This window comes from Salvelinus fontinalis, chromosome 22 (assembly GCF_029448725.1).
Source record: "Salvelinus fontinalis isolate EN_2023a chromosome 22, ASM2944872v1, whole genome shotgun sequence".
NCBI classification, from domain to species: Eukaryota; Metazoa; Chordata; class Actinopteri; order Salmoniformes; family Salmonidae; genus Salvelinus; species Salvelinus fontinalis.
In genome coordinates, this window is record NC_074686.1 from 439,918 (window position 1) to 559,120 (window position 119,203).

Below are 119,203 nucleotides of genomic sequence, written 5' to 3' on the forward strand. Positions count from 1 at the left end.
ACATATAATGCATGTTAGAACCAGGTATAAAAGGGGCTAAATAGAGGTAAGAAGGGCTCAAGGAAACGGTGTGATGTGTGAGTATGTGAGTGAGATAGCAGGTGAGTCAGCGAGCAGGTGTTGCGGATATGTGTGAGTGTGTGTACGAGTGTGTGAAACAGAAGAGGTGTGTGTGGGAATGGTGGAGGGGGAGGTAAGGGTAGGCCATGGTGAAGAGGTGGGTTTTTAGGCGGGACTGAAAGATGATGATGGACTCAGAGTCACAAATGCCTGGGGGAGAGGGAGTTCCAGAGCCTAGGAGCAACCCTGGAGAAGGCCCTGTCACTGAAACTCTGGAGCTTGGACCTGGGGATGACAGGGTGGCCAACTGTGGTTGAGCAGAGAGAGCATGAGGGCTGGTAGGAGAGAAGAAGGTCAGAGAGGTAAGGGGGTAGCAAGGTGGGGGAGAGCTTTTTTAGGTCTGGAGGATCTTGTAATTAATGTGGTGGGAGACTGAACTCCACTGGCTCCCTGAGGATGGGGGTGATGTGCTGCCAGGATGATTTAGTGGGTTAGAAGATGGGCTGCTGAGTTTTGAACCATTTGGAGCTTATCAAGGGAGTTTGTGTTCGTGCCGGGGAGTAGTGAGTTGCAATAGTCTGTTTGGGAGAAGAAGAAAGCATGGATGAGAGTTTCAGCCCGCAGGACAGGAGAGGGAGTGGCTGACTTGGTGGAATAATTTGTTTTTTTACAGTCTGACGTATGTAGTGGTTGAGGGATAGGCTCTTAAGGTAGACAAACATACATATGTATGTCCAAATACCTTTCACAATTGCCTCATACAACCTTTGGATTGCTGCCATTGAGGTCTGATTCATCATACCACTGTGAGGACAGAGTGCAGTTGACGACAAAATGTTACCCTTCTTCCTCTTGCTGAGGAGCAGCAGGGGGTATACTCCTACATTGTGGAACCTATGTACCGGGAATCATTCATGACAAAATAACTTCTAAAAACACAACAAATATCAGTCAAATAATGACATTTAGATTTACAGTCAAATGACACAATGAGACAACAACAAATAAGTGCATAGGGCCTATCCTATCCCTAAGCTAGAAATGCAGAACACTTTTTAGAGGAAAACATAATAAAGCTTACCAGCCTGTTTGCTGCATTAACCAAGGTTGCACATCTTCCATGTTTCATTGTCTTATTTGCTCATTCATCTGCAGGCTTCATTTTTTGGGCCTCTAACTTGACCTTTAGCTGTATTGTTGCACCACAGAACTTGCACTTATTTGATGCTACTCCTATTGATGTGTAGGACACAGCTTACGGCTGGAGCCAGGAGCCATTCTGCGTGAAAGGTGGATACGAAAGTGTCAGAAAGAATAGCCCTCTACACATAACTTTGACTGATGAAATGCACCAGGGAGGTCCACTCTGGCAATGGGCTTGAATTGACAAGGAGAACTAGAGATTGTGAGATAAAAACTATACTAACAATAGCAATTAATAAAGAGAGCTTGAACAACTAAGGAGCTGCCGTTGAGTTCGCATTAAACACCAAGCCCTGACCCCTCTCAAACCCACTAAAGAAGTGCTGTGTGTGTGTTTGAAGGTGACATGGGTTTCAATGACTCAATCATATGGGTCAGATCTGATAATGGACCTTTGCCTAGTAATAAAACTAAGCCTGAGGCTTTAACATGCAACACTGTAACGTAATGTGTCATACTAACTGTTGACTACTATTGTAACCTAGGTGTAGGCTACCTGCCATAGCCTCAGGTGCACAGTGCAATGAGTGTCGTTAGTTGACAGATGAAACACTACCCGGGACAGTGAGATTTGGTTACTTATTTTCAGATACAATTTGAATAATCTCCTCACAGTTGGTTTGCATTTTAAAACTACAAGCTGGTTTGTTTTTGAAAACACAAGAAATGGGAAGAAAGCTGAATTAAAAGAGAAAAAGTTTCCACTTACTTAAAATGCAGCCAGATGGATAGATCAAGAGATCTGTACCAAGAGGATGTATAGAAAGAAAGAGAGACTAAAGGTGTCAGCCGTAGGTCTGAGTGGTCTGAAGAGAAGGGCGGTAGGTGTGAAGGGTCTTTATTTGAAGCTGCAAAGTAAAGAGAATAGAACAAGTTTAGAATTGTATTTCACAGCTGTATATGTAGGATACTTATTTTAATAAAAAAATGTACCTGAGCATTAAAATGTACTTCATTTGTAAGTGGATTACATCACAAAAACTACAGGTGGTGTACAAAAATGTAAAGAATGTGAATGATGGATAACAAGATGACCATTGGATAGATACACATTCACTGTGGATGGGAGCATTGCTGTCTGGTGGTCCCAATTCATCCATTGTTTGGAATTGTTTTCTCCACAAGATCTAAAACTGTCTTTAGAAAGGCGTTGCAAAGACAAGTTGAACTAGCTCTATTAGGCAGGGGTGTCAAACTCATTCCACAGAGGGCCGAGTGTCTGCTGGTTTTCGGGTTTTTCATTTCAATGAACACCTGGACAACCTAACCAGGTGAGGGGAGTTCCTTTGTCATTTGTGACCTTCATTTATCAATCAAGGGTGGAGCAAAAACCTGCAGACACTCGGACCTCCCATGGTAGGAGTGTGACACATGTGGATTAAAGTAATTAACCACTCAAACTAGTTTAATCAGGTGTGTAGATGTTGCCCAGAACAAAACCCTGCGCCCACCATGAAACTCCATAGACTGTAGCCTAGCTAGCTAGCTAGCTGAAACTGTTGAGTAGGCCAATAGCTAAGATTTTGATTGAAAACCTTGACAGATCAGTGAAAATGCATAGTGGTTTGAGAAATGTCGTAAAAAGCAATAAATCAATCTCCATAACATTACATACTAGCGATTAGAACCACATGTTGTTGTTTCTATACTTCACTTACCGGTTAAGAGAATGATCGCATGGGAGGATTGGGTACGTTCCAAGTTGTCTTCTTTGTTGAAGTCATGATGAGCATTTGTGTTGTAGGTTAAATTACACAGATTCTGCACAGAATAAGAATATACATTCAAACTGCCTGGAAAAGCGTTTCTTAGATTAATTTAATTTGATATTCTTATATAAATTGAACAACACATAAAGTAACCTCCCCTGCAGCCGATTGTGTTGACGAGCTGGAACGCGCGCCACATTATATTGGGTTGAATTTGCATATGTACAGTACTGATCTTGGGTCCGTTTTCCGTTATTTTCTCGTACGACTTGGGGAGAGAAAGCAACATCACTCGCAAGGGTTTTGATCGGCCAACATATGTTTTTTGACTTCCATGAGCGCAAAACCCAAAAATATTAAGTGAAATCAAGCATAGAAAACAGTATTTGCCATTGATAATGTATTTAAATGTTCCCTGGCAAAGATCCCAAAGAGTGCCATTACTGGAGTAATCTCTGAACGGTTTCAAAATGCCTACCTGTTGAATATCATCTTGTCTGCAGCAAATAAATGTATCGGAAGAGTGGAGTGGAAGATTAAATACATTTCTTTCAATGGAAAAATCACCCATAAAATAAATCTGAACACAGATGTCGGCTATGTATGTAGGCTGCTATTACACATACTAATGCCTCGTTCAGGTACTATCAGTTCTCGGGAATTCCTAGTTCCGACTGGGAAGTTTCACTTGAATAACCCTCCAAATAGGAATTACAAGTGGGTAATGAGAAAATTATGTGGCCAATCTTATTGGTTTAAGAATTGTTCAGACTTCAAAAGCACTTGAACACAATCATGTCGGAGTTACAACTTCCCATTTTCCCATTTCCCACGAGAATGTGAAGCCAGCATAATACTGCATTCAAGTGCTAGTCGGTACTAGGAAACTGACCTTTCTGACTTGTTAACTGATTGAACGCGTTACAGTAGCCTAAGTATATAACATGAGTGACATGACCGTAATAATCATAATGGAAAGGCCTTGGAAGTGCCATAAGTGTAAGCCAGCATCATTCATTATTTTACATTAACCTGTTTAACATGTAATACATGCATTATGAAGAAAATTATGTGATTTAGGCTCCACGAAATATGAAATGGGTTATTTAGAAAATCGTGTACTGTTGCCTACATGACAAAAAGGCCTTCTGATAACAAGTGCACCAGTATCCAAAGTATTAAGCGATATCAAGCACAGAAAACAGCATTGGCATTAATAAAACCATTTTTCACACGAATTAAGTCGCACGTAAATGTGCGTCTTTTCTCAAAAATGCTGTTCAGCAAGTCTAAAACAGTACATATAGGCATACAACGACACATTTTAAAACATGGTTAAACAAAGATAACATTGCTGTATATTCATAACGTTGAATTAGCCATTAAGAAGAACAAAAATGAAATATAAACTATCGCGTCTATATGGTTGTTTCAAGGGCTTGTGTGTAGCCTACTGGTTAAATTAAGAAGCACATAAATTCGTGTCTTTTCTCACGAATTAAGCCACAAAAAAACAAACAAAAACGCACGAAATTTGCTGAAATGCATTATTTGCATATATGCACGAATTGATTGTGAGACTGTGTTGCAGCCATATACTCTGTGTTATTCTTTTTATTTATTTAACCTTTATTTTAAATTAGGAACACATTTTTCGCGGGGAGAAGTCAAAGGATCCTAGTCAGGCTGTTTGTCAAATCCAGATTAAATATAGACCTACATGTGTATCAAATCTGTAGGCAATAGTGGGCTAAATCAATGAAAAATGTAGTTGAAATGTTCAGGCATTATCATGATCTGTGATCAAAATATGCTGGGATGTTTTCGGTTCCGTTTAGGCTAAGGTTATGTGTAAGAACGCAAATGCACTGAAAAAAATACCCTGATTCAATGCGATTCTCTTGAATACATTTTTTTTTTTTTATGTATCTGTTAAGATGTTTGGTCTAGGAATAGACCCATACCGATTCTATCTTTTTGGTATTTTGCTATAGGCATAGTCTACCACTAATATTCTAAATTGCGGAGCATTTAATAAAACAACCATATTTTCTGTGTGATAATGACAGTTGCTTTTTATTTAAAAGTGCATGTTTTCATAAACCTATAGGCCTCCGTGTTGAGGCTGAGCAAGGCCTTCAATAGGATAGTAGACTATGCAGAAATCATCGCGGAGTTAATCATTGTTATAGGCAAGATGTCTATATATAATCTGGACCATTGTTTTTTTTTTTTTAAAGCTAAGCAACAAGGGGTAGCATACGCTACGTGCCCATCTCTATAACAAGGGTTAGGCCTATATCCTCTCATACCCCCTCAATTCAATCCCTGCTATTAACTCCACAGAAATTGATAGCCTACGGATTGCATGGTGACAGTGATTGTGTCTGTAAAACCGGGAGTAAACTTGTGGTAAACTGGGAACTCTGGGGGGGACAAGCTCAAATCATGACATCAGTTTTTCTTGAACGCACTGAAGTCGGAGATTGCTGAGTTCCCAGGTGTTCTGAACGCACCACTAGAGACCTAGGCTACCTCTTATTTATGAATCGGGCTCCAACAAAGAAACCTTTGTGTCCATATTGATTTGACAAATTGGCATGTCTACACAGTGGAGAGGTCTTTCATAAAAAACGTACACGCAAACTGACACGTGACGTCTCAGTGTCACGTGTACACAACGTGAACACGATGTCTACATGACGTGAACTGTCACGTGACATGAATGTGACGTGTTGGCAGTTTGAGGCCTTGTCTGCATTGACAGTCCATGTTAATTCATGGCGGTATCTTGTAGCGCTTGGAAGAAGTTAAGGAACATGGCGAGAGATATCACTAGCTTCAAAAGGCTGAATTCTGGCCTGAATCACTCCCCAAATGTGTGTGTTGAGTCAGCGCTGCAGCAGACATCTGAGTCACGTGAGTGAGAGGAGACGAAGCAGTACGAGCGCAAGTCATGATAACTTTTTACCAGTTGTAGGTAGGCTATTTAGATTGGCATTATGGAGACACCTTTTTCCAACCCCTTTCCATAGAACGTATTAACGCGGTGGAACTGATGCACATCAAGAAATAAGGCGACAATGCACAGAAAACTACATTAGGCGCTCTAGAGCGCATGAGATACATTTGCTCGGAGGTGGTTTAAACTGCATTATAATGTCGACTTTGCTTATGGAAAACCATATCGAGCGAGGGGTTTTACGCACACTCAGTTCTTAGGTCTCGAGCACTGCGCAAGTGGACATTTTAAATGGAAGTTATGGAACTCCCTTGCGTGCTTCTGATATGGGGAAAAGTCCACAATGAAGCTGACATTGAATATGGAGAGTGTATTGATTTATATGCATATGTAGGATACTGTAGCCCACCATTTCATACAATAAAAAAAATATTATGAAATTATGATACTACTGGAGTCATTGCAAATCAATTTGTGCCACTTGTGTAGACTACATTTTTGTTTGTTTATTCTATGTGTAACTCAGTGTTGTTGTTTGTGTCGCACTGCTTTGCTTTATCTTGGCCAGGTCGCAGTTGTAAATGAGAACTTGTTCTCAACTGGCCTACCTGGTTAAATAAAGGATAAATAAAAAAAACCTGGAGCTGGCAGGCAGATATAATAAATAGTTATTGTTGTAGACTTGTGTTATTATGCAATTATTAATGGCCATGTTTAGTTAATGAAATTGGTAGTTATCAATGGCCGATCAGCTGTTGTTAGAACGCTTTAGATTGAAGGTAACGGCCAATCAGATTAGGCTATGGGTTAAAATAAAAATGGCTGTTGTTGACAAGCATAGGCCAATTCAGTTCATATCCATATTATTAATATATGATTCAGTGATTGAAATTACGACCCCATCCTCAGTAGCCTATTCCAGCAGGGTATTGGGCAACAGAAGCACTTACCTCGAAATCGCCTCTCTGTTCATGTTAAATAAGCAAGCTGCTAAATCGTTCATTTTACTTCTTACCTAGGCTACTGTAGGCTATCAAGATCTATAGGCTACCTGCATATAGCTAACCAAACCATGGCAAAGTTTAATTACAATCCTAAATCCAGATTCTAGTCAGTAAGCCTAGCCCAGGTATTCCAAAACGGGGGTACACGCAATGCCGTCAGGGGTTCGCCAAATAAAAATGGGATTCACATTTTTGTAAATATATATGTTTTCTTCACATTTTCAAACAGTACATTTATATTTCCCAACGCTATACATTTGGGTGAGGTTTTTTCTCGCCTGAGTAGCCTCGTTTCACTGCCAAAAATAAAATTAAACCATTTAATGTTCAGCGAAATAACACTGTCAAATTGAAACGGTATTCGTCGTCTGAAGAAGAGGAATCATCGGACTAAAGCGCAGCGTGGTAAGTGTTCATGCTTGTTTTATTAAAACTGAACACTATAACAAAAATAAACAAGCGCATAACCGAAACAGTCCTGTAAGGTGAAAACACTAAACAGAAATGAATTACCCACAAAAACCATGTGGGGAAAAGCTACCTAAGTATGGTTCCCAATCAGAGACAACGATAGACAGCTGTCCCTGATTGAGAACCATACCCGGCCAAAACAAAGAAATACAAAACATGGAAAAAAGAACATAGAATGCCCACCCGAATCACACCCTGACCAAACCAAAATAGAGACAAAAAAAGCTCTCTATGGTCAGGGCGTGACACAAATACAGGTAGCCAAGCCAAATAATTAACATTAACCGTTACTCTTTCATGGGAAACCTTCACTCTTGAGCAGACATTTAGAAACGAAACATGACAATTTGAAAAATAAGCCAACAGAGTTTTTTGAGGGATAATAAAGACGACTTTCGAGTAGTATAAAAGCAAGAGATACCATTAATTAGAAGGGGCTAGAAGGGTCATATGGTGAGCTACCGAGTGGCTAGGACAGGCAAACCCCATACTATTGTGGAGGACTTCATTCTTCCTACTGCAGCAGATATGGCTGGGACAATGCTGGGGGAAAAGGCCCAAAAAACGATACAGATAATGCCTTCATTAACACTGTTTCACCACGCATCAGTGACATGGCAGGAGATGTTTTGAAACAATTACTGCTTCGCATACAAGACAGTTAATTATATGCGTTACAACTGGATGAGTCAACAGACGTGGTGGGCCTGGCACAGCTCCTGGTATATGTCCGTTACGTTTATGGGGGGTCAATTAAGGAAGACATCCTCTTCTGCAAACCACTGGAAACCAGGACAACATGAGAGGATATTTTTAAAATTGTTGTAACCCCTATTACTAGCCTGTTCAACCTCTCTTTCGTATCGTCTGAGATTCCCAAAGATTGGAAAGCTGCCGCGGTCATCCCCCTCCTCAAAGGGGGTGACACTCTAGACCCAAACTGCTGCAGACCTATATCTATCCTACCCTGTCTTTCTAAGGTCTTCGAAAGCCAAGTTAACAAACAGATTACCGACCATTTCGAATCCCACCGTATCTTCTCAGCCACGCTCAAGGTCCTAAACGACATCATAACCGCCATCGATAAGAGACATTACTGCGCAGCCGTATTCATCGACCTGGCCAAGGCTTTCGACTCTGTCAATCACCACATTATTATTGGCAGACTCGACAGCCTTGGTTTCTCAAATGATTGCCTTGCCTAGTTTACCAACTACTTCTCTGATAGAGGTTAGTGTGTCAAATTGGAGGGCCTGTTGTCCGGACCTCTGGCAGTCTCTATGGGGGTGCCACAGGGTTCAATCATCTGGCCGACTCTCTTCTCTGTATATTTCAATGATGTTGCTCTTGCTGCTGGTGATTCTCTGATACACCTCTTCGCAGACAACACCATTCTGTATACTTCTGGCCCCTTTTTGGACACTGTGTTAACTAACCTCCAGATGAGCTTCAATGCCATACAACTCTCCTTCTGTGGCCTCCAACTGCTCTTAAATCGCAAGTAAAACTAAATACATGCTATTCAACCGATCACTGCCCGCACCTGCTCGCCCGTCCAGCATCACTACTCTGGACGGCTCTGACTTAGAATACGTGGACAACTACAAATACCTAGGTGTCTGGTCAGACTGTAAACTCTCCTTCCAGACTCACATTAAGCATCTCCAATCCAAAATTAAATCTAGAATCGGCTTCTTATATCGCAACAAAGCATCCTTCAATCATGCTGCCAAACATACCCTCGTAAAACTGACCATCCTACCGATCCTCGACTTTGGTGATGTCGTCTATAAAATAGCCTCCAAGACTCTACTCAACAAACTGGATGCAGTCTATCACAGTGCCATCCGTTTTGTCACCAAAGCCACATACACTACCCACCATTGCGACCTGTACGCTCTCGTTGGTTGGCCCTCGCTTCATACTCGTTGCCAAACCCACTGGCTCCAGGTCATCTACAAGTCTCCGCTAGGTAAAGCCCCACCTTATCTCAGCTCGCTGGTCACCATAGCAGCACCCACTCGTAGCACGCGCTACAGCAGGTATATCTCACTGGTCACTCCCAAAGCCAATTCCTCCTTTGGCCGCCTTTCATTCCAGTTCTCTGCTGCCAATGACTGTAATGAACTGCAAAAATCAATGAAGCTGGAGACTCATATCTCCCTCACTACCTTTAAGCACTAGCTGTCAGAGCAGCTCACAGATCACTGCACCTGTACATAGCCCATCTGTAAACAGCCCATCCAACTACCTCATCCCCATACTGTATTTATTTATTTATCTTGCTCCTTTGCACCCCAGTATCTCTACTTGCATATTCATCTTCTGCACATCTACCATTCCAGTGTTTAATTGCTATATTGTAATTTACTTCGCCACCATGGCCTATTTATTGCCTTACCTCCCTTATCTTACCTCATTTGCACTCACTGTATATAGACTTTTTGTTTTCTTTTTTTCTACTGTACTATTGACGGTATGTTTTGTTTATTCCATGTGTAACTCTGTTTTGTTGTATGTGTCGAACTGCTATGCTTTATCTTGGCCAGGTCGCGGTTGTAAATGAGAAATTGTTCTCAACTAGCCTACCTAGTTAAATAAAGGTGAAATAAAAAAAGGGGTATGGACTATAAAAAGTTTGGGAACCACCGGCCTAGCCTATGCCTATTGAAATGAAAAGTAAATCTCGTAAATATGCCATTTATAACGGTTTGTAGTCTTAACATCTGCCACATAATAATGGCACAATTGCCAGAAAATAGCCTCACATTATTTTCAAGTTCGTCCAAGTGTTTCTTGCACAGAGATTTTGAGATCCTCTGTCCAACTTTCATCCCTCAAACTCTCCTGTTGAATTTATTCAATTATGCACATGCGCATAATGGATTTATTTACAATCGTAGCAGTCAAACGACTTAAACTGACATCCTGTAACGATGTTCCTCCTCCTCTCCATTTTCGGAGAAGGAGGAGTATTGAGGGAACCAAGGCGCAGCGGATTGTGAAGACATAATGATTTATTGAAGACACGACAAAATAACAAACACGACGTAGACAGAAAACGAACTATACTTGAAAATGATACAAAATAACAAAACGAAAGTAGACAGACCTGAACGACGAACTTACATACAACGTGAAGAACGAAATGAACAGGAACAGACTACATGAAATGAACAAACCGTATACAGTCCCGTATGGTGCAAACATTGACACGGACACAGGAGACAACCACCCACAAACAAACAGTGTGAATGCCCTACCTAAATATGACTCTTGATTAGAGGAAAATGCAAACCACCTGCCTCTAATCAAGAGCCATACCAGGCAAACCAAAACCAACATAGAAACGAATAACATAGACTGCCCACCCAAAACACATGCCCTGACCAAAAACACATAAAAACTAACATAAATAGGTCAGGACTGTTACAGTACCCCCCCCCCAAGGTGCGAACGCCGGGCGCACCAGCACAAAGTCCAGGGGAGGGTCCGGGTGGGCAGTTGACCACGGTGGTGGCTCCGGTTCAGGACGCTGTCCCCGCACCACCATAGTCACTCCCCTCTTCTTTCTACCCCTTCCACTGACCACCCAAACATTAGCTTCCCCTAAATAAACAGCTAGCACCGGGACAAAGGGCAGCACCGGGACAAGGGGTAGCACCGGGACAAGGGGCAGCACCGGGACAAGGGGCAGCACCAGGATAAGGACCATCATTGGAATAAGGGGCAGCACCGGGACAAGGGGCAGCACCGGGACAAGGGGCAGCACCGGGACAAGGGGCAGCACCGGGACAAGGGGCAGCACCGGGACAAGGGGCAGCACCGGGACAAGGGGCAGCACCGGGACAAGGGGCAACACCGGGACAAGGGGCAGATCCCGGCTGAAGGACTCTGGCAGGTCCTGTTTGGACGGCTCTGGCAGGTCCATGCTGGCTGACGGCTCTCGACGCTCATGGCAGACTGACGGCTCTCGACGCTCATGGCAGGCTGACGGCTCTCGACGCTCATGGCAGACTGACGGCTCTCGACGCTCATGGCAGGCTGACGGCTCTCGACGCTCATGGCAGGCTGACGGCTCTCGACGCTCATGGCGCTCTGACGGCTCTGGCTGCTCATGGCTCACTGACGGCTCTGGCTGCTCATGGCTCACTGACGGCTCTGGCAGATCCTGTCTGGTTGGCGGCTCTGGCAGATCCTGTCTGGTTGGCGGCTCTGGCAGATCCTGTCTGGTTGGCGGCTCTGGCAGATCCTGTCTGGTTGGCGGCTCTGGCAGATCCTGTCTGGTTGGCGGCTCTGGCAGATCCTGTCTGGTTGGCGGCTCTGGCAGATCCTGTCTGGTTGACGGCTCTAGCGGCTCCTGTCTGGCTGACGGCTCTAGCGGCTCCTGTCTGGCTGATGGCTCTAGCGGCTCCTGTCTGGCTGACGGCTCTGTAGGCACATGGCAGACGGGCGGCTTTGCAGGCTCATGGCAGACGGGCGGCTTTGCAGGCTCCTGGCAGACGGATGGCTCAGATGGCGCTGGGGAGACGGATGGCTCAGATGGCGCTGGAGAGACGGATGGCTCAGATGGCGCTGGGGAGACGGATGGCTCAGATGGCGCTGGGGAGACGGATGGCTCTGGCCGGATATGGCGCACTGTAGACCTGGTGCGTGGTGCCGGAACTGGAGGCACCGTGCTACTGACAAGCACCTTCCTACTAGTGCGGGGAGCAGGGACAGGGCACACTGTATTCTCAAAGCCTACTCTATCCCTGATGCGTGGTACCGGCACTGGTGACGCCGGGCTGAGGACAAGCACATCAGGATTAGTAGGGGGAGAATATACAGTGTGTACAGGGCTCTGGAGACGCACTGGTAGCTTAGTGCGTGGGCCCGGAACTGGAGGCACCGGGCTAAATACACGCACCACAGGGAGAGTGCGTGGAGGAGGAACAGGGCTCAGGATACGCACTGGTAGCCTAGTGCATAGTGTAGACACTGTAGGTACTAGGCTGGGGCGGGGAGGTGGTGCCGGAAATACCGGACCGTGGAGGCGTACTGGCACTCTTGAGCATTGAGCTTGCCCAACCTTACCTGGTTGAATACTCCCGGTTGCCCGACCAGTGCGGGGAGGTGGAATAACCCGCACCGGCCTATGTAGGCGAACCGGGGAAACCATGCGTAAGGCAGGTGCCATGTATGCCGGCCCGAGGAGACGCACTGGAGACCAGACACGTTGAGCCGGCCTCATGACACCTGGCTCAATACCCAATCTAGCCCTCCCAGTGCGGGGAGGTGGAATAACCCGCACCGGGCTATGCACTCGTACAGGAGACACCGTGCGCTCTACTGCGTAACACGGCGCCTGCCCGTACTCCCGCTCTCCACGGTAAGCCCGGGAAGTGGGCGCAGGTCTCCTACCTGCCCTTGGCCCACTACCCTTTAGCCCCCCCCCAAGAAATTTTTGGGAGTTACTCACGGGCTTTTTCGGCTTCCGTGCCAGACGCGTTCCCTCATAGCTCCGGTTCCTCTCTCCGGTAGCCTCTGCTCTCCGCAGTGCCTCCAACTGTTCCCATGGGAGGCGATCTCTACCAGCTAGGATCTCCTCCCATGTGTAGACACCCTTTCCATCCAACACATCGTCCCATGTCCATTGCTCCTTCTTTTCCTGTCCCTTTCTCCTTTGACTCCGCTGCTTGGCTCTGGGTTGGTGGGTGGTTCTGTAACGATGTTCCTCCTCCTCTCCATTTTCGGAGAAGGAGGAGTATTGAGGGAACCAAGGCGCAGCGGATTGTGAAGACATAATGATTTATTGAAGACACGACAAAATAACAAACACGACGTAGACAGAAAACGAACTATACTTGAAAATGATACAAAATAACAAAACGAAAGTAGACAGACCTGAACGACGAACTTACATACAACGTGAAGAACGAAATGAACAGGAACAGACTACATGAAATGAACAAACCGTATACAGTCCCGTATGGTGCAAACATTGACACGGACACAGGAGACAACCACCCACAAACAAACAGTGTGAATGCCCTACCTAAATATGACTCTTGATTAGAGGAAAATGCAAACCACCTGCCTCTAATCAAGAGCCATACCAGGCAAACCAAAACCAACATAGAAACGAATAACATAGACTGCCCACCCAAAACACATGCCCTGACCAAAAACACATAAAAACTAACATAAATAGGTCAGGACTGTTACACATCCATTGATGGAAAATCACCTGGCGAGTTTAATTTGGGCAAATTATCTTTTCGCTTGCAACATATTCAGATTTCTTTATTAGTCAATACTCTACCAGGGTTTTTCTACAACATAACTAAGTTAACCCTTTGTTACATTTTATCTATTATCCATTTTACCAATAAAAAATGTTTTAATGGAAAACCAAATGTTGCTTCTTACGTCGTTGCTTCTTACGGTGTTACAAGTTATGTTGATATTCCTTAAGTCGCTTAATAACGTTATGGGAAAAGGGGTTATTAGCTAAATGTGGCAACTACTCTCTTGCTGCAGGAAAAGGCTTTGTGTGCGGGTTTTGAGTAGTCATTGGGCTAGAAATTTAGCTTGACCTGGCAAGCCTGCTCCCTTGATTGAAAAAAGTATAAAATAATAGCCACTCAGCATTGAGCTAAACTTAGTGAGCTCAACTGTGAATGGTCCTGGCACACCAAAAAAAAGTGTCAAGGGAAGCCAGTTTGGATTTGGCTTCACTCCTGACCACATATAAGTAACTGGGAATTGAAATAGACAAACTGAAATTCAATGACGGTGCCTTTGCAAAGATAAAGAAATTGCAACAGACAGTTTTTTTTACGCAAACTGAACCGTTTAAATGTTGACCTCCACATCTTACAAATGTTCTATGAATCTGTCTTGCCGACTGTTCTATCCTTTGGTCTGATCTGCGTGTTTGGAAACATGCGAGTGCAAGACCAAGTCAAGTTCCAGCACTTGATTAAGACGGCGGGCAGGATAATTGGTATAGATCAAGAATCAGCTACCAACATGTACACAAAACTTATCCTCCTAAAACTTGAATGCATTTTACAGGACAGTACTCATCCCCTTCATTCAAAATTCAGACACAGCAGCAGCCAGACAAAGGGAAAGAGACATCTTTAAAAGAAAATGAAAACAGATAGATATGAGGACTCTTTTATTCCAACATCCATTAGGCAGTACAATAGGTAGTCTGTTGGTCGCTTGAGTATACAGCGTATTGCGCTTTCACTTTAAATATGTAGCTATAGCACTTTGGATGAATTCTATTGTGTAGTTTCTCTGTTTTCATGTTTTATGCACCGTCTTTTTAAGCACATGACCAAATGAATTTCCCCCTGGTGGGATAATAAAGTTGATCTGAATCGCATCAAGAGAAATACGTCATTGACAGAAATAACTTGAGTTGTTGCATCTCATTGTGTTGTTGTCCGCTAGCTAGCTCGCAAAAATTGTCCCTTTTCCTAAATTAGTCATGGATGGAGATAGGGATTTGGACATGCCACTTTACTTAATTCTCCATACTGGCCAATGATTACAACGGTAATTCTGATCCAACCATAAATTCATACTTTGTGCCTCTGGACTGAGATGTTGGAAGTTCAGTTTGTAGCTAGAAGGCTAATGTTAAGTAGCTATTGAAGCTAGCTAGTAGCTAGATCATGAAAGAAAGTTAGGCTAGCGAGCAAGCATTTTAGCCAGGTAGCCTAGGACAGCAAAAAATAAAAGTGTGTACTGTATGACAGTCATAGACCGATGACATTGGTGTTTCTCTAGAAGTACTGTAGGGTGAGTCAACATGTTTTTTCTATTTGCACAAACACATGCATGCATGCACACACACACACATACACAAATCAGAACCATGGACAGCTACATCATATTTAGCTTACATTGGACTAAATTGTTTTTGGTATATTTTAGTTGTCGTTGTATTAAACTAAGCACAGGTGATTTGATTATGTTGAAATGTTGAAGTTGAAAATGTGCTGGAATTGCAGCTCCTGTTTTCTTTGTGACTTGCGGTAACTCTCCGTGGTTCTAAATCAATAGCTGTTTAGTAGTCTGAAAATGTCAGAAACATTAACTTGCTTGACCATGCTGTAGGTCATGTAACCGTTACATGTAATATGCTTTATAGACGCCACTGAACAGAGGTTGCTCTCCGGTTTTGTGATGAAACAAAGGTGTGGTCGAATTTTTCCTGCCACTGTGTCTCCTTATTGTTTCGGCCTTAGGCCTATATAGCACGGTCGGAAGGCGTATGAACTAACAGGTTATAGATCAATAACGCAATTATCACAACACATACAGTGCCTTCGGAAGATATCCAGACCACTTCCCTTTTCCACATTTTGTTACATTACAGCCTTATTCTAAAATGTATTAAATCTTTTTTTCCCTTATCAATCCACACACAATTCCCCATAATGACAAAGCGAAAACAGGTTTCTAGACATTTTTGTAAATGTATAAAAAAATAAAAAATGAAATACCTTATTTAAGTATCCCTTTGCTATGAGACTCGAAATTGAGCTCAGGTGCATCCTGTTTCCATTGATCATCTTTGAGATGTTTCTACAACTTGAAATCGAGCCCACCTGTCGTAAATTCAATTGATTGGACATGATTTGGAAAGGCACACACCTGTTTATATAAGGTGCCACAGTTGACAGTGCATGTCAGAGCAAAATCCAAGCCATGATGTTGAAGGAATTGTCAGTAGAGCACAGAGACAGGTTTGTGTTGAGGCACAGATCTGGGGAAGGGAACGATAACATTTCTGCAGAATTGAAGGTCCCCATGAACACAGTGTCCTCCATCATTCTTAAATGGAAGAAGTTTGGAACCACCAAGACTCTTCCTAGAGCTGGCCGCCCGGACAAATTGAGCAGGGAAGTGTCTTGGTCAGGGAGGTGACCAAGAACCCGATGGTCACTCTGAAAGAGTTCCTCTGTGGAGATTGGAGAACCTTTCGGAAGGACAACCAGCTCTGCAGCACTCCACCAATCAGGCCTTTATTGTAGAGTGGCCAGACGGAAGCCACTCCTCAGTAAAAGGCACATGAAACCCCACTTGGAGTTTGCCAAAAGGCACCAAAAGGACACTCAGCCCATGAGAAACAAGATTCTCTGGTCTGATAAAACCAAGATTGAACACTTGGCCTGAATGCCGAGCGTCAAGTCTGGAGGAAACCTCTCACCATCACTACGGTGAAGCATGGTGGGTGGCAGCATCATGCTGTGGGGATGTTTTTCAGCGGCTGGGACTGGGCGACTCGTCAGGATTGAGGGATAGATGAATGGAGCAGAGTACAGAGAGATCCTTGATGACAACCTGCTCCAGAGCACTTAGGACATAAGACTGGGGCGAAAGTTCACCTTCTAACAGGACAACGACCCTAAGCACACAGCCAAGACAATGCAGGAGTCGCTTCAAGTCTCTGAATGTCCTTGAGTGACCCAGCCTGAGCCCGGACTTGAACCCATTGAACATCTCCGGCAGGAACTGAAAATAGCTGTGCAGCGACGCTCCCCATACAACCTGACACAGCTTGAGAGGATCTGCAGAGACAAATGAGAGAAACTCCCCAAATACAGGTGTGCCAATCTTGTAGCGTCATACCCAAGAAGACTCGAGGCTGTAATCACTGCCAAAGGTGCTTCAACAAAGTACTGAGTAAAGGGCCTGAATACTTATGTAAATGTGATATTTCTGTTTTTTTCTTTATAGATTTGTAGAAATGTCTAAACTGTTTTTGCTTTGTCATTATGGGGTAATTGTGTGTGGATTGATGCGAGAAAAAAGCTATTTAATCCATTTTAGAATGAGGCTGTAAAGTAACAAAATGTGGAAAAAGTAAAGGGGTCTGAATACTTTCCGAATGCACTTTAGATTGTAATATGGCTTTTTTTTCTGGCTTTCCCATTGATTTTACCCACACACAGTTACTGATTGTGTTAGCTGTGTAGTTGTTTATCTTTTCTGAGCAGTGGCCTGACAAGAGAGCAAATGTTCTATACATGGTGAAATCACACATTATTAGCTCATTGTTATGGATGTATCCCCCAAAAGAATCACTAGAAAACAGGTTAAACAAGCGCAGATGCAGCTAATTTGCTGTTATTCTGTCTGCACTGTTTCACGTGACTGTGTTAACCAAAATTGCCTGGCTAGCTAGCAAGCAAGGGATACGAACATTGCCAGCCATCATGGCTTAATGGCCAGCCATCAACACTTCAAATGAACGACTGGGTCCATAGATTTAGGGTGCGTTCATAAATTCACTCTGGCTATCTCTTCCGTCTGAGAGTGCCAGATTGCAGAATAAAAGCAAATTTATGCTTGAACCGAAAATGTGGTCGGAGGCTCCGTATGGAGGGTGTGACGCAATTGTGGAGCCTCTGGAGGCACGCAGAGGGCAAATTGAGCTCCGTACCGCATCACCGTGTCCTCCAAAAATGTTTTAATAATGCAGAGGGCTCCAGTATATCGCCCCATTGACATGATTGGTTGATGGTAGGTGGAGGCGGGAGGTCCTGTATAAACACAAACTCAGTTCCTTGACAACAGCTCTGCTGTTTAAAATCCCAAAATAATGTTTGCTCTGACTTCTGCATAGGCAACATGCACTAAATACGGTATGGCTACTGCAGTTTTCGGATTGACAATGTAGGGCCTTTAATTGATGAATTTACGAACATGCTACATATGACCGGTGTCAGTAAACGCTGGCAAAAAAAAAAACATAATTAAATTGTTGCCAGTAGCATAGTTACAGTCACCAATGCTCTAGATAGATTGAAAACAGCCTAACCAGCTCTGCTAGGAAGAGAAAAATGGTCAGAGTGAGGTGTTCTCTCATTTGTGTCTTGAAATAGCTAGCCAACGTTAGCCAGTTAGCTTGGGTGCTTGACTGTGGTTGAGGTCAGAACGCTGGGATCAACCCTACTCGGCCAGAGCGTCCACATCCAGTGTGCGCTCTGAATGTAAGAAGGGACAATCTGAAAACTCTCTGAATTTACGAATGCCTAGAGCGCACCCTGAGCACTCTCTGGCACTCCAGAGGGAATTTACGAACGCACCCTTAGAACAAAAATATTGAACGACTGGGTCGCATCTCTGGCATCGTTGGGACTATATCTCTCTACTTCTCTATAGGGTCATACATGGGAATTGTTTTACACAGCCGTAATTCAGTTAACCTGCAGTACCGAAGCAATACTGTAGGCGCAGTCAAAAGCGCGCTTTCAGACGCGAACCCTGGCCCTTTGGCAGCAATAGATCGACGGGAGGGAGACACCGGCTTACGACGTCAAATGCAACTAAGTAGACAGACAGAGAGACAGCCAATGCGCGAGCGAGCGGCAGCAATAGCCTCCCATTTCCTGTGTTGGATCATAGGGAGTCTATTCTTATAACCACCAACCGCTTGAATAATCCCAGAGGTTGTCGTTATTATATAAAATCCTAATTTGTGTGTATTTAATGTGGTAAACAGGATTTGTACACAAATAACACCCACAAAAAACTACTGGGTAAAGCATCACATGCTCATGTTTATAGATGAAGAAGGACGTCGCTCGATTTGTTACGTGCGCTCTTTTGGGGGTAACTTGTCAAGGCACGGATTCAGAGGGGTCCTACATTAGACAAATGAATTGAACTGGAGAATAGACACAAACCGAAAAGAAACCCGATTTGATAGGGAACAGAGGAAAAAAGGGGGGATTCAGCTAGCAACGAACCTTAAGAAGAAGGAGGATCATAGAGAAATAGTAGGTGATTATTTTGTTGTCCTATTGACGTGGTGTAAAATGACAGATTATGTTCAAGTCATTGTTATTGTCACCCCATCTTGACAAAGGGACCGAAGAGGCTATACGTTGACACACAACGTATAGCCTATGGGTTTAAACCAGCAGTTTTTACCCATAGACGGTTGAACAAAGGAGTAGGCTACTTCGATGTCTATGATTATTTGCATTCATGTAAATATTTAAACAAATATGTGTATATGTGTGTCTATATATATATATATAATATATATATATATATATATATCTGAGTCAGAACATAATTGGTTATCAATTTATCAAATGTGGGGACAGATTAAAAAACATTATAGGCAAAATAATTGCAATTAATTATAAATGAAAGTTATTATACATTTAAGAATGAATTAATAATTTCGTCTAGAGCTCTTCTTCTCATCTGTTCCTCTATCGTCCCTCTCCTCGTCTCCAGGACTGAGTTGAAGCATTTGCCCGTCATCTCTAACTCGTCCAAAGAGCTATAGGCTCTTCCTGCTCCCTGCTCTCACCACCTTTTCAGTGTCCATCCTCGGTGCGCAACGGGTTGCTCCAATCCCACACCGTCTCAATGAAGGAGGCCGATGCAATCAAGCTCTTCATCGGGCAGATACCCCGAAATCTTGAGGAGAAGGACTTGAAACCCATCTTTGAACAGTTCGGGAAGATCTATGAGTTGACGGTGATAAAGGACAAATACACAGGGATGCACAAAGGTAAGGGGAGAGGAAACAATTACTGTGTAGGCTATGCTGTAGAGCGCACGGAAATACTTTGTTATATAATGCACAGCTCTATAGAAATATGTTGTCTCTGACACTGTGCATTGAATCCCTATTTCTTTAGTATGGACATTTACTGTAAGTTACAATGCATAGTCCTGCTGTCAGGTATGAGACATTGTTTAGGCTATATGATTGAGGATATTTAGGCTATGCTACCTATGTAACAGGTGCATGGCCACTGGCAGATATGGCCAGTCTGGCCAGCCTACAAAATAAATCTATTTCATAAGTGCACCTGCCAGCTTGTCTTTGTTTTTGGACCAGCTGAACCAATGGGTACGTCTCAAATGGCACCCTATTCCGTATGTATTGCACTACTTTTGAACAGGACCTATAGGGCTCTGGTTAAAAGTAGTGCTCAATATAGGGAATAGGGTGTCAGTATAGAGAAGAAGTTTTCTTTTTTACAACCAAATCTCTATTTTTGATGTAAATGGCATGTTAGAGAATGGTCCAGATACCTTTTATCAGGTTTCAAGTATGACCCAGATGCAGACAGTGTCGAAGAAACCAACGTTTATTTTTTAGTATAGAGGCAGGCAAACGACAGGTCAAAGGCAGGCAGAGGTCAGTAATCCAGAGAGGGTGGAAAAGGTCCAGAATGGCAGCCAGTCTCAGGTTCAGGGCAGGCAGGGGTCAATAATCCAGTGAGGTAGGGCAAGGTATAGAACGGCAGGCAGGGTCAGGGCAGGCAGAATGTTCAAAACCAGAAAGGACTAGAAAACAGGAGCAAGAACAGACAGGAGCAGGGGAACAAACGCTGGTAGGCTTCACTAACCAAACGAACTGGCAACAGACAAACAGAGAACACAGGTATAAATACACAGGGGATAGTGGGGAAGATGGGAGACACCTGGAGGGGGTGGAGACAAGCACAAAGACAGGTGAAGCAGATCAGGGTGTGACACATTTTTTGTGATCTCAAGAGTTTTTGAGGGGTTGGGTTAAATGCATTCAGTTGTACTGGCTAGGTATCCCCCTTTCTCTAGTATGGGGGGGGCCCTGAAAAAACCTGAACAAAAGCTCCCAAAACACCCAAATATGTCCTTGGCAAAGTTCTCAGTATAGTGATGCAGGTCTTTAGATGTTGTACATATAAAATTGTGTCATGAAATTGTATTTTTCATTTTGTTGCATCCCGAGCGATACTTCTCTGTCCATTCTACAGGCCAAAATAAAGGAAACACTTGAGTAAATGAGGGACACAAAGTATAATGAAAGCATGGTGTGCTTCCACATAGGAAGTTCCAGACGCTTTTGGAATCTATGCCAAGGCGCATTTACATATATTGTGAAAAACAACAGTTCCTCTCTCAATGCGAAAAATCTTTCCAACATTGCCCCTCGATAACGTCCAAGCCTCGGTGTGGAATGGAACATTGTCATGCTCTGATCCCATATCTCCACGTGGTTTTGCGAACAGGCGTGCGCGCAGTGGATGTGGTTTGATGTAGTTTACAATTGAAGTTACTTGCTGCAGTACATCTCCCAGTTCTGTTCTCAGCTCTTTTGCCGCCAGTTGCTCTCGGTGTATCATAGAATGCGTCCATATGGCAGAGGGAGACACATTCATAACTAGAGTGCAGAGGCCGGCCTGCCCGCCATCGATGAAACCCCATCTGCGCAAAAGCCCACCATTCGATCCCATGTGTAATCTGTTTTTCGTCAATATAGCCACGCAGCATCAACATCCCCTATACCGTTTCATGCTCAGGAATCGTGAGACAGAACAATATGTCCTCGTAAATAGCATCCCCAGACAAATAGCATCCCCTGACAAAAGTCAATGCATGGGCATCTAATACATGAGCATCTCAGCCCTCACAGCTAACGTCCATTTGGCGAGCATAAGCTGGGGAGTTTGAGTCGTTCAGTCAGTTTCCTCAATAGCATAAATTCTTCATTTAACAGTGTTATCTGACAAAGGTATTGATGTGAGTTTCTGTGCCTCTGCCTCCCCACACATTGTTTTCAACATATCAATCGCGGCCTGTATTATCAAAGTCTCTGCAAAGTAATTAATTTGCATTTTATTGCATGACATAAGTATTTGATCACCTACCAACCAGTAAGAATTCCGGCTCTCACAGACCTGTTAGTTTTTCTTTAAGAAGCCCTCCTGTTCTCCACTCATTACCTGTATTAACTGCACCTGTTTGAACTCGTTACCTGTATAAAAGACACCTGTCCACACACTCAATCAAACAGACTCCAACCTCTCCACAATGGCCAAGACCAGAGATCTGTGTAAGGACATCAGGGATTAAATTGTAGACCTGCACAAGGCTGGGATGGGCTACAGGACAATAGACAAGCAGCTTGGTGAGAAGGCAACAACTGTTGGTGCAATTATTAGAAAATGGAAGAAGTTCAAGATGGCGGTCAATCCCCCTCGGTCTGGGGCTCCATGCAAGATCTCACCTCGTGGGGCATCAATGATCATGAGGAAGGTGAGGGATCAGCCCAGAACTACACGGCAGGACCTGGTCAATGACCTGAAGAGAGCTGGGACCACAGTCTCAAAGAAAACCATTAGTAACACACTACGCCGTCATGGATTAAAATCCTGCAGCTCACGCAAGGTCCCCCTGCTCAAGCCAGCGCATGTCCAGGCCCGTCTGAAGTTTGCCAATGACCATCTGGATGATCCAGAGGAGGAATGGGAGAAGGTCATGTGGTCTGATGAGACAAAAATAGAGCTTTTTGGTGTAAACTCCACTCGCCGTGTTTGGAGGAAGAAGGATGAGTACAACCCCAAGAACACCATCCCAACCGTGAAGCATGGAGGTGGAAACATCATTCTTTGGGGATGCTTTTCTGCAAAGGGGACAGGACGACTGCACCGTATTGAGGGGAGGATTGATGGGGCCATGTATCGCGAGATCTTGGCCAACAACCTCCTTCCCTCAGTAAGAGCATTGAAGATGGGTCGTGGCTGGGTCTTCCAGCATGACAACGACCCAAAACACACAGCCAGGGCAACTAAGGAGTGGCTCCGTAAGAAGCATCTCAGGGTCCTGGAGTGGCCTAGCCAGTCTCCAGACCTGAACCCAATAGAAAATCTTTGGAGGGAGCTGAAAGTCCGTATTGCCCAGCGACAGCCCCGAAACCTGAAGGATCTGGAGAAGGTCTGTATGGAGGAGTGGGCCAAAATCCCTGCTGCAGTGTGTGCAAACCTGGTCAAGAACTACAGGAAACGTATGATCTCTGTAATTGCAAACAAAGGTTTCTGTACCAAATATTAAGTTCTGCTTTTCTGATGTATCAAATACTTATGTCATGCAATAAAATGCAAATTAATTACTTAAAAATCATACAATGTGATTTTCTGGATATTTTTTTTTTTTACAGACCTGTACATGCTTTGAAAGTAGGAAAACCTGCAAAATCGTCAGTGTATCAAATACTTGTTCTTCCCACTGTATATTATTTATAATATATATATATTATTTTCAGGTTAAAAAAAAAGTGTAAACGAAAAGAAAAAAAAAGAAAAAAAAAGAAAAAAAAATGAAGAAAAAAAAGAAAAAATTTGAAAATGAAATACAGAAATATCAAATTAACATAAGTATTCACACCCCTGAGTCAATACATGTTAGAATCACCTTTGGCAGTGATTACACCTGTGGTTCTTTCTGGGTAAGTCTCTAAGAGCTTTGCACACCTGGATTGTACAATATTTGCACATTATTCTTTATAAAATTCTTCAAGCTCTGTCAAGTTGGTTGTTGATCATTGCTAGACAGCCATTTTCATGTCTTGTCATAGATTTTCAAGCTGATTTAAGTAAGAACTGTAACTAGGACACTCAGAAATGTAATCTTGGTAAGCAACCAGTGTATATTTGGCCTTGTGTTTTAGGTTATTGTCCTGCAAAATGGTGAATTTGTGCTTAGCTCTATTTTAAAAAAAGTATCCTAAAAAACTTTGTAGTCCTTGCCGATGACGATCATACCCATAACATGATGCAGCCCCCACCATGCTTGAAAATGTGAAGGGTGGCACTCCATGTTGTGTTGGATTTGCCCCAAACATACTGTAACGCTTTGTATTCAGGACACACATTTTATTTCTTTGCCACATTTTTTGCAGTGGAATGTTTTTTTATTCTATACAGGCTTCCTTCTTTTCACTCTATCATTTAGGTTACTTTTGGAGAAACTATATGAGTAACTCAGGGGCGGCAGGTTAGAGCATTGGGATCGAATCCCCGAGCTGACAATGTACAAATCTGTCATTCTGCCCCTGAACAAGGCAGTTAACCTACTGTTCCCCGGTAGGCCATCATTGTAAATAAGAATTTGTTCTTAACTGACTTGCCTAGTTAAAATAAAGATTAAATTAAAATATATATATATTTTTAACTATAATGTTGTTTATCCAACCTCAATATTTCTCCTATCACAGCAATTAAACTCTGTAACTGTTCTAAAGTCACCATTGGCCTCATGGTGAAATCCCTGGGCGGTTTCCTTCCTCTCCTGCAACTGAGTTAGGAAGGACGCCTTTATCTTTGTCGTGACTGGATGTATTGATACACCATCCAAAAGTGTAATTAATAACTTCACCATGCGCAAAGAGATATTCAATGTCTTCTTTTTTCATTTTTACCCATCTACCAGTAGGTACCCTTCTTTGCGAGGCATTGAAAAACCTCCCTGGTCTTTGTGGTTGAATCTGTGTTTGAAATTCACTGCTCGACTGAGGGACTTTACAGATAATTGTATGTGTGGTACAGAGATGACGTAGTCATTCAAAAATCGAATCAACACGACTATTGCACACAGAGTGAGTCCATGCAACTTATTGTGAATTGTTAAGCAAATCTTTACTCCTGAACTTATTTAGGATTATCATAACAAAGGGTTTGAATGCTTATTGAACTCAAGACATTTCAGCTTTTCATTTTGAATTAATTTGTAAAAACATAATTCCACTTTGACATTATGGGGTGTTGGCTGTAGCCAAGTGACAAAAAAATCAACATTTTATACATTTTAAATTCAGCCTGTAACACAACAAAATGTGGAAAAAGTCAAGGGGTGTGAATACTTTCTGAAGGCACTGTATTTGGGTGTTTTTGTAGCCTTTGTTCATGTTTTTTCTGGGGGCCCCAAACTACACAACCAGGATGAGGAAGTGATTTGCTGTTTGGGGTAAGTTTTTCAAAAACGTGAAATAACCAAAAAGGTGTCTGGACCCTTCTTTCACATACCATTTACATTAAAACAAATAGAGAATTGGTTGAAAAACAACAACTTCCCCTTTAAAATCACAGTGTAACCTGCTGCAATTTCTCTTTGTCCACTGTTGTATCACAGTATACAAATACATCCTTTGTTTAATGGTATAATGTACCCTCAATCCTACCCCAGGCTGTGCCTTCCTGACATACTGCGAACGAGAGTCTGCACTCAAAGCCCAGAATGCACTGCACGAGCAGAAGACGCTACCAGGGGTGAGTGCCCTCTGACGTTCAACAGCACACACTGGCGGAGTTCCAAATGGCACCCTATTCCCTATGTAGTGCACTATTGGCTAGAGCCTTATGGGCCCTGGTCAAAATGAGTGCTCTAGTACTACATAGAAAGATCGGGTCGCATTTGGGACTCGGACACTCCCATGAGCAAAATGCGGAACAAGTGGCATTCTACCTCACTGCACTACACACACAGACACAACAGTGTGCCACAGAACAACTAACTCACTCTGACATGTGAGCTCCATTTCCCTTTGAGTTGATATGCCCAAGAGGAAGGTCAGAGGTGGCTTTCCTATATTCCCTGGACATGATGCATCCAGTCAGCGCCTTAGTCATCCTGCTACAACGTCTTTGGTTGTAAGTGACAGCTTAGGGTCATGCCGAAGTCATCTCTCTCTCTCTCTCTCTCTCTCGTCGCACATTCAAATCAAAGTTAGAGCAGCTTGATGAGCATAACCACGCAGCAAGTGTGCTGCCAAGTGACATTTATGGAGCAGATTGTGAGGTGACAGGCATTCTCTCTCTGCAGTCTCTATAGAAACAGACTAGTATTGTGTTCCAAATGCTATTCCCTATATAGTGCACTAACTTTGACCAGAGCCTATAGGGTTCTGGTCCTCCTTCACTCAGTCTCTGAATATTTTCCTCTCATCTCCCTCTTCTTTTTATTAAGGTTTACTGAGTTGTATTCTTTGTTAGGTTTTATTACCAGTATTCCCGTTTTAAGATAGTAGTAGGTCAAATCAAAGTTTATTTGTCATACACACAGAACATGGTGTAGTGTACTTGGTACAATGAAATGCTTACTGGTACGCTGAGACAGTGAGGGAGTATGGGTTTTAGTAGGGGCGTCTGGGAGCCAGAGAGGTAGTTAGCACTAGCAGCAATATAAATCATATTATTAGGCTGACCCTCCTGACCTCTCAGAGGAGATCAGCAGGCAGGTTCCCCATCGCTTAACCTTCTCTTCCGTCTCCCCAGTGACTCCCCTCCCAGACCTCCTCACCCAAGTCTTGTACAACCGTCCGAGAACAGCCTCCCCCTCGTGTCCCCTATCTTAACCCCCGCAATGAGGAAAACCACCTCATTAGCTACACACTGACTACCACCCCCTAGACAAGTAGTATCTTCACCCCAACTACCAGCTGTGGTGTAATCGTCATCTAATACCACCTGCACTGCCAGAGGATTAACTTCACCATCCTCTTGTCACTGACGCTACAAAGAAATGACATGAAAGTAATTGAAAGACGCGAATACGCCAATGCGCTTCTGAATACATAAAGCTGAAGCATGTCATTACTTTTCTGTGCATTTATATTCAACATCCCTTTGTCTCTAGGGAGCTATACACTGCCTGCCATGGTGGAAAATGTTACTGCTTTTAATTGTCCTCACTACACACAAGCTGCGTCCAAAAAGCAGATATAGAAGTAAGAAGAAGAGGGGGGAAAAAGTGAAGGGAGGGAGGGCGGGCGGGATGAACAGATGGTCTGATCTGAGTGGCACCTGGCCTTGTGTTTAATTTCAGGTGAGAGACAATCTGTCTCAAAGGTCACCGACATGGAGGCAGAGGAATAGTGTCAAAACAAACTCACACACGGAGGAAGAGAGAGGTTGTAGACAGTGAGGGGAAAAAGACACACAAAGAAGAATCTGCAGCTGTACTCTCTCCTCCTTTGCCCATCTTGTACTCATGTCTTCCTATCTGCTCTATCTTTATCTCTCCATCTCCCCGCTGCTATCCCTTGCTGTCTGAATTCTGTTTTGTTGCCATCCCTGTATGTCTGGTCAGCTTCTCTACTACAGCTGCTTGAGACAGGTAAAGTCTGGGCAGACAAACATGACTACACAGACACAAAATGGGCCAACTCAAAAATTGCTCCCCATCCCCCAAAATGTAACCTATATATCTCCTCTATCTCTATCCCCTCTATCTCTATCGGAGTTAGAGATGAGCTTTCACAATGGTCATCCCTACTGATAAGGGTCAAATGCTTGTTTCAGTGCTTTATTATTATAATGTATCTCTGCTTCACTGAAATCAGAACCAGCCATTGCCCTTTATTAGCAATAAATAACCAGGTGATAATGGATTTAGTCAAATCTGCCTGTGAATGATATTCCAATATTTTAGGACTAGTTTTGAATAATGAAATGTATATAGACTTCATTTTTTGGTATGTATTGCTGGGGCATGTCTCCAGAGATTGATTTGTGTGTGTGTGTGTGTAAGGCACAGTGAGATTGTACATGTGTGAGGAGGATGTCAGCTGTATGTGTGTTTAGTGGGGGAGGGGGAGGGCAGGTGTTCAGACTGACTTGATTTGCTGAAGGGGGGTATGACAGGGAAGAAAACATCCAGAGATCTGGATTGAAGTTAAAGATTTTTACATCTTCATAAAGGGAATAAAAACTTGCACACTGCTCAGTATCACTTTAGTTAATTCAGCTTTGTCAGAGCTTTTTTTTTTTAAAGATCTTTATAAAGAAAATACCTTCTCCCTAAAACATATTGAGTTTCAATATCTGACTAAGCTTGACATTTACTCTGCCATGACAAGTCAGATGCATTATTTTGTGAATCGTCTGAAAAGGAATTAATTTGTATCACTAACAATTGAGCATACACACAGTATGCCTGTGAGGATAGCCTATTTGTTATGTGTGCTGTGTGTCCATGTGTATAAGCATAAAAAGCAGTGAGTAGTCTGAGCAGGGATGATTATAATAATTAATGCATATCTGAGCACACATGTCTGATTGAGCTATTAAAGAGTGTGTGTGTTACATTTGCACATGTATGCATATCATTATACACTGATATGAATTTGTGCAAGCCAAGGGATGGTACAGATATTGTGAAAGCTCACCTCACTGTAGAAAGGCTCAACAGCTGTCACTTGAGGAGACTGTTGTGATGAATGTAGAATAGATTCAATTTATGAGGAGGGTAAATGGGTGTGAATTGAAGAGAAATTGGATGAATGGGGGGGTATGGGTAGAAGGGTGGGGGAAGGGGAGGGGGCAGTGTTGTGTTTGAGACCACCTAAAGCGAGACCAATACAAGACCAAGACCGGCGCAAATCAACTCCCAGTCAAGACCGAGACCGGGAATGGGACAAGGGGTCTGAGACAGAGTCAAGACAAATGCGAGTCCAATTCAAGACCATGTTGTAATTTTGTCAAATCACCACCATAATAAGAGTCGAAAATGTCCAGTATTTCACTGTTCATATTTCAGAACAACATGTGGATTCTTTAGACATTCAGAAGAGTGAATAAAGGCATGTTGAGGGACAATAGAGCCACTCTACAAATGATTACTAACCCAAGCACATTCGGGGACAATTGGCCTTCAAAGAAGGGCTAAGGATTTATAAAATAATATATTATTGTTTTCAATGATGTTCTAATTTAATCTCTTCAGTTTTTGTAGTACAGGGTTTACACCGAGATATGCTAACTGGATAACAGTCATTCAAGTTCTTGCTAGCTAACCAAATGACACCTGGATCTCTAGCTGTGTATAGCCACTGAAAAACGATATGAGGACATGACATGACATCCTACTAGCAGCTAGCTAGCTATCTAGCTAGTATCACTGCACTTTAATAAGCTTTACATATCGGCCTTCGTCAGAGCTGTTGTGAGTTTTTTTTAAATTAACACCCTTATGTAGAAATAGCTCCACCCACATCCATGAGTCGAAATGGGGGTGGAGTCAAAAGAAAACAAGTCAATATTACCAAATATAACAATTTGCATTTCATAAATATTCGAATAAAGTGTGCACATAAAACGTGTCAAACACGTCTGTAAAACCATAATGAGGACATCGACCCACCAAGCGAGTTTTCATAAACCATTCGGTACAGCGCGAGAAAAACGTCAGAGTAATCTGAAATGCCTGCTGATCCCCTCCGAGAGGTCAGGAAGGTCTTTATTTCTTCTCATCTTAGTTTGATTGTATTGACATTAGCCTTAGATACATTCGTCTATTTTTATCCAGAATATTGAGTCATTGAAACTGAAACAGTGCTTCCCGAATGGAGGCAGCGAACAATGTACCAGGCCAGCTGGGATTTACAACCTGATAGCAAAACATTTTGGACTGCCAAGAAATGTATTGGTGAATTATATTAATAATGCATTGAACTGCGTCCATCTATTCTGCCAACAATGACTTAGCGTACGTCATGGAACCTATTTTTAAAACCTCTTAAGTTGGTTTTGTAGCATAAACTGGGAATTTGATATGTTTGACTATTATTGTCTGTTTGTTTCATATCTTCAAAGTAGTTAAAACGCTGCCAGAGTCCACTTTAAACTTTAGGTCACCGGTTACTTTGTGTGCTAAATGAGAAATCTTTTTTTGCAATGGGATGTAATAATTGTACATTTTGATTGGGAAATGCTTAATGGTTGTGTTTTTGTATTATGATTGCGACCTACGTCAGAGTTTATGGACTGCTTATCATTTAACATTATGCTGTGTATGACTGCGGTCTTTCCATCGGCCCTATGTAGTGGTGATTTAACATCATGCTGTGTGTGACTGCTGTCTTTCCATCGGCCCTATGTAGTGGTGATTTAACATCATGCTGTGTGTGACAGCTGTCTTTCCATCGGCCCTATGTAGTGGTGATTTAACATCATGCTGTGTATGACTGCTGTCTTTCCATTAGCCCTATGTAGTGGTGATTTAACATCATGCTGTGTATGACTGCTGTCTTTCCATTAGCCCTATGTAGTGGTGATTTAACATCATGCTGTGTGTGACAGCTGTCTTTCCATCGGCCCTATGTAGTGGTGATTTAACATCATGCTGTGTGTGACAGCTGTCTTTCCATCGGCCCTATGTAGTGGTGATTTAACATCATGCTGTGTGTGACTGCTGTCTTTCCATCAGCCCTATGTAGTGGTGATTTAACATCATGCTGTGTGTGACAGCTGTCTTTCCATCAGCCCTATGTAGTGGTGATTTAACATCATGCTGTGTGTGACTGCTGTCTTTCCATCGACCCTATGCAGTAGTGTAGCTAGCGGAACTCCTCCCACATTCCACTGAAAGGCAGAGCACAAAATTCAAAAAATATTTTTGAGAAATATTTAACTTTCACACATTAACAAGTCCAATACAGCAAATGAAAGATAAACATCTTGTGAATCCAGTCAACATGTCCGATTTTTAAAATATTTTACAGCGAAAACACCACGTATATTTATGTTAGCTCACCACCAAATACAAAAAAGCACAGGCATTTTTCACAGCACAGGTAGCATGCACAAAACCAACCAAACTAACCAAGAACCAACCAAACTAACCAAGAAACAACTTCATCAGATGACAGTCTTATAACATGTTACACAATAAATCTATGTTTTGTTCTAAAAATTTGCATATTTGAGGTATAAATCAGTTTTACATTGCGGCTACCATCACAGCTACCATCAGAAATAGCACCGAAGCAGCCAGAGTAATTATAGAGACCAACGTGAAATACCTAAATACTCATCATAAAACATTTCTGAAAAATGCATGGTGTACAGCAAATGAAAGACAAACATCTTGTGAATCCAGCCAATATTTCTGATTTTAAGTGTTTTACAGCGAAAACACAATATAGCATTATATTAGCTTACTACAATAGCCTACCACACAACCGCATTCATTCATTCAAGGCACGTTAGCGATAGCGATAGGCACGTTAGCGATAGCGAATAAACCAGCAAAAGATATTAATTTTTTCACTAACCTTCTCAAAATTCATCAGATGACAGTCCTATAACATCATATTACACAATACATATATGGTTTGTTCGAAAATGTGCATATTTAGAGCTGATATCCGTGGTTATACATTCTGAAAACGTAGCATCTTTTTCCCAGAATGTCTGGATATTTTTCTGACACACCTATTCTGACCAAATAACTATTCATAAACTTTACTAAAAAAATACATGTTGTATAGGAAATGATAGATACACTAGTTCTTAATGCAATCGCCGTGTTAGAATTCTAAAAATAACTTCATTACGACATGCAGCTTACGTTATTGCGAGAGAGCGCCCAAAATCTGAGCGCAAACTAAAAGTAAACATGTTCGACAGATATATGAAATAACATCATAAATGGGTCCTACTTTTGATGATCTTCCATCAGAATGTTGTACAAGGGGTCCTCTGTCCAGAACAATCGTTGTTTGGTTTTAGAATGGCATTTTTCCATCTCGAATGAGCAAGCAAAACTAGCCAAGTGGCGCTAAGCTCTCCTTTGTCAAGAAACGCAAAGAACGCAACATGCCTAAACTCCCGAAAAAAATTCAATAATCTAATAAAACTATATTGAAAAAACATACTTTACGATGATATTTTCACATTTATCAAATAAAATCAAAGCCGGAGATATAAGACATCTATAACGATTGCTTTTCAGAAACCAATACTGGTGACCTTTATGCGCTTCCTGAACAAAGGAATTCTGGGGTCATGTCATTCCAAGCTCTATCTTTTGACCATAGAAATACCTAGAAACCCCATTTCACCTCTCACAGCCTATTGACATCTAGTGGAAGGCGTATGAAGTGCATGTATACTAATACATATCAAGCACATTTATAGGCAGGCCCTGGAACAGAGCCTCGAATTCAGATGTTTCACTTTCTGACAGGAAGTTTGCTGCAAAATGAGTTCTGTTTTACTCACAGATATAATTCAAACGGTTTTAGAAACTTGAGAGTGTTTTCTATCCAATAGTAATAATAATATGCATATTGTACGAGCAAGAATAGAGTACGAGGCTGTTTAAATTGGGCACGATTTTTCCCCAAAGTGAAAATAGCGCCCTCTATCCTCAACCGGTTTTAACATCATGCTGTGTGTGACTGCTGTCTTTCCATCGGCCCTATGCAGTGGTGTAGTGGTGATTTAACATCATGCTGTGTGTGACTGCTGTCTTTCCATCGGCCCTATGCAAAGGTGTAGTGGTGCTTTAACATCATGCTGTGTGTGACTGCTGTCTTTCCATCGGCCCTATGCAAAGGTGTAGTGGAGCCTGGAGAAGAGGGTATATTCTAATTTTGCCCCCAAAATTATGAGTTTTCCTATACATTTTTCTGATTTTCACTTTCAAAATCACACTTTTTAATTTATAGAAAAAAGACAAAAATGTGATGGTCTAAGTTCACAACAATGCTTAAACCATGTCTACGCCACTGATGCAAACAGCACATGATGACAATTGCGCATCACAAATAGCCTACTAACGAACACTTGAAAACCCATTCTTGCCTTAGTTAGCATTTACTGGTAGATATCATCACTGGCGATTTTAGCATGTAAATCTTGGTTGGGCAAACAAAAAAATGAAAAAATGAATGCATGCCAGCAAAGCCACAACACAACACTAAACAATACATTAATTGCACTATAACGGTGACAAACGGTGCCCACAAACTGTTACGGCCTACATAAAGCTGTCTCAACAGCAGAGTCCCAACACCTTACCACTCCTACACCTGGCTATCAGCAGAGCCTTGTCTGGCAGCGAAACAGTTCATTCAGCCTCATTTACTGCCTTTAAAAAAAACATAGCAGATATGGCTGACTTGCTTAAACAAATGTGGTTTCTACTGACAATTGAGATGTACACACTATGGCATAAGGGGACGACGAGCGAATAAGAGGCAATTCGTAATTTCGATTATGACATTAATGAGCGAGCTAGGACAGACGTAGTCAATATAACTATTTATTCAGCACCTTTGTAGTGTACAGTGACAGAATTCAGAACATGGGCCGTTCTTACAGTATTCTCCCTGTACACCTAGTCAGAACCGTAGGATAAATAAAGTGGGCACATAAGCAGACAAAGAAAGCTCTTACAATATTCGATGATGACATTTCTCTAAAACAGGCTATAGGCTACATGTGCACCACCAACGCCTAACAGCTTACTACACAACATACCCTTTGTATTACTTTCTTAGCTACAGTATACATATTGCATCATTTATATAGCAGCATACAATACATTTTTGGACTCACCTTGTTGTGCTCACTTGAACAGGAAGGTGGCATGGCGGTCCTTCGTGGGCAAATTTTGTCATCAAACGTTGTCATTAAAGTCTGGCATTCTCTGGATTTATGTTTCTTTCAAGACAACTGGGATCTCGGAAGGTCAAATCATGATGACGTCAATGATCTTCAGGTCGGAGCTCTAGAAAGAGGCCCGAGTTCCCGATTTGCAATTTCCGAGTTGGATGACCGTTCAAAACGTATTTTCCCATTCGGAGTTCGTTTTTTCGGGGTTCCCAGTTGTCTTGAACGCACTGTAATCAGATTTCCCAGTTCCGAGTTTCCAGATTGACAGCATGGCCAATGTTGAATGTTTATCCTTTTAAGCTTGCGTTAGAAACCCTTAAACCCAGACTTGGGACCACACACCCACTCCACTGAATAGCAGGCTAGTGATTGCTTTGCAGTGCTTGCAGTTAGCCACTGATCCTTCCAAACCACTCATTGTTGAATTTGCAATTTCCAACTTGTTGTTTGATACATTTTATCAAAATATGTCCCTTAATTTTTTATCTTCATATGACAAGGATTGAAAAGGATTTGCCAGTAGATTGTCGACGTGATTCATGATGATGACTGCTAGCTTGCTAGCTAAGATTTAGAAAGAATGATGTTGACATGATTAGTCCAATCTAAGCTACTGTAGATATAATGTGATTTGATAATTTTATCTGTGGCCAATGACCTTGATACTTATTGGATGGGTACTTCTAATATAACTCTATAGCAGCACCCAAGGGTTTGAATTTTTAAGCTCTACACTTAGACTTGGCGGTGATATAGTGTCCCCATGAGTGACAGAACACTGAGCCAATCACAGAAAACTAGAAAGCATTACCAACCCCTACGCTCCATATTTTCCGCTGGCTGCCCCACCGCCACAGAAAGCACTGAGCTAGGCTGAAACAACTGCATTTTGGAGCTGCCTTAATCAAGAAAGAAAAAAAGAGACAAAGCTTTATTAACTCAATGATGATTATTTTATTTTACATTGTTTGCAAACTGATATGAGACATGTATTAATGCCAAAGTAACATGCTAAACAGGTGGGGCTCAAAACACCGAATGACCGGTCACCACTGGATATCATAAGTTTAAACGTCCTTCCTACCCTACCGATGTCCTTCTTCTGTGAGCTGCTCCTTGCAAAAACAGTTGAGAGCTGCCCACTCTTGCTGCCTGCAGATGATATTCCGCTGAAACGTGTGGCGCGCATGTGAATATATTTCACGTGCTTTACAATTGTGTTGGTTACTTTGTGCATTATTTCTCTGTTGTACTACATAATTGATCATTCGTATTCCTCCACTACACTACTTTGATACACATCACTATGGATTAAGAAGTGAATATAAGCAATAACCTCTGAAAAAAAGTGGGTATACGGTTTATACCTGCGTCTACCATTCACTACACCACTGGACCTTCGTGTTTTACAGAAAGTGCACTCTCCTACATGAGTGCGCTGGTATTACGATTGCTGTCCTTTCAGAATCATGAACCTGTCACACACTGAAGGCCTATAGGTTCGTCACTGTGCAACATGTCTATAATAGATATAAAGGATGTTAAGATACTAATGTTTTAAGGAAGGAATGTATATATTTGGCCTCGTGAAGCGGTTTTATGCTCTGATAATTGAGTTTTCTACTCCGCTATTCTCTGGAAGAAATTACAAAGTCCTCACTGTCCGAGAATGAGACAAGACCTGAGTCAAGACCGAGTACAAATGTATCCGACACCGAGATAAGACCGAGGTACTACATATGTGGTCTGGAGCCCGTACACGAGGGTCTCGAGTACTACAACACTGTGAGGGGGTAAGAAATGAATGAACGTTTGACATAATGAGCAACGGGTGGCAGTGGGGGTTGAGGAACGAGGCAGTACGTTAATCATCTTAAATACAGACATCTGTTACAGAGAGGGTGGGGGTACGAGTTTGTGTTTGTGTGTGTGGAAAACGGCTCTTATTATAAAACTCATCAGGCTCTGTTAACTCAGGCGCTCTAGGCCAGCGTTTAATCCAATGGAAAGTATTCAGACCCCTTGACTTTTTCCACAATTTGTTACATTACAGCCTTATTCTAAAATTGAATAAATTGTATTTTTCTCCTCATCAATCTACACACAATACCCCATATTGACGAAGCAAAAACATTTTTTTTTAAATGTCTGCTAATATATAAACATTTTATAAACTGAAATATCACATTTACATAAGTATTCAGACCATTTACTCAGTACTTTGTTGAAGCACCTTTGGCAGCGATTACAGCATTGAGTCTTCTTGGGTATAACGCTACAAGCTTGGCACACCTGTATTTAGGGAGTTTCTCCTATTCTTCTCTGTAGATCCTCTCAAGCTCTGTCAGGTTGGGTGGGGAGGGTTGCTGCACAGTTATTTTCAGGTCTCTCCAGAGATGTTTGACCGAGTTCAAGTCCGGGTTCTGGCTGGGCCACTCAAGGACATTCAGAGACTTGTCCCGAAGCCATTCCTGCATTGACTTGGCTGTGTGCTTAGGGTTGTTGTCCTGTTGGAAGGTGAACCTTCGCCCCAGTCTGAGCTCTCTGGAGCAGGTCGTCATCAAGGATCTCTCTGTACTTTGCTCCATTCATCTTTGCCTCGATCCTGACTAGTCTCCCAGTCCCTACTGCTGAAAAACATCCCCACAGCATGATGCTGCCACCACCATGCTTCACCGTAGGGATGGTTCCAGGTTTCCTCCAGACCTGACGCTTGGCATTCAGGCCAAAGAGTTCAATCTCAGTTACATCAGATCAGAGAATCTTGTTTCTCACGGTCTGAGAGTCTTTAGGTTTCTTTTGGCAAACTGCAAGCTGGCTATTACACTGAGGAGTGGCTTCCGTCTGGCCACTCTACCATAAAGGCCTGAATATTGGAGTGCTGCAGAGATTGTTGTCCTGGAAGGTTCTCCCATCTCCACAGAGGAACTCTAGAGCTCTTTCAGAGTGGCCATCGGGTTCTTGGTCACCTCCCTGACCAAGGTCCTTCTCTCCCGATTGCTCAGTTTGTCTGGGCGCCCAGCTCTAGGAAGAGTCTTGCTGGTTCCAAACTTCTTCCATTAAAGAATGATTGAGGCCACTGTGTTCTTTGGGACCTCCAGTGCTGCAGAATGTTTTGGTACCCTTCCCCAGATCTGTGCCTCGACACAATCCTGGCTCGGAGCTCTACGGACAATTCGTTTGACCTCATGGTTTGGTTTTTGCTCTGACATGCACTATCAACTGTGGGACCTTATATAGACAGGTATGTGCCTTACCAAATTATGTTTAATCAATTGAATTTACCACAGGTGGACTCGAATCAAGTTGTAGAAACATCTCAAGGATGATCAATGAAAACATGATGCACTTGAGCTCAATTTCAAGTCTCATAGCAAAAGGTCTGAATACTTATATAAATAAGGTATTTCTGTTTTATTAATACATTTGCAAACACAAAAAAAGCTGTTTTCACATTGTGATTATGGGGTATTGTGTGTAGATTGCTGAGGATTTTTTTTTTTAATCCATATTAGAAGAAGGCTGTAACGTAACAAAATGTGGAAAAAGTCGAGGGGTCTGAATAATTTCCGAAGGCACTGTACATATTGCACTTTGGTGGAATTAAACTGATTAAACCTACAAAAAATGAAGACGCAGAAATGACAACAGAAATCCAGCTACCACAAGTTGGTTCCACCCTATTGTGCAAATATATTCATTAAAAATCCTACAATGTGATTTTCTGGATTTTTGTTTCTCATTTTGTCTGTCACAGTGTAAGTGTACCTATGATGAAAATGACAGGCCTCTCTCATCTTTTTAAGTGTGAGAACTTGCACAATTGGTGGCTGACTAAATACTTTTTTGCCCCACTGTATTTCCCATATCACATGGATACAGAAACATAAACATTTGACCATATCATCAAGTAGACATAATTGCAAATTATTAAATCCTTCCAATAGAAATAAAAAAAATCGATTTAGTTACGAATTGAACTTTAATTAAATGAGTTGACTCTTCACACGGGATGATTTCACTGAACAACAATAGAAAGGGAATATTAAATGATCCCCAATGATCCATCGCATCTCCCAAAAAATCTGTAAAATGATAGTTTCTAGAAACTAAAGCTTTGGTTGTCTTCCTCTCAGGCTTCCTTGTCTTCTCCCTGGACCTCCTCAATGTCCACCTCTTGAACATCAGACTGAGGCCTCATCTTCACTGTCACTTTCCAACCTTGTTGAGGATGGCTCGTTGTCAGGCTCAATGAGCCTCAAATTTTACCGGATGGCCACCAATTTTTCAACTCTTGTATTGGTCAGCCTGTTGCGTGCTTTAGTGTGTGTGTGTTCCCAAACAAGGACCAATTGCTCTCTGTGGTGGCTGATGTTGGTGGGATTTGGAGGATGATGGAGGCAACAGGGCAAAGAGCCTCAGATCAACAAAGTCCCTTCCAGCAGGTGGCTGATGAGATATGTTGGCACGACTGCCATATTGCTTGGAAGTGTACTTCGCCAGACTGCCAAGAACCTTGCCCTCATCCAGGCCAAGGTGGCGAGACATGGTAGTGATGACGCCATAGGCTTTGTTGATCTCTGCACCAGACAATATGCTCTTGCCAGCACACTTGGGGTCCAACATGTATGCTGCGGCGTTTATGGGCTTCAGGCAGAAGTCTTTTTGATGTATATCAGAACTGCAGTTTTCTCTGCTTGGAGCAACAGTGAAGTGGGCAAGGCGGTACGGATTTCTTCTCTTATATCTGCAGGCAGAGTCTGAACATCAGACAGGATGGCATTGTCTCCCTCAATCTGTGCAATGGCTACTGCTATAGGTTTCAGGAGTTTCAGGCAGCTTACCACTCTCTCCCAAAATACATCATCCAGGAGAATCCCCTTGATGGGGCTGTCCATATCGGCAGACTGTCAAACATGATGACAACACCACCCCAACGGGTGTTGCTGGGCAGTTTCAATGTGGTGCTCTTATTCTTCTCACTTTGCTTGGTGAGGTAGATTGCTGCTATAACTACAACTTGATGACCCTTCACATACCTAACCATTTCACTGGCTCTCTTGTAGAGTGTATCCATTGCTTTCAGTGCCATGATGTCCTTGAGGAGCAGATTCATTGCATGAGCAGCACAGCCAATGGGTGTGATGTGAGGGTAGGACTACCGTCTGATTTCTCTATGATTTGCTTGACCTTCACTTGAACTCTGTTGAACTCTGCATCCAGCAAATTAGTAGATAAAGCATGTCTGGTTGGAGGGGTGTATGCTGGGCAAAGAACATTCTGAAATCTCTTCCAATACACATTGCCTGTGAGCATCAGAGGTGAACCAGTTGCATACACAGCTCAAGGCAGACATTCATCAGCATTTCTCTGATTACGTTCCTCCATTAAGTTAAAAAAACCCGTCTGATTCCAGGAGGACCATGAGCTGTTGCTATCGATAAGGTGTCTGATTCAAAATGTTTACCTCGAATAGAAGTAGAGGGACTTTTGTCAGAGGTTGCTTGTTGTGAGCGCTGCGGGAACGTTATGCACTTGGCCAGATGATTCTACATCTTTGTTGCATTCTTCACATATGATTTGGCACTGTATTTGCAAATGTACACAGCTTTTCCTTCTACATTAGCTGCAGTGAAACGTCTCCACACATCAGACAGTGCCTGTGGCATTTTCCTGTAAAGATTAGAAAAAAATGAGTAAGATAAATAGTTAAGCAGTTAGATTAAACAACTCCTTTTAAGATACATGTTTTAAAATGAAACATGTATGGAAACAGGTGAATTAACACTCCTCAGTTAGCAGGCTCAAGCAAGCTAAACCCACATGGTAGCAAAAACAAACTAGCAGAAATTGTTAACAAGTTAGAAATGATTTAAACACACTTTGCTGTAGGCTACTATTTACTAGTTAACACAAAATCATGTATGTCATATAAAATATATTCACCCCACCCAGTATTGTAATCAAAACATACCAGAAAGCATGTAGTCCTTGACTCAGATAATGTCAGATAGTGTAGTAGTGTTGGCTCAATACCATCTCATTAGTGTGCAAGATCTTGACAATCAGCTGTACATGTGATGGAAGATTGCACTGCACATGTGATGGAAGAATGCACTGTGCATGCAGAGGGTTGCATTTCCATTGAATTGGGAATAGTTTAACCAAAATATGCCACAAGACCTAGAATTGCCTTATGTGTATCCCACAAAAAAAGATTCACTGTTAATAGCTAACTTTTTTGATGAATTTAAGCAAAATTCCCCAAATTCCCGGGCTTAACTTCCCATGGAAAATTTCCGGACAAATTACGGAAATTTATCGTAAAGGTTCCGACCCTTTGCAACCCTAGTTGCAACACTCACTACTGAGTTCCAAGCTGCCTCTGGTCGCAACATCAGCACAAGAACTGTTCGTAGGGGGCTTCATGAAAGGGGTTTCCATGGCCGAGCAGCCTAGGATCCTAGGATCACCATGCGCAATGCCAAGTGTCGGCAGGAGTGGTGTAAAGATTGCCGCCATTGGACTCTGGACCAGAGGAAACGCATTCTCTAGAGTGATAAATCCTGCTTCACCATCTGGTAGTCCGGCGGACAAATCTGGGTTTGGCAGATGCCATGAGAATGCTACTTTCCCCAATGTATAGTGCCAACTCTAAAGTTTGGTGGAGGAGAAATAGTGGTCTGGGGCTGTTTTACATGGTTCGGGCTTGGCCCCTTAGTTCCATACAATGACATTCTAGATGATTCTGTGCTTCTAATTTTGTGGCAACAGTTTGGGGAAGGCCCTTTCCTGTTTTAGCATAACAATGCCCCCGTGCACAAAGTGAGGTCCATACAGAAATAGTTTGTCAAGATTGGTGTGCAAGAACTTGACTGGCCTGCACAGAGCCCTTACCTCAAACCCTATCTAACAGCTTTGGGATGAATTGGAACAAGCCCATCATCAGTACCCGACCTCACTAATGCTCGTGGCTGAATGGAAGTAAGTCCCGGCAGAAATGTTCCATCCTGTGTAAAGCCTTCCCAGAAGAGTGGAGGCTGTTATAGCAGAAAAGGGCGGACCAACTCCATATTAATGCCCTTGATTTATGAATGAGATGTTCGACAAGCAGGTTTCCACATACTTTTGGTCATGTAGTGTAACTCTACTTTTAGAGATACACTGTGCATCTTCTGATGAAGAAAAGCAGCTAGAGGACAGAGTAGCATAAATAATTGTGGTACTTCTCTCTCTTCCTCTTGTATGACCCCAAATAAATAGAATTGTTTAGTAATTCTACAATAGGGATTCTATTTCTATGTACGACCCAACCCCAGAGAGCCTTGAATATATAGACAGACCGAGCATGACTAGGGAGGAGTAACAGTGACATACTGATAGCAGACTTTGATTACAGGTTGTTGGCACGTGTGTGTGTGTGTGCGTGGGAGATTTCCTGTCTTTGTTTGTGTTTGTGATTGTACCTCTGTTTCTGTGCCTGCCTTTGTTACTTTGTTCATCTCTTTGTGCGCCTGAGTGTTTTTCTATGTCTGTGTGAGTTTCTTTTTGTTTGCATCTGCGAATAGAGATATAGCCTATATTTCCACCGATGTATTTTCTGTACTCTTAAATATCTCTGTTAGTGTGTGTTTGTGATGTGGAGGGAGAGATGAGGGAGCGGAGAGAAGAGGGGGGATGGGGTGGCAGGTTGATTATGGTCCCAGGTCTCGTTGCCAGGAGACGGTGGGGACGAGGGATGCCAGGTTGCTAGGTAACCGGTGTGATGCAATGACCAGTGCTGTGTGATGGAGAGGAGGGAGAAAAATTGTCATTGTGCCCCCCCCCCCCCTCCCTCCTTGTAAATGCTCTTGAAAAATACAGAGATGGTCTCCACTGATATATTTACCGTTCAAAGTCCCTGCTTTTCTGGAAGACAGGCAGAATGGATTTGAGATAAAAAGAGGGAGACATATATGTCACCCTCTTTACTTCAGCCTGTTTGGGACTTATTGATACAGTGAGTGAGTGGAGGGGACAAGAGATGATGAGCTTTTCTCTGGTTTGGAAGAGGGTAAGAGAGGAGAGAAATGTGATGAAGAATGTGATTAACAGGGATATACACACCCTGTCTCTCCTGTCATCTCACATCCCACATTCACACTGCTCAATAAATGCAAGTGTGTGTCTGAGTGTGTGTGTGTGTGTGTGCACAAGCCTCTGTAGGGTCATGTGTGTGTTTGCATTGAGGGGATGGGGTCAGGTGTGGGGGAGGGGTCTTGCTGTGATTTGATTGGATAATCTATGGATTTAATATCTCATACTGTAATCCCAGTGAAATCCTTTTTGGCATCACAGAGGGAAAGATTAACTGTGTGCTCATGTCAATGTGAGCGATAGAGTGTCTATACATATGAGACTGCCAGGAACAGTGTATGTGTGCAAAGACTGCCTATGTGGACGTTATGTTTGTGCCACTGTGTTTGTTGAGTTTGAATAATTAGCATAATGTCTCTGTATATTTGGATTTGAAAAAAGGACAACACGCACATTTAAAGCTAAATTGGGTCACAGATAGGGCGGGTTTGGCCATTGGCCGGGTTTAATCTGTGCTGTGTTTTTAAAATGAGCCTGTTGATTTGCAGAAAAAGAGAAAATATAGAAGAGAAAAATATTAAAGTGGCTCGGCTTGCACAGTGTAATAGAAGCAGACATTTTCTTGGTCCCTACAGTATCTGCCCTTGAGGCAGCAATTAAATGCAACAGGCATCATCCCTTGTCCTTTTGTCCCTACAATTCCAGTTCTCCCCCAAGCATCCTTTCTCCCTCACGACATACACATCTAATAATCCCAGCGTCTCTCAACCTAGTACCACCCTTTATTTCTCATAGGGTTTTTTCTGTCCTTCATCCATCTCTTTTTCTCCCCTACGCACGATGTTCTGGGTAACCTTGTTTACCTGCTGTGGATCTCATCACAGGGTTGTCATGGTGACCGCAATGCGAGGTGGAGACTTTGTCAGATTAGCAGGGCTGGTTGCCGTGTCAACCTCGAGTGCCACTGCCTTGTTGGCCTCCACTTCTCCACTATAATCTAATTCCATTATCTTGTGCCATTTGCTCAGCTTCTCATCTCCTTATCACAACCGTGGTAACCGTGGAAGCACTCAAGTCATAGATAGACTAACCTAGCTTTTATAGGAAACATACTCTGTAATATTTTATTCAGGGCATATTACATCCTAAAATTCGATTTGAGACATTTGTTGTGTCATGATTAGGCTGTGTCGTTAAAGTCGAAGTGTAGGCTAAGATGTGATCTTTTGGTTTTGTTCTGTGTTTTAATACAGTACTCTTTCACCCGTTGCAAATTAGGACTGCATTTATTCCGCAACTCATTTAGTGGACGACTTTATCCAAGGTGACTTTGCCGAACATTTGAGGCGTGTAGAAAAACATCACCTCTGAGCACAAAATTCTATTCTATTTACTGACTACCGGGAACATTCACAACGTAAAAATGCATTTTGATGACTGTTTTCAATCCTTCCCGGTAAACAGGTGCTTCTTAATCCACATGGTCATCTAATTAATTGTCGTAATCAATGGGACACTCCGTTAGAAACCCAAGGCCTGCTGGTGATGATGTTTGTGCATGCAGATGGCAAGGGCCCTGCCAGCACTGATCAATACTGTCTCCTGGTGACCAATCAAGGATGATCAATCAGAGACAGGGATCAGTGACTGACTCAAATGTCACCAGCTCCATAATTAAGACCTTAATTAAGCCACCGTTAACACACTGTGACTCTGCTATGCTCCTCTCTGCTCGCCAATCACTGTCCTTTCTGCATCCTCCACCTGCTCTCCTTCTCAGTGCACAACCACACATGTGAAAGAGAGTATAGAAGTGCCAAGCTTGACCTGCATCATTATAATGATTGTGTCAATGGTCCACAAAAGTCATTTTTGTGGATTGTGTTTTTATGATGTGTGAAAGGTTGTCTGTGTCCTTATTTGTTTTGGTTGCTCTTTCCTTACTCTGATTCTATCCATTCCTCTACAGCTCCTTCCCCCTCTCTCTCTGTTCAGAATCTCCCACCATTCTAATCCAGCGTGCTTCTGTAATCCGGATTAGCCAGCGAGTGTTCTTAATCTTATCACTTGCCTAATCCCGCGTGGTTGTTTGCCTGTGTGTGGGTGCTTTTCCTGTGTGTGTGTGTGTGTGTGTGTGTGTGTGTGTGTGTGTGTGTGTGTGTGAGAGTGTGTGTGAGAGTGTGTGTGAGAGTGTGTGTGAGAGTGTGTGTGAGAGTGTGTGTGAGAGTGTGTGTGAGAGTGAGTGTGTGAGTGTGTGAGTGTGTGAGTGAGTGAGTGAGTGAGTGAGTGAGTGAGTGAGAGACTCACTCTCTGGGAGGGAATATAATTGATAGGGAATGAGAAGAGAGGAAAAGAAGAACAGTAAGCCAGGAGGGTGATGGGCAGGGCTTCATTAGAAGCCGAGGGAGTGGCCTGCTCATATTCCAGCCCTTTCTTGTGTTCTACATACATACACCATATATGTACAGTAGCAGTCAAAAGTTTGTACACACCTACTCATTCAAGGGGTTTTTCTTTTTTTTTAAACTATTTTCTACAATGTAGAATAATAGTGAAGACATCAAAACTATGAAATAACACATATGGAATCATGTAGTAACCAGAAAAGTATACATTTAATATTTGAGATTCTTCAAAGTAGCCTCCCTTTGCCTAGATGACAGCTTTGCATACTCTTGGCATTCTCTCAACCAGCTTCATGAGGTAGTCACCTGGAATGCATTTCAATAAACAGGTGTGCCTTGTTAAAAGTACATTTGTGGAATTTCTTTCTTTCTTAATGCGTTTGAGCCAATCAGTTGTGTTGTGACAAAGGTAGGGGTGGTATACAGAAGATATCCTTATTTGGTAAAAGACCAAGTCCATATTATGGCATGAACAACTCAAATAAGCAAAGAGATACGACAGTCCATCATTACTAAGACATGAAGGTCAGTCAATCCGGAAAATTTCAAGAAATTCGAACATTTCTTCAAGTGCAGTCGCAAAAATCATGATGAACCTGGCTCTCATGAGGACCACCACAGAAAAGGAAGACCCAGAGTTACCTCAGCTGTAGAGGATACGTTCATTAGAGTTAACAGCACCTCAGATTACAGTCCAAATAAATGCTTCACAGAGTTCAAGTAACAGACACATCTCAAAATCAACTGTTCAGAGGAGACTGCGTGAATCAGGTCTTCATGGTAGAATTTCCACAAAGAAACCACTACTAAAGGACACCAATAAGAAGAAAAGACTTGCTTGGGCCAAGAAACACGAGCAACGGACATTAGACCAGTGGAAATCTGTCCTTTCGTCTGATGAGTCCAAATTTGAGATTTTTGGTTCCAACAGCCGTGTCTTTGTGAAATACAGAGTAGGTGAACAGATGATCTCCGCATGTGTGGTTCCCACCATGAAGCACGGAGGAGGCGTGTGATTGTGTGGGGGTGCTTTGCTAGCGACACTGTTGGTGATTTATTTAGAATTCAAGGCACACTTAACCAGCATGGCTTCCACAGCATTCTGCAGCGATACGGCATCCCATCTGGTTTGCACTTAGTGGGACTATCATTTGTTTTTCAACAGGACAATGACCCAAAACACACCTCTAGGCTGTGTAAGGGCTATTTGACCAAGAAGGAGAGTGATGGAGTGCTGCATCAGATGACCTGGCCTCCACAATCACCCAACCTCAACCAAATTGAGATGGTTTGGGATGAGTTGGACCGCAGAGTGAAGGAAAAGCAGCCAACAAGTGCTCAGCATATGTGGGAACTCCAAGACTGTTGGAAAAGAATTCCTCATGAAGCTGGTTGAGAGAATGCCTAGAGTGTGCAAAGCTGTCATCAAGGTAAAGGGTGACTACTTTGTAGAATCTCAAAATCTAAACTATATTTTGATTTGTTTAACACTTTTTGGGTTACTACATGATTCCATATGTGTTATTTCATAGTTTTGATGTCTTCACTTTTATTTTACAATGTAGAAAATAGTACAAATAAAGAAAGACCCTTGAATGGGTAAGTGTGTCCAAACTTTTGACTGGTACTGTATGTAAAGTACATATGCAAATAAACAAGAATCTTCATAATTATGGATGTGCCTTGGGATAAGAGGACCATGTAATGTGGGCTTTCTATTTCAGATGAACCGGCCCATTCAAGTGAAGCCAGCAGACAGCGAGGGCAGAGGGGGTAAGAGACACCCCTCCATAGCAACACCTGTTCAAACAACACCTGAAGAGAATTGCAACTGTTCAATCAACACCTTTCCCAAACACCTGTCTAACGTGTTACATTTTTTAAACAACAAACTACAACGTTTCAAGACAAAACCCCGAAATGGTCTTAGCCCAGCTTCAACAAAAATACCCACTCGTCACTGCTGCTAAGCACCACCTGCTTCTAAACAACACCTCTAGAAATTCCTCCTAACGCCCCCCCCCCCCCCCTATTCAAGTAGAAGCATTCTTAAATGCCAGACTAAAGAAAGTAAATATAATAACCATTTCAACTGCTGTTTTCATGACCTCAAAGACATTGTCACCTAGCGTACAGAACAGTGGATGACGAAGGAGCATTCCAGTCAGAGCCAGATCATCCTCTTTTGTGCAGCAGGTTTATTGATAATGCATTCTGGTGGCCTTTTCCATATATAGCAGGGTTATCGCACAATATTCACAGACATCAATATACTATATATTGCTACAACATCCAATTTAAAAATGTAGCTGATTGGTTAACACATTGGGTTAATCAAGTAAAACAAGGTGCAAATTCCTGAGCATGTTCTTGTGTTGTATGATAACTTTTTTCCTCTTTACCTACATTTGATCCTTTCTCTCTCAATCATTCAATTATTCCATTCTTATTCATGCCCTTTGCCTCTACCTATTATTGGCCTCAACCAACCACTCTCTCTGCTCTTCTCTCCATCCCTCTCTGTCCATATTCCTCTCTCTTCGTTCCGGTTTTGGCGCCTCACCTCACATTCCCCTTAGAAGACCGGAAGCTGTTTGCTGGCATGCTGGGGAAGCAGCAGTCGGATGCTGACGTGAGGAAGATGTTTGAGGCGTTTGGGAGCATTGAAGAGTGCACAGTGCTCCGCGGGCCTGACGGCACTAGCAAAGGTAGCAAACACCATTACTGCAACACTGACCGCTACAACGTCTAGCCTTACATCAACATCAACACCAACAGCACTAAAATATTACCATTAAGGTCAGGAATGAGTCACATCCAAACTCGTGACACTACAAAGATGGATGCTTCATTTTCTGTGTTTGTTGTATGAGGTATGACTATTTTATAATTTTATTTAACTATTAGTTGACCAGGTAAGTTGACTGAGAACACATTCTCATGTACAGCAACGACCTGGGGAATATAATGATGCAATACGTTTTATAGGTCATAGTTAATAATGCTCAACGTGGTTTATGAGCTATGATTGATGAAGCAATGAATGTTTTGTGGACCACAGTTAATGACGCAGCTATAACTAATGAAGCGCCGACTGTCTGATGCATTTTCTAGGGATATGTTGTGTCACGTGAGGCGAGGCCAGGGTTTGACGATGTGTCATGTTTTGTAGGCTGTGCCTTTGTGAAGTACCAGAACAACGTAGAGGCTGCGGCAGCCATCAGCACTCTGCATGGGAGCCGCACTCTACCGGTCAGTCTCTCTCTTTCACTCACTCACTCACTCACTCACTCACACACCCACACACACAGTAATTTAGACAACATAGGGACTCATCAACAGTTAAACACTGCTACCGTCAGACCTCCTCCTACACAAACACTCCATGGCCTACTGTAATTTTATAGGAGGTGAGAACATATTTGTTGAATGCCCTCATCAGTCCTCGTGTTAGTGATATAGGTCATTTGGTTACAGAGATGTGTGTCATTTTTGCTGTGTAATATCTGTAATCTCTCCCTGCAGGGTGCCTCCTCCAGCCTGGTGGTGAAGTTCGCCGACTCTGAGAAAGAGCGAGGGATAAGGCGCATGCAGCAGGTGGCGTCCCAGCTGGGGGTCATCAGTCCCATGACCTTACACCTCGGGGCTTACAATGCCTACACACAGGTAGTGAGTACTAGTAGTATTGAACCCCAAACACAGGCATTATGCAGAGATTGTAATACGCAGGCCAACACACTAGTTGTAGTAAAATGGTTATGTCCCAAATGGCACCCTATTTCTTATATGGGTCAAAAGTAGTGCACTACTGTGCATTCGGAAAGTATTCAGACCCCTTAACTTTTTACACAATTTGTTACGTTACAGCCTTATTAAAAAAAAATCCTTATGACTCTACACACAATACCCAATAATGACAAAGCGAAAACAGGTTTTTAGAAATGTTTGCAAATGTATTCAACATTTTAAAACAGAAATAGCTTATTTACATAAGTATTCAGACCCTTTGCTATGAGACTCCAATCAAGTTCTACAACTTGATTGGAGTCCACCTGTGATAAATTCAATTGATTTGACATGATTTGGAAAGGCATACACCTGTCTATATAAGGTCCCACAGTTGACAGTGCATGTCAGAGCAAAAACCAAGCCATGAAGTTGAAGTAATTGTCCGTTGAGCTCCGAGACATGATTGTGTCGAGGCACAGAGCTAGGGATGGATACCAAAACATTTCTACAGCATTGAAGGTGCCGAAGAACACAGTGGCCTCCATCATTCTTAACTGGAAGAAGTTTGGAACCACCAAGACTAATCGGGGGAGAAGGGCCTTTGTCAGGGAGGTGACCAAGAACCCGATGGTCACTTTGACAGAGCTTCAGAGTTCCTATGTGGAGATGGGAGAACCTTCCAGAAGGACAACCATCTCTGCAGCACTCCACCAACCAGGCCTTTTATGGTAGAGTGGCCAGACTTTGCTTGGAGTTTGCCAAAAGGCTCCTAAACAAGATTCTCTGGTCTGATGAAACCTGGCACGGTGAACTCTTAGGCCTGAATGCCAAGTGTCACATCTGGAGGAAACCTGGCACGGTGAAGCATGGTGGTGGCAGCATCATTCTGTGGGGATGTTTTTCAGCGGCATGGACTGGGAGACTAGTCAGGATCAAGGCAAAGATGAACAGAGCAAAGTACAGAGAGATCCTTGATGAAAACCTACTCCAGAGTTCTCAGGACCTCAGACTGGGGAGAAAGTTCATCTTCCAACAGGACAAGGACCCTAAGCACACAGCCAAGACAACGCAGGAGTGGCATCAGGATTAGTCTCTGAATGTCCTTGAGTGGCCCAGCTAGAGCCCGGACTTGAACTTGATCTAACATCTCTGGAGAGACCTGAAATAGCGGTAGAGTGACGCTTCCCATCCAACATGACAGAGCTTGAGAGGATCTGCAGAGAAGAATGAGAGAAACTCCCCAAATACAGGTGTGCCAAGCTTGTAGCGTCATACCCAAGAAGACTCAAGGCTGTAATCGCTACCAAAGGTGCTTGAACAAAGTACTGAGTAAAGGGTCTGAATACTTTTTATTTTTAATACATTTGCAAAAATGTGTAAAAACCTGTTTTTGCTTTGTCATTTTGGTGTATTGTGTGTAGATTGATGAGAGAAAAAAATAATTGAATACATTTTAGAATAAGGATGTAACGTAACATTTTTGGGGAAAAGTAAAGGGGTCTGAATACTTTCCGAATGTACTGTATATGGGGAATAGGGTGCCATTTGGGACGCATCCTGACAGTGAATGACATCGAAGGACTCCCTCTTTCTCTCTTTATTCTTTGTAGCTGGTGCAGCAGCAGGCTCTGGTGGCCCAGTCGGCGTATTTGTCTCCTGTATCCACCATCACCATGCAGCAGTTGGCTGCCCTCAACTCCAGCAGCCTCATTGCCACGCCCCTCGCATCACTTACTACCTCAGGTAATAAGAAGCTCCCATCCTCCATCACTTCATCCCCTCCTACAGGATTCTCTGCTCGTCTCACAGTTCCTCTTTATTCTTTATACAGTATATATTTTGTTTTTCGAGAGTCTTTGTCCCATATAATTCTGCCTTTGATACTATTTTATTGCATTTGTTATTGTGTTTGTTTGACCATGTCTGTCTGTCCCCGAATGGTCTTCCTGTGCAGGTACCAGCACTCCGCCCACCATGGCAGCCACACCGGTGCCTGCTCTGCCTCCACCACTCAGCTACCCTCCAGTGCCAGCTCCACCCAATGGACAGTCAGCATCTGAAACCCTGTACACCAATGGCGTTCATTCTTACCAAGGTATCTCACTCAATCTGATGAAAGCAAAGTCAGAGTATCATTATGAAAATGTAATTAAATTAACCTTATCTAGGAGTTTGGTTTGTTTACTAAGAATCCTGATGTACGGCACCCAATGCCATTTAGAGCATGTACGCATCCTCCAAAAAGCATGTTTGTACAGCAGTTGATAAATCACGCTGTTATTTTTCTCTTTGATTCTCTCTCTCAGCTCAGAGTCCAGTTTTGGATCCTATTCAGCAAGCATACGCAGGGATGCAGCACTACACAGGTGGGACAGTAGTGAGTCCGTTTGAGTCCTTAAAATTTCCCAGAGGAAATTTTAGGTTTGAAATGCCCTCTCAACAGTCCTTAATGTTTCCGTATGCGAACACACCCACAGCAACCTACCCTGCTGCCTATGGAATGGTGGGGCAGCCATTCCCACACCAACACACAATGCTTGCACAGCAACATCAGCAGCCTCAGCAACTGCAGCAACGAGAAGGTGATTCCTACCTACTTGTCCTCCCTCCTATGAATTCTCACTTTTGACTATTTTCAATGTTGGTTTCCCACAAAGTTTACACTGCCTCAATCACTACCTCCATCCTGATCATCTCAAGTCACGTTAGCACCCCTCAGGGAGCCTTGATGGTCTAACCTTCCCCTGTATTCTTCTTCTTCTCAGGGCCTGAGGGGTGTAACATCTTCATCTATCACCTGCCTCAGGAGTTCTCTGACTCAGAGATGCTGCAAATGTTCGTCCCCTTCGGCAACGTCATCTCAGCAAAGGTCTTTGTTGACCGCGCCACCAATCAGAGCAAGTGCTTTGGTGAGTGACGGTGATGGCAACGAGTGCGTCCCAAATGACACGATGCACCCAAATGACACGATGCACCCTATGTAGTGCACTACTTTTGACCAGGGCCCATAGGGAATAGTGTGCCACATTGGGAACACAGTCAATGATGATAACGAGGAGGCAGTGCTGGGAAGGATTGCTCCCTTCTTTTGTAGTATTAATACTTTCACAGAATTGTCTATAACTGTTTGCTTCTCTTCAGGTTTTGTGAGTTTTGACAACCCGTCCAGTGCTCAGACCGCAATTCAGGCCATGAATGGTTTCCAGATTGGCATGAAGAGACTCAAGGTGCAGCTTAAGAGGCCCAAGGATGCCAACCGACCCTACTAAATGAGGTGAGCAAGGTGGGATGAGAATGAAGGGTGAGATGGATGGTCAGGGGGATTGACAGGGAGTGGAAACTGTGTTTAAGGTAGGTTATGGCAGGGTTATTCATCTTATAACCTAAGAGGGCCGAAGCCTGCTGGTTTTCTGTTCTACCTGAGAATGAATTGCGCCCAACCGCTGTCCCTGGTCTAAATCAGTATCTGAGTAGAGGGCAACAATGAAAAAATGCAGTGGAACTGGCTTCGAGGTCTTAAGCGGGTTATGGGATAAAGTGAGAATTTTATGTTTTAATTTTGTGGAAGATCATTATTAAAAGGATCAACTGTGATAAAATACACCGCATGACCAAAAGTATGTGGACACCTGCTCGTCGAACATCTCATTCCACAATCATGGGCGTTAATATGGAGTTAGTCCCCTCTTTGCTGCTACAACAGCCTCCACTCTTCTGTGAAGACTTTCCACTAGATGTTTTAACATTTCTGTGGGGACTTACTTCCATTCAGCCACAAGGTCGGGCACTGATGATGGACAATTAGGCTTGGCACGCAGTCGGTGTTCCAATTCATCCAAAAAGGTGTTAGATGGATTTGAGGTCAGGGCTCTGTGCAGGCCAGTCAAGTTCTTCCATACCGATCATGACAAATATACATTTCTGTATGGACTTTGCTTTGTGCACGGGGGCATTGTCATGCGTACACAGGAAAGGGCCTTCCCCAAACTGTTGCCACAAAGTTGGAAGCACAGAATCATCTAGAATGTAATTGTATGCTGTAGTGTTAAAATTTCCCTTCACTGGAACTAAGGGGCCTAGCCTGAACCATGAAAAACAGCCACAAACCATTATTCCTCCTCCACCAAACTTTACCGTTGGCACTATGCATTGGGGCAGGTAGCGTTCTCCTGGAATCTGCCAAACCCAGATTCCTCCGTCGGACTGCCAGATGGTGAAGCGTGATTCATCACTCCAGAGAACGTGTTTCCACTGGTCCAGAGTACAATGACGGCGAGCATTACACCACTGCAGCCAACGCTTGGCATTGCGCATGGTGATCTTAGGCTTGTGTATGGTTCCTTGGCCATGGAAACCCATTTCATGAAGCTCCCAACAAAAACAGTTCTAGTGCTGACGTTGCTTCCAGAGGCAGTTTGGAACTCGGTAGTGAGTGTTGCAACCAAGGACAGACGCGCTACGCGGCCCTTTTCTGTGAGGTTGTGTGGCCTACCACTTTGCGGCCGAGCCGTTGTTGCTCCTAGACATTTCCACTTCACAATAACAGGACTTACAGTTGACCGGAGCAGCTCTAACAGGGCAGACATTTGCAAAATAACTTGTTGGAATGGTGGCATCCTATGACAGTGCCACGTTGAAAGTCACTGAGCTCTTGAGTACGTGCCATTCTACTGCCAATGTTTGTCTATGGAGATTGCATGGCGGTGTGCTCGATGTTAAACACCTGTCAGCAACGGCTGTGGCTGAAATAGTCGAATCCACTGATTTGAAGGGGTGCCCACATACTTTGTTTATATAGTGTAAGTGAACCAGATCCACATGTGAGTGAGGGGAGTCTTCTAAAAGCAGTAGTTGTTTAAAACATTTAGACAAAATCATAGGACTACTTGGTTTGTTGAGATATGGCCATAACACTGCCATGACAAAAGGGTTGACAAAATGTTTAATTATTCAAAAGTAGATTTTAAATAGTCCAGACAAATATAACAAGTGTTGTACGATTGGGTTGAAGACAATAACTATTATACGTCATTAATTTATTTTGTACTTTTTATTTATTGTTTTTGTGCTGTGTCATTTTCCTGAAAAAACATCATACCACAGTCAAGACTGTCCTGTCCATACATATATCGTGGAGACTACGTGGCTATGGTTGCCTAGCAACCGCTAAAACCCCCTTCCTCTCACAGCGTTGTAAGTTAATTGGCCTGTGTTGGTTGCTGTGGCAATACTGCCTGTGATGGTTGCCATTAGCAATTTTATTTTTGACCGTTGCCTTTATTCACCATGCTCAACTGCATGGCGAGTTGCTGTGGCGACCATGAATTGTGTTTGGTGCATTGTGAGTTTCCTCTATTATTTTGTCCTGTTTTGCAAACACTGATCAATTATACTGTCACTGTACTTGAGATTTTGTAAGCAATTGATTATCATGACATGCTATTATATTTGTTTGTAATATAAGTATTTTATTGCGCAGAGCAATATTAAGCATTAACCCTAAATCGAACATGGATATAAATATTTCCTTTGATGGATTTTGTTTTTGATTAGTTTCCTTTTGGTTGTTTGTCATGATTATCATTCTTACATATCCCCCGTGTTTAGTTGGTTGGTGTTTTAGTTTCCGGGAGAGCAGGGTTTTTGTGAGGTTGTAATTGAATCCAAGTGACTTTGTGCCTGAACTTTGTTTGTTTTTGGTATGACTCGTTGTGAGAATAAGTATGTGTAGCCTACCTACAAATTAGTGACATAATGATGCTGTGTGCATATGTGTACCTGTGCAGATCCACATAAAGTACTTGTGTGTATTAATACATAAAGTTGTGTGTACCAAGTGAGACACTAACATTTCATGTGAGAGTTTTGGGTGAAATTGTATGTTGTCATTGTGACACATCACACGTGCTGCTGACTGAGGTACAGCATTCCTCTGTAGGAATTCTGGGTTACTACGAAATTCCAATCAAACAAAAAGCCATAGGCTACGGTCTCATGTGCAACCTTTGATATAACTGCTTATTTAAGAGGAGGAGTTTGAAAATCGTCCTCTGTTATCTTTTAAAATGATTGAATAAGAATTGATCTTTTTTGACTCAATTGTTTGGTCAATGAGATTGAACATTAGACTTGAGTATTAAGAAGAGAACAACAAAAAAATACCGCCCAGAATTCCTATTGTGCATGTTTGGAATTTATTTGCCTGCCAAAACAAGACAAAAAAAATGTTTTAAATAAGAAATGCACATCAATGCAGCAGTATGGTTGTCACTGTATGAGTTGCATGTACCCTAGGCGTGCTTGTATAGTTAAAAATGAGGACATCCATGTGATATCTGTGTAACCAACGTGTTTGAAGATGTTTCTCCCACACTGAAGAGTGTGAACATATTAAATATACAGTGGAGTCAGAAATGATTGACACCCTTGATAAAGATGAGGAAAAATTACTGTAGAAAATATATAATTCAAATACTGATCTATATTCTATGCTCCCCAAAATTTGAAAATGTTATTATTTTATACTAATACTGCTCAGTGAAATAGATTTTGTTTAACAAGTAATACTTTTTTTTCCTTAAGAAAAGGTAGGGGTTTAAGTGATTGACAGACCTGTTTTCAAAACCTTTCAATACCTCACCTTGCGAGGATACCGTCACTGAGCCTTTAAAAAAAATGTTTTATGAGTTGGAGGACACATTGGGAGGGATCTTAGACCATTCATCCATACAAAATGGAGATGATCCTTGATATCATTAATATGCGCTTATGGACTGCCCTCTTCAATTCGAACCACAGGTTTTCAATGGGTTTCAAGTCCTGAGACTGAATCAAAATATTGATTTTTGGCAAATTTAACAATTTATTTTGTAGATTTAGATGTGTGCTTGTGATTGTCTTGCTGGAAGATCCACTTGCGGACAGGTTCCAGCCTCCTGGCAGAGGCAACCAGGTTTGCCTGGTTGGGTAATGTTTATGATGCCGTTAAACTTAACAAGGCTCCAGGACCAGTTGAAACAAAATAGCTTACGTGTAGGCCTTGTCAAAGAAGTCAACGGCATCATGAGCTTTACCCAGTACCAGGATATTTTAGCTAAAATCCTGGTTGACTCTGCCAAGAGGCTGAAACTTGGCCACAAGTGAATCTTCCAGCAAGACAATAACCCCAAGCACTGAAGTAAACATCAAAATGCACAAAGAAATGGTTAATTGACCCCAAAATCAAAATTTGACAATGGCCATCTCAGTCTCCAGACTTGAAACCCATTGAAAACCTGGGGTTTGGTTTGAATAGAGTAGTCCATAAGTGCAGACAAAGGATATCAAGGATCTGGAAGGATTTTGTATGGATGAATGGTCTAAGATCCCTCCCAATGTGTTCTCCAACTCATACCACATTTTAGAAAAAGGCTCAGCGACATTATCCTCGCAAAGTGAGGTATTGAAAACAGGGGTGTCAATCATTTTGACCCCTACCTTTCTGAGGAAAAGAAAAATGACTAAATCTTTCTCTGAACAATTGTATTAGTATAAAATAATAGAATTTCCCCATTATTTTGAGCATACAATACAGCTCAGTGTTTGAATTCTTTAATTTATACAATCATTTTTGCTCTTTATCAAGGCTGTCAATAATTTCGGACTCCACTGTATATGCTCATCTAAACTATTTGAATATTTGTATTCATCCTCTCTCTTTCTTTCTGTCTCTCTCTCCCAGGGAAGATATGAGTTCTATCAAGAAACTACTTCCAGCATTTTGGTTTCGACCAAACCGTATAACAAAGGAGCAACAACACTTCTCGAAAAATAAGATAAAATATACAGTGGGCTCCAAAATTACTGGCACCCCTGACTGGCAATGCACAAACAATGCTTAAACAAATATAAACAATATAATTATAGAGAAACTCAAAATACCAACATGAGAAATACTGTACTTTATTAATGTTTCAATGGAACCAACCAAAATAATTGATTGATTTAATTAAAAATCAATGTCCTCCAAATCAAGGTTTCACAATTAATGGCACCCTTAAAGGTTATTGTAAATAACATCTACCAAAATTAAACCACAAATTAAATTCCACTTATTTAAGTTTATCTAAGTCTTAAGGAAATATATTGAGCCATTACATCACTTCCTGTTTCACTAGGGTATAAAAATGAGGTAACACGCATGCAATATCCCGCTGTCATCCAACACCATGAAGAAAACAAAAGACCTGGCAGTTCAAAAGAGACAGATGGTCATAGACCTTCATAAATCTGGTAATGGCTACAAGAAGATCCACAAACGATTGAATATACCACTGAGCACTGTCAGGGCAATTATTAGAAAATTCGAAAGACATGGAACAGTTGAAAACCTCACGGATAGAGGACACAAATGCATTTCGCCCCCCAGGATAGGGAGGAGGATGGTGAGAGAAGCAACAAAATCCCCAAGAGTCACTGTGAAAGAATTGCAGGCCTTGGTGGCGTCTTTGGGTCATCAGGTTTCAAAAAGCACCATCAGATGCCACCTCCACATCCACAGGCTCTTTGGAAGGGTTCCCAGAAGAAAGCCCTTTCTGACCCCAAGACACAGATGCAAGCGCTTGGAGTTTACCAAACGTCATTTAAATTATGACTGGAAGAAGGTGCTCTGGTCAGATGAGACCAAAATTGAATGTTTTGGTCAGATACAGCATCGGCATGTTTGGCGTCGAAACAGAGATGCATACAAGGAGAGGCACCTCATACCCACTGTGAAATATGGAGGGGGGGGTCATTGATGTTTTGGGGCTGTTTTAATTCCAGAGGTCCAGGGGCACTGGTTAAGATTGATGGCATAATGAATTCCACCAAGTATCAGGCAATTTTGGCTGACAATCAGGTTGCCTCTGCCAGAAGGCTGGGACTTGGCCGTAGGTGGACTTTCCAACAAGACAATGACCCGAAACATACCTTAAGGTCCACACAGAAATGGTTCTGTGACAACAAAATCAATGTTCTGTCATGGCCATCTCAGCCACCGGACCTCAATCCAATCGAAAACCTGTGGGCTGAGTGGAAGAGGGCAGTTGATAAGCGCAAACCCAAGAATGTGAAGGATCTTGAAAGGATCTGCATAGAAGAATGGTCCAAAATCCTTCCAAATGTGTTCCTTAACCTTGTCAGGAAAAGACTCCATGCTGTTATCCTTGCCAGAGGTGGTTGCACTAAGTAGTAAATGAGGAGTGCCAATAATTATGAAACCTTGATTTTGGTTAAATTTATTTTGTATTAAATAATTGAATGATTTTGGTTGGTTCCATTGAAACATTAATTAAGTACAGTATTTCTCACATGTTGGTATTTTGAGTTTCTCTATAATTATATTGTTAATATTTTTTTAAGTATTGTTTGTGCATTGCCAGTCAGGGGTGCCAGTAATTTTGGAGCCCACTGTATGCATCTTCTAAAAATCAGCAACAACAGAATAAAACAAATGTGGTGGGTGGTTCGGAGTACATATACCATTCCACAGCTGGATTCAGTCATTATGTACAGTACCAGTCAAAAGTTTGGACACACCTACTCATTCAAGGTGTTTCTTTATTCTTGCCATTTTCTACATTGTAGAATATTAGTGAAGACATCAAAACTATGAAATAACACACATGAAATCATGTAGTAACCAAAAAAGTGTTTTATACTTGAGATTTTTCAAAGTAGCCACCCTTTACCTTGATGACAGCTTTGCACACTCTTGGCATTCTCTCAACCAGCTTCATGAGGTAGTCACCTGAAATGCATTTCAATTAACAGGTGTATCTTGTTAAAAGTTAATTTGTGGAATTTCTTTCCTTCTTAATGCGTTTGAGCCAATCAGTTGTGTTGTGACAAGGTAGGGGTGGTATTCAGAAGATAGCCCTATTTGGTAAAATACCAAGTCCATATTATGGCAAGAACAGTTCAAATAAGCGGAGAGAAATTACAGTCCATCATTACTTTAAGACATGAAGGTCAGTCAATCTGGAAAATGGCAAGAACTTTGAACGTTTCTTCAAGTGCAGTCGCAAAAACCATCAAACGCTATGATGAAACTGGTTCTCATGAGGACTACCACATGAAAGGAAGACCCGGAGTTACCTCAGCTGCATAGGATAAGTTCATTAGAGTTAACTGCACCTCAGATTGCAGCCCAAATAAATGCTTCACAGAGTTCAAGTAACGGACACATCTCAACATCAACTGTTCAGAGGGGACTGCATGAGTCAGGCCTTCATGATCTAATTGATGGTTTGGGATGAATTGGACTGCAAAGTGAAGGAAAAGCACCCAACAAGTGCTCAGCATATGTGGGAACTCCTTCAAGACTGTTGGAAAAGCATTCCAGGCGAAGCTGGTTGAGAGAATGCCAAGAATGTGCAAAGCTGTCATCAAGGAAAATGGTGGCTACTTTAAGGAATCGAAATTCTAAAATATAATTTTGATTTGATAAACACTTTCTGGTTACTACATGATTCCATGTGTTATTTCTTAGTTTTGATGTCTTCACTATTATTCTACAATGTAGAAAATAGAAAAATTAAGAAAAACCCTTGAATGTGTAGGTGTCCAAACTTTTGACTGGTACTGTACAAACTGTACTGTCAGCTACAAGGTCTACATGAAAAAGTATATCACTTATTCTTATGAACAGGGTTTCACTGTATAGTGTGGTTTGTGGTCCATAACTTAAGAGGGAAGGGCAATGTATGGGGATGGAGAAGTAGGATGGTAACATTATTGGGGGAAAAATGCTATTCTGTATGATTACCATTGGTCGAATTGGTATGTAGATTTAGTTTATTATTTGAAATTAAAGACGAGGAGTAATTAAGCAAGAAGAACAATCAACTTCTTCTCACTGTACATATCTTTGTTTTAAATGGAGTCAAATAATGAAAACATGTGTAAGTTATTACAACCACTACTATTGTTATTGGCATAGGGGTGTGAGGGATGGGAATTGGGTGGAATTTTTGTATCTTAATTTTTTACTTTTAATGTATTTGTTATGCAATTGAAGGGGGAGATATGGCTATTTTTTATTTTAGAAAATAGAATATTCCTGTGGTCTACAGTACAAGACTATGGATACACGTATTGTAGAATTTGTAATTACATAAATGTAATTATCAAAATCATAATTGTTTCATTATTTATTCTCTACAATTGCTGTTTTAAAACATATGTCTAAGAAAAATAAAGTACAATTTCGAAAATGATGTGTGCATGGTGTGTAACACAGAGCTGTGGGTTTTTATATATACAGTTGCGGCCAAATATATAGACACCCTTGCACTTTTCTTAAATAAGAAATTGAAAAAAACGTTTGGTTTCCACACGTTGTTGGATTTGGAACATTGCAGAACCAAATTTATTTTTGTAAGCTTAAGTTTACAATTTAAATTTAGAAAATAAAGAAAATAGATTGTACTAAATTATTGTTACCCTGGAACTAGTACTTGATTGCACATATTTTGGCCAAGATACAGTAAATGCCAACAAATGCACCCTCCCTACAATCAAAGATGGGGGAGGTTTGATAATGCTGTGGTGTTTCGTTGTTGCCTCTGGTACTGGGGGTCTTGAATGTGTACAAGGAATCATGAAATCAGCAGATTATCAGTCCAATATTCAACCCAGAGTCTAAAAACTGGGTCTCCATTGAAGGCTGTGAGTCTTCCAGCAGGACAATGACCCCCAACACATCACAAAGCACCCAGGAATCGTTAAGAAGAGATACTGGACTGTTTTGGAATGGCCAGCTAAGAGTCCAGATCTGAATCACATCCAAAACCTATGGTGAGATCAGAAAACAGCAGTTGGTGGAGGGCAACCCTCAAATATTGAATAATTAGATCAATTTGGTGTTGAAAAGTAGGCCAAATTGTCAGTAGAAAGGTGCAGCAAGCTCATTGATGGCTACAATAAGCATATGTCTGCAGTTGTCATGGTTAAGGATGTGCAACCAAGTACTAGCTCCGGGGTGCCAATAATTTTGTTCAAGCCATTTGCCTTTATTTTCTCAATTAAAAATTGTAAACTTAAATTTACAAAAAATAATATAGGTTTTGTGTGGTGACCAAAAGTTGTATTTTCAATTTCAAATTATTTTACAAGAAATAGGGAATTATTTGCCTAGTTAAAAAGGTTAAATGAAAAAAGAAAAAGAAAAAGACATTTAAGAAAAGTGCAAGGGTGCCAATATTTGTCTGTGACTATATACCTTGAAAGATGTATTTTCTGACTTTCACTTTACTCTAGTACCCCTTTCATACACAGACAAAAATCCCACTAATTTTTACCATGCCTGCTTTTGATATATCGGAAAGGGACAGGGGGTCATGATTCCTGCATTTTTACAGACCCTGTAACCAAAATACAGGTATTGGGTCTGTGTGAATGGTTCTCAGCTTTTTTTTTTTGCAAGTAAATTCATTAAGACTTCCATTGTTTAACACCTCCCTAATTTGAAAAGCAAACTGCTCCCATGGTTTAACAACTCCCCCCCCCCACCCCTATCAATTTTGCTACGCACTGATATGTATAAATAGGGAATACCTGCAAGAACGTGGTAAATAAGGGCCTGCTTGAAAGGAGGTCATGTAAACATTGCCTTACATTTTTTACAGGTAATATACCACATCTTCTGTCTGAAATGGGTATATCAAACCACATGTTGGTAAATGTTAAATATTTGCTGTAAAATATTTTCTTGGATGGATGCCTGCTTGTCATTTGAAAGAAAGTCCAATTTATATGGCTCCACAGGCACACAAAAAACACCTGAATAGTTACTGTCATTGGGTGGAGGACAGTATTTTGTTCTGAGATCACCTGGAGTTTGCTGCACTACAGGGCCCAAGAAGTAGAGCATTCTAGTCATCGCAATAGAACTGTGAAGTGCGGAGAAATATGCTGCAAAGGGTAACACCCAGGCTACTGCTAAAAGGTAGCTTACTTCACCATTGGGTCGTTCCATGTCAGTCATGACATCCACCATCTCAAATTGTTCTGAAACTGTTTCTGTAGTTAGAAACACTTAAGATTAGCATTCCCGCAACGTTATTCTGTTGAAATATAATTTGATCTGAAAAAAATCAACTAATTGATTGCGCCCAAATTGACCATTTTAATTTACAGGATTCAGATAATATTCAATAAATACTGTACCTAAAATTCTATTTGGAGCAAACTTTTTTCTAACAATGAGTAAGACATGAGGAATCCAAAGAAATGGTCAGACACCCCCCACGCCATTCCCACATGAATCGTATAAATTAAAGTGGCCAATTGGGTGCAATCAATTATCTTAATTTCTTAGAGATCAAATTATACTTCAACAAAATTGTTGCAGAAATGCTAATCTTATCTGTTTCTAACAGAAACTATTTCAGAATCATCTGAGATGGTGGGTGTCAAGCCTCTTTTTTGTGCTTTTTGAGGTTGCAATATATTGCAATATTGCAATATAGTAAGACACAATTTAAGGATTATTGTATTAGGGGTATACAACACAGATTCCCATTGGCCTAGACCTAACGTATCTAGATCGAACCTCCAGCGGCATAGCTAAACTAGTTTGTACTGGAGGTCGATCCGATGGTCCATTGAAAGCATGGCAAACTTATTTTCAACCAACGTTAACCTGGCAATACTTTCTTCATTCTTGATTTGCAAGTTATCAGTGTCTGATAAACGTCTGTTTCTAGTTCCAGGAGGAACTCCAAAAACCTGAGAATATTCTGAAAAATATAATTTTGATGGACCTAGTCATTTGTCAGCAACGTGGCCATGTGTAGGAGAAGATAACATGTCACACAGCACAAACTAAACAACACAAACAAAGACCTATACACATGCAGGAGGCATTTCTCACTCTGTACAAAAATATATTATTTTTAATTTTATTAAATGTTTTACTTTTACCCATTTTTCTCCCCAATTGGTAGGTACAGTCTTGTCCCATCGCTGCAACTCCCCTACGGACTTGGGAGAGGCAAAGGTCGAGAGCCATGCGTCCTCCGAAACACAACCCTGCCAAGCCGCACTGCTTCTTGACACACTGCTCGCTTAACCGGGAAGCCAGCCGCACCAATTTGTTGGAGGAAACACCATCCAGCTAGTGACCGAAGTCAGCTTGCAGGCGCTTGGCCCGCCACAAGGAGTTGCTAGAGCGCGATGGGACAAGGAAATCCCGGCCAGCCAAACCCTCTGCTAACCCAGACGACGCTTGGACAATTGTGCGCCGCCCCATGGGTCTCCCGGTCACGGCCGGCTGTAACACAGCCTGGGATCGAACCCGGGTCTGTAGTGACGCCTCAAGCACTGTGATGCAGTGCCACTTCTTTATATTTCCTTGTTATCGGAGTTCTACCTGCAACTGGAAACAGGCGTTTATATGACACCAGTGCCTTACAAATCGAGAAATAAGGAAGTATCACCAAGTAAAGGTGAAAAATTGGCCCCTATCCATAACCCATTCTAAGCTAAAACCCTGTACAAAGTATGCCTACGGGAATCTAAGTAGCGCTATAGCAACTGTTTTTTCACTCATATTGCAGCCTTGCCTGTCTACCCAGACTATGCTGGTAAAGCAGCTTTTTGAAAATGAGTAATTGGCTTTGATACTCTGATTGGTTAGAGATGATCCAATCGCTGATGACTTTGTTTTGTACAACGCCCCTCCTCACTATAAACCACTTCAATGATGGTTGTCTGACTAAAGTATGTAGCAAAGAGAGCAGTGGAATAATTTAGTTTGAGTTGTCATGTTAATTGCCGTTTAGATAATAGGCTACAATTAATTTAAAGACTTTGTCTAATAATGTGATTCATTCTAGCTCTAACACCAACAATTTGTTTCATAGTCATTTATTACAGGTCAGCCCCACAGATACTCAGCAGATCTTCAGATAAAATGTACACAGGTCAGTGCGTGAAGACAGAGATTGCCTGTTATGGAAATACGCGGGAGGGGCGAGATCAGGTGGGACCATTCTAGCCAATGAGAAGGCTTATACGCGTGTGAACGGTGTAGAGATAAATAGTTTTTTGTTGACAAAATTCGACACTCATTGACTTCCATACAAAAAAATCTCTCACTTCGTAAACTTATTTTTCTTCGACAGATTTTGGGCGGAGTAAAACCTCTTGCTTCGCCTCTTCCTATCTGATGTAGCCTAGGCTCAAAACAACTGTGGCAGAGAAGAAGTGAGAGGGATAAATGGGCCCAAAATCTGTTCTCCATCAGGTGGCATTTCTCGTTTTTGCTCACCAGGTGAGATAGGTATTTGTACGGTGGTCAATGAGTTTTGAATTTGGTGAACAAAATAATGTAATGGCATATTTTTTTACTTATTTGATCGAATAGAAATGTCGCAATCAGTAGGGTGTTATGAGTGTATGGATATAAGTAGGACACACGTGACATCTTGGCAACTTTGAGAGAAAAAAACACCTGAAATTGTCTGGTAGTCACCCCGCCTATTTCTACAATTTATCTACTTAAAATTTGATTTTAAACTTCACCTTAATGACATTGCTAACCTTATACCTAAACATAAATTAAAAGCAAATGTTTTTTATTTTTTAGGGCTGTGGTAATTAGTGGAAACCGGTGTGCCTGTTCACACGCATATCTGCCTTCTCATTGGCTAGAATGGTCCCACCTGAATTTGCCTCCTTGACGACTGCCTTCCATTTTTTTTTTAAGAAATGCATTTTCATTGTTAGAGCCGGCACTAGAGTATCTGGTCAATATAAAGGATAATCTGTCGACTGTACTAGGGTTTGGCAGATGCGTCCCAACAAGTTCAGGCGTTTTCGCATGCCGTGAACGTCACTTTAAATAGCTTGATCCCCGCCACTCCCACTGTCCCGACTCCTACCCTTACCTCAGTGCTCCCACTCTACCATCTTCTACTCCCATTCCGTTTGTCCAAATGAGAAACCGGGCTAACCGACGCCCATTCCCGGCAAACATCTGCCATATTGCTCCGAGCAAGTAAAATAACTGTTCCGGGCCCTCATCCCAACAAAAAGTAGAAGTATTTCATAAGGGAGAAAGTTCTACAAGCCAAGGGGAAGCATTACATTTCCCTCAAATGCAGAAAATTGTCGATGATCGAGTGGCCGGATAATAATCTTCAATGCAGACTCCAGCCAATTTTCATAATCAATTTGGATTATCGCTGATGGCGTCGTCGGCATAGAGCTCAATTGCTTATTCTATAGGAGACATACAGCAACATTCCAGTTTCCGCGTTTTCACACTGCGGCGAATAGGCCTACCTGCGTGAAAGAAAAAACGGAGGTAAGTGCCCACCGTTATATGGAACTAGATGTGATACAAGTTTTGTTTGAATTTTTGCAATTGTCATTTTAAAACAGGCTACGTTGGACTACTCGCCTCGCCTTGTTAGTATTTTAACGTTCACTCTCCCTTGGATAGTTAGTACCCTGAGATGCGCGCCTATAATGGCTTTTCCGCAAACTTGTCACCCCCTTGCCACACAAAGAGAAATATACTTGAATGTTTTCAAATAATTCCGGATGACAGTAGCTCCTGTCAACTGGAGTTTGTCCGAATAGGCTATGTGCTGATCTCGTGGTGATGTTTGTTTAGGAACACAGCGATAAATGAAGGTCATGGTTTGAAATGCAACCATGAACTATCGCACAATAACAGGTTGGAAAGAAGAAAATCGTGAAAACGAATGCTTTGGACGTCCATCGTTTACTTTGGTTGTGGAGGAAAATAGCCTATAACGAGTTATAACCTACAGATGATGAAACGTAAGAAGTCCCACACCCTTATGAAAGTTACCGGAAATGTTTAGAAGGGTGTGATTGTGGCCCGCAATTCTGAGCGTTCCTTCATTTGCAGGAACCCCTCTTTATTGGGTCCAATTCTATTGGTCAATTTTTAAGATCGTACTCCTGTACTGTAGCTGGCGGGAGGTAGCGGGCTACACCAGTAGTTAATTAGTTAGGACACAGGTAGACAGTGACCTTCGCCCCCGCTTTCAGGGGAAACACCTGTAGGTAGGTAGCTAGCTAGCTAGGACCATACGCCCCCTGAAAAATCTGAATAAAACAATTATAATTGAAAAAGGTATTCACAGAAGTAGTGCACTCGGCTTTTACTAGCATTAGCGGACCAATATAGACGTCTGTAGCACGGGCAACATTTTTTTAGCATCTCTGCTTTGTGGTATAATTCATGTGCAATATTTTATCATTACTTAAAATATGAGTGAAATATTTATGTATTATGTTAACCTGCTTCTCTGTGTTGGAATGGTGTGGGCATACCTCAACAACAGAATGTTGTTGGCATATACCAATCTTTAAATGCTAGTAAAACTAAGTGCCAATATCTCTACTTGCACATCTACACATCTATCACTCCAGCATTAATGCTAAATTGTAATTATTTTGCCTCTATGGCCTATTTATAGCCTACCTCCCTACTCTTCTACATTTGCACACACTGTACATATATTTTTCTATTTTCCTTTTCTATTGTGTTATTGACTGTACACACTTTTTTTCACCTTTATTTAACCAGGTAGGCCAGTTGAGAACAAGTTCTCATTTACAACTGTGATCTGGCCAGTGTTACACAGTGCAAAAAAAAACAACAACACAGAGTTACACATGGGATAAACAAACGTACAGTCAATAACACAATAGAAAATCTGTATACAGTGTGTGCAAATGAATTAAGGAGGTAAGGCAATAAATAGGCCATAGTGGCGAAATAATTACAGTTTAGTAATTAACACTGGAGTGATAGATGTGCAGGTGAGGATGTGCAAGTAGAAATACTGGTGTGCAAAAGAGCAGAAAAAAAACACATGGGGATGAGGTAGGTAGTTGGTTGGTTGGAGGGGCTATTTACAGGTGGGCTGTGTACAGCTGCAGCCATCGGTAAGCTGCTCTGACAGCTGATGCTTAAAGTTAGAGAGGGAGATAAGTCTCTAACTTCAGTGATTTTTGCAATTTGTTCCAGTCATTGGCAGCAGCCAAAGGCAGCAGCCAAAGGAAGTGTTTGCTTTGGGGATGACCAGTGCAATATACCTGCTGGAGCGCGTGCTACGGATGGGTGTTGCTATGGTGATCAGTGAGCTGAGAAGGCGGGGATGTACCTAGCGAAGGCTTATAGATGACCTGGAGCCAGTAGGTTTGGTGACGGATATGTATTGAGGGCCAGCCAATGAGAGCATTCAGTTTGCAATGGTGGGTAGTATATGGGGCTTTGGTGATTAAACGGATGGCACTGTGATGGACTGCACCCAATTTGCTGAGTAGAGTGTTGGAGGCTAATTTGTAAATGACACCGCCCAAGTCCAGGATCGGCAGGATAGTCAGTTTTACGAGGGTATGTTTGGCATCATGAGTGAAGGAGGCTTTGTTGCGAAATAGTAAGCCGATTCTAGATTTAATTTTGCATTAGAGATGCTTAATGTGAGTCTGGAAGGAGAGTTTAGAGTCTAGCCAGACACCTAGGTATTTAGAATATGTGGACAACTATAAGTCAGAACCGTCCAGAGTAGTAATGCTAGGCGGGCGGGTGCGGGCAGCAATCGGTTGAATAGCATGCATTTAGTTTTACCAGCTTTTAAGAGCAATTGGAGGCCACGGAAGGAGTGTTGTATGGCATTGAAGCTTGTTTGGAGGTTTGTTAACACGGTGTCCAAGGAAGGGCCAGTATGTATACAGAATGGTGTCGTCTGTTTAGAGGTGAATCAAAGAATCACCAGCAGCAAGAGCGACATCATTGAAATATACAGAGAAAAGAGTCAGCCTGAGAATTGAACCCTGTGGCACTCCCATAGAGACTGCCAGAGGTCCGGACAACAGGCCCTCTGATTTGATACACTGAACTCTATCTGAGAAGTAGTTGGTGAACCAGACGAGGCAGTCATTAGAGAAACCAAGGCTTTTGAGTCTGCCGATAAGAATACAGTGATTGACCTTGGCCAGGTCGATGACGACGGCTGCACAGTACAGTCTTATCGATGGTGGTTATGATATCGTTTAGGAACTTGAGCGTCGCTGAGGTGCACCCATGACCAGTTTGGAAACCGGATTGCATAGCGGAGAAGGTACGGTGGGATTCGAAATGGTCAGTGATCTGTTTGTTCACTTGGCTTTCGAAGACTTTAGAAAGGCAGGGCAGGTTGGATATAGGTCTGTAACAGTTTGGGTCTAGAGTGTCTCCCCCTTGTAAGAGGGGGATGACCGCGGCCGCTTTTCAATCTTTAGGAATCTCAGATGATATGAAAGAGAGGTTGAACAGACTAGTAATAGGGGTTGCGACAATGGTGGCAGATAATTTTAGGAAGAGAGGGTCCAGGTTGTCTAGCCCAGCAGATTTGTAGGGATCCAGATTTTACAGCTCTTTCAGGACATCAGCTGTCTGGATTTGGGTGAAGGAGAAGCGGGGGAGGGCTTGGGCCAGTTGCCGTGGGGGGTGCGGAGCTGTAGGCTGGGGTTGGGGTAGCCAGGTGGAAAGCGTGGCCAGCTGTAGAGAAATGCTTATTGAAATTCTCGATTATCAAGGATTTATCGGTGGTGACAGTGTTTCCTAGCCTCAGTGCAGTGGGCAGCTGGGAGGTGTTCTTATTCTCCATGGACGTTATAGTGTCCCAGAACTTTTTGGAATTAGTGCTGCAGGATGCACATTTCTGTTTGAAAAAGCTAGCCTTTGCTTTCCTAACTGACTGTGTATATTGATTCCAGACTTCCCTGAAAAGTTGCATATCGCGGGGACTATTCGAAGCTAGTGCAGTGCACCACAGGATGTTTTTGTGCCGGTCAAGGGCAGTCAAGTCTGTAGTGAACCAAGGGCTATGTCTGTTCTTAGTTATACATTTTTTGAAAGGGGCATGTTTATTTAAGATAGTGAGAAAGGCACTTTTGAAGAACAACCAGGCATCCTCAACTGATGGGGTGAGGTCAATATCCTTCCAGGATACCTGGGGCAGGTCGATTTAGAAAGGCCTGCTCGCAGAAGTGTTTTAGGGAGAGTTTGACAGTGATGAGGAGTGGTCGTTTGACTGCGGACCCATACCGGACGAAGGCAGAGGCAGTGATCGCTGAGATCCTGGTTGAAAACAGCAAAGGTGTATTTAGAGGGCAGGTTGGTCAGGATGATATCTATGAGGGTGCCCATGTTTATGATTTTGGGGTTGTACCTGGTAGGTTCCTTGATCATTTGTGTGAGATTGAGGGCGTCTAGCTTAGATTGTAGGACGGCCGGGGAGTTAAGCATATCCCAGTTTAGGTCACCTAACAGTACGAACTCTGACGATAGATGGGGGACAATTTATTCACATATGGTGTCCAGGGCACAGCTGGGAGCTGTGGGGGGTCTATAACAAGCGGCAACAGCGAGAGACTTATTTCTGGAGAGATGGATTTTTAAAAGTAGTAGTTCGAACTGTTTGGGCATAGACCTGGATAGTAAGCCTGCGGAGTTCTGTCCATCTCTACAGTAGATTGCAACTTCTCCCCCTTTGGCAGTTCTATCTTGACGGAAAATGTTGTAGTTGGGGATGGAAATTTCAGTATTTTTAGTGGGCTTCCTAAGCCAGGATTCAGACACGGCTAGGACATCAGGGTTGGCGGAGTGTGCTAAAGCAGTGAATAATGCAAACTTAGGGAGAAGGCTTCTGATGTTAACATGCATGAACCCAAGGCTTTGCCGGTTAGAGAAGTCAACAAATGAGAGCGCCTGGGGACACACAGGGCCTGGGTTAACCTCTACATCACCAGAGGAACAGCGGAGGAGTAAGATAAGGGTACGGCTAAAGGCTATAAGAACTGGTCGTCTAGTGTGTTCGGAACAGAGAGTAAAATGAACAGACTTCTGGGCGTGGTAGGATAGATTCAGGGCATAATGCACAGACAAGGGCATGGTAGGGTGCGAGTACAGTGGAGGTAAACCTGGGCATTGAGTGACAATGAGAGAGGCTGCATCTCTGGAAGTGCCAGTTAAGCTAGGTGCGGTCTCAGCATGTGTGGGGGGTGGGGCAAGGGAGCTAACCGAGGCATGTAGAGCAGAACTAGGGGCTCTGCAGTAAAACAAAACAATGAGAGCTACCCTAAACAGCAGTATACAAGGCATATTGACATTAGAGGGAGGCATAAAGCAGTCACAGGTGTTGATTGGGAGGGCTAAGACAACAATGGGTAAACACCTAAGACTACAACATGGGCAGATGGCAATGAATGGGTAGAGTGTCAGTTAGCTACACAGGCTGGGGCCGACAGATAAACAAAATTAAGTACCGTGTTAATGAACGTGTAACTGTTTTTGTCACACTGCTTTGCTTTATCTTGGCCAGGTCGCAGTTGTAAATGAGAACTTGTTGTCAACTGGCCTACCTGGTTAAATAAAGGTGATATATATTTTTTATATATTTGTGCAAGTAGACTGATTGGACAGCTCACCTTCCTATGGTAGATTACATCATTTTCAATGAGGAAATAGGAAGCATTTTTGAAAAGGTCTGTTTGAGGTGGGGTTTGAAAAAGTGTTTTTTCTCCAATTTATGCTTTGGCCACATACAAGTATAGGATGAGTCAACAACATTATTTGGATAGGAGTTAACAGAATATTAACTTTTAAAAGTAATTTTCACTGAGCAGTTACTTTGAACACAAGCATGATGATGCCCACAATGGGATGCTTGAGGGGGCGCGTTCCTGCAGGTGTAGCAATGCCCACATTGCGGGCCACAATCTAAATCCAATCAAATTGTATTTGTCACATGCTTTGTAAACAACAGGTGTAGACTAACAGTGAAATGCTTACTTACTGGCCCTTCCCAACAATGCAGAGACAACAATAATAAAGATAATAACACAAGGAATAAATACACAATGAGTAACTGTAACTTGGCTAAATACACAGAGTACCAGTACCGAGTTGATGTGCAGGGGTACGAGGTAATTGAGGTAGATATGTACATATAGGTAGGAGTAAAGTGACTAGGCAACAGTATAGATAATAAGCAGTAGCAGCAGCGTATGTGATTAGCTTGTTAGTGCAAAAGGGGGGGTCAATGCAGATAGTATGGTAGCTATTTGATTAACTATTTAGCAGTCTTATGGCTTGGTGATAGAAGCTGTTCAGGGTCCTGTTGGTTCCAGAGTTGGTGAATCGGTACCGCTTGCCATGCAGTAGTAGAGAACAGTCGATGACTTGGATGGCTGGAGTCTTTGACTGTTTTTAGGCCCTTCCTCATACACCGCCTGGTATAGAGGTCCTAGATGGCAGAGCTCAGCCCCAGTGATGTACTGGGCTGTACGCACTACCCTCTGTAGCGCTTTGCGGTCGGATGCCAAGCAATTTCCATACCAAGCGGTGATGTAGCCAGTCAAGATGCTCTCAATGGTGCAGCTGTAGAACTTTTTGAGGCTCTGAGGACCCATGCCAAATCTTTTCAGTCTCCTGAGTGGGAAGAGGCATTGTTGTGCCTTCTTCACCACTATGTTGGTGTGTGTGGACCATGTCAATTCCTTCGTGATGTGGACAATGAGGAACTTGAAGCTGTCGACCCGCTCCACTATAGTCCTGTGGGGGGGGGGGGGGGGGGGGGTGTGCTCTGCCCTCCATTTCCTGTCCTCCCCACAGTGACTCTACAGTCCTGTAGCTTAGCATCTGCGTCATCTGACCACTTCTGTATTGAGTGCATCACTGATACTTCCTGTTTGCTTCTAAGCAGGAATCAGGAGGATGGAGTTATGGTCAGATTTGCCGAAGGGAGGGTGAGGGAGAGCCTTGTTAGTGTGTGTGGAGTATTGGTGTTCAAGAGTTTTGTCGCCTCCAGTTGCACAGGTGACATGCTGGTAAAAATGAGGTCAAACGGATTTCAGTTACCCTGCATTAAAATCCCAGGCCACAAAAAGCACACACTATTGGAATGCTCGCAACATTGTTTCCTCTCCGGACCGATGACAGTCTACTTTGTATTCAATCAATTCATCTCATTTCACCCTCTGACTACAATGTTTCATTTTGCGGTGTTATTTGTGAAGTTTCCCTCCATGTCCTTTGACATTGTAAGTAAGTTCATAAGTCATCTGGAGGGTAAAGGAGATTCCAGGATCTGCAGTTTTTTAAGCAAATGATGTGACAAACACCATGCATATACGTGCTATACTGACCAACTACTCCATCAATTAATTAAGTATGTGGCATACTATTGTTGGTATTGTTGGTTGTTTCCCATACATACTCTGTAAAAAAAAAAGAAGAAAAAAAAAGTTATATCCAGCTTTCTCTGAAAACTGCAAGAATGGTCCTTCCTCCTGTGCAAACAAAGGCAGGCGCCAGAGCGCCACAGCCCTATTAATTCACAGTAAGCATAGGAGTGTTCAAAGTCCATGCATGCAATCCCTGTTAAACAATCAACAGACAGGAGAGGGGCACTGGGTGTCACACAGTGACTGGTTTGTTTGGAGCATCTCTCTAGTGTAGCTGGCACTGAGGCTTCCCTATGTGAATACTCTTAAACCCTTTTGTACCAAGAACTGTCATCGTAAGTGAAAATACCCCCCCCCCCCCCAAAAAAAAACAAGGCATCTCCTGTGCCTAGGATTGTGTAAAAAGTGTGATGTTGGGCACAGATCTGCGCTCTCTCTGCATTAATTTGATGATCTAGCTTTGCACAACTATCAGTGTCACAGTCAGTGTGTGTTCTAAAATAACCAAGCGGGTAGTGTGGTCATGCTGGCCTCTTGCCCTCTGACAGACTTCAGACACAAAGGTGCCTCAGTAAAATGAGAATCAGGCCCTCTTATTTAACCACCATTTCTAACAAACGAGTAAACCCTGCCAGTAATGACAGTAGCAGTGATGTCATAGTGGCTTTGAGAGTCTTTCACAGCATATCCCATTGCCTGTGTTGTAATTAAACCTACACAGCATCTTGCCCACTCAACTAGTATCAATGGCTGCATCTATGCCACAACAGCTGCTCTGCATTGTCAAAGCTTGTATTCAGATAGCTAATGGATTCATCTGGGGAATGTCAGGAGGTCCTGCAGTAGGTGTTTGAAGCATCTGTAGATTGTATAACAAAGAACATTCTTATACACCAGGCCAACGCATTGTTGGAAATGTTGATGGGTCAGATAAGGTTGTCAGTGTATTAAGTGTCACCAGCTCGCTCATGTTTTCATGGCTGAGTGACTATGCAAATATGGATGGATGCACCAGCACACCAAGATCAACATGACATAATAATCACATCACAAATGATCGCATAAAAGTTATGGATGCAAATAGTAATCCTCTTTTACCTAATGATATTTAAAAGGTAGCTAGCTAGCTAACGTTAGCTAAATAAAACTGCGCTAACGTTAGCTAAATAAAACTGTCTGGCTTGCTAGCTGACTAGGCAGGCTGAGGTAAATAAGTACACTAGCTAACAACGTCAGTCTAAAAACAGCTGAAATTATTTATTCCTCTTTAACAATATTTTCTTATAAAGACATATATGTTTAAGAAAGAGTGTTCTCTTTCCCGTCTTTTCGATCCTTTGAAGCAGCAGGTAGTTGGCAGGTTGTCACCGTTAAAAACACCAACCGTCCTTGGAGAGCAATTTTGAGGTAATCATTTTGAGCGCTTATGAGGCGAAATGGAACTAGAATTCCCCGCGTCCTCCATCCTTCGGGACCGCTACGAGAGCCAAGCAACCAGCATAGCAACGGATGCTTTGGTTCATTACGTAATCCGGTTAGAATTTTGCAAGTTCTAGCAACAGCCCTAGCAACAGAAGCTAGAACTCATCAAATCACATTATGAAGCGGGGGGGGGGGGGGGGGGAGAGACTTTTTTCACAGGGGGACACTATTTGGCATGACACACCCACATTTTAAATTCACTAACACAACAATACATTCCGTACAAATATTTGTGGCAGCGTTCCTTTACTTGAACCATTTTGGATGTTATTTTGGTATGTGATCTAACAAAAATGTTTAAGTCAGACTGTACCTGACACCAAAAAAGCCTTGTCCCTTTACCCCTTTGTCTGCATCTTTCTTTCTTTCTCAGAATGCTGACCTGGCTTAGGGAGCTTAGTGAATGGATCTGGCAGGACCGGTTGTGGTTCCCAGCGGGCCTGGGTTGGGCCAACCTCAAGGACCGGGATGGCCAAGTCTTCGCTAAAGGAAGGGATCTCTGGGTCATCTTCCCCATCGCAGTATGCTTCCTGATTGTACGACAGATATTTGAGAGGTCAGTACTCCAGGCCCAAGACCAAGAATCCTTTGGGCCTTGGTCAGAAGTAGGGACACCCTATTCAGGATGAAACCAATACCTCCCCTCGCCACCTCCTCACATTGCAATGGCCTTGCTATGTTCCATTAGTTTGCTGTTGTTTTTAACCTGTATTAGTCTCGTTTTCCTGTTCAGCTAGCCTTGTTGACTTGTGTTCACTACAACAATCATAACTGATTTACAGTCCCTACAACACTTTCCTGTCCTCCTTTGCTTCCTCCGCTTCCTCTCCAGGACCGTGGCCGTTCAACTTGCCTCTTTACTTAGAGTGAGGGAGAAACCGCGTGTCAGAGCTGCTCCCAACACCACACTGGAATACTATTTCTGCAATGCATCAAAGTTCCCCTCACAGGTAATTGCACAGCATAACTATAATGCTACATACCGGGGTCAAACGCCAACACCTTCCTAATCCTACATGTAGTAAACTACCATACAGTTCCACTAACCAAATCCACGTGGCCACACAGTTCAATAGTTCACACAAACACTGCACAAATCCATGCACAATATCTACATTAAATCAACCATTATTTAAAGTGAATTCAAAATTGCAGCACACTTTACAGTAAAACAATAATTGAAGGAGACATTAGCACATAAGATGTTAAAGGGATAATCCACCCCAAACCACCAAACCATTAATTCCTATGATTAACTGTGTTAAACAATACTAATATGTGTTCACAATGTTTTTTGTGAACACATTTTTTGTTGTTATAACAAGGCTGGTAGCAATGTGAAATTGGAAATCTGTTGAAGTCGACTACAAAACATGGCTCTCTCTGGGCTGGTTGGCTAGCTAGTTAGCAAACGCAGCTACACTACACACAATAATACCAAAGTCAATATCAGTATGTGAAGTAACTAGCTAGCTGTAAAATCGCCTGAACAAACGAGTGCAGAGTACGTTGCTATGGCAACAACGGCCCTTTCCCACGTTTTCCACAGACACACAAAGCGCATTGCAAGATGGTACTTGATGGAGAAACTGAGGGTGCATTCGTAAATTCACTCTGGCTATCAACTCCGGTTTCAGAGCATTCTCGTCTGAGTGTGCCAGGGAGCAGAATACCTGAGGAATTTACAAACGCGCAACACTTGTTGAATACGATTGGTGTCAGTCAACGTTGTTGGCAAAACATTTTTTTAATTAAATTGTTGCCAGCAGGACAGTTAGCCACCAATGCTCTAGATAACATGTAGACAACCTAACCAGTTCAGCTAAGGTGAGTAAAATGGTCAGAGGGAGGTGTTCTCCCATTCGTGTCTGGAAAGTAGCTAGCAAGCTAGACAACTTCAGTATGTTAGCTTAGGTGCTTGACAGCCGTTGAGGTCAGAACGCTCAGATCAACCCTACTGGACAATCTGACAACCCTCTGAATTTCTGAACGGCCAGAGCACACTCTGAGCACACTCAGGCACTCCCCAGTGAATTTACGAAAACACCCCGAGTTGAATCATTTGGGACACTGTTTAGATTGAGCACATCTAAGCGAAATATATTATGTACTTCGTCACGACGATATGAACGGATGGATGTGTTCTTGACAAGTATACCCACCCATACCATCTATTGGCTGATTTGGCGATCTGGAGTGCAGGTAATTGTTTTAAAAGCCTTATGAAATGTGATGGTGTGTTATCCCCTATCTCTAGTGACGAGAACCAGGTAGCTATGACACGTTCCTACACGATTTCCTGATTTCACAGAAGGACCACAGAGGTTAAATCATTGTGCAATCTGGAATGACTCATAAGAGCCTGTTTCTGTAGCGTGAGGCAGCTTGATGTACAAGTTCACCCCCTGAACAGGACGCTAGTCTAGTTCAGGGCCTTACCCCCAATTTGCAGTCTGGACTCTCAACTTTCCAATCTCAGGGCAGACACTAACCACAAAGCCACTGAGTTGGTACACTAATGAAACAGACCTTCACCAAATTGACAGGAGTTTCATGTTCGTATTTATTTGGGGGGGTGGGGGGGTGGATTATCCCTTTAATTTAAGTGTATATTGCTCTTAACCCTCGTTTCTCTCTGTCAGAGTTCAGTGGAGGAGTTAACTAAACAGTCGGCCTGCTCGGTGCGGCAGGTCCAGAGGTGGTTCCGACGGCGGAGGAACCAGGAACTGCCGAGCCAGATCAAGAAGTTCCGGGAAGCCTGGTACCCTTAGCAGCCAAGTGCAAACCCACAAGCCTTATTTTTCTATCTGTGGTTATACAGTCAGAGGCTACACTCATTTCTGTATTGAATATGGTTGAAATCAATTGTTTTAGCTAAGAAAGTATGGTACCGCTAACTGAAATGAATAGTAGCGGAGCAGATGAACATGGTTGAATGGAACTTGCACTTGCCCACATTTTAATTAATTAAACAACCTTTATTTATTTATTTCCGATGTGGGCGTATTTCTACTGTGTAACATGTTATGTGCCTTCTGTAAAAGTGCCTGCTATTGTCTTTACCGTGATTTGACGTGAGTCTTATTCACCTGATCAAAATATAAGCTCCCTTGTATAGTTTACAGGTAGTTGTAGCTCATGTTTTACTTTGTCTTGAAGGAGCCATAGTTTATTGTCTATCTGTTGTGTGAACATGTGAAGTTGTGTTCTGTTCATATGGGGTTTCTGAGGTTGCTGTGCGTTCTCTTACAGTTGGAGATTTACCTTTTACTTTCTTGCTTTCATTGCTGGCCTGGGTGTCCTAATTGATGTGAGTACCACCATTTACTGTTGGCATATATTTTCTCTAGCAATGCTTTGCCTTTGTAATGTTTTATACCTTTGCGTGTGCCATTTTGCGTTTGACACTGAAATTTCTTCCTAGAAACCATGGTTCTATGACATGGAGGAGATGTGGAATGGCTTCCCCACACTGGTATGTACATTCTGTGCCACCTTTTTTGCCCACATTTTCTATACGACTGTTGGTCTCTAAATGTTAATTGGTTTTAAATGTTTAGTTGGTCTAAAATCAATACAAAGTCAGTTTCTGCCACAATATGGGAGAGTCACAAGCAAATTATTTTTCAAAGGTTCCCAGTACATGAACAGTTTTTCATGCTTGTTTATCAAATTCGATGATCTACATAATTGAAGATTCCAGTTTGGTATTTCTAGACACCTTTTTATGAATGAAAATGTATGCATGCATGAAAATGTAAGTATGCACTATACTTTAAGTAGCTTTAGAAGTGTCTGCTAAATACCATATTTTTTTTATATTCAATGTTTGTTCTTCTCTCTTATAGCCACTGCTGCCTTCTCAGTACTGGTACTACATGATTGAGCTGGGATTCTACATCTCGCTACTATTCAGTGTGGCAACGGATGTCAAGCGCAAAGTAAGTGGAGCCTAATTCAGAAGCATTGACAATTTACATTCAGTACCATTTACGGTGGTAACAGGAGAGACTGTCATCAAGAGGGCAGAGAGAGCGATAAAAGCAAGCTAACCTTATCTCGACAGATGTCAGTTAGGGAATCACAACTAAGTTAGGAAGGGAGGGGTGTTAATTTAATCTGTGGGTTAATGTGTGACCGGCACACTGTGGAAAGGTATGGCAGTGGAGACTGATTGACCATGTTTTCCAGACTTATTTATTTTCCAGCCGGCGAGTCCAAACGAAAGGTGGCAACTCTTCAAAACAGTCAGCAGACTTGACTGAAATCCAGTCCTTTTTGTCGGTTGATTTGACAGACACAATGAAATAATGGGGCTGATCCAAAACAATGGTGTCATTAAGTTTGCTGTAATTGCAGTGGAATTCCAAATTGGGCTTGTTTGTTTTTTGTTCAGGTTTTCTTTGCAGGGTTTTTAGTTCAGTTGTAATTGGAAAGTGCACATGGCTACATGCACTCAGTGTTTCCATTTATGAAAATTGCACATTAATAAATCAGCGTCAGCCTGTATGACTTCCCCAACTATCTGTTACATGTCTCAAGTAGCCCGCGAAAGCCAGCCTGGATAGAATGCACGTATGTACTAATTTACCATGTACAAACTATCGCCACGGTCCGTGTCATGGTGAAACTTGCACTCCTGTAGATCTGAAATAATTGGCTGGTGAAACTTGCATCCAGCCAACCAGAAAAGCAAGGCAAAGTGATTCAGGCATTTTTGAAAGTCAAGACAGTCTTTGTCCTGCAAAGAAACATTTATTTTTATAGTTGCATTTTAAAAAAATTAGCAAACAGTAGGCATTTAGAATTAAATGTGAAGCTTTATAACCCACGTACCGTGCATAGGCCTACCTTCAAAATTATTCCCTAATCATAATTTATTTGAAAAACACAGTTTCCATTATCATTTGTCACAAAGAAAGTTAGACATCAGAAAAATAAACCCCTGTCGAACAGATAAAAAAAATGATAATTTCTCCTATAGCTGCCGTTTCTATGACACATTTTTGTGACATTGATTTTGTTGAATAAACCTGCATCATTGGAAACATCTGAACTACGTGACTCGGTGTTGAAACCAGGTGTCTGTAACCGTAGCTTAGGTGTCCCTCCAGACATTTCAATCTTTGAACGTTTTGCTAATATTCCGCAGTGTTAAAGCTCTAATTTAAAATAACTGTAGTTCAGAACGACGCATCCAAAAGAAACTCGATAATCAAGTTACGAGTGAGGAACGTCATGACCATGGTGCCATATCCATCAGAACTAGAACTAGTTTCAACAAGATTTTAAAGTGAACTACCACCACCGCTGTTATGACTGAAGCTGATGTAAACTAAACATTTGCATAACTGACAAACTCCACCTCTCTCGCTCTCTTCAAGGATTTTAAGGAGCAGATTGTTCACCATGTGGCCACTATTCTGCTGATCAGTTTCTCGTGGTTGGTCAACTACATCCGTGCCGGGACTTTGATCATGCTTGTGCATGATGCCTCAGACTACCTACTGGAGGTACAACCCCCCCCCCCATTTCCCAATCTTATTTCTCCAACAATGCAATACAATGTCAAGCAAAAAGGCATCCAGCTATTTCACCATTACAAACCTAAAGAAACTATATCCATTCCATGATAAGTATAGAAGAGTGTGTGTTATTTCTATAAGGAAAGTCATTGTATTATCATTATAATAATAAACGGTGCTTATAGAATCTCTACTCACAGAACTGGTCATAGTGTTAAGCCTGCCATCTAGAGGAGAATTTCGGAAACAGCAACCTTATATATATTTATTTATTTATTCTTTCTTTTTTTCTGTTCCTTTTAGTCAGCAAAGATGTTCAACTATGCAGGATGGAGAAAGACCTGCAACTACATCTTCATCCTGTTTGCAGCTGTATTCATCCTTACCCGCCTTGTCATACTCCCCTTCTGGTAAGATGCTCAGATCTTGGATGACACTCATCTGCATCCTAGAGGCAGTTTCCCGGACACATATTAAGCTATTAAGCCTAATCCTGGACTAAGAAGCCTTTTCAACTGAGCTTTTACATTGAGCTTGCTTTTTAGTCCAGGTCTAGGTTTAATCTGTGTCTGGGGAAACTGCCTCCATATGTGTCAAGTATTATTTTCTGTCAGTGAGACAGGATGCAATGCATTCTGGGGATTTACTTAAGTCTTTGTCAAAATGCTTTTGACTGCCCATGCAGAGCTGTATTGACTGGATCTGTCTGTTTCTTCCCCCAGGATCATACATACTACGTGGGTGTACCCATTGACCCTCTATCCCCCTTTCTTTGGGTTCTACTTCTTCAACGGGCTGTTGTTTGTGCTGCAGTGTCTGCACATCTTCTGGGCTGGCCTCATCCTGCGCATGGCCGTCAAGTTCCTACCTGGAAATGTATGTATTCCCGAACCTAATCACTATAGGGAGAGGTTTCCCTGGACAGCGATTGAGCCTAGCCCAGAGCCCTATACTATATATGTGGTTTGAGGAGTTTAGCAAGGTAACTCTGCGTTCAGCTCGGGATAACCGGTACTACGAACGTGGCTCACCTTTTTTAGCCAGGTACATTTCTATGGCAACGAACTAGTCTGCTCCCGGGCAGGTTAACTCAGGGCTAACTCTATTTATCCTGAATGAAGTGTCTGAGCTGCGAGTTGACCAATAAAATCATATTACCTTTCGCAAAGGTTGCATCATCATCACCTTTAACTTGAGTAAGACAACTTGTTAAATATTTTATTAGCCAAATGTTTTTTTGTGTTCAAAAAAATAGTTGTGTTAAAAATACCTAGCACATTTAGCAATGACAGAATGCATTTGAAACTTCATGTATAGTCAAACTTGTGTGCAAATTATTTTATCGATAGGAGTGGGGAAAAAGGTGCTCAAACTACGTACGCTCTACTTTCTATCACCCAACTGTACATGTAAACCGACTGTTCGACATCACCACTCAAACTCAACGTTTACTTACAATTATTTTGATGTGGCTGTCTTACCTAGCTAACTTAAACATAGAGTCCTCCATTGAAACAATAACAAAGCCACACCCCGCCTCTGTTTTGGTCAAAATTTTAGGGATGGGCCTGGAGAAATGTAGCCACTTTCAAATTCATAGATGGGGCTTTGGATGCAAGGACTGACCATCCACGAAATCATTTTTTTAGTTTTAACCATGTTTATTACTGTTTGTTTACATTTAGAATGCTTATACACATTGGTGTGAAATAAGCTTGTATTTTGGGTTCTAATGTGGTATGACAGTTTAACTAAGCTCATGAAGCATTTATCTAATCAAATAAAACAAATCGAATAAAATGTTATTAGTCACATGCGCCGAATACAACAGGTTTAGAGTTGACAGTGAAATGCTTACTTATGAGGCCCTAACCAACAATGCAGTTTCAAAATATAAAATACGAATAAGAAGTAAAAGTAACAAGTAATTAAAAAACAGCAGTAAAATAACAATAGCGAGACTATATACTGGGGGTACCGGTACAGAATCAATGTGCGGGGGCGCCGGTTAGTCAAGGTAACTGAGGTAATATGTACATGTAGGTAGAGTTATTACAGTGACTGTGCATAGATGATAACAGCGAGTAGTAGCGGTGTAAAAGAGAAGGGGGGGGGGGGTATATACAGAGCCTTCAGAAAGTATTCCCACCCTGTGACTTTTTCCACATTTTGTTGTGTTACAGCCTGAATTTAAAATGGATACAATTCAGAATGTAGGGTCACTGGCCTACACACAATATCCCATAATGTCAAAGTGGAATTATGTTTTTTTAGAAAGTTTTACAAATTCATTCAATTAAAAGCAGACATTTCTTGAGTCAATAAGTATTCAACCCCTTTGTTATGGCAAGCCTAAATAAGTTCAGGAGTAAAAAAATATATAAACAATATTAAATTGCATTGTCTCACTGTGTGCAATAATAGTGTTTAGGCCTCCTGAGTGGCTCAGTGGTCTAAGGCACTGCATCACGTTGTTAGCTGTGCCACTAGAGATTCTGGGTTTGAGTCCAGGCTCTGTCGCAGCCGGCCACGACCGGGAGACCCATGCTGCAGCGCACAATTGGTCCAGCGTCGTCCGGGTTAGGGGAGGGTTTGGTCGGCTTGTAGGGGGTTTGTAGTCCCGTGTAGCTCAGTTGGTAGAGCATGGCGCTTGCAACGCCAGGGTTGTGGGTTCGATTCCCACGGGGGGCCAGTACAAAAAAGTATGAATGTATGTACTTGTAAGTCGCTCTGGATAAGAGCGTCTGCTAAATGACTTAAATGTAAATGTAATGTCGGCAGGGATGTCCTTGTCCCATCGCGCACTAGCAACTCCTGTGGCGGGGCAGTGCACGCTGACACGGAGGAAACACCGTACACTTGCCACCAACACATTGGTGCGGTTGGCACCAATGTGCTACAAAGATACAGGCGTCCTTCCTACCTCAATTACCGGAGGAAAGAAGCAGTTCAGGGATTTAAATCAGAGTTTAATGGCTGTGATAGCAGAAAACAACTGAGGATGGATAAACAACATTGTAGTTCAGGGATGGGCGGGTTCCACAAAAATTCAGAACTCATGAAGAGTGGCCTCAGTGGCCCACCACCTTGCAAGCAAAACATTTTCTTGACAGCAAAGATACAAAAAAATTGTTTTAAAGTTGATTTCCTGCAATTCTGCACATTTTGCCATGGGGCATAGAGAAAATGTTTGTTTTGAAGCAAGTTTGATGCAATTGTAAATGTTTTGTCATGGGGCAGAGAAAAAAATAGCAGTTTTGAAATAGCAGTTTTAGAATGTCCTGCAATTCTACACATTTTGCATTAGGGTGGAGGCAAATGTTTGCAGTTTTTAATATGATAACTGATGATCAATGGACCCCACCCTGGTCCGTAATTTTACCATGCTCACTACAAGTTTAGACGGTTGGACGCTAGACTAACATACCAATCTTTTAAAAAATGCTGGCATGGGCTAATTGATGTGACTGCTGATGCACAACCAAATGTTGAAATTGTACCTTGTGTATTCTATTATTCTATCTAAACAGTAAAAATAAATAAAAATGAATTGGTCCATGGGCCTACAAAAAGGCCCCCAGTTGCCCATCCCTGTTGTAGTTAATCCACAATACTAATCTAAATGACAAAGTGAAAAGACTGAAACCTGTACAGAATAAAACATATTCCAAAACATGTATCCTGTTTACATTAAGGCACTAAAGTAAGACTGCAAAAGAATTTGGCAAAGAAATAGACTATGTCATGAATACAAAGCGTTACGTTTGTGGCAAATCCCAAATAACACATCACTGAGTACCTCTCGTCATATTTTCAAGAATGGTGGTGGCTGCATCATGCTATGGGTATGCTTGTCATCGGCAAGGACTAGAGTTTTTTTTGGGGGGGGGGGGGGCACAGGGAAAATCCAAGAGGAAAAGCTGGTTTAGTCTGCTATCCAACATGCACTGGGTGACAAATTCACCTTTTAAGCAGGACAATAACCTTAAACACAAGGCCAAATATACACTGGAGTTGCCTACCAAGATGGCATTGAATGTTCCTGAGTGGCCTAGTTACAGTTGACTTAAATTGTCTTGAAAATCTATGGCAAGACTTGAAAATTGCTGTCTAGCAATGATCAACAACCAATTTGACAGAGCTTGAAGAATTAAAAATATTATTATGTGCAAATATTGTACATTTGTGGGCAAAGCACTTAGACTTACCAAATATTTATTCAACTTTTAATTCAGGCTGTAACAACAATGTGGAATAAATCAAGGGATATTAATAATTTTTAAAGGCACTGCTATCCGCGCGCGTCTCGGCCACTCATATCTGCCTTGGCAAAATGTCAGTGCTCTCTTCGAACCACATCGCATTTTGGAGCGTAGACTATACCACCTGTTTAAGTCCATTTGCTAATTTTTCATGCAGTAATGGTGTAGTAGCTTATACTTTTCTTGACACTTTTGTTTTCATTACTTTCACCCCTGGTTGATGCTAGTAGCCTAGTCAAGGATGCGTCAATGCAATGTGGGCACACAACGGCACAAACATAAAACTTGAATTTGTAGGTTTTAAATATCCCTCTAGTTGGTTGACCTACTTTAAGAAATGCCATTGGTTGGTGTATATAAAGACTGTGGTCACCAACCTTTTATGAGTCAAGATCACGTTTTGAGTCAAAAGGCAAGCCGAGCTCTACCGCTCAGATAAAACATTTTTTACATGATAAAAAAAAAAGTTATGTTAAGCCTATGCAGCATTAACCTATTTAAAAACATTGCTGTAGCAATGGGTTTGTTCAGTAGGCTTTAGGCCTAATAGATTATCACCATATGTTGGCTATGCTTGAATTGCCCTGCCAATGCATTGTTCTCCTCAGACCATTTTTGTTTGATATATTTCAACATTTGAGGTAGGTTATATGATCACATTGGTAATGGATCAGTTGTTTTATTGCTTTTGAGGCACGGCTGAGTGAGCATAAATGAATATCATTTGCTTTTTTTTTTTTTTTTTTTTACTGGGTTGATGGTGCCTGCCTCTGGTCAGTCTCGGCGGGGGGGGGGAGCGCAAGAAACTGAGGGCCGCTCTTCCTTTCCTCTGCTGGCACTGACCAAAAAGAGGACACGGTCTTCTTGTTGTTAAATCTAGTTATTTCCTTTAGACTTTGCTGAGGCCGTATGGTTGTTTTTGTCTGTCTACGTGGCTTTGTTTAGTAGGGCTACTTTGTCTGTATAATTATTCCATTGCTGATATGTGTGTCGCGATGCTTGCTTGCTAGTGCTGTCCATGACAAAGAAATACATATCTAGACACACACCCTATGATTGAAAAAAATCTATTCTATGTAGGGTACTGCGCTTGTCTGATGTTTTAAGCACTGCGGTTAAAAATGATGACACGCAAATGACTAAAGCGGGAGCCAGAGATCAATATAGCCTTAACAGAAGAAGAAAAAAACCTGTTACACGCTTCTCCTCCCACCAGAGCATGTGAGCTGAGTTGTGATGTTGGAAATCCCGCTCATGGCGCTGAGCGCAAGCTCCTTTCCAACCGCTCTGCTAAAAACCGCTCTGCACTCACCGGGAAAAATAAACTGCAGCTCCAAATTTGCTCCATTTAGTCACAATTTAACCAACACCCATCTATTTGTGACTACCTGGAGCTACCATTTTGGTTTCGAAGCATTTAAACCAAACCACATGGATTTCAATAAAAATGATTTGAATAAACATGAAAAGATAAATGCATGTCATATTAAACAGCATATAAACATTAAATAGGTCAGGAGCCGGATGGGGAGCCTAAGAAGGAACGGAAATGTATTATTTAGGCTTTATTTCAAGGCTATAGCCTACAACGAAATACATTGTGAAGCATTTTCGAGTGCGACACAGTAGGCAGGTAGGGACATAGGGGACTCTGCATTTTAACATTTTGTTGTATTAAATTATTATAGTCTATAAATTGTGCTAATAGGCTGTGACTTAGAATGAAATACAAATTAAATGAAAAATGACTTGATAGTGCCTTTGAATTCATTTTTAGAAACACTGGTTTGGCCAGTCTGGCTCATGTGATGGTCCCTGGAGAGCAGGCCAGCAGCGGAGAATATCCTCTCCACACTCGCAGAGCCACTGGGGATGCTAAACACCCTTTTGGCCCCTCTTGCCAGGCTGGGCAGAGATGTAGAGTTTATTTTTATTATAGGTAGACTTAAAGGTTTTTAGGCAAAATAACCCAACCAAAATGGAAAGCTTGAATCTGGGAATATGCAAGGCCTATTGGGCCAAAATCAATGATGGCCTATTGTAAATATAATAGACCAAAAATGAATGACACGTTTAAGAGATTTCTTGTTTCTAAATGCATTGCTACAATGACACACTTAGTTATCTACCCACCTAGTTCCTTTCTTTTAGCATGTGCATGTAGTAAGTACACCATGCGGCTTTCAGGATATGTGTCTTTTCAGATTCCACAATGATTCTTTAGTTGTGGACACTACATCACCACACTCCCTCTCTTGCTGTTGGTCCTGTAAGTCACCTTTTAGCACCTGTGTGTTTTATCAGTTTCTTTATGAAAATATTTAGCGAACTCCATGACAGTAGCTAAAGCATGGAGCTATTAGCAGCACACAAGTAGACTACAAATGCATGCTGGGGCGGTCATGACCTGTGCTGGAGAAGTGGTTGCTTCTCGAGTTAAATTGGAGCGGGCGAGAAGGCCGACACTCCAGTCTCCAGTCAAATCAGGTGTGTGTCCTTACTCAAAATTGACAGGAGCGCTCCAAACAAAAGACGATGAATAAATTTACAACTCGTAAATAGAATGAAATAAACATTATAGAAATTATGGGAATTAATGGTAAATGTACTACTGGGGATACTGGTGTGCCATCCCCACGGCTTCTTTTTGTCTGATTGACACTGAGATAGGTGTGAATCAGACAGGTGTCCTGTGTGCAATACATTTTTTAAATATATATATATTTGCCAAATCTCAACTAAATCTTGGTTGACCAAAAGCCTATCGATCAAACAATCGACCTGTCGACGAAATGGGGTCGGCCCTACTTGCTAGTATTATTTATTCTCGCCCAGGCATGTTTACGGAGCGACGGGTCTTTCTAAAATAAAATTACTCACGTAGATTGTACAAATGTTGTGGTTGAGTTATAGTCTACAGTTTCATAGTAGCCTTTAACTGAAGATCTAAATACACACCCCCCCCCCATGAAACTGATTGGTTGGTATGCAGATGCTGCATGGACGTTCAGAGAATATGCGCAAAGTGGAGTCCTGCACATGTGCAGAAGAAGCCCTGGGACCTCCAGCTGCTAGGAACCGGGGTCTAGAAAAGTTGGCTGTGCAGCCTCTGCCTTAACTTAAATGCATGAATTTGACCTATATTTGACAAAATTACCTAAATGTACTCTCTCTCCCATCAGGATATCGTTGAGGATGAGAGGAGCGACAGGGAAGAGACTGAGTCAGACGAGGAGGATGATGACCATGAGAAAAGGGAGAAAACAAAAAATGGCTTTGTGCAGAATGGCAATGGCCACACAGTGCTTAACAACAACCACCACCACCACAGCAAAATGGAGTGATTTGTTACAGAGACACCAAGGAGGATGTGTCAGGAATGGGGAAGAACAACTCCCATGAGGCCAAAGTAGGGCAGAATGGATGGTGGAAAAGCCACACACACACACACACACACACACGCCGCTGAATGATATATACACAAATAATGCTAAAGATCACACTCCTTACGAGGCTTGGATGGGTTTCACTGCTCTGTAGATTACACTAGTTGAAGGAGGGAGGGGAGAGTTCAGGAAAGACTGCAATGGACCCAAACACACAGTAAAACTGTGCATGGTCGGAGCTGTCCAGTGCCTTACCAACAAACTGTTATTCCCTATCATTTCTATCCATCCTCCTCTATTTCTTACTGTTCTGAGTCCTTACATTGCAAATCATTCACTAAGGCAGGGTTTCCCCAAACTGGGTCCCCTCTCTGAGTATTGCTAGACTTAAACTTGACTGTTCAAATGCTGCCTTCTCAGTACACTGACACCCTTCCCAAATAATGACACACTGAGGTAAATGACATGCAATGTCCCAACACTTAAAACTGCCAAGAGAGATGAGGTGCTCTTAATGACCACAACATGGTACAGGTCAGTATAAGTGTTCAATTCACCATGTCAGACCACTAAAGCATACAGTAGCGATAATGGAAAATAAGTCATTGGTTTTTGCCCCTGCCATTTTGTTATTGGATTGTAGATCAGGCACTACTGTTGTTGCCATGGCATTCTTATTCAACCTGGAATGTGCCATGGTTGTTAATGTTCTTGGTTAAGATTTTGTTGAAAAAAAAAAAATATGGCGGTTAATAATTAAGTTGTTTTAATGGTTTAAAAGCTGACGAGTTGGGTTTGCATTGTGTGGATATTTGTCTTAGTTTATGCCGGTCTCCAAATGCAATGGCTCTTGGGGAGCAGAAAGCACACAGCTTGAAATAATACTTTTTAAATGTTTGTTCATGTTTTGAAAATAACTTTTTAGTTGTCAGATTTGATTTTGTTTTATTTTTTTATTTAAAAAGTCCAGTCATTGATCCAGACACATTTCAGAGAAATGGTTTGACCTACCCAAACCAGTCCAACACTTAATTCAACCAGACTGGAGGAGAATATATTCATTAAAATCTGTATTTTTATGCCCATTCATCCAAAGAGGCACTTTATGGGTCAGCATAGACCCAATACAACATTAAAGCAAAATGACAGTACAGGCCATACAGTGATTTGGATTATGATTGGGGTTTACAATTACAGTTTTCATTTCCTATTTATTTCATTTTCATGGAGTCCTTTTCCATTTCTTTGTAAAGCGTTTGGTTCAATTCATTAAGTTTTTTTAAATAAAATGGACACAAGTATGTTTTAGTTTTGCCTGTGCCTTATCTGTTACGTGTAAAAAAAAAAAAATATATATATATATATATAAATCTCTCACCATGTTTCTTTTTAATTTCCTGTCTACCATCTTGCTCTATCTTTCTTTATTCAACTCTCCAATATGAATTACTTTTTGTACGTCCCAAATGGCACCCTATTACTACCTACATAGTGCACTACATTTGACCAGATGCACATGATCTCCCTGCAGTGCTGTAACATGTCCTTTGTTCCCCTTCACTTCTTCATGTCTTAGCGCAAAGACCTATCCCTATGACTCCCCCCTTTCCCCCCCAAAATACGCTTTTCCCCAACTAGTTTCTTATTTTGTCATGTTGCAAAGATGTGATAAAGGTTATTGTGAATTTAATGGTCGTCTCCTGTGATTATTTCTTTATGAATACGTTTTGTGTCTCTAGTTCAAAGCAAAGTACAAACCGTAGAAATTAGGTATAATGACTGAATGGTCCCGTCTGCGTTCCATTCCTAATCCCTCGTATTGTCCTAATGCGGGCCTGCTACAGTCATGTCAGCTGGGGGTCACATCCTTCTCAAAACCCATTGGAAGAGAAGGTCAGAGGGGAGGTTCCTCTGGCTTTCTCTTCCTAAGGGTTTTGAGAAGGATGCAAGGAGAGTGACCGTGAGGAGTATGCAATTGAGATTCTTCCAAATTAACATGATCTCCCCCCCCTAGCTGACATGACTGTAGCTGGCCCACATTAGGACAATAAAAGAAGCTGTGATCTTTAGTGAATGATCACTGCTGCATCCGCCTTCCCAATCTTCTCTTACTCATCCTCCAGACAGCTTTGTGGATCAAATTATCTTTTTCACTAATCTCATCCTCCAGTTGGCTCTCTTTTTCATGCGAAACTCCATGCGTAGCAATTGAGCCTGGGGACAAGGTCACTTATTCACCAACATTACTGCCCCTTTTCTACCTACTTTATTTGTACTTGGGCTATTTCAGACCTTTTAATTAGAATGAAGGAATGAATGAATATGCCTTTGGCCATGTTATTCAGGGTTTGTTTGCATGACCAAACGTTACTTTTCCTTTTGAAGATAAGAGTAATGTTTCTCTGTTGGTGGTGCCTCCAGTAGTCTAAGGATTAAGTATGCACATAAATGCTAAGGAGTCAGTGGGGAAGGTAAGATACGGTGTGGATCCTTAGGTTACGCCTGCCTAACAATGGTATAGTCAAGTTTGAAAAGCTTGTCAGCATTTGAGTGGCAAATTGAGTAGATGCAGATCTAGCCGAAAGATAGTAGTTGGACTATTGAAGAATATTGTTTTGATATTTTTTCTTATCCATATGTCAATGAAACTAGATACCATACTCTCTCTTTCCTCTCGCTCCCTTTGTTTGGCTGCAGCCTAAAGGCCTCAGTTCATTGCATACGATCGAGATCACTTCATGCCTGCATCCTCAGCCTCTACTGTATACTGTATATCGTTCCTCTCGACTGACAGCCTAACTGAAGCAATCTCAATTTCATCCTGGTCATGCCCTCGGCTACAGTGTATTGTCTTTCTCTCTGGCACACTCTCCCCAACGTCACGCACGCCTCTCTCTTGCTCCTCCTCAATCTTTGCCTTCATTCACGTCAAGCCTTCCCTGCCTCATTATTCACCTTTCAATCTTCCGTAATGAAAGCACGTACATTGACGCCTGATGTGGATGGAGTTAGAGGTGTTGAATCTAGCAGGTGACCAGGCTTAAGGTCGTCCTGACAGGGAAGCAAAGGACGGGGGTATTTGATTCACATGTGAACTGCAGGGACCCTTATTCAACTCCTGTTAAACTATTTATAAAAGCTTTAGCGCCAGGGGGATGTCGCGTGTGCCCACGGATGTATGTATCCCTGAGTAGGTATGTATCTGCATGTGTATGGTCGTGGTAATTTCCTGTATTACTGAATTAAGAGTTATAAACCACACACCAGTCAGAGTTATACTTAAACTTCATCTTTAATTATATGAGCTTCACCATAGCCCTTTGACTCTCAGATCGATTCAGTGTCTATAAATGAATTCTGAGATTCCTTACAAAATAATTCTAGTATCTTTTATAGCCAAGATACACCCCTCTCAACTCACATGACGAACCACAGATCTCAGGAACTTCACAAAAGGGCCTTTTACTTGAGAGAGGAGTATCCCATAGCCAGATAGCATTAGCTATAAATTATCGTTCACTTTGGTCTCTAAGACCAGGTTCTAATCTCGTTCTTGGTACTTCATAGTACCAAAACATTACCTCATCCAATGGCATATATCAATTGTAAACTTTAGATACTCCCATCTCAAATACACCCCCTCTTCTCCCCACTCCTGGACAAGCTTACTGAGGGGAGTGAGCCTCTAGGTCATATACTAGGTCAAGATAAGGGCAACATCAGAGGGGACATACAATGGTTCCAGACACTGCCATACTCCTCCCCCCAATGAGAAAAGGAGGGAGTGACTGGCGTACAGACATTGTGGAGACAACTAACTGGTTCCCCATTAATCACGCCATCCCTTCACATGGTTTAGGAATAGTTACAGACACATTCCCATAAGAAGACAATGTTCCATTCTGTCCTCCTCCCCTTCTGATATTCTACATAGCACCACATGGTTTAACAGATACATTCACATATGAAGACAAGCCTGACCTCTCCCCTCTCTGGGCCCCAAGTGACTGAGCCCTAGCTGAGAAGGGATAACTGCAACTGCCAACCGTATACTCCAAAGGGAAACATTCTAATGCCAAGTATCTCACATAAGCATATTATGAAAATAAAACATCTTATCTATGTTACCCAACTAATTCTGATTGATCCCCAACAGTATGTGTAGAGGACTGTTTTGTGCGTTGCTCATTTTTCCTCTGATTGTGGGAGGATGATTTATAATAGAGGGACTGTGTTATGTAAGAAAAAGCAATAAGAGAACTTAAGCGAGGAGCTCAAATGGAGAGATCCCTGAGAGCTTTGATGGTTAGGTTCATGTTAAAAAGGGGTCCAGACAGGTAGGGAAAAGTTCTGTAAAACAACAGGGAGACAGATAGACCGGTGTCATTTCTTCATACGAAAGCCATAAGCAGGGACGGTGAGTTTTAAATCCTTAGCACCGTTTGAAATAGTCATACGCAGTAGTGGATAATATGTTACAATCTATGTCTTATGTTATTCAGATTCATTGAGAGTTATGCTCTTTGCTCTTAAGAGGGAGATTGTCATTACCGTTATTGTACAACCATCAAAATAGAAATGTGTGTGTAGAAATTGCGTTATGTATAACCCACAACGATGCTAAAATGAACAATACTTTTATTATACGTGTGTGCAAAATATTGAAAAGAGAAACACATTTAAGTATTATCGGAATATTGAGAATATCAAAGGGTGCTCCTAAATATGTACAAAGTACTGTATTAGCCCTCTTTCTTTTCTTGGACTATTTCTTCTCTGTCAGAGCGACATGTTTGTATGAATGTATGTCTTCTTTGTTTCTCTGAGCAATAAATTAACAAGGGTACATGTACACCTCAGAGCCAGTGAGTGTGTTTTGATTCAGGTTAGACTGATAATGATGTTTCCTCTCCCGTAGGAGGACACCCGCTTGGCTGGGAGCCAATGTGGTGTTCACTTATGCTGCAAATGACTTACTTTGGAGCTCTAATGAGATATCCTATAATCATATGATTTGCATTGCAATTTCATGACAAGACATTACCTACCTGAGAAGACGACAACTTACCTGGCAACTGATCTCAACATACAGTGAATGTACATTGGAAGACAAGTCATAGGAAAAGCAGATAACTCCGTTTTCTTCATTTATCCAGTTCATCCAGGACAACTATTATCTGCCTAAGGCGTCCCACACCTGGGACCTGTAACACAAGCATCTCTCAACCTACTACTGACCCTTACCTCGTTAAGTCACATGAACCAGCACCAGCCTGCTCCCACTCTGTCCAAGCTGGAGGTGGACCTGGGCTTTGCTCTCTTCTTTGACGCCCTCCTCTGCTGCTGACGGTGGTGCGCTGCGCTCAGACAGTGGCGGACCCTTATGGAGCCATCTCAACCTCCACCTATCAACAGATCACCAATTAAGAAGAGAGCCCTCCACAAAAGAGATGCCCTCGCAAATCCTGTGCTGGAGAGAGTTGACATTCTGCCACTCACCATGCTGGAGATATACAGCATGGATCCCTTAGCCTAAATGAGGGATGTCAGTTAAATTAGCAACAAACTTTGGTTTATTTGGGAGATTCAGCAAAAATAGCTAGGCCAGTGTATAGTACAAGATGATCACCATTGAAATTCGGCATGCCACCTCGGATCCTCTCCAAATACAACTGCTGCACCATCAACAGCCTCCTGACCAGTTGCATCACGGCCTGGTATGAGAATTGCTCCGTCCACTACCGCAAGGCGCTCCAGCGAGTGGTTGAAGACGGCCCAGTACATCACTGGGACCGTGCTTCCATCCCATCCAGGACATCTACTCGAAACGGTGCCTGAGGAAAGCATGCAGCATCATAAAGGACCCCCCTGCTTCTCCGCACCTTAGCACACATGGACTCACTGATACAGACATACCCACACATATACATTCATGCTACACACACATCACAACTGCTGCTACTGCCAGACTCTTATTATACTGCTCGATTTATACGCTTCCCTTATTCACATGTAAATATTGGACAATAAATTGTGCCTTCCTCTATTATACTTATGCTAAAATGTATTTTTCTATTCTACTGCCATTTCATTTATGGTCGTAATCTTATCTTTTATTATCCAAGATGGCATAGCAGTTCAGACGTCTTTTTTGTCCTCGTATTGTCGTGTCCTGTATACATATATATTTACACCTTTCTTCGCATATCTTTATATATTTTATTATCCAAGAACTCAACTACAAAAGCTTTCCTGCAACCCGCCTCACCAATTACAAAAAAAAAAGTATTATTTACCTCAAATCTGAAAATCCACAGTGGAAGCTAGCCAGAGGCTAACCAGAAGCCGGCCGAAACTAGCCAGAAGCTAGCCGGAAGCTACCCAGAAGCTAATTAGAAGCTAGCCAGTAGCTGATCTGAAGCTGCCTAGAAGTTAGCCGGTTTGCTGGCTAGCGTTGGTGTTTCAGCTGCCCACGTTTTGTGGTCTTCAGCTATTCCTTTAGCTCGATAATCTATCGGCACTTTTGTGCAACGCAACTCGGACCGGAGCATACCGGGCCTATTTTTCTCAGTGTCCCCGGATTTCAGCCGCAGACTCTGGACGTTTGCACTTTGATTTCGCAGCTAGCTAGCTGCAAACCGTGTGACTATTGTCTTACGTCGATCCCGGAGCAAACTTAAATTATTCCGGAGCTAGCCAGCTGAGGAGTTCCATCAGCCATTCCTGAGCTACAGTCACCTATCCGGACCCGTTTTTTTGTTGTTGTTGTTGTTGTTGTTGCTGCAGATGCGGAGCCCCATCGGGCATTCACGACTGACTGCCGACATTATCTGCCCGAGGGAGTTTTCCAACTGGCACCTCCGTCGCAACGTTACCTGAACGCTCATCTGGGGCCCGCTAATCGTTAGCTGTCTTATCAGCTGCTATCTGAATAAGTATATCGGACAATTTTTTCTTGGGTCACTATATCTATTTTGCCAATTGGATTGATTCCCTCTACCACACGGAACCCCACTAATCTACTGACGGAAACGCACGAGGTGTCTAAAAATAGACTTCCATCCTATGCTATCTTGCTAGAAGCAAGGTGGCTAGGAAAAACTCCCTAGAAAGGCCAAAACCTAGGAAGAAACCTAGTTAGGAACCAGGCTATGAGGGGTGGCCAGTCCTCTTCTGGCTGTACCAGGTGGAGATTATAACAGAACATGGCCAAGATGTTCAAATGTTCATAAATAATAGTAATCACAGTGAACAGGTCAGGGTTCCATAGCCGCAGGCAGAACAGTTGAAACTGGAGCAGCAGCACGGCCAGGTGGACTGGGGACAACAAGGAGTCATCATGCCAGGTAGTCCTGAGGCATGGTCCTAGGGCTCAGGTCCTCAGAGAGAAAGAGAGAATTAGAGAGAGCGTACTTAAATTCACACAGGACACCGGATAAGACAGGAGAAAAACTCCAGATATAACAGACTGACCCTAGCCCACCGACACATAAACTACTGCAGCATAAATACTGGAGGCTGAGACAGGAGGGGTCGGGAGACACTGTGGCCCCATCCGACGATACCCCCGGACAGGGCCAAACAGGGGGGATATAACCCCACCCACTTTGCCAAAGCACAGCCCCCACACCACTAGAGGGATACCTTCAACCACCAACTTACCATCCTGAGACAAGGCCGAGTATAGCCCACAAAGATCTCCGCCACGGCACAACCCAAAGGGGGGGGGGGGGGGGGCGCCAACCCAGACAGGAAGATCACGTCAGTGACTCAACCCACTCAAGTGACGCACCCCTCCTAGGGACAGAATGGAAGAGCACTAGTAAGCCAGTGAATCAGTCCCGGTAATAGGGTTAGAGGCAGAGAATCCCAGTGGAGAGAGGGGAACCGGCCAGGCAGAGACAGTTAGGGCGGTTCGTTGCTCCAGTGCCTTTCTGTTCACCTTCACACTCCTGGGCCAGACTACACTCAATCATAGGACCTACTGAAGATATGAGTCTTCAATAAAGAGTTAAAGGTTGAGACCGAGTCTGCGTCTCTCACATGGGTAGGCAGACCATTCCATAAAAATGGAGCTCTATAGGAGAAAGCCCTGCCTCCAGCTGTTTGCTTAGAAATTCTAGGGACAATTAGGAGGCCTGCGTCTTGTGACCATAGCGTATGTGTAGGTATGTACGGCGGGACCAAATCGGAAAGATAGTTAGGAGCAAGCCCATGTAATGCTTTGTAGGTTATCAAATTTGTTGGTTCTAGTCAGGATTCTAGCAGCCGTATTTAGCACTAACTGAAGTTTATTTAGTGCTTTATCCGGGTAGCCGGAAAGTAGAGCATTGCAGTAGTCTAACCTATAAGTAACAAAAGCATGGATACATTTTTCTGCATAATTTTTGGACAGAAAATTTCAGATTTTTGCAATGTTACATAAATGGAAAAAAGCTGTCCTTGAATCAGCCTGTTCGTCGTTTCTTCTAACCAATTAGATGAGGTTTTCATAGACCAGCGTACTCTATACTGGTTGGTTGGTGACAGCTCACATGGGCCGTGTTGTCTGGAGCAACCACTTGTCAATCACAACATGCGTTACCAGTTTCCTTAGGGAGACAAGAATATTGGGTAGGATTTAAACCTTACCTGTCTCTGGTCTACACTCCTGTCCAGCTGGTTTTTGAAAGCTATTTTCCAAGTCATTGTTATTAAGAGTTTGTAATGCTAACGTAGTCGGACACTAGCTACCAAAATCAATTAGGTAAAATTATTTTGCAAGCTATTTTTAAGCTAGCCAGCTTGATTCTGTATGGAGCCATAACTACACTGAACAAAAATATAATCGCAACATGCAACAATTTGAAAGATTTTACTGAGTTAGTTCATATAAGGAAATCATTCAATTTAAATAAATTCATTAGGCCCTAATTCTTTGGTTGTGCAAACCCACAATTTCATCAGCTGTCCGGGTGGCTGGTCTCAGACGATCCTGCAGGTGAAGAAGCCGAATGTGGAGGTCCTGGGCAGGCGTGATTTCACATGGTCTTCAGTTGTGAGGCCGGTTGGACGTATGGTAGAGAAATTAACATTAAATTATCTGGCAACAGCTCTGGTGGACATTCCCGCTGTCAGCATGGCAATTGCATGCTCCCTTGTGCAGCATAATTACAAGATGATGTTATGTTTATGCACCAAATGGTTGTTTTATGAAATAGAGTAAGGTTCTTAGAACTCTCTCTCTCTTCCTTTCTGAGTTAACTGAGAGGAGTCTTTTGAAGCTTGGGCTGGCAACTGTTAAAGAGGTGGTTTCCACTCTAGCTTCCTGCAGTTAGTCTGCTAGAGATAGCTTGAGCTGACAATGACTTGGTAATAAAAACCTAAAAGCTGACATTCCATAGACAATATGTGGTGTGTGTGACCCGAGATAGAGAGAGCCTGGAAGAGTTTAGAACAATGCCTCATTGTCTCATCATCCTGGCATCTGGGAAACTAAGCCGGGTTGGAAGGTAACAACATCCCGTGTAGATAATGTTGGGGTTTGTTTCCTTGTTCCTTGTCAATCATTGGCTCATTGGTGAAATTAGCATTTTGACAATATCTTTTATTAAATCATTCAAAAATCTTTATTAATGCAATTGCAGGCAGAAGTTGACAACAGGAACATAACGCATGTTTCCGAGTAAGTTCTGCAAAATATAAAAGGTCCCAAGTTATTTTATTAAACCCGAAGTCCAGCCCTTGTGATGTCACTGCATACGTTATTACCTTCTACTCATCAGACCAAGCCTATGCATACACAGCTATATAAACTTGCAAGAGAGATACAATAGTTCAAGCATTTTCTAAGGCCTAGGCAATAAATGTCCACTCCCTAAAGTTGATTTATTGTGGAATGTCTGACTAGTCTCTTATCTCCTACACTCCCCTGCAGAGTTCTGTCACAGTCACACATTTCTCAGAGGGGTCTCTTTATAAGAGGCAGAGAGACTAGAAAACAACTATGTAACAATACTAAACCTCTATAATGAATATATATATATTGTTAATCTGTAGTCTAGGACCCTATAAATGTAAGGAGGGCGGGGTCTTATAACCCCTCCCCTTCTGTTAATACAACATAAGCATAATCAATTATTATAATACATCTAACATTTTGTACAGCCCCTATCATGACCCCTAGGTGAACTCCTGACAATAACCAAGGTGGCTTATGGGAAGGTTTTAACCAGGCTGACTGAGCATTTTTAGGTCCTATATAACATCTGTTTTTCATTATCAGTTAAGCACTCTGCAACACAATTGGGAGTGTGGGGTCGATGGTTTCATTATTGCAATAATAAATCGATATTGAATAATGATGATTGTTTGAAGAAATGACAAAGTCTCTCTCACTTGAATAGAATATTCCATCACACTCCCTCAAAACTTCTGTGACAAAACTGCACATGTTAGTGGCCTTTTATTGTCCTCAGCACAAGGTGCACCTGTGTAATTATCATTCTGTTTAATCAGCTTTTTGATATGCCATGCCTGCTAGGTTGATGTATTATCTTGGCAAATGAGAAATGCTCACTAACAGGGATGTAAACAAACTTGTGCACAAAATTTGAGAGAAATAAGCTTTTTGTGCGTATGGGACATTTCTGGGATCTTTTATTTCAGCTCATGAAACATTGGACCATGTAACGTATACACTGGGAGTCAGATAGCAGGTGTGGCGGGTGGCGCAGTGGTCTAGGGCACTGCATCGCAGTGCTAGCTGCGGCGCAGTGGTCTAGGGCACTGCATCGCAGTGCTAGCTGCGCCACCAGAGTCTCTGGGTTCGCGCCCAGGCTGGGCTGGGTTCGCGCCCAGGCTGGGCTGGGTTCGTGCCCAGGCTCTGTCGCAGCCGGCCGCAACCAGGAGATCCGTGGGGCGACGCACAATTGGCATAGCGTCGTCCGGGTTAGGGAGGGTTTGGCCGGTAGGGATATCCTTGTCTCAGTATGTAAAAAAAAAATGTAATAAAATGTATGCACTCTACTGTAAGTCGCTCTGGATAAGAGCGTCTGCTAAATGACTAAAAATGTAAATGTAAAAAATGTGTAGATGGTGAGTTTTAATACTGAACAGATTCAAAATAACAAACAAAGGACATGTACTGAATCTGAGAGAAAAACCAATAACACTGATGACAACAGAGGGCTAAATAAATGGGAAATAATCAGGGAAGTGATGAAGTCCAGGTGTTGCAAATGATGAGGCGCAGGTGTGCGTAATGAAGGGTTACCAGGACCAATGGTTAGTAGCCCGGCGACGTCAAGCGCTGGAGAAGACGTGACAGACCAACACTTCACGTTACGTTTATATTTTTGTTCAGTATAGTTCAAGCCACTGTCAGCAACATTAGAATAGAATGGTATGCTAGGATAAATGCAAAAAGGTAGTTACCAACGTTTCGACAGCCAAGCCAAGCTGTCTTCATCAGGGTATATTCACAAACACTGCGGGATGACTCGTTTATATAGTGTAAAAAGACACACAGGTGTCTGTAATCATGACCAAGAGTGGCCTAATATCATTGGTTAATTCTCAAATATTAAAATGGCATACAAAGAGCAGCATACAAAAAACAAATGGATAGCATACAATCATAGATTCATTTTAGACTACACAAGCTTACAAACAATTACAATGGCAAAGTCACAATAATTATTCGTTCTGCTGACAAGGGTGGGTCGGTTGTACTCATGGATAAGACAGCTTCTGTAAATGAGTGTCATAGACAGCTGCTTGACAACTCCTTTTACAAGAAACTCAGAAGTGACCCTACTTCCCAATTTCAGAACACTATCTTTACTGTCCCAGATGGGTATTTAACTTCTGGTCAGATAACCAAGAAAGAACAAGACTTTTTGGCTATTCAACACCCTAAAATTGCCACTTTCTATACTTTGCCGAGATTACTCAAGAATGCTACAAAACCTCCAGGGCATTGATGAAGTAACGGCCCCTCTATCTACTTTTGTGGACTTTTTTTATTAGACCACTCGCAGAACAGGTCCCCTCCTTTGTAAAGGACACCAGCAGTATGATCTCTATCATAGAATCTCTTGATCCTCTCCCTGAGAATACCTTGCTAGTTACTTTTGATGTTGAGTTGTTATACACAAATATTCCACACGAGGGCGGTATTGAAGCTATGGAACATTTTCTTCTGCAACGTGACCTTAATAAACTACCTTCCAGTGACATTGGCTGAAATTAGTACTCACACACAACTATTTCATGTTTCTAAATTATTTCTTTATTCAGACGAAGGGTACTGTTATGGGATCCCCCATGGCTCCTAACTATGCTAATTTGTATGTGGGTTACATGGAGAAACAGTCTATTGTCAATCCTCTCAAAAATGTTTTCTTGCCTAACATCATTATTTGGAAACGGTATATTGATGATATTTTTGTTCTATGGAGGGGTGATGCAAAACAGCTCCAGGCATTCCATGCTTTTCTTAACTCCTGTTCTGAACATTTGAGATGTTATGCAATCTGATACACGTCAAATCAGTTTCCTTGATCATCTGATCTTGTGTGAAAATAATGTTCTATACACTGATCTTTACAGGAAACCTACTGATCGTAACAGTTTGTTGAGGGCTGATAGTTGTCACCCACTTCCCTTGAAAAACAGTTTGCCCTACAGCCAATTCTGTCAAATCAAAAGAATTTGCAAAAAACAATCAGATTTCGACAGAAATATGGCTGAGACGCAAAGAAAGTTCAAGGAGAGGGGGTACAAAAACGATCAGATTAATATTGCCATTGAGAAAATTAAAAAAAAAACCGAGACATGACCTCGCAAAAAGACGCATTCTTGCATTCTAACTACCCGCTATTCAAAGCGCTCTGAATAAATTAAGGGAATCGTTCACAAACATTGGCACATTCTAAAATCCGATGATAGTCTCGGTAATGTGTTTTCGGACCTTCCCTTGGTCGTATTTTCGCGGGGCAGAAATCTCAGAGACCAATTGGTGCACTCTGATTTACCACCCCAAGATATTCCTGAACAATGTCTATTTGCGCCCCTACTGGATAGAAATTACAAGTGTAATGGCTGTGCTCAATGCAATGGCACTTATAAATGCAGATCCTTCAAACACCCACAAACAGGGAAATCAATCCCAATCAAAGGTGTTATTACGTGCTCCACTAAGGCAGTTATTTATCTTATAACTTGTCCTTGTGGTAAAAATGATGTGGGTAAAACAACGGGCAAATTAAAAGTACGTATCTCAGAGCATCGTAGCACCATTAGGTGCAAAAACTTGACTTACCCAGTTGCGGCTCACTTTTTGGAGGCAGGCCACTCGATTTCGTCTCTGCGTTATATTGGCATCGAACATGTCACCCTCCCTAGGAGAGGGGGTGACCTTGATAATTTATTGTTAAAACGAGAGGCTGCGTGGATCTTTAACTTAAATACCCTTGCTCCCTTCGGTCTCAACGTCGACTTTGATCTGAAGCCATTCTTGTGATTATTCTGACTTTGCCATTGTAATTGTTTGTACGCTCGTGTAGTCTAAAATGAATCTATGATTGTATGCTATCCATTTGTTTTTTTGTATGCTGCTCTTTGTATGTCATTTTAATATTTGATAATTAACCAATGATATTAGGCCACTCCTGGCTATGATTACAGACACCTGCGTATCTTTTTACACTATATAAACGAGTCATCCCGCAGTGTTTGTGATTATACCCTGATGAAGACAGCTTGACTGTCGAAACGTTGGATATTAAATTTTTGCATCTGAGCTCCTAGAGTGTGCGGCTCTCCTTTATTTTTCATTTTTTCTACTCCGCTAGCCAGCACCTCGCCTAAATAGGTGTGTGTTTCTTTTTCTTCTAGATGATTGGACTAGTGCCCAGATATCACTAATGCTACATGAGTAACAGAGAGGGCAGTACAGACTTACTTTTGTTTAGTATTAATTGAGGACCCAGGTGAGGAGGGAGACGATCTGTTGGCCGTCAGGTCCTCTGCAGCCAGTTCCTGCACTCTCACGGACACCATGTTGTGGTAGAGTTTGAAGAAGAAGCACTGCTCACTGTGGCCTCCAGCCTTGCCCATGGCGCGCTGCAGCACTATCAACAGTTGCTTGTCCAGGTCATCCGACAGGCCCTGCACCTTGCCAAAGTAGTTTTGAATGAGGTCCATGTTGTTCGTGTCTATTGCTGCCCATACGGTACTGATTATACAAGAGGTCATTCCATGAGCACTCCAGATTCATCAGCTTGTGGTGGCCCTCCAGCAGCTTGGCTTGCTCTATCATTAATGGAGTGTCTCAGGCATTGCATAGGGAGGAGAAATATTAATACACAATACAAATATTAATTTTACTGCCCAAAGCACGAAACCCAATGACCCACGAGCCATCCTGAATCGTGTGCTAGCGTTTTTCAACTGATTCCAAGTTTTAATCAATTGCCATACCACTTCCATCACCACTAAACCTTCTAGTGCCCAGTTTGCATATTTAAATCCTTCTATGGTAGGGCAAAGGGACTCCGTTTGATTAGTGGTGGCATTAACTCTAGGGTAGGCTCCAATTTCCCCTATTAGCCCCGAAGCCGCGGCTAAACTTTGGCCCAGGAGGATCAACTCATGTTTCCCAAGTATGGTACACATTTGCTGTATTACCACGATGGGTACCATTGTCAACATTACTTTCCTTGCCTTACTTAACCCAAATCTAATCAGGGCACCTGTTATTGTCAGTATCATGACTAGGCCTGTAACGATTCCATGGCCATGTTTGTTCTTGTAGGCCAATCTACTTCATATTATTATTTGTAAAATTTCACAAAGACAATTATTTACCCTCAGGCCGATGACCGAATCTTCGTTTTCATTAGTCTCGCCTTCAAATCTCGAGTAGTTTGACGCCATTCTCTTGAATTTGGATCGAGCTAGTCTTCTTAACTCTGTAGGGGTCTTCTAGCAGAGAGTTCTAGTTTTCTTAGTTGTCAAGTCTCAGCTGTTCAGTCACAATGTTTTTTTATCAACCAAAGGTCTCTATGTTTTTCGTCTAATCCCTCCTTCTAATGATGTCTCACTTTAAGCCAGACCCCGTACCGGTTTGTGGTTTTCCGGTTGTTCTGTTTATACTGCATGTTCGTCTCGGTTTCTCAGTAATCTCGGTTGCTGTCGTACCAATATGGTTTCCTGACTGACAGTGTCATTTTTTAGTGATGATACAGGCGGGTGTTTATGGACCCGTTCATACACCATACTCCAAATCACTAAGCCTTTTAACAGTTTCCCCATTATTTTTTATCAGGGTTCTCATTACCCATAAGATGCACTTTAATAGCTTAAGGGCTGCCCAGGCTATCCCTTTCCAGAATTTTTACAGTACTTTATCTACTGGTAGTCCCATTTTCTTGGCCCACCCTATTGCTAACATCAGAGCCAGAAATATTAGGATGGCTATGGCTATTCATAGACCCATCCAAAATTTAGCTTTAACTGTATACCACCACTTAGTCGCCTTTTTTTAATCTCTATTCCTATTACTTCTGTAACCGCTGTAACTGGGTTAACTACTACTTTATTCTACATGGTCTCTAGACCTGTGGTAAAACTTCCCCATCCTGCCCCATACCAGTCTCCACTAGCATGGTCCGACTTGAGGTTCTCATCTAAATACCAGTAGGTATTATCTCCAACTTCTTTCTCTTCCAAGATGTTACAGTAGTTATTTTGGCTAGCCTCAAAGAGTAATTTTAGCATCCTTGTAGTCAAATTACAACGTCTTTGTCTAGATGAGTTACTTGGTATTCTACTGCAGTCCCAGTCTGATGTCCTATTCATCAACCAAGACCCTTCGTAACACCACTGATGCTATTTATCCCCTCCTGTTAGGAGGTGGATGTAGTCAGCACAAGGAGCGTAGAGGGTCGTAGTCTCAGTATGTCTCGTTCAGAAATCAGAAGTCAAAATATACACTTGTTCTAGAGTATGAAAGTCAGATATGACCTTTTAGGTTGATGGTAGTTTGAAGTATCACGAGTTCAGTGATAAGTCAAGTAGCACTACCATGCCTTCTCTTGGGAAGGCATGCTTCTTATATACTCTCTTCGGGACCCAGTCAACCCTCGCTGCTATCTGCACACATTTACATTTATTCGACGCACATTTCACTGCTTCCTTCCAGTTTCAGTTCTTTCAGTAGCTGCAGCCACTCTGCGTCTCGAGGATCTGGTGTTGCACTTCCTTCTCCTTGTTTGGGCACAATGTCTGTTAGTTCCTCATACCATGGCCTTACTGCCCACGGAGGAGGGGGTGTAGATTGAGACTCTGGGGGAGAATCTTACATCAGGTCCTTTTTTAGTGCTTCCGTCACAGTCTTAAAGCATGTTTAGAGATGGACCTCATCAAGCTAGTTTTATCAGTGACAGCACCAGTAAAGACAGACAATGTACTGGAGGAGTTTGCTGATGTTTTTACAGGAATAGGATTATTCCCAGGAGAATGTATCATTCACCTTGACCCAGACGCAACCCTTGTGGTCTACCCACCGAGAAAGATTCCCCTTGCTCTCCGTGCCCGTCTGAAGAAAGAGTTGGAGAGCATGGAGCAATCTGACATAGTCACCAAGGTTACAGAACCGACTGACTGGGTAAACACCTTAGTGATGGTGGAGAAACCACGCACAGGCAAGCTCAGAGTATGTCTCGACCCAAGAGACTTGAACAAGGCTATCAAACGCCCCCATTATCCTTTACCGACGCTAGATGGCATCACACACAAGCTAGCGGGAGCACACTACTTCAGTGTCATGGACACTAGATCAGGCTACTGGGCTATCAAGCTCACAGAAGAGTCCTCTAAGCTCACAACATTCAACACACCATTTGGACGCTACAGGTTCCATCGCCTGCCTTTTGGAATTATCTCAGCCCAGGACGAGTTTCAGCGAAAGATCGACGAAGTGTACAAAGGCCTCGACGGAGTTGTGGGAATTGTGGACGGCATCCTTGTCTATGGTCGAACCAAAGAGGAGCACGACCGAAACCTCCATGCGATGCTGCAAAGGTCCCGCGAGAGAGGAGTCCGGCTCAACCCCGAGAAGAGCACAGTCGGTGCTACAGAGGTCAGCTACTTCGGACTTCTTACAGGCGAACCGGGGACACCATGCGTAATGCTGGTGCCATGTAAGCCGGCCCGAGGAGACGCACTGAAGACCAGACGCGTTGAGCCGGCTTCATGGCACCTGGCTCAATACTCAATCTAGCCCTGCCAGGGCGGGGAGGTGGAATAACCCGCACCGGGCTATGCACACGTACAGGAGACACCGTGCGCTCTACCGCATAACACGGTGTCTGCCCGTACTCTCGCTCTCCACGGTAAGATCGGGAAGTTGGCGCAGGTCTCCTACCTGCCTTCCCCACACTACCCTTTACCCCCCCAAAAAAATTTTGGGCTTGACTAACAGGCTTCCTACCGTGTCGTCGTGCTGCCTCCATTCGCCGGTATCCCTCCTCACACTGCGCCAGAGAATCCCAGGCGGGCTCCGGCACTCTCCTTGGGTCGATCGCCCATTTGTCGATCTTCTCCCAGGTTGTATAGCCCAGATCCTTCTCCTGCTTCCGTGCTGCCTCCTCATACCGCCGCCTCTCGGCTTTAGCTGCCTCCAGCTCTTCACGAGGGTGGCGATATTCTCCAGGTTGTGCCCATGGACCTTTACCGTCCAATATTTCCTCCCATGTCCATGAATCCTGCGATCGCTGCTGCTGCTTTTTCCCACGCCGCTTGGTCCTTGGTTGGTGGGTGATTCTGTAACGGTTGCTTTCCTCCTCTTCGTCTGAATACATGAAGATTTATTAAAGCAAAGACGAACACGAAAAACAGTTGGAAAATTACAAAACAAAAAACGACGTAGATAGACCTGAACATATGAACTTACATAAACACGAAGAACGCACAAACAGGTACAGACTAGCACAAACGATACAGTCCCGTGTGGTAACAAACACTGACACGGAAGACAATCACCCACAAACAAACAGTGAGAACAGCCTACCTAAATATGGTTCTCAATCAGAGGAAACGTCAAACACCTGCCCCTAATTGAGAACCATATCAGGCAACACATTTAACCCAACATAGAAACACATAACATAGACTACCCACCCAGCTCACGTCCTGACCAACTAAACAAAGTTAAACAAAGGAAAATAAGGTCAGTAACGTGACAATATGATTCATCAAGCCCGTCTCTGCCAAGGCAGAGTTAGAGTAAGATGTACGCATTTCACCTGTTCTACTCAGCGCATGTGATAAATACATTGATTCGATTTTCTGATAGAATATATTTGTTGCCATCTTGAGGCCTTTTCTACCTCTTTCAGGGCCGTGCCAATTAAATAAATACATGAATGTCATGCAACTTCAGACCTTCAAACACCAATATAGCTTTTGTTGAGCAAGCAAATATCGCCATCAAGTTGACATACATCAATTCACTTTTATTAATTTACATTATTTATACTATAATACACTGCTCAAAAAAATAAAGGGAACACTTAAACAACACAATGTAACTCCAAGTCAATCACACTTCTGTGAAATCAAACTGTCCACTTAGGAAGCAACACTGATTGACAATAAATTTCACATGCTGTTGTGCAAATGGAAAAGACAAAAGGTGGAAATTATAGGCAATTAGCAAGACACCCCCAATAAAGGAGTGGTTCTGCAGGTGGTGACCAGAACATTTCTCATTTCCTATGCTTCCTGGCTGATGTTTTGGTCACTTTTGAATGCTGGCGGTGCTTTCACTCTAGTGGTAGCATGAGACGGAGTCTACAACCCACACAATGCGAGCTGTGGCAAGAAGGTTTGCTGTGTCTGTCAGCGTAGTGTCCAGAGCATGCAGGCGCTACCAGGAGACAGGCCAGTACATCAGGAGACGTGGAGGAGGCCGTAGGAGGGCAACAACCCAGCAGCAGGACCGCTACCTCCGCCTTTGTGCAAGGAGCACATCTGGGACATCATGTCTCGCTCCATTCACCAACGCCACGTTGCACCACAGACTGTCCAGGAGTTGGCGGATGCTTTAGTCCAGGTCTGGGAGGAGGTCCCTCAGGAGACCATCCGCCACCTCATCAGGAACATGCCCAGACGTTGTAGGGAGGTCATACAGGCACGTGGAGGCCACCCACACTACTGAGCCTCATTTTGACTTGTTTTAAGGACATTACCTCAAAGTTGGATCAGCCTGTAGTGTGGTTTTCCACTTTCATTTTGAGTGTGACTCCAAATCCAGACCTCCATGGGTTGATATATTTGATTTCCATTGATCATTTGTGTGATTTTGTTGTCAGCACATTCAACAATGTAAAAAAAAAAAAGTATTTAATAAGAATATTTCATTCATTCAGATCTAGGATGTGTTATTTTAGTGTTCCCTTTATTTTTTTGAGCAGTGTATAAAGCTCCATAATGAATATCTTAATACTGCACTATGGATACCATTATATACCCTTATAGAAGTCATAAAATGACTAAGCCTAGTTCCTACCCTTCGTGTGTAACACAAGAACGCTTCACAAAATGCTGATCCTGCGTTCTTGTGTAGAATGTTTTTTGTGCAGCGGCTTGTAGTTATTTCTTGTGTACGTATGTAGGGTATCAACTAAGCTTTAGTCCCATGTCATGAAATGAATACCTAAATTAAAATGAAAAATTATGAAAGATACAATATTAATCAAAATCTGCAATACAAATGTTTTATTAAAACATCCATTAAAAAGTATGTAAGTGATTGAAAAATAAAATACATAGTTCCTCAAATCCCAAAAAGTTTAGCACCACTTTCCTAATCGGAAGAGTAGAAGCTGCTGTCGGCCTACCCTCCTTGTAATTCTTTAATTTAGGCTAAATATCTACATCAAATTTAGAGGCTGCAATGGACGTGGATCAATGATTACAATAGGGAGATGGCATCAGATGTACAGCACATCTAGTCAATTGGTTGGGCTTCTTAGCTTATCTTCCTAATCACAGGAGAAGCTGTAGATGTCGGAATGACATTTAGAAGCTCACATTCCTAGTTACAGGAGTGGGAGCTAATAAGGGATCAAAAGACCCAGATGGAATTTTGGTGTTGAGTAGCCTATAGTGGATCTTCCTTAAGGAGTATAAACTAATGGTAAGCTAGTCCACTGACAGCCTGGTTCAAATAGAGCAGCATTAGGGGACTCAAAATGAAAACAAAAATGAACAACAAAAATAAAAATGTTGCATTGAGGCCAGTTGTGGTGTTCTCCTCAGATGTAGCCTGGCAAAAGCAACTGACATGGGCTGCACGTCATCCAGGCTACCCATCAGAGGACCCAGAGGACTTGCAGGTGACCAAGCGTTTCCAGGCCTTCTGGACTCCCCAGAAGAAGCCACGGATGCCTTTCCTCATCTTGGATAATTTAACTGGCAAGAAGATGAAAATATGTAAGAATTTCAGATGGACAATTGTCTGATAAAACAATAATTTATTACTTCTTTATACTTCTTTATATATAATTGTCCCATAAGAACATTTCCCCCCAGGAACACTCACTCATAGGTGGAGAATCCACAGCAATGTACATCTCTGGCTGGTCTGTAGTGTCTTTAAGGACGATGCTCATCTTGGACTGTGATCAGAATTCAAAGATGCACAATTAAACATAAATTTCACTTCCTTTACATATTCCTATAATTATACAACTATATTTACTGGTGCCGATATCAAAAAGCACAACCAATGACCATTCAAGAGTAATCTGAGCTTGTCTTACCTTTCTGCCGGTGGCATAATGCACCCCCTCAGATTCCGCATCTTCCACATCATCCCTGCATGAGTCTTCAAGGTCTGAGGTCTCGTGGTCATATGGGTTGGGCACTGAGGGTTTCAAGATGGCCAGTAGCTTGTGGGAAACAATGTCAGAGACAAAGGAAAGCATCTCCTGATCCTCAAATAAATCGTCAATTTTCAAGGAGCGTTTCAAACGCTTGACCTTCCCAAGGTCAGTGTAGATGGCATCTGCCAGCTTCGATGTCATCTTAGAATTGAAACTTTTTTGCTGGCTTCCCATTTCCTCAATCAGATATTTGGCCACCTCATCATCGAACAATCGGATCAGCTCAGTCACCAGATCACTGATCTGGATGCGCTGATGTTTGTTGGTCCTTTTTGGCATACGGCATATCTTCTTGACAAGCTTCATCAGGACTTCTTCTAATATAAGCTCCCTAATGAAGCTGCTGGAACCGGATGTCACTTGATCCACAGTGGACCACTCCGGCTGTTCAATCTCAGTCTTGATGCTGCTCTGCTCAGCTTTCTTATTCAAAGATTGACGGGTTGTCATTTCATTAAACAAGGCTGTCAATTCTTTCAAGTTGAGTGTAGATTCCAGATTTTTGGTGCCTTGAAGTTTGGATGGTGCATCCATAATTCCGTTTGTGACAAGACAGACAATGTCCTTGTGCAGCTTGGGTGCCTTGTGGCACAGTATCTTCTGTAGGGCTTCCTCTGTGCCATAGCGTTGCATCAACTTTCTATGCACAGACAGCACCAACTGAAAGATGTCTGTTGCCTTCAGGCAGACATTTGCTTCCCTCCACCTGTTAGTCACCCTCACCCACAGAGCACTGGACAGCTTGTTGGTCACATCCTCAACTAGGGTCCAGCTGGCCAGTTTATCCTGGGTCCGAGGAACAATCAGAGCGCGCAGCCGGACAATGATATCCATCACCGCCTCTACGTGAACAATAATATACACCGGTTGGGATGTCTTCACCTCAGCCGAGCCACATCGGCTCTTAACCGTGACCTTGTCCTGGTCTGTCCTTAGGCAGATGTCTGAGGAGAGCGGCCGGACAGAGACTTTAGGTACGATTGAACCCAGACGGTGGACTTCCCTGGTGACTGCACTCGCAATGGCTGTTGTCATCTCCCCACTGCCGCGCCTCAAAGCTCGCCTCAGAGCATCAGGAGAGCCCATGTGCTCCTCCAGCTCTCTGCAGAGGGCACTTACAATCCTTGCACTTGAGGGGCGGGAGTACGGCGTCTTGAGATCCTTGGTCATTTCCAATGCGGAGGTAACGTCTGGGGAATCGGACAGGTCCCGAAGGACAGAAACCACCATGTCCATTGCCACATCAGAGAGAGTGGTGGTTGGGGATGACACAGGTGATGCAAAGTCCTCTGAGTAAAGTTCATACCCATGAAGCAGCTTGGTGATCAGGTCTACAACCACCTCTGGTGTGGAATGTAGACTGGGAGAGTCGTTGGCAGAGGTCTCAATCATACAGGATTCAATTTCACTCAAAGCCCTTCTGACCATGATGTTTGTCTCAGAGTCATCGGGTACATGGTTCTCTTTGAGAGGTTTGATACCTGCCTCACACAGCTCTTTCACATGGATGTTCTCGGAAGACATCACTGCTTCTTGAATAGTAGGTTGTTGATTGGCTATGGTTGTAGCCATGATTGTCCTTACCATCAGAGGACAAAGCTTCGCAATCAGTTCATACTGTGGCTTAAAGCTCTCAGAGCGGCTGTCATTCATGGGTAACTCAGGGATCTCAAGGCCCTGAAATAGCATCTTCCGTATCAGTTTGCCCACTACACCCTCCAGCAGGCAATTAGTAGGGCTCGGGGTCTCATTCCCTCTGTCACTGGTGCTGGAAGGTAAATCTTGCTTCTTGTGAAGGCCATGAATGGCCTCACTTTGCGCAATACAACCCTCAACAGGCAACTCCTCTACTGCAATCGTGTGCACAACCACATTGACATTGTTGGTGTGGGGTCCAATCAAAAGCTTTTTATAGGCTGGGTCTGTGACATATTGTAAAACACCCCCGCCTGTCTTAAAGTTCTGAGCTTTATCTCCAAATGTCCTATCCAGGAGACACAATACTGACTCAGATAGTGGGTCAGTGAACTCCTGGAGCTCTAGGCTGCTCTCAACTTCGAAGGGGCTGAGGCTGCAGCTGATCTGGGAGCTGTAATAAGAAGCCTGCAGCTCTCTCTTGGACTCCAATGCGTCATGCAGCTTTGGATATAAGGCATCTGCAATGGAGTCTGTGAGCCGCTCATCCAAATTAACAGAGAAAATATTGTTCAGGCTTTTGTTGGAAGCCTCCTCTTTGGTTTTCCTCAGGATGTCCCGCACAGCTTCCCTTGGGGCAGAACCAGAAGTGCAAGCATGTCCATTGGATGGTGTCTGGGTGCCAGTAAGGGATTCCTTGATCAAGAAACTCTGGAGTTCAGTGGCCACTTCCTTACACATCTCCCTTCTGATCTTCAGAACAGCAGGTGTCAGTGTAGCTTTCTCTGAGGTCAAAGGTGTCAGAACTCTGGTCAAAGTTGAGGGGCATCTGAGATGATCACCCAGACCCTCTAAGTCATCAGAGCAGGACACCTTGGCAACTTGAAATAAAACCGAACTAATAAGGTTCTGAGCCACAGCAGATGATTTTGCTGATGCTGCCTGGAGTGTCTCTAAACTAACCTGCTTGGAGGCAGCCATCTTTGTTGTTGCCCTGGTAATGATGTTACTCACAGGCTTGATGGAGTAGCTCATAAACTGGGATCTCAGGCTTTCAAAGACTCCCTTCACTCTTTCTGCCTTCAGGTCTTTGTCAGTGGCAAATACACACGACTGAACAGCATGGAGAGATACAGGGAGAGGAAAGCCCAAGGGTGAAGCCACATCTGTGATATGGATGGAGGACTCTGAGGGTGTCCCATCAAGGCGCCTCTGCAGCAACTTTATCATCTCCAGGACTCTGGCATTGTCCTGTGGTGAGATGGAGCACTCTCCTGAGAGGTTCTCACTGTCTAGTGTGTTCTGGATTCCAAGCAGTGTTGTGCTGAGTATCCTCCTGTCATGGGGAAGCACTCCCCTCAGTGCTGAAGAGGACCGGCTCTGTGGTGCTGGTGTGCTGCATGGTGTTGATGCACCAGAGACGTCACTTCCACTGTCATCATCTTTTTTGGTCCTCATTATAATAAGGATTTCGTCAATGATCTCATCACTGTAGACTTCTAAGTCCTCTGTGATAACATGGGCCATTGGGGTGGCGATACTCAGAGTACGACCCCCAAGAAGTTTGAAGGACGTCTCCGACCCACTGCCAAGAGGGCCAACAGACACACATTGCAGTGTTTCGCTGGATGATGAAGAACAACTGGAGGAGAGATCAAGCAGCTCCTCGTCCAAAGTCGGAGAGGAGGAAAAAATTCCCTCCATTTTCAGGACAGAGATAACATCCGCAAGTGTTGAATCTACAAGGTCCTCACCTAATGGGCTACTCCTTAAGTGGCTGACAAACACCCTTGTAGGAGAATGGGAGACTGTGGTGGGAGATGGAGAGCCCTTCTCACCAATCACACTTGACCGCGCCTCCACAATTTCTAAAGACTGGGTGATGACGGAACATACAAGTCCGCCAGCCCGCTCAATAATGGAGGGGAGGGAAACATCCAAAGGGGCTGGAGGTGTCACACTCCCTCCTTGGCCATTTCTATCTTGGCTGAGGCAGATCGACGAGACCTCAGTAGCATATTGATTCTCCCGCTTAGGGCTCCTGCTAGAGTCAGGTCCAGGAACAGTTGAAATAGAGCTCACAGCCAGGGAGCAAGGAATGTCACTCCTTCTGTCTAAAAGCTTGATAGAGCATGAGGAGGGGCGGCTGCTGGAGGGGAGGTTGGTGTTGGTCTCTTCGCTGGAGAGTAAGGAGGAGAAAGGGGCCAAGGTCAGTTTGACAGGGATGACATGCCCACGACCTACCACAGCAGAGGTTCCAGAGTAGTCAGTGGCAGTAGGTGGTTTAGCAGATTGTAATTTAGCAGGTGGTGGTTTAGCAGATTGTGGTTTAGCAGATTGTAGTTTAGCAGGTGGTGGTTTAGCAGATTGTGATATAGCAGATCGTAGTTTAGCAGGTGGTGTTTTAGCAGATTGTGGTTTAGCAGATCGTAGTTTAGCAGGTGGTGGTTTAGCAGATTGTGGTTTAGCAGATCTTAATTTAGCAGGTGGTGGTTTAGCACGTGGTGGTTTAGCAGATTGTGGTTTAGCAGATGGTAGTTTAGCAGATGGTAGTTTAGCAGATGGTGGTTTAGCAGATGGTGGTTTAGCAGATGACGGTTTATCAGATGGTGGTGTAGCAGGTGGTGGTTTAGCAGGTGGCGGTTTGGCAGATTGGGGCCTGGTAGAACGTGGCCAAGTAGCCAGGAGGTTCTTAGTAGAGATCTGACTGGAGGAAGAGTGGGCTCGTTCCTCACTGGACAGAGAACTGCTGCTACAACAAGTCTTGACTGGTTCATCAATGGAGATTGGGGAGGACCTACTGTCAGGACTCTGAGTGAGACAGATCACATTGACTTTGGAGAGTAGGGAGGTACAGCTGACAGAGCCCTGGGTTGAATCTTCGTTGGTGTCTTTGCTGATGGAGAGCATACTCTCTGCATCACTTTCTGAAGCTCTCAGCCTTATAAGGTCAACCAAGGCAGGGATCAGGATGCTATTTACCTCCTCCAATACTGAGCTAGTTATGTGCCCAATCATGAGCAGCAAGTCCCTAACAGTAATCTGTATATATGAACACAGAAAGGTACATCAACAGAATTGATTAAGATTTACAGTATGTTGGAAATCAAAACACATGTTAATCCATATCCAAAATATTTTTAAAGTAAATATAACAAGTATACCTTTCATTTTTTGTTGTTGCAATTATTCTATATCAAATGTGTGGTCTCCATTGTTGCAACTTAATCATCTTCCTCATCTAGACTTTTTACATTTACCAAAGTGGCAAACGCATATTACATCATATCATCCAAATACAGTGGCAAGACAAAGTATATGAACCCTATTGGAATTATCTGAATTTCTGCATGAATTGGTCATAAAATTAGATTTAATCTTCATCTAAGTCACAACAACAGATTAACACATTCTGCTTAAACAAAATACAAATTATTGTATTTCTCTTGTCTCTACTGAATACATCATTTAAACATTCACAGTGTAAGTTGAAAAAAGTATGTGAACCCCGAGGCTAATGACTTCTCCAAAAGCTAATTGGAGTCAGCTAACCTGGAGTACAATCATTGAGACGAGATTGGAGATGTTGGTTAGAGCTGCCTGCCCTAAAAAAACTCACAAAATTTGAGTTTGCTATTCACAAGAAGCATTGTCTGATGTGAACCATGCCTCAAACAAAAGAGATCTCAGAAGACCCAAGATTAAGAATTGTTGACTTGCATAAAGCTGGAAAGGGTTACAAAAGTATCTCTAAAAGCCTTGATGTTCATCACTCGGTTACACAAACTGTAGATACATGTAGAAAGTTCAGCACTGTTCCTACTCTCCCTAGGAGTGGCCGTCCTGCAAAGATGACTGCAAGAGCACAGCGCAGAATGCTCAATGAGGTTAAGCAGAATCTTAGAGTGTTAGCTGAAGACTTAAAGAAATCTCTGGAACATCCTAACATCTCTGTTGACGAGTCTACGATACGTAAAACACTAAACAAGAATGGCGTTCATGAGAGGACACCACGGAAGAAGCCACCGACTGTCCAAATAAAAACATTGCTGCACTTTTGAAGTTTGCAAAAGAGCATCTGGATGTTCCACAGCGCTACTGGCAAAATATTCTGTGGAGAGATGAAACTAAAATTGAGTTGTTTGAAAGGAACACACAACACTGTGTGGAGAAAACAAAAGCACAGCACACCAATATCAAAACCTCATCCCAACTGTAAAGTATGGTGAAGGGAGCATCATATCATGGTTTGGAGCTGCTTTGCTGCCTCTGGGTCTGTACAGCTAGCTATCATCAATGGAAAAATGTATTGCCAAGTTAATCAAGACATTTTGCTGGAGAATTTAAGGTTGTTCGCCAATTGAAGCTCAACAGAAGTTGGGTGATGCAACAGGACAACGACCCAAAACACCGAAGTAAATAAACAACAGAATGGCTACAACAGAAGAAAATATGCCTTCTGTAGTGCCCCAGTCAGAGTACTGACCTCAACCCGATTGAGATGCTGTGGCAGGGCCTCAAGAGAGAGGTTCACACCAGACATCCCAAGAATATTGCTAAACTGAAACAGTTTTGTAAAGAGGAATGGTATAAAATTCCTCCTGACCGTTGCGCAGGTCTGATCTGCAACTACAGAAAACGTTGAGGTTATTGCTGCCAAAGTAGGGTCAACCATTTATTAAAACCAAGGGTTCACATAAACTCAGCAAAAAAAGAAACGTCTTCTCACTGTCAACTATAATTATTTTCAGCAAACTTAACTTCTTCTTAATAGGGGGGTGGCGCTGTTTTCACTTTGGGGGAAAATTGTGCCCAAATTAAACGGCCTCGTACTCTGTTCTAGATCATACAATATACATATTATTATTACTATTGGATATAAAACCCTCTGAAGTTTCTAAAACTGTTTGAATTATATCTGTGAGTAAAACAGAACTCATTTGGCAGCAAACTTCCAGACAGGAAGTGAACATTCTGAAAAAGGGGCTCTGTGTCAGGGCCTGCCTATTCAACTGGCTTATATTTATGGATCTGTATGCACTTCATACGCCTTCCACTAGATGTCAACAGGCAGTAGAAGGTTGAATGGGTGTCTAGCTTGATGTGAGGCCGAATGAGAGCTTTTGGAGTAACAGGTCCGCTCTTTTGTCAGTAGTCAGCTGTGCACAAGGGAACCTCACATTGTCTTCTGAAATGCGTTCGGTTTACACGACGAAATGCTCCGGCTCTGATTTTAATGGATACATATGAGAAAAACATCATAAAGTAGGATTTTTCAACCGAGTTTGACCAGTTTATTCAACGTTTATTGGGACTTTTGGAATTTTTCGTTCCAGGTGCAAACATTTCTTGGACACGTGAGCTCCACATGGCTAGCCAAAGTTGCTAATTCGACAGAAGAAATGGACATTCTAAAAACAAACAACAATTTATTCTGGAACTAGGACTCCTTGCACAACATTCTGATGGAAGAACATCAAAAGTAAGACAATATTTATGATGTTATTTCGTATTTTATGTTGGCTCCAACAAGGTGGAGAATTGTAGGGCGCTGTCTCACAATATTGCATGCTGTATGTTGTACTAAAGTTATTTTAAAAAATCTAACACAGCGGTTGCATTAAGGACCAGTGTATCTTTCATTTGCTGTACAACATGTATTTTTCATAAATGTTTTATGATGAGTATTTATGTATTTCACATTGCTCTCTGTAATTATTCTGTCTGTTTGGTGCTATTTGTGATGGTGGCTGCAATGTAAAACTACAATTTATACCTCAAATATGCACATTTTTGAACAAAACATAAATGTATTGTATAACATGATGTTATAAGACTGTCATCTGATGAAGTTGTTCAAGGTTAGTGATTAATTTTATCTCTATTTGTGGGTTTTGTGAAAGCTACCTATGCGGTGGAAACATGGTGAAAACATGGCGTTGTGTGTTTGGCTATTGTGGTGAGCTAATATGAATACATAGTGTTTTTGCTGTAAAACATTTTAAAAATCGGAAATGATGGCTGGATTCACAAGATGTTTATCTTTCATTTGCTGTATTGTACTTCTGATTTCATGAAATTATATATGTGTAAATAATTGTATGAGCATACAAGATTGAACAACTGAGACATAAACTGAATATGTGGCTAACAGAAATGGAATAATGTGTCCCTGAACAAAGGGGGGGTTCAAAATCAAAAGTAACAGTCAGTATCTGGTGTGGCCACCAGCTGCATTAAGTACTGCAGTGCATCTCCTCCTCATGGACTGCACCAGATTTGCCAGTTCTTGCTGTGAGATGTTACCCCACTCTTCCACCAAGGCACCTGCAAGTTCCAGGACATTTCTGGAGGGGATGGCCCTAGCCCTCACCCGCCGATCCAACAGGTCCCAGACGTGCTCAATGGGATTGAGATACGAGCTCTTCGCTGGCCATGGCAGAACACGGACATTCTTGTCTTGCAGGAAATCTCGCACAGGACGAGCAGTATGGCTTGTGGCATTGTCATGCTGGAGGGTCATGTCAGGATAAGCCTGCAGGAAGGGTACCACATGAGGGAGGAGGTTTTCTTCCCTGTAACGCACAGCGTTGACACTGCCTGGAATAACAAGCTCAGTCCGATAATGCAGTGACACACCGCCCAAGGCAATGACAGACCCTCCACCTCCAAATCGATCCCGCTCCAGAGTACAGGCATCGGTGTAACGCTCATTCCTTCGACGATAAACGCGAATCCGACCATCAACCCTGGTGAAACAAAACCATGACTCGTCAGTGAAGAGCACTTTTTGACAGTCCTGTCTGGTCCAGCGATGGTTGGTTTGTGCCCATTGGCGACATTGTTGCCGGTTTCCTTACAACAGGCCTACAAGCCCTCAGTCCAGCCTCTCTCAGCCTATTGCGGACAGTCTGAGCACTGATGGAGGGGTTGTGCGTTCCTGGTGTAACTCGGGCAGTTGTTGTTGCCATCCTGTACCTGTCCCGCAGGTGTGATGTTTGGATGTACCGATCCTGTGGAGGTGTTGTTACACGAGGTCTGCCACTGCGAGGACGATCACCTGTCCGTCTTGTCTCCCTGTAGCGCTGTCTTAGGCATCTCACAGTACAGACATTGCAATGTATTGCCCTGGCCACATCTGCAGTCCTCATGCCTACTTACAGCATGCCTAAGGCACGTTCACACAAATGAGCAGGGACCCTGGACATTTTTCTTTTGGTGTTTTTCAGAGTCAGTAGAAAGGCCTCTTTAGTTTCCTAAGTTTTCATAACTGTGACCTTAATTGCCTATCGTCTGTAAGCTGTTAGTGTCTTAACGACCGTTCCACAAATGCATGTTCATTCATTGTTTATGGTTCATTGAACAAGCATGGGAAACAGTGTTTATACCCTTTACAATGAAGATCTGTGAAGTTATTTGGATTTATACGAATTATCTTTGAAAGACAGGGTCCTAAAAAAGGGAGGTTTATTTTTTTGCTGAGTGTACTTTTTCCACCCTGCACTGTGAATGTTTACACGGTGTGTTCAATAAAGACATGAAAAAGTAAAATTATTTGTGTGTTATTAGTTTAAGCAGACTGTGTTTGTCTATTGTTGTGACTTAGATGAAGATCAGATAACATTTTATGACCAATTTACACAGAAGTCCAGGTAATTCCAAAGGGTTCACATACTTTTTCTTGCAACTGTACTTGGATATGGATTTCCCAGGAGATGGGAGACAGGGAAGCAGTAATATGTCTACAGCCCCCAAAGAGTGAAAGCTGGGAACATGTTCATGACCAAAATGACCTACCACTGACGGGCTAGCTGAATGTGGTGAGCAGGTCGTCACAGTCGACAAGGTTCCAGAGTGATCAGAGTCACTGCTAGGTCTTTCAGTTGGTGGTCTGGCATAACGTGGTCTGGCAGAATGTAGCCTAGCAACCTCGAGGTTCTTAGTCGAGATCTGACTGGAAAGAGTGTCCATCGAGGAGGTGGAGTGTTTGAAGGGAGAGTCCATTACCAGAAGTGTGTGTGTCTCCATGCCCAGGGGTCTCCAATCTCCCATCTGGCTACCAGGCTAAGAGAGACGGGTGAGAGAGAGAGGCAAATGGATGAAGATACCAACAGAAACACTGAGGTCCTACTGCTGCTTAAGCAACTATGAGTTGATATCAGCCCTAGGAGTGCCGCTGTTCCATCCTTACCTGTCCAATCACCGACCAGCGGATTCGGCGCTCCAGGCGCAGCTCCCTGCACACTTCTCTTTCCAGCTCCTCAAGCCTGAGGCGTCGTTTCACATCCCAAGCCAGTTCGGCCAAGTGAAGGTTCTTCCCCTCTTCCATTTCACTCTGAAACCTTCACATACAAGGGAACATCAAACATGATTTACCTTAATTTTCCTACAACTCAAACTGTCCACCATATCTATTTCTTAAGTTATTGCTAGATAGGAGGTCAACGTGATTCCACACCTTTGCTTATGTTTTTTTAACACATTTGGGTAAAATATTCTAATAACACTCACGTGTTCTTGAAGTAGTTTCTACCCTTGGCAATGAGCCATTCTCTAATATCCGTCAGTGAGATGTGGGACGGAACCTCCCCTTGCTGCTGCAAGACTAGGAACTGCTTCAAAAGATTTTTCTGACAGAGAGAGAGAGAGATTCATTTGCACCCTTGCCTTCCACAAGTTTTTCCTGGTGTTGTCACGTGATCAGAAAACCCTTTCCCGATCCATGAGCGACAGCAAGTTACATATACAGTTGAAATAAAACGCATGGAAAGGTGTGTCTTACAATATAGCTTTTGTGTTTTTATAATTGTGCATCTAGAAAGTAGACCACTCTAACCTGCTGGGCACAGCACTGCTTCTCCCACAGCAACTGAACTGACTTGATGTAGCTACTGTAGCGATTGTACTCTTTACACGTACACAGCACCTGAAAGGAAGGAGCCACAAAAGAGCATTTTTAGAGGAAGTTCATGTGTACAAACACCCAATCCCAAATCTACCTCTAACCTCAATATTGATTGATTTTGCCTTTATTTAACCAGGTAAGACATTAAGAACACATTCTCTTTTACAACCTGCACTAACAATGACCTTATGCACTTGTAGATTTGGATTTGTGTAAACTAAGCAAAATGGCAAACATTTCACCTAGCCATCATATTGCTTACACCTGTCCAATTTTCTCAGTTCCATATAAGTGTCACTTTAAGATTTTGGAAAGAAAAAGGAGGTTTGCCATGCCTTCTCATTTGAGGTGATGAGGCCTTGCTTCACCAGCCGCTTCTTCCTTTCCGGATGGCGGAAAAAACTCTTCAGGTGTTTGTCGTGGAGGCAGTTATAACTAACATCCATGACTCTCATGTTGGGGTCCAACAGGTCAAACCCGGGGGTCTCCTGATGGAGCTGTGGATTGTGTTTTAACAAACCTCAATGTCAGGGCAATGGATACTACAGTGGGAATGGTTGTGGAATTAGGACTGGAAATGTGAAGTCATTAAAAATATATAATTAGGTAACATTTCATTTGAAAGAAATTGAGGATCTCAGATCATTTGGAATGTCATACTATCACACTAACCTTCTCCCCCAGTTTTCCTCTGAAGAATACAGGGAATGTCCTCTCTGGGGCTTCCTGTAACCCCTACAAATACAGAGACAATCATGACAAAACTTTTTAGACGTGGGGTTTTGATAGTAGACCCCATCCCTGTCACTTGGTTTGCAATAATTCCACCTTTTGCAAATTCACTTTGCATGAAAAATGTTGAATCAAGCTCATATCTAAAACAAATTTGTTTGATCCATTTACATTGTTAAACTATTCTTAAAGTAGTCAACTAACCGTAGGCCTACATGATGACTGATTCTGTAGGCTACATATTCATCTCATAGACTTTCATCATCCATCTTTAGAATTATACAAATGTGAAGCGATATTAATATGAAGAACGAACAAAGCATTATCCTAGGCCTACTCACATTTTCTTATTCTTTGCCCGCACTTTTTGACATAGTAGGCATATTGACTAATATTGTAAACAAGTGATGTAATAACTGAAACTTGATTAAACTGCGTCTCCAGAAAAGGTAGGCCCTATGCCCCCCAAACGTCCGCTATCTGATAGACCTATGTTGTTGTACTGATATAAACACTATGAAAGGATATTGTAGCCTTAACCTATTGATATAGTCTACAGGCTTATTTATGGTGTGCCCGCTCCATAAAGCGCAGCTCCAGTTGTGCCTGGGCATGCTGCAACAGGTGCAGTCTGTTGCCAAGCCTTCCACAGAATCATACCTCAACCCTAAAATGTGATCCACATGTATTCGATTTCGAAACTGTCAAGTTATTTGCAGTGATGGATTTAAAGCATTATCACGACTAACAGGCTGACTACACCAAATGAATTTAGAAATCTATATTATTCAATTATTGCACCCACACTGCTTGGGCACGCCAACGAGCGTCTGCATAGCAAATGGCTAAAATAGAAGTCAGTTCTATTTCTGATGCAGATCGCACTGCAAGTCCTGCCTCTCCCATCTCCTCATTGGTTTATAGAAGCAGGTACCCACGTGCCATCTCCTCATTGGTTATACCCATGTGGGTGACTGAAAAACGAACGAGGTCAGTGGCGGTAACGCACCTAATTTATGAAAGTTGCCAATCGCAATATAAAATCAAGAGAAGAAAAAGCCTGGAAGGAGGAGAGATGACTAAAACGATTCGGTTGACCGTTTTATGTGTGAATTAATTGGTGGAGTAGAGGACCTTGGTTCACATAGGGTCATGTCTGGCTAGTCAGTGGACACGTTTCCTGCCTCTATTGTATTGTGTTTTGGAGAAAATGGGGGCAGTATTAGCAGTAACTGCAAAAGGTTACTGTGAAACCAAGGTAAATGGCAGTAACTGAACTTAGTGCTTTTTAGCTTGG

At 42.6% G+C, this 119,203-nt stretch overlaps 3 protein-coding genes across 9 annotated transcripts; 2 read left to right on the forward strand and 1 right to left on the reverse strand.

Annotated features, from left to right (window-relative positions):
• Positions 1–17,272: 17,272 nt before the first annotated feature.
• On the forward strand, positions 17,273–59,045 carry LOC129819504 (CUGBP Elav-like family member 3). 7 transcript variants are annotated; one of them, XR_008754098.1, is made up of 14 exons: positions 17,273–19,195; positions 19,665–19,944; positions 25,389–25,471; positions 45,807–45,855; positions 46,662–46,790; positions 47,255–47,334; positions 47,608–47,751; positions 49,422–49,554; positions 49,766–49,906; positions 50,118–50,393; positions 50,577–50,720; positions 50,953–51,085; positions 52,915–53,004; positions 55,532–59,045. XR_008754098.1 is itself a non-coding variant. In XM_055875825.1 (14 exons), exons 2-13 carry the CDS (start codon positions 19,800–19,802, stop codon positions 51,078–51,080), a joined length of 1,338 nt encoding a protein of 445 aa, XP_055731800.1. In that variant the 5' UTR covers positions 17,274–19,195; positions 19,665–19,799; the 3' UTR covers positions 51,081–51,085; positions 55,532–59,045. The 7 variants fall into 7 exon arrangements, 6 of the variants coding, with proteins under 6 accessions (XP_055731797.1, XP_055731800.1, XP_055731796.1 ...); XM_055875825.1 differs by lacking the exon at positions 52,915–53,004 and having other exon boundaries at positions 17,274–19,195; positions 46,665–46,790; positions 50,118–50,177; positions 50,289–50,393; XM_055875824.1 differs by lacking the exon at positions 52,915–53,004 and having other exon boundaries at positions 17,275–19,195; positions 50,118–50,177; positions 50,289–50,393.
• A 4,561-nt stretch (positions 59,046–63,606) lies between these two features.
• On the forward strand, positions 63,607–87,391 carry LOC129819508 (ceramide synthase 2-like). The gene is made up of 11 exons (XM_055875827.1): positions 63,607–64,141; positions 72,902–73,084; positions 73,361–73,478; positions 75,171–75,289; positions 75,781–75,838; positions 75,953–76,003; positions 76,377–76,469; positions 77,913–78,041; positions 78,357–78,463; positions 78,776–78,929; positions 85,498–87,391. The coding sequence occupies exons 2-11, from the start codon at positions 72,903–72,905 to the stop codon at positions 85,657–85,659; spliced, it is 1,173 nt and encodes a 390-aa protein (XP_055731802.1). The 5' UTR covers positions 63,607–64,141; position 72,902; the 3' UTR covers positions 85,660–87,391.
• Positions 87,392–105,120: 17,729 nt separating this feature from the next.
• Positions 105,121–117,951, reverse strand: LOC129819509 (uncharacterized). The gene is made up of 9 exons (XM_055875829.1): positions 117,847–117,951; positions 117,510–117,671; positions 117,106–117,195; positions 116,781–116,899; positions 116,461–116,611; positions 116,067–116,333; positions 106,512–111,311; positions 106,292–106,367; positions 105,121–106,161 (listed from the first exon to the last, which is right to left on the reverse strand). The coding sequence occupies exons 2-9, from the start codon at positions 117,627–117,629 to the stop codon at positions 106,055–106,057; spliced, it is 5,730 nt and encodes a 1,909-aa protein (XP_055731804.1). The 5' UTR covers positions 117,630–117,671; positions 117,847–117,951; the 3' UTR covers positions 105,121–106,054.
• Positions 117,952–119,203: the final 1,252 nt, after the last annotated feature.

What these genes read in the sequence shown, in the direction of transcription:
- LOC129819504 (XM_055875821.1), top strand. Translation starts at nt 19,800, where the DNA reads ATGAAGGAGGCCGATGCAATCAAGCTCTTCATCGGGCAGATACCCCGA. An exon ending in ACAATGCCTACACACAGGTA is followed by an intron (nt 47,752 to 49,421) that starts GTGAGTACTAGT and finishes TATTCTTTGTAG; the next exon opens with CTGGTGCAGCAGCAGGCTCT. An exon ending in CAATCAGAGCAAGTGCTTTG is followed by an intron (nt 50,721 to 50,952) that starts GTGAGTGACGGT and finishes GCTTCTCTTCAG; the next exon opens with GTTTTGTGAGTTTTGACAAC.
- LOC129819508 (XM_055875827.1), top strand. Translation starts at nt 72,903, where the DNA reads ATGCTGACCTGGCTTAGGGAGCTTAGTGAATGGATCTGGCAGGACCGG. An exon ending in GCCTGGGTGTCCTAATTGAT is followed by an intron (nt 75,839 to 75,952) that starts GTGAGTACCACC and finishes ATTTCTTCCTAG; the next exon opens with AAACCATGGTTCTATGACAT. An exon ending in TCAAGTTCCTACCTGGAAAT is followed by an intron (nt 78,930 to 85,497) that starts GTATGTATTCCC and finishes CTCTCCCATCAG; the next exon opens with GATATCGTTGAGGATGAGAG.
- LOC129819509 (XM_055875829.1), bottom strand. Translation starts at nt 117,629, where the DNA reads ATGAGAGTCATGGATGTTAGTTATAACTGCCTCCACGACAAACACCTG. An exon ending in AGCAGTGCTGTGCCCAGCAG is followed by an intron (nt 116,900 to 117,105) that starts GTTAGAGTGGTC and finishes TCTCTCTGTCAG; the next exon opens with AAAAATCTTTTGAAGCAGTT. An exon ending in GCTGGTCGGTGATTGGACAG is followed by an intron (nt 116,334 to 116,460) that starts GTAAGGATGGAA and finishes CGTCTCTCTTAG; the next exon opens with CCTGGTAGCCAGATGGGAGA.